Raw genomic sequence first — 144,179 nt, 5'->3', positions numbered from 1 at the left:
TTACAATTATAAGAAGAAACACATAATGGAAAGAGCAAACACTTTCATACAAATTTGCAGGAGGGTGGGGGAAGTAGACAACGCTGTCATTTGCTGAGTGGCATAGGGAAAACAGTAGCCTTAAAAGCCGCAAATGTGCCCTGCTGGATTCTTAAATAAGATTTGCAGCCTCTATAATTACCTTACATGGGTGGATTATACCAACACTGTGCCATGAGAATGCAAAGAAGTTCCAAATGCTAGAGAATATTCTTATCCCAGGAGGTTATGATCACAAGGATAGTGAAAAAGGGAGCCACAGTAAGGTTACGTTACAAAACACAAGATGGCAAATGCAGACACTAAACTCAAATTTTTCAGGAACGAAACTTCTATGGCATTTTAACCAGTCTCTGCTTTTTATAAATAAGGAAAAGCAGAAGAGTTTAGTATGCCAGTACTTACCCCAAAGTTATGAAAAAAATCAAAACATTGTGAGAATGGAGGACCTATTTGTCAAACTAAAAGTAACCAGTACCCCATCTGCTTTTCACCAGAAATCCCACCCCTCTTTATTATTGCTTTAGAATTCTTCTCAAAAGTGCTATTCTGAGGTGCAGCCTTTAAAGACTGTGGGGTTGGGGGGGTATATTTAGCCTGGAGAAGAGAAGACGAACAGGTGATATTAGATCCATCTTCAAATATCTAAAGAGTTGTCACATGGAAGATGGAGCAAGCTCCTCTGCAGCTCCAGAGGGCTGGACCCACACCAACGGATTCAAATGACAAGAAAGGCGGTTCCAACTAAAAGTTAGGAAGAACTTTCTGGTGGTAAGAACTGTTTGACAGTGGAGCAGACTCCCTCAGAAGGTGGTGGTGGACTCTCCTTCCTTGGAGGCTTTTAAGCAGAGGTTGGATGGTCATCTGTCTGGGAATCTTGAGCTTTGATTCCCACATTGCAGGGAGTTGGTCTATATAACCCTTGGATGCCATTCCAATTCTACAATTTTATGGTTATTGTCAGGGAACTGCCATCGGAAAGACAGGAGGTGAAAGGGCTCACAGAGGCTGAGAGAGACTTATCAGCTGAGGAGGGAACCAGCAGGGGGAGAGGAGGAGCTCCAAGGGAAAGTGAGTCGGAGGGATGGCTCAGAGACACTTCTAGCGAAAACAGTGGGGAGGTTTCAGGACCTCCTATAGGGACACCCACTCCTCGCCGGAAACTGTCGCGCCGAGAGTCCAGAAGACGCGTTTCCGTTAAGGAACTTTTATGCTGGAAGAAGTTCCGTACACGCCCACTGTCGGATTCTACAAGCGACTGACGGAGCCATGCTTAAGGAGCTCCGTTACAGACAGAGGTTTGTGGACTTAGCCAAACTCTGAGGGACTAGGAATTTCACGCACAAGCAGCTCATCATCCCATCACAGTTATCTAATCAGCTAAATACACAATTTTGTAATTTAATATAGCACGACAGGTTGACTCCCACAGAAATACTTTTCAAGAATGCAAGGGTAATATTGAAAGGATTATTATATTTCCATTACAGATGATGAAAACAGAAATATCAAACTGGAAGAGTATAGTAAACATGAATGCTCATAACATGCAGCCTAAATTTTAAACCTCTGTGGTGTATGAATCTATTTCATTCACTTTTAATGGACAGAGCCAGCTCAATCCTCTTATTGAAGGGATGCAGACAATTCTTGTTGAGCTGGATATTTGGCCATGTCAACAATGCCAGATTTTTTTCCTTTTCATTGGATTGCGCTGTTTCCACCTTCTCTTGTTCATTCAGCCTTCAACAGGTAAGCAATTTAGCGCCCTCAGCTTGAGGCCCATGGCATATTCAGAGTTTCTGAAATGTGGCATGCCAAGGTCAGGTCAGGAGGGAACCAAGAGGTCTGATTTTTAGTAAACCTTTGCCTTTTAAATGCATCTGCTGAGATGTGGTGTTTCAAATTTGTATCAGCTGTATAATATGCTATTTTATTTGTATCGGTTGTATAATATTCTATTATATTCTAATATTGTCCCATGCAGATCTTGGGTGTGGGGGATGCTGCTGGCATTAGTATTATTGTTAGTATTAGTAAAGTGGTCCCTCGGGTTACAGATGCTTCAGGTTACATACACTTCAGGTTACAGACTCCGCTAACCCAGAAATAGTGCTTCAGGTTAAGAACTTTGCTTCAGGATGAGAACAGAAATCGTGCTCCGGTGGCGCAGCGGCAGCAGGAGGCCCCATTAGCTAAAGTGGTGCTTCAGGTTAAGAACAGTTTCAGGTTAAGAACGGACCTCTGGAATGAATTAAGTACTTAACCCAAGGTACCACTGTATTAGTGTTAGTGTTAGTATTAGTATTAGTATTAGTATGAAAAAGCTGGAGGTCTTCCTCTTTCCATTTTATCCTCACAACAACCCTGTGAGGTACATTAGAAGAATATGGACAAGCTGGAACATGTGCAGAAGAGGGTGACCAAGATGATAAAGGGCCTGGAAACCAAGCCTCATTAGGAATGGTTGAGAACACGGGTGTAGCCAGGATTTATTTTAGGGGAGGCAGGTTTTAAGTTGGGGGTGCAGAACTGAGTTATCTGTGATGCAATTGGTCAGTTAGTTAAGTATTTCCGGTGCTTTTTTCTAGGGGGACACAGGAGTACCCTAAACATTTTTAATAGAGAAAAAGCACTGAGTATTTTTATTTATTTATCTATTTGATGGGGGGCAGTTGCCCCTCCCCCGGCTATGCCCAATGTTGAGAGAACTGGGTAAGTTTAGTCTGGAGAAGAGCAGACTGAGATAGATATGACATTATATCCATCTCCCAGTAGTTGAAGAGCTGTCACGTGGAACGTGGAACAAGCCTGTTTTCTGCTGCTCGAGAGGGGAGGACCAGAACAGGTGGATTCAAATGGCAAGAACAGAGATTCCAGCTAAAACTTAGGAAGAACTTTCTGACAGTAAGAGCTGTTTGACAGTGGAATGGACTCCCTCAGAAGGTGGTGGACTCATCTGGTCTTTATTTCTCTTTCCTTGTTATATTTATTGTTAAGAACAATAAAAATTGTATGTATTAAAAAAATAAACAACAGCGGTTGGATGGCCATCTGCCAGGGGTTCTTTAGCAGTGCTTCCTGCATTGAAAGGGGTCGGACTATATGATCCTTGGGGATCCTGTTCAAATCTACAATTCTGTGATTCATCAGTCAATTCTGTGAGAGAAGGGAAGCGGAAGACAAGATTCATTCTGCTGCTGGTGGTATTGCCAGTTACTGGCACCAACTAGACCGACCTCTGTATTAGGGCACCAAGTCAATTATTGCCATCCCACCCACTGCCTTGTGCCCTTCACAAAGGAAGTAGGAGACCTTGTATGTGTCAAAGTCTCTCCGAGAGACGTGAAGTATAAATTGTGATTGAGGCCTCAACCCATCCCCTCCTTGTGCCATTAGCCTTCAGGGAAAGATGGACGGCCACACCACACCCATGGAGTTAATTCTCCCCTCCCTTCTTCAGGTTAATGGAAGTCTCCCTCCCCATCAACCTTGCAGAGTAACCCGTGACCAGGCAAACGTGCGGCTCCATCACTGGCACGCCAGCCTTGTGCAAAGAGGCAGCGAGGTAGGCAGGCATCTCATTACCAGGTGAGATGAGATGGCCCATTAGAATTTCTAATCAGCTTTGCTCCGAGATGTGGAGCGAGCGCTGGGGATACCCTGCAGGTTGGAAAATTCTGAAATGCTATCGCATTAATCATTTTGCAGTCTGTGGGTTATATATTTTATTGAAAAGCCTGCCCGCCGTTTAAAGGCAGAGGAACAGCCTGCATTTCAAACGGAGGCTCGGAGGCAAGCCCTTTTGTGCGGAACCCAGGCTCTCTTTCAGAGCCCAGCAGAGGCTATTTTCTAACATGCCCAGAAACTGTTTTTGAGGGGGTAGGGGAGAGGGGAGAGATTTGATTCTCACCATAAAAAGAAAAATGATGGAGAGAACCTTTTCCTGGCCCTGGCAAAGCAGTTTCAAATATGCAGCCATCTGGAAAATACGAGACTGTTTCTAAGACTGCATTTTAATTTTCCTATTCCTGGGCCACCTTCCATGTGGCACCACAGCAGTTTTGTCTTGGTTGCCCCTGGTCCATTTTTGTGAGTCTGTCCATAGGCATCATACACTCTCAACTTGTCTGGGAGATGAAGTAAAGTTTGTGAGTGGTACTAGTAGTGCTGGTCTTGACCTATAAAGCCCTATAGAGCTTAGGCCTAGGTTATCTGAAAGACCATATTCTCTTATGTGAACCTGGTCTTCTTATTTTTTTTATTCATTATTAAATTTTTATACTGCCCTTCATCCAACGATCATGGGGTGGTTTACAATATACAGTAGTACCTCGGGTTAAGTACTTAATTCATTCCGGAGGTCCGTTCTTAACCTGAAACTGTTCTTAACCTGAAGCACCACATTAGGTAATGGGGCCTCCCGCTGCTGCTGCGCCACTGGAGCACGATTTCTGTTCTCATCCTGAAGCAAAGTTCTTAACCCGAGGTACTATTTCTTTGTTAGCGGAGTCTGTAACCTGAAGCGTCTGTAACCTGAAGCATATGTAACCCGAGGTACCACTGTAATTAATTCTCTGTTCTGTTGCATAAAAGTTGGCTATATTTCTTAGCTGATATTTTGTTTCCGGAAACTCCAGGTTCACTGCATAGCAGGAAAAACAAATAGCCGAATCAGCAGCATGCAGAAATCTCAGCAAAATTTAATTTTTCCGGTGATAGCATCTGTCATGCACTGACTGGATGCAGAGGAGTGATGGAAGGCACCAGCTGAGGAACCCCCAAGGGATGAAGGCTCAGAGCCAGGGCCTGGTGGTGGAATGATGATGAGTGGTCATAGGGAGAAGAGGAAGCAGACAGGGAGGAGGTGTCAGAAGCTGAAGGGCTGACAAGGATTAGTGATCTGGAAGAGTCTGTGGCAGAAAGTAGTCCAGAACCAGAGGCAGAAGAGGAGGCTGGAGAAGAGGAGGGCAAAAGGCAGCAATGAGTCAGGCTGGTGAGGAAGTCAGGCTGTCTCCCCCTCCTACGATGCCCAGCTCCCCTCCCCCTGGTCTCTCCAAACCCAAAGAGGTATGAAGAGGGTGGAGCAAAGAATGACAAGGTGTCTCAGATTGCTTGTGAAGGACCATGGGGAGGAGGAGACAGGGAGCTGTGGGAAGTCCTCACAACTGCCTCATTGGGGCAAGATGTATGGGGGAAAGTTGCTGTGCTCACTAGGCCTGGCTTCCGGAGCTGTTTTGATTCTTTGAATAAAGAGTTAACTTCACTGACACCCTGAGAGTTATCGCTGCCCTGCTTCTGACACCTGCCCTGATAGCATCTCAGTTTGCATTTGTAACCACAGCTGCAGTTAATGTCAGAGGGCAATACATTTCACAGCAAGTGTTTTCTCTATCCTGACAAAATAACATTTGGTAACTCTTTGTTTACCCTATCCTTTATGTTTCCCCCTTACTTCTTTGTTGCTACCCATCAAGGCACACATTACATCAAAGTCTGCAGTCTGGTTTTTCCTCTGAGACATTCTGTTCCATCTTTTAGCAGCCCCGCCACCCTCATAGGCATTACTGAAATTCAGCTATACAGCTGCAAGTGTGTTTTAAATGCATTATACAAATGTGACACTAGGTGGTGATGGTGAACTAATGGCAAATTCAATATATTTTAAAACGTGTTTGTTTTTGTTTTTTAAAAAACATTTTCACAGGGGGGTTTTTATATACGTCTAGATTCAGCCTGGGTGGCTGCTCCCAGACTTTTGAACTCCCTTTATGTTGTGAATTTCTTTGTGAATTAAATACAGCCCAGCTATAGGAAGGCCTGCTCAATCTGTGGAGTGCAGGCAGGTATTTATCCTAATGTCTATACTAAACTAGATGGGCCATTGGCCAAATCATGCAGGCTCTTGTTATGTTCTTAATAAATAAAATTGACACCAGGCCATTGGAAGCTATCCTGCCCAGTTGCTTCCTGAGTTGCCTCTAAAGATACTGCAAATAACCAAGAACATTGGGGCAAAGGGCATACCTGCTGCCCTAGAATCTTTCTGGGGGATCTGTGCTAGTCTCCTAATCCTGCAGTGTTTTGCTGCCGTGCAAACCTCTGCGGCAGCAATAATGAAAGAATTCTCCATCTTACTTTCAAGTGTGAATGAGGTTAACCTTTAAAATACCACAGTCTGTGTGCAAAGGGTACATTCAAACGTCACTCGTAATGGGGCTAAGGTCCTCCGGAGTTCATACCAGCGCCCTCTTTTTCTGAATATGATTGGCATGAAAATTTAATTGTGGGCAAGCATATCTCTATTTCATTTTAAGTTCAGCACAGCTATTAAAAAGTGGCTCCAATGTGCAGACAGTTTGACATGAATTTCTAGAAGGAAACTGGAGTGGCGATGGTGTGGAGAGGGTACCTCGGGAGCTTGAATTGCAGCTGTCAGACGTGCAAAGGAGACCAATATCTCTTTAATTTGCCTCAAGAGATGAGAAATTCCTCGGCGACATTTAGTTATATCTCTGAAGGTGGAAAGAGTTTGGCTTTCTGAATCCACGTTTCTCAAGTGCCACAGTGGAAGTATTCAATTTGTTCTTCTCCCAGGGGACTCTGGGGCTCCTCTCAAATTATCAGGGAGGGGGGAGGGGAAGAAGAAGGAAAAGGTCAGTCAAAGTGGCTTTTAACAAATGGAAAGCAAGGCAAGACATTGTGGATCTCAGGCCCTCATATTGAGCTTTTTACCAAGATGGCAAAGCATTTACAGACTGCCTTAAAAAAATGTTCCATAAAAACCAAGGAAAGTGGCATCTGCTGGCCTAATTTTGAAGGAGCCAGCCTTAGTCCAACACTGTGTCAGCAGAAGAGGGAAAGCAAGACAGATTGCATTTCCTATGGCAGCAAATTTGGAGAACTTTTTTTTTAAGGAAGACAAATTGCAAGCATCCCTCTGTATCTCCATTTGGCTTATTTAAGGTACCTGGTGCAGGCACAGAGAGCAGACTGGACTTCTGGTGTCCACAGGCTTACAACGAAAGTGCTTGGTGGGACTAATTTCAGGATGTAAAATCATAGAATTGCAGGAATGCAAGAATCACAGCTAAAGAATCCCTGACAGGTGGCCATACAAGCTGTGCTTAAACCTTCAAAGAAGGAGAGAGACCACCTTCTGAGGGAGTTCTTTCCACTGTTGAAGAGCTCTGTCAGAAAGTTCTTCCTAATGTTTAGCCTGTTCTGATTATTTATTGAACTTGTTAGTCGCTTTATCTTGCCCAGGGCATTCCAAAGTGACTTCCAATCTCCTTTCTTGTCATTTGAATCCTTTGGCTAGAGTCCTCCCCTCTAGAGCAGCAGAAAACAAGGTGTTAAAGACCACAGAGTTCTAATGACTAGACTCAGTGAGGTGACACATCCTCTTCTCATGAGAGGAAGTAAAGCCTGTTTCCTGTCTCCCCCTCTCTTCATGCTGCAAACAACAAAGGCAGGCATGCCTCAACTTCGTTCCCAGCCTCAGACACATGTTCAAGGCTGCTTTGCCATATTTCTAAGAATATTTTTATCTGCATTATTTTATTGCTCTTGTGTAAGGAAAGATGCATGTCTGAGAACTAGAAACTGTAAGTAAAGTGTTTTAAACTTACTTCACAGTCTGTTGTATGTTTCATTGAAAAGGGGGCAAAATGGGAGTCAGTTGAGCAGCATAAAAGAATGTTTAATAACCTATTCCTATGCCTCATTCATCTGCCTAATAATGGGATTTAATACTTCGCTACTGGGGTTCCTTATGTGCTCACCCCACAGTTTTAAAAACAGGCAGCAGCTGTTTTCTCCTTTCTCCATTAACCCACACATGTGGGTCTGTAGAGGATTAAATATAATTAACATATCCTCTTACTAATACCATCATATCATAAGGCTTGGTTTCCAGAGCCTTGATCATCTTGGTTGCCTTCTTCTGCACACTTTATGGCCTACATGTATGGCCTATGCCAACTCTCCCCCCCCCACACACACACACTGCCCAGTCCTTCTCCTGACTTCTTGCTCCACCCCTGCGTCTCCCCACCCCTTTTCCTCAGTCTCTTTTCTCCCTAATCTCCATGAGAAGATTTGTTTGTTTATTTATTTATTTATTGGATTCAGCTAAGTTGACATTCTGCTCTCTGCCCCCAGAAGTAATGTTCATGAATGTTCTATGACATCACAGCCATTCAGCTGAAGTCTGGGGAAAGAGTGTGCATTTCTAGACTGATCTGAGATAATAGCAAGTCGTCAACTTAGATCTGTCCAATGCAAAACTGCCTACATAATGTGTTTATAACCTCAGACAAAAATGGCAGCCACTGGCTGTAGATTCCTAGCGGCACAAATCATGGCTGTTTAGGACATTTCAGTGTGGCTCTCCTGGAAGCAAGGGTGTAAAACAACAGAGTCACCTGATGGATCACTCCTGGGAACTGTTGCTTACACTTTCTGCCTTGTGGTGCTACAAATTAAGATGGACTAGCAGCAATGCATCAATCTGTCCAGTCTAAAGAGATGAAGAGAGCACCACATCCTTCCTCTCTCCCAACTTACATTACAGATGCAGAAGGTCCTAATAGGGGTTTGGGGAGTGGGGGCGTATTTGATTAAGTTTGCACTTAAAAGCAAAACTAAAGGACGCGGGTGGCACTGTGGGTTAAACCACAGAGCCTAGGACTTGCCGATCAGAAGGTCGGCGGTTCGAATCCCCGCAATGGGGTGAGCTCCCATTGCTTGGTCCCTGCTCCTGCCAACCTAGCAGTTCGAAAGCACGTCAAAGTGCAAGTAGATAAATAGGTACCGCTCCGGCGGGAAGGTAAACGGTGTTTCTGTGTCCTGCTCTGGTTCACCAGAAGCGGCTTAGTCATGCTGGCCACATGATCTGGAAGCTGTACGCCAGCTCCCTCAGCCAAGAAAGCGAGATGAGTGCCGCACCCCAGAGTCGGCCACGACTGGACCTAATGGTCAGGGGTCCCTTTACCCTTTACCTTAAAAGCAAAACTACCTAATTTGCACTTCCTGAAATAATACATGGACCAAAACACACCCGTCCTTCAAACTGTGTACGTCTTTGAATTTTGCAATGCAGCTCTCCAGCAAAGCACCATGTAAAAAAAGAAAAACAACCCATATATCAGGGGAAAGTGTGCATGAAAATGAATATGTTGGTGAAAGTAACAAACAAAAATATTAGAGAGAAATTGCTGGGTAAAAATGTGTCTGTTAGGCAAAATTGCATATGAAATATGTTTACATGCATGCAAAAGTGTGCATATGGAGAAAATTGTGCTGAAATGCTTGTGAATTTTCATGAGGACTTAAGAAAAGAGGAGAAGAGAAAAGAAAGGAAATGTATTCCAAACTGATATGGAAATATAGAGAACTGAGCTGAAGATTGGCAACTGAGAAACTGAGAGGAAACCTTAACTCCTGCTACTTCTTTTGGAAGCAGATCTGCTATTCTGCTCGGAATCTGCCCCTACCTGCTGTCCACACATCAATGCATGTGAGAAAGGGCTCTGTTCATGTGCCAACTACGTGGGCATAGACCTCTGTAAGCAAGCCCATGCTGCTCCTTAGTGACAGAGTATGTTCTGCCTCATTCCTCAGGAGGCCTTTTATCAGCCAAAACCAAAACAATCTCTGCTGAATTCTGTGGTAGCTATAGAGGAGCTAGTACAATAGTTTTTCATCACAGGCTCGGATTTTGTTTTTAGATTTGAAGGCATTTCAAAGCTCAGGAGCACAAGCTGTGACTGTGATCCTCGTGCGATTGAATCAGGTTCTTGCATATACTCTTCGTATATAAAGCCCTTAACAAATTGGAACCAGTTTACCTGCTTTGCCCCATGTATGCCCACTCGACCACTTTGATCTGCTGAACTGGCACTGTTACATGTGCCAAAAAATTCCCATTCCACATTTGCAAGCAACTGATCATTCATTGTTGCAGCACCTACACGCTGGAACTCCCTGCCTATTGACATCAGGCAGGTGCCTTCACTGTACTCTTTTTAGCACCTGAAAAAAAAACATTCTCGTTTAGACAAGCCTGTCCCAACATGTAGAATGTTGATGCATGTTTTAATCTGTTTTTAGTTGATTACTGGTTTTATCTTTTGAACGTTGTTTTTTACTGGTAATTTCATTGTTTAATTATCTTCGTAAACCACTTTGAGGTTGTTGTTGTTTTGCAATCAAGCTGTGTGCAAGTTTTATTAAATAAACAAATAATAACTAGGTGATCGTAAGAAAATGGCCTTAGCTGGCCACTTAGGTACCTCCATCAGCATCCTAAAAGAATGGGCTAGGCTATAAGAGCTACAACCAAGTGATGGTGTCCTCTGGGCAAATTGGTGGGTATCCCCATCCCTCACCTAGCTACTAGGTGGAGAGAACACTAGGAATGTAGTTGTGGGTGAGCTGGGCAGAAAGCAGGCTAGAAGCTGGAGACAGAAATACTGTATTTTTCCCTCTATAGGATGCACCGGACCATAGGAGGGGGAGAACAGGGAAAAAAAATCTCCCCCTCTCTGCTCAGCGCCCCTTCAGCGAAGCGGCAGGAGAAACAGAGTCCCTTCCATTTCTCCTCGCGCTTCACTGAAGGGGTGCTGTGCAGTTCTCCTTCTCTGTGCAGCACCCCTTCAGCAAAGCGGTAGGAGAAACGGAGCCCCTTCCATTTCTCCTCCCACTTCACTGAAAGGGCGTTGTGCAGAGAGGGAAAACTGTGCAGCACCTCTCCAGTGAAGCGAAGCCTGGAGAGCAAGAGGGATTGGTGTGCACCGACCCCTCTCGCTCTCCAGGCTTCAGGCGGCTATCCGCAAGCCTTCAGAGAGCAGCGGGAACTCCTGCTGCGCTCCGACGGCTTGTGGATAGCTGCCTGAAGCCCCCGGAGCAGCGGGAGTTCCCGCTGCGCTCCGGGGGCTTCAGGTGGCTTCAGCGAAAGCAACGCAAAGCCTCCGGAGTGCGGGGGGAGCTCTCCCTCTGCACTTCAGAGGCTTCACGTTGCTATCGCTGAAGCCAAGGAGCCTGCATTTGCTCCATAAGACGCACACACATTTCCCCTTAATTTTTGAAGGGGAAAAAGTGCATCTTATAGATGCACTTATAGAGCAAAAAATACGGTACATCCTTGATCTGTGCTGGAGTCCAATGCTGTGACTAATGGAGAAGCGAGATCTGTTGGGGTGTGAGTGCTGTGAGCGCCTCCACCTTAATGCTCATATACATTAGAAAGTAGAACCATCTGTCAGGGATGCTTTCGCTGGGATTCCTGCATTGCAGGGGGTTGGACTAGATGACTCTTGGGGTCCCATCCAATTCTATACTTCTATGATTCTATATACCCTATAGACACCACAGTCTCTGCTGACCTTCATTCCAAGGAAACCAAACCCTGGCTAAGTGCCTGGAATCCCTGAAATCTCTCACTGCTCAGAGCATGTAACATTATTTTCCACCTTTTCCTAGCAATGAGTAAAGAAAGCAGAAGGTAATTTGTGCGCCAGCAATGCATGGCAGAGGTTTTGTTTTTTTAAAAAAAGTTAACAAAATAATAAGCTTGCTATGGGAAGTGCTCTTTAAAAGGCTTGGACGTCTATTAGGGATAATAGGCAGAAAGTCTAAGGGAAGTGAGAATCCATCAATGCTCTTGCAATCGGTCTCTAAAAGTTCCTGCGCAGGCAGAGAATAGTGCTTCTTAGAATAACCTGCTGGAAATCTGAAGGGTTTGAAAATGTGAACCCAGGCAGAAGGCCTCTGAGATTCTGATCAATGGCTCCCCAAGAGAGAAGGAATAGTTAAAGTAGGTCACTGGTAGCTAACAAGGTAAAGTTGTCCATGGAAACAAGGTGAAAGTTTAATTTTAAAAGAGCAATACCAAAGTTTCTCAAACTTTTTTTTTTCAATTTAGGGAGAACGTTCCATATTCAATTTTGAGCATGGGATATGAACTTTTGAGAAGCACTGTTTTTAATATTTTGCACAAGTGATGACTCCTGGGTCCTGGAGGGGGATCCCGACATCAGTTTTTTTCAGGATGTTGCTGCAGTGATTGGGCAAATGAAGTCTTCGAGGCAGGATGGCGACAGTTCAATTCTTCTCTCCACAGTGGGATCTCTTGCAGCCAAGCCATAGCCCTCCAGCTCCACTCCTAGCCCATAACACAACTGACCTGCTTCAGAGGGCTGTGGAAAGGGAAGGATTGCTCACATTGTCTCCAGAGAGGAGTTTAATATTGCGGAGAACTCACTAAGATATCACAAAGGAGGAAATTGGCAACAAGTTTCTTACTTAGTGGGTTTCCCCCAGAAAGGGTAAATCTGAATTAAATAGGATGGTGAAGATACAGCCTAGCCTTTTGAGCTGATGACATCATATGGAAGGTGTTGTATGTTTTTTAAAGCATGCATGGAGAATTGTCAACCCCACAATAAACACCCATCTGAAAGTACCATTATTGGAGAATATTTGAGAACATGAGAAGCACAGCCTAAAAGCTAAGGTTTAGCTATAAGGCATGTGCATTTCAGATAAGGCGTGAATCTTCACCTCAATCAGTTGTTGATGGTATACAAATTTAATAATAATAATAATTAAAAAACAACAACAACTAGGGTTTGATGAATTTTCTTATTTTGGTTTCATTCAGTCCCTCATTTTTCTTAGTTTTAAGTTCAGTTCCCCTCACCTTTTCCACAACATTTCTTACAAAAATTGAATGCACTGTTATACACATTTCTCCTGATTTATATTTTTGCACATAATTCTGCTTTATTCTACAAGCTATTTCCCAGAATATATTGCATTTGTTTTTAATAATAGATTAATTGTTTTGTGCACAATTATTGCATTACCTCATGGAAGTGCAACACAAATATTTCGGAAAACTGCAAATTCTGAGGTGTCAGTGCATTACTTTTGGGAAAGGGGAAATGAAGTAGGTGAACTGAGGAAAATTCACTCCCATCCCTATTCTTTTAAGTGTTATTTGAATTTGCTAGTTTGTTCTTTCAGGTCTTCCTGGGGGAGATTTTTCCACCAAAACAAGCCTGGCAATCTTAAACCAACTGCCTTCTGATGTCTTACACACAGATCTTAGAAGGCACAGAATGTTCCAGATTCTTATCAAACCCCAACATCTGACATTTCCCCCCTTGCAAGAGCCCCCCCCTTGCAGAACAGTCTCCATCTGTAGGAACTGTGCAGACGTGAAAAGCCATTATTCTTAGACCTCGAAGGTACAACCAAAACAACACTGAGTAGTCAGGTGGCATATTAAAGAAAATAATATTTGTACGCTCAGAGGAGTAGATGTGTTTTCTCCTTCAGAGTGGGAGAATAACATCCAGTCGTTTAAAAATTAAATGAATAAAAGCAGGGAAAGCCGAAGCTTTGAATTCTGCCGTAGAAAGAACACAAATTGATCATGACATTTCACTGACATTCCAGCTTGTCAAAAATCATGGAAATATCACAACATTTCAAAGTTTTGTCAAGATTGTTGAGAGAAGGTTTGAAGTTCTCTCTTTAGAAATAAAAAATGCCAGGAAATTAGAAAAACAAAATCCAGATAAAAGGAATTTATATTTTCTGGGGAGGAGGGTTGCGGTGGAATATCTTTTTTAAAATAAAAAACAACACAAAACTGTTCTGGTATGAGGGAGGCTTGAGGGGTTCAGGAGGAAAGAGAGAATATATTTACAAAAGTCACCAAAATTCATCAGCATTTCCTGAGGTGTTGTTTTAGGCTAAGAGCAAACGCAGAACTAATATAGTCTTTGTGTTAATTAAACTCTAAGGACATGTAAACTCCTATTTCACCAGAAATGAGCTCTTATTAATATTTATTGAATAATTACATATTAATAAGTTTATTCTACATAAGAAATATATGGCAATGTCCTATTTAATAGATTTCTCTAGAACATCATTTTAACTTTCACTGTTCTGCTGCTCTCTTTTTTCCTTAGTATGTTGATAACAATACAGTGGTACCTCTGGTTACGTACTTAATTCGTTCCGAAGGTCTGTTCTTAACCTGAAACTGTTCTTAACCCGAAGCACCACTTTAGCTAATGGGCCCTCCTGCTGCTACCCCGCTGCCGCCGCACAATTTCTGTTCTCATCCTGAAGCAAAGTTCTTAACCCGAGGCAATATTTCTGGGTTAGCGAAGTCTGTAACCTGAAGGGCATGTAACCTGAAGCATATGTAACCTGAGGTACCACTGTAATGTGGAAAAAAGCAGGTCCAGCATATGTGAAGATTGTAATGGGCCTGGATCTGGGAGACAGAGTCCTCCAGCAACTGCAGCTCTGAGGAAGAGATGGTTCTGAAGCCCCATCCATCTCATGAGAGTCACATCTGGCCATTGCAAATCATGGGTTGGCTTCAGGGGCTGTAGAAGTCATATTGCAAGAACATACAAGGTATCATAGAAACCAAAAATTATAGAACTGCAAGGGACCCCAAGGGTAAATCTAGTCTAACTCCCTCAATGCAGAAATCACAGCCAAAGAAATCACTGACAGACCAGCACCTGTTTAAAAAGCTCCAATGAAGGAGAGTCCACCAATCTGTTCCAATGCTGAACTGTGTCAAAATGTGGAGAATTGGATTTAAGATTGCAAAAATGAGAAATAAATCCAAACTGGCACATTCATCCGTCTCCAGCTGTAACTGTGCCTTTCAGTTCCATTTCCACCTTCATCATAGAATTGTAGAGCGGGATGGGACACAAAGAATCCTTTAATCCAACCCCTTGCAGTGTAGAAATCACAACTAAATAATCCCTGACACATGGCCATCCACCTCTGTTTAAATACCTCCAACCTTCTGAGGTCATCCATTCCACTGTCAAGCAGTTCTTACCACTGTAAAGTTCTTCCTAAACGTTAGTCAGAATCCCCCTTCTTGCAGTTTGAATCCGTTGGTTTGGGTCCTTCTCTCTGGGATAGCAGGAAATAGGCCTGCTCCGTCTTCCATGTGACAATCCTTCGGAAAGTTGAAGATCTATGTTAACAATGGCTGCAAAGAATTTCCATTAGTGGTCAAAGAACAGTGAGTCAAACCAAATGGTCTCTTTTTTATGCATTTGCTGAAGGCTTTGTAGTTCTGAATGCTTCGTCATCTGTCACAGCCACGCAGTGGTGGGGATGCTTCACTTAACAAACTGCCAATGATCTCTATGGCACAATCTCCCAAACTTGTACTTGATACAATGCATGTGGAGAGATGATTTCCAGAGCCCATGGGTAAAAAATTTACAACTGAAAATTACGGCAATGGGAATCTCCCCATCCAAATTACTAGAGCAGAATATAGTTCCAGCTAAAAGAACAGTAACCTGTAAACTAGAGGAGATGGACTTGCAGCAGAAAATGGTCTTGGGCAATGGTACCTGCTCACCTCTAAACCTTGGTTTATTACCCCTCTTAAGGCTCCCAAACTATTTGAATTCCTTAACTTCTTCGGCTCATAGATATGCCTTTGTAAAGGCAAGATTCAACACCTTCCCATCGAACGTGCTGAGAAATAGATTCTCCAATGGACAGATATCGCTCTTATGTGATTGTAATTGTGGGGCACCGGAATCGTTGCATCACATAATTTTTGATTGTGCATTACACTCATCGGCCAGGAGCAAGTTTCTTGCTCAATATCTAAAGGGAATTGCCGATGATACGAATGAAGCCAAACTGAGATATCTATTAAATGATGATGACCCCCTAAGATCACTCATGGTTGCCAGATTCTTGATCAGCGTTCTATCCCTAAAGAAGAGAAACGGACTCCTGTGTGGCTCGGATAATCCCTCTAAACTATGATCTATGTTTTAGGATATAATTAGGTGATATCACCATTGATGTCTCCTACTAATTTATGAGTAGAGGGCGATGTTTATGTTACAAATTTATTGTAATGTATGATGTTGGTCTCTTGTTTTTGTTTTGCTTTGGTTCTTGTCTGTTTTTTGTAAGTTTTGGCGGTTTTAAATTTGGTGGTTTAAGTACATTATGTTGGTATGGGAAACTGTCGTGTGATGGGCCAATGGCCGTAATAAAGTTCAATACAATGCCAATGGAGACAGTGGCCTGTTCTGTGTGCCTCCTCAGAGACAAGGAAAACAGCAGAGGCTCCAGGAATGCAGTCTGTTTTAATACCATATCCAGAACTCCAGATCCTGATGCTATCTAGCTTGGTATCACCTAAAATGACTGGTACCAGTGCTCTCAGGTTTCAGACTAGAGTCAGTCCCAGCTTTACTGGGATATAATAAGATATGATGGCAACACAAGAATGGGCCTTTCCTGTGGTGGCTCCCCATTTGTGGAATGCTCTCTCCCCAGAGAGGCTTGCCTGGTGCCTTTGTTAATATATTTAGGCACCAGGCAAAAACATTTCTCTTCTCTCAGACCTTTGGCCCTTTAAACTGGGGGTGGGATTTTCATTTTGCTTATTATTATGTTTCATATTTTTGTATTTTTATGTTGTAAACCACCCTGGGATCCTCAGATGAAGAGCAGCAAAGGAATTTAGCAAATAAACAAATAAATAAGTAAACTGAACCCAGGAACTATTGCCTACAAATCAGTCTCCTGCTGCTCCCCTCAGCAAGAGGAATTAGCAAGCAAGCCCACCGACTGCATGGCACCATCCCAGTCATTGCTGCTCCAAAAGTAGCAGGTGGCAGTCTCACCTCTGCCAAGCCACCAAGTGAACAAATGCACATTGGAATACTCCTCAAAAGAAACATTGGAGTCCTAAATTGGAAGAGACCCATTTTCTCCCAGTAGTTAATGTGTTAGCATTGTGTTACGACAAAGTGGAGATACCTTTGGGGGCTGCAGTAAATGGCAGGTGATCAGCAACCTGCTTGCCACCTTTCTCCTCAGCTGAATCTGCCACAGCTGTACAGCTCCTCACTCTCTTGTTGTTGCTTGGTAGAGAGGCCTACCTGTGCCCCCTCACTCATCCCTGCACACACAGGCAGTGAAAAGAGGCTACTGGTTTTTTAAAAAATGATTATTTTCCATTCACAACAACAAGAAACAACAGCAACAATGACTTCTTCCTTGGCTGTTTTTAAGCAGAGATTTGATGACCATCTGTCAGGGTTTCTTTACTTGTGAATTACATTGCAGGGGGTTGGACTACATGAACCTTGGGTTCACTTCCAGTGTTACAGTTCTGTGATTCTCACAGCAGTTGACAAAGGGTTGTAACCAAGGGTAGCTTTCTTTCTGAGCAGAGCAGATAGGGATGGACAGAACTGTCAATTTCTGTTGCACATTTTCCCATTCTTATACATCTTTCTTCACCAGTTTGCAATTCTTTAAAGAAGTCATCGTGAAAATTACGTCAGCAGACGGCATGTAATTCTGACGAATATACCTAGTTTATAAGACCTTTCTCCTAATTTAATACATTGTGTGTGTTATTTTCACATATATATGCCTTTTAATACACACTTTCCCCCCAAAATGCCAATTTTTTGCATGTATCTTTTGCTCAGAGGAATGCATCACAACATTTGAGGATGTGCAAATATTGAAGGATTAAAATGTCAACATAACACATTTCTCTCCCCCGCTCCCTCTCACTTCTAGAGTACAAGAGAGGTGCTCAAATAGCCCCAGCCAGAAGTCAGATTTATACATAAAATTAAATTTGCAGCACCGTCGCCAGCCATCCCCTCTGTCCCAAATAAGTTTTAGAAGACGCAACTGGCTCAGTCAGTACATCAATCTACAACTCCCATTGTGATGAGTCTAAGGCAATTCTCAAGAGGACTTTTGGCACCACTGAATGGTTTTGTGCACACTGTGGAGAGCCAATTGATACTTCACCGGCTGTAGTTTTCATTAGTTCCTAACGGGAGTTAATTTGCCTTAAGACTTTGCTCTTTTAAAACCACATCCCTTAAGAAGCCAGCGTTCCAATATTGAGGCTTTGGAACAAGACAGGATCAGTCAGGTGTAATTGCTAAAAGCCTCCCTCTTCCCTTCCCATGGCGAAGATCTGAATCTCTCGGCAAGGAGCAGGTAAGCATATATTTGACTTGAAAGAATCAGCTCTAATAGACCAATTTTGATATCCGGCTCTGAACAACTGAGCAATCTTTCTCCCCCCACCTTGGGAAAGCATATATTTGGATGGGGCAAATTTCAGCCAGGATTATACTTTCTCTTTCTCCAGAAAGGGTCTGTGGCAGGAGGTTTGCAGCTAGGCAAATGGCGGGTGTTCACCTTCAAGAGTCATGCTGGGTATGTCCTGATGGAGATGTGAGAGGTGGAAGCCTTAGGCCATGCCAGAAGTCCTTCCTTCCACCCTGGACAGAGCTCTCACCTCCAGGGATGCCACATGGATCAACCTCTTGTACCATACTGCTCCTTACATATAGACATAATTTGTATTCCACATCTGCATTTCAGAGGTTTAGACCAAATTATCTTTTGAGTCCCTTCCAACTCTATGATTCTATTTTTAATATAAAGTAAGACATACAAACTAATTGATTAGACATTTTGGAAAGTTGTTTGTTTGCTCTCTGTGCATCTAGACACTTCTTAAGATAATGTCATAACCAACTTTTGCATGACGGTTCGTGATATAAAAGAGCAGGTTTTCATCTATGTCTGCATGCCATTTGTGGGGGGGGGGAGTTGGTAAATTTATTCATTTGGGTTTTTCAAATAGTCCTTTCCTCTGGCATCTTTTATAATAATCCAAGTCTTTTGCATCTCCATTATGTCCAAAATTCACCATTAAACTACACGTGTTATTCCAATCCCACTAATGATTTTAGCTGTTTACAATGGTTTATAAGGTAGATTATAAATTTTCCCCATTCCTTATTAAAATTTTGGTCTTCTTGATTTCTGAGTCTTCCGGTCATTTTTGCCATTTTGGCATAGTCCATCAACTTGATCTGCCTTTCTTCTCTGGTAGGGACTTTATCTTCTTTCCATCTCTGGGCTAGTAGCAATCGCACAGACGTGGTCGCATACATAAATAGACTTTTCTGCACCCTTGCATGCCATTTTGAACCAGGATGGGTGGACTGAACCTTTCAAAACTGCACTGATTTGGGTGGGGTTTTTTTGGTGGGGTCTTCTAAGAACACCAGGTACAAGGCTGCCAGTGCAAAACTACTCGTGCACAAGCACCCACAAGTGTATCTGGTTGGTCGGTGTGAGAACAGTTGCTGGACAAGATCCAGCAGGCTCTTCCGGCTTTCTTATATCATGTTCTTATGTGATTTTCTCCAGGGTGGCACTAAGAAGTGGGTGGAGAAGGAGCAAGGGGAAATAATGGGGTTAAGGCTTTCTGTTGGCACACGTGTGATTCAATAAACTAGCATGAATAATACACCAGCTTCCTCTGGGAGTGCACGGGGTAAGCAGAAATTCTCTGCCTCCGAGACAGAGCAGAAAATGTGTTACACTGTCTGTCAGCGCTGCCCAAGGTCCCAGCTCACACAAGACCAACGCTGCTTCTTGCTCAAGTTCAAAAGTCTTTATTGAAGTTCAGTCTCATTTCCAGACGTGCAGCGCGCAACGCTACATCTATCCGTCAGATCATAGAAGTCCCATCTGAATCTCCGCCCCCCTGACACCAGCTTAAGATTCTAGCTTTACTCCACCTCTTCCTCTGTTCCTTCTTTCTCTGGGTCCTTCTGCTAGTCGGAGTCTCTGCCCTCCGAGATTCTTCTGACGCTGATTCTCCCGACTCCTCCTCCCCCCTCTTTCGGGCTTTAGGACCTGGCTCCCAATCCGGGTTTTCTGCTGTCCCGCGCTCCTCCACATTTGAACTTGGCGCGCGCGCGCAGCCTCCCACTTTCCTTCTGACCGTTACACTTGTGTCACTGCTCCCCCTTTCGGGGAGGCTAGCTGGACCTGCCCTTCCCTCCGTCTCCCCACTCCCCGATGGAGGAGACGCTGGTCCTGACTCCCATGCCTCTTCTCCCCCACTGTGCTCTGGTGGGGGAACTGGCCCTACTTCTCCGCTACTCCTTTGGGACTCCCCTCTGGTTCCCTGTTTATGGATCGTCCCCTCTGGGATTCGCCTCGCCCTTACCATAGGCGCCCCCTCCTGGGAATCTTCTGATTCGCTGGAGAAGCTCATGGAATCTCTCGGTCCACTGTCATATTCCCCTACGCTCCCCTCTGATTCCTCTCCTCCGCTCTCTATTTGCTCTCTCCCCTGCTCTTCTGCTCCTGAGCCTCTGACATCCATCCCCCCCTCAAAGCCCCCCCTTCCCCCCTCCCCCTCTTCGGGTGTGGGTTCCAGGTGCTCCAGCGCTGGGGGTGTGAGTGCTGGCTTCCGTTCTCTCTCCCTGGTGTGCAACCGTCCAGCGGGATCAGGCCCCCCCACGATGGGTTCGTCGACGTCGACTTCCTCTGCTTCCATTTCTCTGCTGTCGTGCTCAAAACCAAGATCCTCCCCCCACACGTCCATGTCCTCCTCTCCCCCCGGTCCCTCGGGTGAGGCTGTGTGCAAGGGCCCCCTCAGCAGTTCCCTGCTCCACCCCACTTCTGGTTGAGTGTCCCACCAATAGGAGCGGTCCGTGGCAAACCCCGAGAGCGACCCCTCCGGGGAGCTCATCCCCGGCGTCGGCTCCTCATCTGAGGAGAAACCTTGGAACGTGCTGGCTGACAGTGTGGGTGTGAAAAGCCAGTCGTCAAAATACTCCACCGGCATGGGTCTGTGTGGGAAGATCGAATGGAACTCGTCTTTGAGATAGTGCTCCTCCACGGCGTAGCACGGCACCCACTCGTTGGCGCTGGCCGGAGTACCCTCCCTGGCGAGGAGATATTCAACTCCCTCTTCCCCCCATCTGGAGTCCAAAATCTCTGTGACCTCGTTGAGTGGCGTCGCCCTCTGTGGTCCCTCCCCTGCTGGCGATGGGCTACGTGGAGCTGGTGCGGTCCCTGGCGCCTGAAACCTGTGGGGCGCCTTGTAAGGCGTGAGCACTGACCTGTGAAAGACCGGGTGCATTCTGGAGCCCTCCGGGAGTGTCAACCGGTAGGCCACTGGATTGATTTGTGCCGCGACCTGGTAAGGTCCCAGCTGCTTGTGTCCTAGCTTCCTCTTAGCTAGCGTTCTGGCCGGCACTGCCTGAGCTGCTAACCAGACCCAGTCCCCTACCTGTATGTCTTCCCCAACCCTCCTGTGCCTGTCTGCCTGCATCTTGTAGGCGTGTTTCGCGAGTTCCAAGTGCCTTCGGAGTTGCTCATGGACCTCCTGTAACTCTGCGGCTAAGTGCTCTGCCCCCCGTGGCTCCCCCTCTGCCTCGGTCTCCAACCCCGGGAAGGTTCTGGGGTGGCGCCCATTGTTGGCGAAGAACGGTGTCACCCCTGTAGACCCGTGCTTCGTGTTGTTGTAGGCAAACTCGGCTAGCGGTAGGTAGTCCACCCAGGTCGAGGGCTGTTGATTGGCGTAGCATCGCAGGTACTGCTGCATGATGGCGTTGACCCTCTCCGCTTGTCCGTTGGTCTGCGGGTGTCGTGCCGACGCTAAGTTGATCTTGACGTTCAGGATGCCCAGCAGCTTCTGCCAAAAGTTCGAGATGAATTGGCGGCCCCGGTCGGACAGGATGGACCGCGGCAGGCCGTGAGCTTTGAACACGTGGTCTATGAACAGCTTGGCGGTCTGTTCCGCTGTGGCCACCTTCGCGCACGGAATGAAATGCGCCATTTTGGTGAAGAGGTCTACGACCACGAGTACTGCTGTTTTGCCGCGCGAACTGGGCAGATCTGTAACAAAGTCCAGGGCCACTTTCTCCCATGGTTCGAGCGGCGTCTGCAGCGGTTCCAGCAGACCCGCCGGCTTCCTGTGTACTGGCTTGGCCCTTTGGCAGGTGTCACACCTGGAAACGTAATCCGCAACTTCTCCCCGCACCTTGGGCCACCAAAAGTCCCTGGTGACTAATTCCGCCGTCTTGTCCTTGCCGAAGTGCCCAGCGCTGGGCGCGTCGTGCAGCTGCTGCAAGACTCTCGCGCGAAGGTCTTCTCCCGGTACGTAGAGAGCCCCTTTGCGGAGGAGTAGTCCGTCGCGTATCTGGAACTCGTCGTCCCTCGCTGTGCCGTTTCGCACCTCCTCCATCTTGGTTTGCGCAAACGAATCCGCCTGTAGCGCACGACGGACTGCGTCCAGGTCCACTGCGGCTGAAGCGCACGCCCACACCTCTGGTGCGAAAATGTGTTTGGCCGCTGCCGGTGCCGCTTCCTCGAGATACTGCGGCTTCCTGGATAGCGCATCCGCCATGACGTTGTTGTCTCCCGGGATGTATTCTATCCGGAAATCGAAATCTGCAAAGAACTCCGCCCAGCGGATGTGTCTCTGGTTCAGGAATTTCGCCGTGCGCCAGTACTCCAGGTTCTTGTGGTCCGTGCGAACCTGCACCGTGTGTCTGGCCCCGACGAGGAAGTGCCGCCACGCCTTGAAAGCTGCATGAATGGCCAGCAACTCCCTGTCCCAGATGGTGTAGTTCTGCTCCGACGTGCTGAGCTTCCTGGAGTAGAATGCGCACGGTCTCCAGTCCCCTTGCGGATCTTGCTGCAACAGGACCGCCCCCACCGCTCTGTCCGAGGCGTCCGTTTCAACCCTCATCGGTTTGCTGGGGTTTACGTGTAGCAGCTGTTCTTCGGACGCGAAGAGACGCTTGAGCCTCCGAAAGGACTGCTCCGCCTGGTCCGTCCAGGTGAACTTCTTCTTCTTGGAGCTGAGGGTGTCCGTGATGGCCGCTGTCTCCTTGATGAACTTGCGATAAAAGTTGGCGAAACCGACGAACTTCTGGACCTCCTTCCGGTTGCGCGGGCTCTTCCAGTCCAACACTGAGCGGACCTTGGCGCTGTCCATGGCAAGTCCCTTGTCGGACAGCTTGTAGCCCAGGAAATCCACCTCTGTCGTGTCGAACTGGCACTTCTCCAGTTTGGCGTAAAGTCTGTGCTCCCGTAGTCTCTGCAGGACCTCCTTGACGTCCTCCTCGTGCGCCTCCTGCGAGTCCGAAAAGATCAGGATATCATCTAAAAAGCAGACGCACTTCTTGTAGAGGAGTCCCGCTAGCACGTGGTGCATGAAAGCTTGGAAACAATGGGAGCCATTTTGGAGACCAAACGGCATGACTCTGTATTCATAGGTTCCTAAAGGCGTAAACATGGCTGTCTTCCACTCGTCGCCCTCCCGCATGCGTATAAGGTTGTAGGCCCCTCGTAAATCCAACTTGGTGAAGATCCGTCCCTTCCTCACCGTCGCGAGCAGGTCGTCAATTTTGGGCATGGGGAATGCTGTGGGCTTTGTCCTGGAATTGATGATTCTATAATCCACTATGAGCCTCCGTTCAGGCGTGTCTCTCTTCTTCACGAAAAACACGGGACTGCCCCCCACTGCTTTGGATTCCCGGATGAATCCCCGCTTCAAATTGCGATCTATGAACTCCCTGAGTTCTTGCATTTCGTCTTCAGACATGGAGTACAGTTTCCCAGTTGGCAGCGTCGCCCCTGGCAGGAGGTCAATCTTGCAGTCGTAGGGTCTGTGGGGAGGCAGCTTGTCTGCTTCCTTCTCGCAGAAGACTTCCAAAAAGTCCTTGTACTTGTTGGGCACCGCTTGCACCACGCCTAGGTGTAGCTGCGGTGCATCCTCTTGCCCCTCTCCTTCCTGGCAGGTCTGGATGCAGTGCGCTGCGCAGTAGGAAGAGCAGAAGGTCAATTGCCGCTGGTACCACGCTAATGCCGGGCTGTGCCTATCCAGCCAACTCATGCCCAACACTATGGGCGTGTCCGACAGGTGGGTGACGTTGAAACTGATGACTTCGCGGTGGTTTCCAATTTGCATCACCAGAGGCGGTGTTTGCTGTACCACCTCTCCTCCCAGTATCTTCCTGCCATCTACCGTGACAACATTTAGGGGCATCGTGGCTGGCAGGAGTGCTATGCGATGCTGCTTGACGAAGTCCAACCCTACAAAGTCTGCGTTGCTACCAGAGTCAATGGTAATAGGGACCTCCAGGGTGAGCCCATCGGGCAGCTGGAGCGATGCAGTGAGTTGCACCACTGGTTTGGGTGGGAGGGGGTCTGTGGGCTGCAAAATCTCTGGGGACTGTTTCACTGACTCGCCTGGTTGAGCCCCAGAGCCTCCATCTCCAACCAGGCGTCGCCTTTTCCCTGCTGCTCAACTCCCTGCTGAATTCCTCCTTTAACAGTTGCTGAGGCTGCAGTGTGCTTCTGGAGCCTCTGGGGACACTCTTTCGCCATGTGCTGTGCACTGTCGCAGATGTAACACTTCCTGCTCCCTCTAGGAGCCTTCGCCTTGACTGCTCCTGGTGTCTGGGCTCTGCTTGCTGTCTGAGCCCTTGCACCTCCGATTTCCATTGGCTCCTCTCCACTTATGAGAGGAGGCGTGGACTGAGCGCGCTCTGTCTCTCTGGGTAGGAAGGGAGTCGTTCTAACTGACGTGTTTGCTCTTCGCCCCTCCTCCCTGCTCCACGGGCGTTCTTCCAGGCGCACCCCAATTGCAAGCGCCCTTTGGACTACTTCTGTTGTATTTTGGGGTCTCTCCCCCCTCGCCAGTTCATCTTTAACGGCTCCATTCAGCCCCTCCCAGAACAGATCCCTGACGGCAGCTGAGTCCTTCTGCCAGCCCAGCACATTTACTAACCCAAAAAAGCGGGAATGATACTGGCGCACCGTCGCTCTCCCTTGTCGCAATCCATGCATTTCCCTTCTAGCGACATCCACATCCACCGTTGATTTAAAGCAAGCGTCCATGGCTCCAATAAAAGCGCTTGAATCTTTGAGGGCGGGGTCATTTTCGCGTAACAAGGTTCGCAGCCACGACTTAGCTTCCCCATGCAGATGAGTGATTATGAAACCCACTTTCTCCTCCTCATCTCTAAAATCTTTCCGAAGCAAATTGAGCGCGAAGACTACTTCTGCTCTGAAGTTAGGGTACTGCTGCAGGTTCCCGTCAAAATGGGTCACAAGGCTTGCCCCCCTTTTCCCGAGGCTAACTCCCTCCGGCTTGGCTCCCAGCTGCCCCTCCTTTCCCCATTTGTCCCACCTGGCTTGCAGATCCTGGCAGAGCGCAGCTGTGTCTTCTTCTTTTTTCCTAGACGCAGCTAATTCTGCGTAGAGCGTTGACACCGCTTCCTGCAATTGCTTGACTTTTTCCTCAGTCGTCATCTTTGCCTATCTCCGTGAGCTCGCAGAGTTTATTTGAGATGGGACTTACTGTCAGCGCTGCCCAAGGTCCCAGCTCACACAAGACCAACGCTGCTTCTTGCTCAAGTTCAAAAGTCTTTATTGAAGTTCAGTCTCATTTCCAGACGTGCAGCGCGCAACGCTACATCTATCCGTCAGATCATAGAAGTCCCATCTGAATCTCCGCCCCCCTGACACCAACTTAAGATTCTAGCTTTACTCCACCTCTTCCTCTGTTCCTTCTTTCTCTGGGTCCTTCTGCTAGTCGGAGTCTCTGCCCTCCGAGATTCTTCTGACGCTGATTCTCCCGACTCCTCCTCCCCCCTCTTTCGGGCTTTAGGACCTGGCTCCCAATCCGGGTTTTCTGCTGTCCCGCGCTCCTCCACATTTGAACTTGGCGCGCGCGCGCAGCCTCCCACTTTCCTTCTGACCGTTACACTTGTGTCACTGCTCCCCCTTTCGGGGAGGCTAGCTGGACCTGCCCTTCCCTCCGTCTCCCCACTCCCCGATGGAGGAGACGCTGGTCCTGACTCCCATGCCTCTTCTCCCCCACTGTGCTCTGGTGGAGGAACTGGCCCTACTTCTCCGCTACTCCTTTGGGACTCCCCTCTGGTTCCCTGTTTATGGATCGTCCCCTCTGGGATTCGCCTCGCCCTTACCATAGGCGCCCCCTCCTGGGAATCTTCTGATTCGCTGGAGAAGCTCACGGAATCTCTCGGTCCACTGTCATATTCCCCTACGCTCCCCTCTGATTCCTCTCCTCCGCTCTCTATTTGCTCTCTCCCCTGCTCTTCTGCTCCTGAGCCTCTGACACTGTCCATAATGGAGGCTAAAGACCTTGCACACTGATGATGTTGCTGCCGCTGTTGCCGCTGTTTAGAGCTATGCGTTTTATCAGCCGGCTCAATACTTTACACATGAGGCTTGCTATTCCCCTAACGCTAATAAAGCTTTTAGGCGGAGGGAGGGAGGGGAGAGATGAATGAAGTAATTTGCATGCAGGAAGGAGCAAGTGCCATAGGGCTGTGGGGCGGCTCGGAGCCAACAACTTGAGTTTTTGCTGTGTTTTAGAGGCCTCTGGAGGCTCTTTGTTGGAGAAAGAGGAAAGATGATCCTGTCGTCAATTACCGGCTTGGGAGCTCGAAGGCAGGGGTTCAATGCCTCTTTCTTTTACTGGGCAATTCTTTAGCTGGCTTGAAATAAGTCTGCTTTGCTCCCCCTTCCAAGACCATCTGGGACTTCCTGTACCACAAGCCTGTTCACCCCCCACCACACACACACACATTGGTGGAGTAGAAAATTTAGTGCAGCATATTTTGTGAAGAACACAATTCCATCTCTTGGCAGGGTGCCCAAGCTCTCAACACAATTTCATAGAATCATAGAAATGAATAGTTCAACGGGAACTCCAAGGGTCATCTAGTCCAACCCGCTGCAATGCAGAAATAACAGCTAAGTCAGATGGCCATCTGGCCTCTGTTTAAAGAAATCTCCAATAAACAAGATTCCACCATCTTCCGAGGGAGTCTGTTCCACTGTTGAACGGCTCTTACCATCAGAAGGTTCTTCCTAATGTTTAGTAGGAACCTCCTTTCTGGTAGTTTGAATCCATCAGTTCAGGCTTTAACCCTTGGAGCAGTAGAAAGCAAGCTTGCTCCAACTTCCATGGGGACAATGCCATGCTCGAAGCCCACAAAATGCTTCCACCATCACATTTAGCTTTTCCTAATAGCCATGCCAGCTTCAGCCGGTGGCCCAGCTACGCTCTTATCTGGACAGGGATAGCCTAACTACTGTTGTCTGTGCTCTGGCACCCTCAAGTTTACTGTAGATTACTGCAATGTGTTATAAGTAGGGCTGCCTCTGAAGATGGTTTGCAAACTTTAGCTGGTGCAGAATTCAGCGACCAGGTTGCTCCCTGGAACAAGATGGTTTGAGCATATCTTCGGCTACCAATTAGTTTCCAGGCCCAATTCAAAGTGCTGGTTTTGACCTTTAACGGCTCAGTACTGCAATACCTCAAGGACCTCCTCTTTCCATATGAACCTCCCCAGACCCTGAGATCATCTTCTGAGGCCCTCCTTCGTGTGCCCCCTCCTTGAAAGGTTCAGAGGGTGGCAACACGAGAACAGGCCTCCTCTGCAGTGGCTCCCATCTGTAGAATGCTCTCCCCAAGGAAATTCATCTGGCACCTTCATTATACACCTTTAGGCGCCAGGCAAAAACGTACCTTTTTAACCAGGCCTTTGGTTGAACTGATTGACATTCTATGCTCATTTAAAATGTGTTTTTTGTGGGGGAGGGGTTATTGGGTTGCTGTTTTTATTTTTATTAGGTGTTTTGTGGTTTTATATCTTGATTTTATTCTATGAACCACCCTGAGGCCCCTGGATATACGGCGGTATATAAATTCAATAAATAATAATAATAATGCATCAGACTGCCTGCTTTCAGGATGCTTTGTTTAGTTGAGCAGCTTGGAGGCAAAGTCAATGGTGCAAGAAGAATGATTGCTGTTCCTCTCAAATATAAGGTGAGAAAGTTTTCATTCCTTTCAGAATTAGGTATGTATGTGTTACCTGTATTACATGTTTTATATTTATATCCCACCTTTCCTTCAAGGAGCCCAAGGTGGTGTTCATAATTCCCCTCCTCCCTGTTTAGGCTGAGAGATAGTGACTGGCTCAGGGTCACATCCAGTGAGCTTCATTTCTTGGTGGAGATTTGAACCCAGGCCTCCCAAGTCCTTAGTCTGGAACTCTAACCACTACACAAGACTGGCTATGTGAAAATATTACAACAACCAGGATATGAGCATAGACAAACATGATGTGGGGGTTCAACAATCAGGTATACAGACCACACAAGTAGAGAAAACATGAATTAATACACATCAATCTCAGTTTGAATTACAAAAATATTAAATTTCATTGCAACAAAGCTGGAGTTTGCTAATACATTCGGGAATTGCAAACCTACTCGATTCAATTTATGAACCAAGTAATTTTGCGCGTTGGCAGCAGCATTGCTTCACACAGGGAAACATTTCTGACAAAAAAAATGTGCTTTTGGAGACCTTTACTCTCACAAACCCCCATTTACTTATTTCACCCTGCTTGAAAGCTGTTCTTTTCCTACTTGGTAGTACTTTCACTACATTATTTGAGGGGGGAAATCCGGGTCTCTTAATCCATAACAGTTATAGATAATGTAATATGGATAACATGATGTTTCCACAATGCCACAACGGAATTATCTTATGACCCTGGGGTTGGATTCCCCATCTTCAAGATATGAGGCTGGGAACTGAGAACAGGAGTTAACCTTGGAGCCAGCCCCAGATGTTTCTAACAACCCAGGTACACTACCGTGAGCCAACCATGTTTGTCCAGCACCTCTCCAGTTGCATTGGACCTTGCACTTCCCTCCCCCAAGGACCCTAGCTCAGAAGCTCCCAATGGAGCAGAGCCTCCCCTATTCAGTTAGAGGTGATTGATGTTTAAAGTAGGCTGTTCCTGAAGCAAGGAGGGTCCTCCTGTCACTGAAGGCAGAGCTAGTTACTTACCTCTTATGTGTTGGTATCCTTGAGTCTGGATTACTGCAATGCGCTCTATGTGGGGCTGACCTTGGGTCTGGTTTAGAAGCTCCAGCTGGTGCAGAATAGGGCAGCCAGATTGCTGGTGAGGGTATCTGGTCAATAACATAGGACACCATCAGAGGCATAGTGGGAGGGGGAGCTACCAGGGTGATTGCTCCAGGCACAAATATTTTTAGGGGCGCATCTCTGCAGCTGCTGCCCTGATTAGAGCTGTACCCCATTCCACCCACCGGCCTCACCTTAACAGCACACCAAGCAGGACCTGGGAGAGGATAGGTCCTTGCAGCCCTTGTGGCGTCCCCTGCCAGTGAGGGAGGCGGGCGGAAAGCGAGATTTCAGTGGTGGCAGCACCCCAGTCCAAGGAGGCGCACATGCATGTCCTGTCGCTGCTCCCAAGCTCCACCTAGCAGCAGCACATAGTGCCGATTAGGAGGCACAATACTTTCCTTCCCCCGGGTGCTGGCAACTGTCGCTATGCCACTGGAGACCACTGTTAAAACAGCTGCATTAGAAAGAATTATAAGAGCTGCTTGACAGCATAACAGACTACCTTAGAAGCTGGTTGACTCTCCTTCACAGAGGTCTAATGACCATCTGTCAGGGATCCTTTAGCTATCATTCCTGGCTGGACTCGGTGACCCTTGTGGTGGAGGGGAGAATACCTTCAAACTCTACAATTCTAGGATTCTATGAGGTAAGAACTTATTGTCCTCATTCTGAATGTTTTTACCCTTCTTCACTGTGCTCCCGCAGAAAGACAAATCACCCCGAAGCAGATGCATTTTTGCAACTTGTGAAAAGCTTTTGAAGAAATCACACCTGAGCCTTACACGTTACGTAACAGCTGTACATGCTGCAGAAACGATTGGTATTTGCTGTGATAATGACATCAGACACACAGAGGCTTCTGGTGTTTGAACGGTTCAGAGACAAGGAGGAGAAGGACCCACACTGGGCATCCACAATTGGCCACAGGTTCCTGGCACACCTGTCTTGCACGATGATAATGTAGGTAGAAGTTTATGAAATTATGTGAGGCATGGAGAAAGTGGATAGAGAAAAGTTTTTTTCTCCTTCTCCCAAAACACTAGGACTTGTGAACATCCAATGTGGGAAGACACAGGACGGAGGAAATAAAGCCCTCCTGCATGCAGCACATCGCTAAACTAGGAAACTCGCTCCCACAGGAGGCAGTGAAGACTTTAAATGAAGATATTCATGGAGGAGAGGGCTAGCAATGGCTGCTAGCCATGATGGCTATACTCTGCCTCCACAGTTGGAGGCAGCAATGCTCTTTAATACCAGTTGCTGGAAACCACAGGAGGGGAGAGGACTCTTGGGCTAGAATCCTGCTTGTGGGTTTCCCATAAGCAGCATCTGCAATTCCTTTTCCCAAGAAAAATAGGTGCAGGAACTCACCATAAAGTTGTTAACAGTAAGTTGTTGGTCAACTCGGGACAGCCCTGAACAGATAGATGCTGGTTTGACAGCCCAGAGTGCTCACTAGAAGGACAGATCCTGAAGCTGAGACTCCAATACTTTGGCCACCTCATGAGAAGAGAAGACTCCCTGGAAAAGACCCTGATGTTGGGAAAGATGGAGGGCACAAGGAGAAGGGGACGACAGAGGACGAGATGGTTGGATAGTGTTCTCGAAGCTACCAGCATGAGTTTGACCAAACTGCGGGAGGCAGTGGAAGACAGGAGTGCCTGGCGTGCTCTGGTCCATGGGGTCACGAAGAGTTGGGCACGACTAAACGACTAAACAACAACAACAAATGTTCAAGCTGTCTCCCTACCTGGAGATCTACCTATGGCAAGCTGTCTCCCTACCAGGTTTGGGGGTCACCCCTGGTTCTGGAGCAGGTCAAGTAAATGTGCCCCACCTCCCTCATTCTCATAGATTGAGGCAGATGGCTAGGGCTGCTCAGAAGGACCCTCGCACATACATGTGTGCGCGCGCGCAACAGTAGAGACCTGGCTGGAAAGCTTAAAGCCCACGGCTGTTACACGGGACAGATTGAAGAAAAGGAAATACGGATTGTTCCCACCCCGTAGCTTGACCAAATGTGGCTAGGAGCAGCTAGGAGATAGGTGGAGTCATAGATCTAAAAAAAAAAAGGTGTAGACTCGCACTCGCTGGCCAGCTTCTGTTTTGACTTGAAATGTTCATTTTGGGCATGAGGGATTTCTGTGGCAATGAGCCAGAAACCCCTTTCCTCAGGAGTTCAGGAGGTGCCTTACGCTACCTGCAAGGTCTTGCCAAAGATAATCCTGGCTGATGGGTGTGGGGATGAGGCAGCATTGAGAAAGGAAAGTCCCCATGTCATTAGCGCCACGCTTTCAACTCAACAAGCTGGTGGCTTTTCCTCAGCCACTCCGTCTGCATCTAAATAATTCTTTCAAGTCACAACACTTTTTTTCCCAAGACATCCCATTAATATTTAACAAGACAGCCCACAGCAAGTTAGATAGTGTAGCAATTAATTTTTAAATGGTGACATTTATTACAGCATGTAACTGCTACCTAGCTTGCTGTGGGCTATCGGGATAAAATGTCAGTTAAATATCTCATAATTCCCCTCAATTTAATGCAAACATAAAAACTGTAATCATCCCATTATTTGCAAAATATAATTGAGGTTTTTCATTTGGGGCGGGGGGCGCCGCTCATTTCTCCCTTGCCAATGTGGCCTCTGAGGCAAAGTGTAAGACGGGGAGGAGGATGTTTGAGGGTAATTAATGTATACATTAATTTAATTTAATTTCATCGAAACTTAAGATCTGGGCTTGCAATGCTCAAGATAACAGCAGAGAAAGCATTGATTAACAGCGAGGCAGCTTGCAGTTGCTGCCTCCAGCCACTGCAACAAACCTCTCCTAGGCGGCGAGAATTATATGTATGCAGAAATGCAACCAGGACTCAAGGCCACACAGATCCTGTGACCCTCAACTGGTTGAGACGCTTTGCGTTGCCCCCATGCCCTCTCTCATTAAATACCACACCCTTGCCCTTTCAAGTACAGGCAAACTGACCATTAGGTGGCCCCTGAGAGGTGGCAGGTGTGACTGCTGAGGCAGAGAGAGGGATAGCCAGGTCTCACCCATGGGGCACAATCCTACCAACCTAGATGGCTTTAAAATAAGATTAGACACATTCATGGAGGAAAGGGCAGTTGGTGGCTAGTAGCCACGATGGCTACGCTGTGCATCCACAGTTGGAGAATGCAATGCTTCTGAATACCAGTTGTTGGAAACCACGGGAGAGGAGAGGGCTTTTGCCCTCAGATCCTGCTTGCTGGTTTCCCAGAGCCACTGTGAGAACAGGATACTGGACTTGATGCCCCATTGGCAAGCTCTTCTTAGGTTCTTATCCATCCCCACTGAAAGCCCTACTGACATGATTTGGAGCTGCCCAGGGGTGTGTAGCCCCTTGAGAAATATACCCAACCTTGGGGAAACTCTTTTGGCTTCCCTCAACCCTCTCCCATGTTTGGGATAAATTGGAGGAAGGGGCTTGTTGGGGAGAAGGAAGCAACTCTCCTTTTGGGGGAGGGAACTCTAGATACTGTTGCTCCCTCCCCCCTTCTGCTGTGACTCAGAAGAATGTCCAAGTGAATTGATCCCAGCCTCTCCCTCCAATGCCATTTGCTTTCCTCCCTTCCTCAGAGATGGTTCAGGGCAGAGGGCAGGATGTTTGTTTGTTTTCCCCTTAAAATTTATACGCTATTTAATCGTAAAAATGAAATGAAAGACAAGCCAACACTCGATGCAGTTTACCAAAAAGGTTACATAATACTATTATCCATATGAAAAATTATCAATACTTTCAAAAAGCTAAAATAGCAATAGACTTAAAAACAGATTAAAACTCACACCGGCTTTCTAAACATTTGAGGAGGCTTCTTTAAACAAAAATGTTTTTAGCAGGCACTGAAAAAGAGTACAGTGAGGGTGCCTTGCCTGGTATCGATAGGCAGGGAGTTCCAAAGTGTAGGCTGGCACACTAAAAGATCTAGTCCTTACAAATGCAAAACAGGTGTTATGTGGCATCTGTAGCAGTGTGTGTTCTGCAGATAGGAACATTTATTAGGTAAGACAATGTGGTGCAGGATCTTGCTCACTGGGGTCCCTCCACTCGCCATTCTCATTGCTTACATATTCCTCCAATGAGGAAATGCAGTGACTAATGGCTGTGATATGACTTGTGACCAAAAGGGCTTTCAATTACAGGAAGAATAAACATTGCGAACCCTTCCTCAAAATAAAAGAAAGAAAAAAGAAATTAACATAAGCCAGTGGCAGGTTGGGAAGTTTACGGATAATGCATCCATCTGATTTAGTTGTTTTTCAAACCCCACATTAAGCAAGTCTCTGTGGTTTTTTTACATTTTCCAACACCCTGCATTTTGCATCCTGAATGAGACCGCATTATGGCCAGAATACATTACCAGGTTGCTTCGTCCTCTGAGATAATGTACTTTTCCCTTTGCAATATTCAGGTTCAGAAATATATTAATGGAACAGAATGGCTTAACGTTGTTGAAAGAGGTAATTTTCTGTGTCTTTCTTTTTCCGCTGCAATTTTCAAAATTATATCTATCTTTATGCCGACACACAAAACAAGAGTGAGTGTTGAGGCTCCCGGACGATGCTCCGAGTAAACCTTGATTCACGTGAGCTGGGTTGAAATCCCATCAGCAGAGAAAATTTAGAGCAAAATAAAAAAGAGGTTTTGTCAAAATGTTGCTCGATATGATTTCTGTTGTGGCAATTTCCACCTGACAGTTTTGCAACTGTTTTGGAACATTCTGAAAAGGGAGAAAGCTGCCAGCCTCAAATTTCCTGAAGAAGGGGACATGACATTTGTCAAGTTTTAGTTGCAAGGAGAAGTCTCGTAGAATTCAGGGGTGGTGATGAACTGGACTCCTCATAAACAGGCTCAATAAAATACGTCTTATTCTTCTCACTTTGAGAACTGCAGTTATGTGAAGGAAGAAGGCAGGCACTGGGATCTTTAGTGAAAAATATTTGGCAGCCTCCTCAAAATTAAAACTCCCAGGAGCCATCATAGTTAAGCAGACATAGAATCAATATAAAAGTTTTTTATTTACAGATATTTACAGATTTTATTTACTGATATTTACAGAATGTCCTAAAAGGCTTACAAAGGTTAAGAAGAAAATAACAATGGAATCATCATCAACAACTCAGGAACCCAAGTTATTGATTCCATCGAGTCTAGTATTGTCGGCACTGACTGGCAGCAGCTCTCCAGGGTTTTAAGCATAAATCCTTCCCAACCCTACCAGAAAATGCTGGAAATTGAACCCAGGACCTTCTGCTTTCAAAGTTAATGCTCTACCACTGAGCAACACTTCACAATAAAATGCAATAGTATGGAGCTAGATAGAGAGATCCTAGGTTCAAATTTGCACTACATTGAAGTTATGCTGCCACCACATCACCAGAAGGTATGGTGTATGCTATGCCTGCTCAGCCCAGAAAAGGAGATATACACATACGCACAGAGAGAGGGGGGATTAACAGACACCCACCTACCTGGTGCAACTGACTAGATGCAACTAACCTCCCCTTACCTGGTGCACCAGAGCGAGCAGTCGGGAACAGAGCTGGCAATGATACCGATATGTCACCTGGAAATGGAGGCAGCCAGTGATGTTAGACTCATAGAACTGCAGAGTTGGAAGGGAATCCAAAGGTCATCAAGTATGGCCCCCTGCCACACAGGAATCACAGCTAAAGACTCCCTGACAGGTGGACCTCCAACCTCAGCTGAGAAACCTTCAAGGAAGAAGAGTCCACCACATTCTGAAGTAGTCCATTCCATGACTCTTACCTCCTGAAGGTTCTTCCTACTGTTTGGTTGGAATCTCCTTTCTTGTCATTTGAATCCTTTGGTTCAGGTCCTCCCCTCTGTTGTGATGATCCAGGACCAGTCTCAAATTTCAGTGGCGCCCCGTGCAACACCAAAATCTGCCCCCACCCGGCCTCTCACCTTCTGTCGGATGTCAGTTGAGGTGCCTACTGTGGCGCCCCAGAAGTTTTGCATCTGGTGCAACTGAACCGGTGGTGCTCCCCTACATTTGCCTTTGCCAGGACATCACACCACCGCAACCTCCTCACCCCAACAGTCACAGTGGTGCCCACAGTGGTGCTAGGAAGCTGAATGTCACGGTGCGGTCTACGGGCGATCGAAGTCCCAGCTGAGGATGTCGGGACCGGGGGCAAGATGGTAGGGTGGGAGCAGGAACAAGAGTCCAGAAGCCAGGAGTCCGAGGGCCAAGAAGCAGGGAGTCACGAAATCAAGGGTCCGAAGGTCAAGAAGCAAGGAGTCAAGAAGCCGAGGTCTGAGGATCAGGAAGCAAGAAGCTAAATGCAGCAAGGCAAGAAACGTGTTGCTGTGGCAAAGAACCAAAGGGAAATGCTGGCCTTATATCCCTTCCCGACTCTTGCCACCAGGTGCAGTGAGTTACCAAGCGGCCTCAGCTGTGCGGCTGCGCCTTGCCTCTCCAGAACAAACTTAGGAAGGCCCCAGTCCTGGTCACAGGACCTGCACAGACTCCTGCAACTGAAGACAGCAGTTGGAGCCACCCCTGCAGGAGGGGAAAAAAACCTCCAGTCCCCTTTTGCATGCCCAGACCAAAAAAGGAATGTCATGGGGGGAAAGAGGAGGAGTTTCTGAGATGCAAATTCGCACTGCAAATATTTCAGAATAGCCCCTGAACTCTCAGTGAGAACTGCATGCATCAGTCATATACGCCATGGGACATCCCATCTCAGGATTACAGAGGCTCTGGTGTGGTGCAACAGCTCATGTTTTTACCAGCTGAGGGTCCATGGTATGAAAGGAGGGCAAAACGCCACACTATGATAGGAAGGAGTCCCTGCCAAACACACCTGAGCCGATCAGGAGAAGCACCGCATAGACCAATAGCATTTTCCCCTTTGTAATTAAATAATGCTATTTCATAATTACAACAAAGAGAGGAAAGCAGTAGTCCCCTGCCTCAGTGCCCCAGGAATGGTTTAATTAAGGGCCAATTAAGAGTCTATGCATCCATAAAGGCTATGCTGAACGGGAAGCAATGGCAGGGGCAAAAACTGCAAGAAGGAAGCATCTAGTTAAAGCTTCAGGACACTTCTGCTGACATAGACTTGCCTCCAAGTAAGCTTTATAGACCTAGCAGTTCGAAAGCACGCCAAAGTGCAAGTAGATAAATAGGTACCGCTCCGGCAGGAAGGTAAACAGCATTTCCGTGCGCTGCTCTGGTTTGCCAGAAGCAGCTTAGTCATGCTGGCCACATGACCCGGAAGCTGTACGCCGGCTCCCTCGGCCAATAAAGTGAGATGAGCGCCATAACCCCAGAGTCGCCCATGACTGGACCTAACGGTCAGGGGTCCCTTTACCTTTAAGCTTTATAGAAGAAGCTTATCCATGGAGAAGGGAATTGCCATTAAACATAACTCTATAGGAAATGCTATTTTTATTCTTCTCCCAGCTGACTGAGGGAAAACAATGCTTCAAAAGCACTCAGGGATCTGAGGGCAGAAGGGGCGCTAGCTTAGAAGAAGGGGGTTATGGGATAGGTGGAAAGTATTCAAGTGGGTGGGCTGCACCACCACCCTGGAAGAGTGCCAGCGCTGGCCTTTACAAGAAGTCATCACATGGCTTGAGACTTTGGCGGGATGGATTTCATCACCTGCTTCTGCTTAGCTGAGTGCTGGGGCTTCAAAGGATTCTGTGGTTACTATAATGGTTGCACGATCCAGCTTAAGGATGATGCACCAATATATTTGCATCTCTGAAAAGCAACAGGTAAATTTGACATTTTCTTATCCAGGTTTGAAGTGCCTCCCCTTCTCCGGCATCAGTTATAAAGCAGGCTAATGGTATTTCTAAAATGCACGGCTTCAACTGCTGTTTCAGAGCGTGGAGGTTTTTAAAAAATGGTTGCTGTTGCTTTTTTAAATGCACTGCATAATACGCCCAGTTGTAGAAGACGAAACTCTATTTTAGCAGATAAAAATCCCAGCTTTAAGATCTCCCCTTGCTGCTGGTCTCGAGAGAGAAAATGTTCTTGGCGTTTTCAGATGATCCAGAGAAAGCTGTTCACTTCTCCATAGGCAACTGATAAATTACCGTACTGTGACACCTCCCCCGCTGTCCGAGCTAATGATCTCTCTCCAAACAGCCGATGTATTCTGGAGGGTTGGAGTCGAGCACTTCACGGCTGGTGCAGAGAAATAATCACAGTGAACTTCATCTCCAGAAAAGGGCCATGGGTCTATTTCATTTTTATTAGCGGCAAGATTAATAGGGCCTGGGGTGCTTTTGTTTTGCTTGGTTTTAGTGCTGAGAAATCTCCCAGCCCATCGTTTGTTTTCAAACCGTTCCTATAATCTGACATTAATAAACCTAATTTGGAAAGCTCCAAAAAGCAGTGCACTGGATTCCCCCCCCCCCCCCACACACACACAAACAGGTTAAGAGCTTGTTAATAGCTTGCAAGATATTGCACTGGGAAGTCTGCTGCAGAATATCTGATGGGAAGACTGTGGTGGGCCCAGATGTTTGGGAATTGGAGAGGACTCATGAGAAGCACAGACAGATGAACTAGTCTCCTCTGCAGCTGAATTCTGGCTGCCCCCTTCCCCGATGCTTTTGTGGAACTGTGTAGTATAAAACGGGGGCAGGAGACTGCCTGGTGTGGCATGTTCTTAAAGAATGCTTCCTCTGGTTCTACAAATCTCCCTGGCTTCTCTTATTCCCAAAGACCTGGCCTCTCTTTGCCTTTCACAATAAAAACCAGACAGTGTGTCATCATCGTGCTCCACACACCCCTGCCTTCTTTGCCCTCCTTGTTGCTCTGTTGTTAAAATGCTCCTTCATTCATTACTGTTAATACAATCAGTGCTATTTTTTTAAGGAGAGGCACACTTGTGTTTTGAAAACCAGGCAGTATGTATCTCATGCATTTCCTTGCCATTTTATATTCCCTGGGTATTTTATTACGGAGGGATATTTGCATGAAAATAGCATTTTTCTTTCACAAGGATTCATCTGCTCCTGTTTTCTGCAGTCCCTCAGGATTTTACAGTGGATGAGCATTGTGTATTCCTGATGCTGTCACATACACACACAAAAACACCCAATTATTTAAATTATTGTAACTTGTGTGGGTTTATTTTTTCCTTCATGAATTTGCTGTTCCGTCAGAGCTGCACTGAGCTGAAATAGACAGTCCCAGGCAAGGCAGTCGGATTAAATTGACAGCAAAAAAAAAAGATCCAAAAGATCTGGACGGGACATTTCTCTCTTGCAGGGCACCATATGGAAGAAAATGGGGTCAGGGAGTCAAGTCATGCACATTTCCACTCAAGAGAGCTGGTTCGTTTTGGTGGATCCATTCTAGGCTTAAGGCTGACAGCACAGAGTGACCTCAGACCTGCCATACTGGGCCACACCAAGGATCCTCTCTCTAGCCGATCTCTCCAGGTTGGCCACCAACCTAGATGACTTTAAAAGAGGATTAGACAAATTCATAGAGGAGAGGGCTATTGATGGCTCTTAGTCATGATGGCTTGACTCTGCCTCCACAGTTGGATGCAGCAATGCTGGAAATCACAGGAGGGGAGAGGGCTCTTGTTCTCAAATCCTGCTTGTTTCCTACAGGCATCAGGCTGGCCACTGTGTGAACACAATGTTGAACTAAATGGGTCACTGGCCTGATCCAACAGGCTCTTCTTATGTTGAGTCGAGGCAGAATCAAGACTGGAGTGTGCATGATTTTTTAAGAGAAGGTGCACAGAATTTTCTGTATGATTCTGCCTGAGGCTTTCATACATCCATACTTATATTTCCCAATCACCTCATGAGCATAGCCAGAATCCATTGCTTACTTGGCCCCCTCCTTGCTATTCCCCTTAGCGGTGTTGGTTTTGTTAAGCTCCTCTTCTCTGTTCCTGTTTGTGCTACACTATATCAGTTTCTTGTCACAAGTGGTCTGTATCAATAGCCACATAGAAAATGTGCTTAAAGTACATTATTGACCATGGATTTCCACCCTCCCTTGCTAACTTAATTGCAACAAGTGTACCCACTTAACACTACATATTGTACACTTAAAAAAAGAGACTCCCACGATTTATGCAAGTTTTTAAATCATTTGCAAAACAAGTTCCTTTCCTCATTCTGCTTTGCTCACTCCAAAGGCAATTTAGTTCTTGAACCATCCAGCTTTTGCCATGCCTGTTCATTAGCTATATTCACTTAGCTGCTTGAGCAGCTGTGCTGTTTAATGGAGTTGGGTATAAAAATAAAATACAATAAAATGAGATTAATGGAACTGGAAATGAAATATAATGAAATGAGATCTGCATGCAAACAGTTTTGGCACAGTATATTGTCCCCCTAGCAGAGACTGGTGCATGTCCATTGCTGCAGAAAAACATGGTGGACCCTGAGGCCTTGTCTTCTGAAGTTAGCAATCCCACACATGTGCTCTGCTACCCTCTAGTGGTGTGAGTTTCTCCATCTCTAGCCCATTGAAACACATGAAGTTGTCGATCTAGGCTTGCATTATCCGCTTGGATAGGTGTTGGCTCTCTAAGGTGGAGCACTTGCCATTTGAGAGCTTTGAACTGGAGAAGTCAAGCAATGAACCTGGACTCCTTCTGCAGGCTGAGCTTAGGCTCTGCCACTGAGCAGCAACAGCTCTCACACCTCTTTTGTTTCCTTGCTAGATGCAAATACCGTATTTTTCGTCCCATAGGACGCTCCGTGCCATAGGACACACCTATTTTTTGGGGGGGGAATAAAGGAATTTCCCCCCTTTATTTCCCCCCCCAAAAAGCAGGTCGGGGAAACCGAACCAGGTCGAGGAACAGCGGGATGGCGGCGCTGCGCCTCCCTGCTGTCCCCCGAGCTTGTGGGGCTGGCCGATGTCTGCCCAGCGCGAGGGGCGCTCTGCTTCAGGGTGGCCCGCCCGCCGGGCGGCAGGCTGCTACCCACAGTGTGGGGAGCCCTGCGGGGAACTCCTGCAGGGCTCCCCACGCTGCGGATGTTTGTCCAGCGCGCGGGGTGCTCTGCTTCAGGGCGTCCCACCCACCGGGCGGCAGGCTGCGATCCGCAGCGTGGGGAGCCCTGCGGGGAATTCCTGCAGGGCTCCCCACACTGCGGATGTATGCCCGGCGCCAGGGGTGCTCTGCTTCAGGGCGCCCCGCCCACCGGGCGGCAGGCTGCTATCCGCAGCGTGGGGAGCCCTGTGGGGAACTCCTGCAGGGCTCCCCACGCTGCGGATGTATGCCCGGCGCCAGGGGTGCTCTGCTTCAGGGCGCCCCGCCCACCGGGTGGCAGGCTGCTATCCACAGCATGGGGAGCCCTGTGGGGAACTCTTGCAGGGCTCCCCACACTGTGGATGTCTGTCCGGCGTGCGGGGCGCTCTGCTTCAGGGTGCCCCGTGCACTGGGCGGCAGGCTGCTATCCGCAGCTTGGGGAGCCCTGCGGGGAACTCCTGCAGGGCTCCACACGCTGCGGATGTATGCCTGGCGCGAGGGGCACTCTGCTTCAGGGCACCCCGCCCGCCTGGCGGCAGGCTGCTATCTGCAGCGTGGGGAGCCCTGCGGGGAACTCCCGCAGGGCTGCCTAGGCTGTGGGTGTGTTCCTGAAGCGCCGGGCGCCCTGAAAGCAGAGCACCCGACGCTCCGGGAAGCAGGCTGCTATCCGCAGCCTAGGCATCCCTGCGGGACCTCCCGCAGGGCTGCCTAGGCTGCGGATGTGTTCCCGAAGCGCCGGGCGCTCTGCTTTCAGTGCGCCCGGCACTCCGGGCGGCAGGCTACTATCCGCAGCCTAGACAGCCCTGCGGGAACTCCTGCAGGGCTGACTAGGCTGCGGATGTCTTCCTGAAGCCTGGAGAGCAAGAGGGGTCGGTGCGCACCGACCCCTCTCGCTCTCCAAGCTTCAGCGAAAGCCTGCATTCGCCCCATAGGACGCACCCAGATTTCCCCTTCATTTTTGGAGGGGAAAAAGTGCGTCCTATAGGGCGAAAAATACGGTAGTTTCCTAAGTGTCCTGTGCAAATCAAACTGATAAGAATGAGCTCAGGGAAAGCCACATTTTGAAAATTGCATTTATACCCCACCCTCTACCTCCAAGGAGCTCAGGGGGTATGCACAATAACCTGTGAGCGGGGCCAGATTTAGGTCTGATGAGGCCTTAAGCTACTGAAGGTAATGGGGCCCTTTATATGTCCAGCTGTCCTTTGTCAACAACAAATTGTCACTGTATTTGGGTTGAATATATGCTATATGGTAATTTATGGACCTAATAGGTATCTAAAGCCATTTGCACATAACAAAAGCCTAGCAGGTGGAGCCCATTATTTACATGATAGGAGCCTACACAACACAAAACACTGTTGCTGTATGTAGGTTTTATTTGATTTGTTTTTTATCTTATATTTTGGAAATGTACATCTAGTTTTTTCCCCTTTAAAATTTTTCCCTTAAAATTTCCCTTTAAAACAAGCTATAGCTTGTTTAGCTTATACGTAAATCCGGCACTGTGAGGTAAGTTAGTAGTAGAGACTGTGACTGGTGCAGGATCACCCGAGTGAGTTTCATGGCTGAAGTGGGGATTTAATAATAATAATAATAATAATAATAATAATAATAATAATAATAATTTATTATTTGTACCCCGCCCATCTGGCTGGGTTTCCCCAGTCACTCTGGGCGGCTTCCAACAAAGATGAAAAATAAACTAAAATGTCACATATTAAAAACTTCCCTGAACAGGGCTGCCTTCAGATGTCTTCTGAATGTCAGGTAGTTGTTTATCGCTTTGACATCTGATGGGAGGGCGTTCCACAGGGTGGGTGCCACTACCGAGAAGGCCCTCTGCCTGGTTCCCTGTAACTTGGCCTCTCGCAGTGAGGGAACCACCAGAAGGCCCTCGGAACTGGACCTCAGTGTCCGGGCAGAACGATGGGGGAGGAGACGCTCCTTCAGATATACTGGACCGAGGCCGTTTAGGGCTTTAAAGGTCAGCACCAACACTTTGAATTGTGCTCGGAAACGTACTGGGAGCCAATGTAGGTCTTTCAAGACCGGTGTTATATGGTCTCGGCGGCTGCTCCCAGTCACCAGTCTAGCTGCCGCATTCTGGATTAGTTGTAGTTTCCGGGTCACCTTCAAAGGTAGCCCCACGTAGAGCGCATTGCAGGATTTAAACCCTGGTCTCTCAGATCCCAGTGTGACACTCTTAACACCGGTGCTTTTTTCCCCAGGGGTACTCAGGGGTACGCAGTACTGGCATTTTTTGTGGTTAAAAAGTGTGGCAATTATTGTAACAACTTCATGGTGAGTACCGGCACCTATTTCTCTAGGGGGGAAAGCACTGCTTACCATTATTCCACACCTGTTTCTAAGCAAAGCTGTTCACAGCCCTTTCTCAGAAGGAGAGGGGGGGGAAAGGGGAAGAAATCACCTCCTGAAGCATGCAGATTCCTCTCTTGCCTATGTCTTTCTCTGGTGCCATTTGGGTAAGAGCAGAGCATGAGCTCTCTGATTTCCACACTAGCCTGCCTTCTCTCCATTTTCTCTGGGGGCTCTGTAGTAAAATCAGGAGGAGGCATGACCTTTGCGAAAGGGCAGTTCCTGCGTCAGCAGCATCTTCCACTGTTTCATGTCATGAATCCCAGAAGGCAAGGGGTGTGGATTCCCAGGCCCTCGACCTTTTCTCAAACCTGCTGGCGCTGCTCAGCCTGCAAATTGCTGTGCTCACCTTGCAAACAGGAGGGGATTTCTAGGCAGATCTCCTTCAAAGAGGATTGCATGAGCTGGTGGCCCATAATTAGACCCGCTTGGATTGGAGGACTGCCATTGGGATCTTTCTGTCCAAGAAGGCAGCTGTCACCCAGCCTTTGCTTTGGCAGGAACTCAGTCCTGCTGGTTTTGCATACTTGTTTCCCCCTTGGCATCTCAAAAAATACCTAAAGACCCTGTTCCCTCCACCACAAGACACAAACCTGGTACTTTGACAGGTCTTAGTGCTGCAGTGAGGGGTGGAGGAGGAATTCAGTTTTGTTTGCCTTTTAATGAGAAATGATCCAAGTCACACTTTCCCACCCAATACAGAAACCAAAATATGATTCTTCTAAGAAATGTGCAATTCTCTGAATTTTGCAATCCAGTTCTTCAGCCAACCAATGTGTTTTTAAAATTGCATATATTTGGGGAATGTATCCATTGGTTAAAATAACATACAAAAATGCATTTTGTTTGGGGAAAGTGCATACAAAAATGTGTACATTAGTCAAAACTGCATACAGCAGCATGTATATCAGGGGAAATTTGCATCAAAATGCTGATGAATTTTCATGAGGTTTTTTTTAAAAAAATAGATAATTGATGTGGAAATGTGAAGAACTGGATTTAAGATGGTAAAAATGAGAAACTCAGACTGGCACATTCATCCATTTCCCGCTGTAACTTTACCTTTCAATTCCATTTCCCTCTTCATTACAGAATCATAGGATTGTAGAGTTGGAAGGGACCCAAAGGGTCATTTATTCCAGTTCCCTGTAATGCAGCAGAGAACAAGCTTCATCTTCGATGGGACAGCCCTTCAGATACTTGAAGATGACTAACCATACCCAACTCCCTCAACTGCTCCTCATAAGGCTTGTTTTCCAGACCCTTGATCATCTTAGTCAATCTTTACTGCACACATTCCAGCCTGTCAATATTCTTATTAAACTGTGGTGCCCAGAACTGGACATGGGATTCCAGGGGGAGTCTGACCAAGGCAGAATAGAGTGGCACTATTACTTTCCTTGATCTGGACACAATACTTCTGAGGATGTAACCTAGAATTGCATTAGCTCATGTGGTTGGGGTGTGGGGAGCAGTAGTGGCTGGTGGGGCAGTGCAGGGAGTGTGGTGTTGCTCACCTGGCCTCCCAGCACTGCACAGCAGTGAAGTGGTGGGGAGATCCGTATGGCATGGGCACAGTGACAGGAGCATCAGAGATTTGCACTGCCTACTGCCTCCCCCTTTCAGTAATGGGCAGAAAATCATGGTATTGGGAAGTCAGCTAAGCAACAACACCATTCCCATGCCATCCCACCAGCCACTTACTTGAAAGGAAGTCCCAGTGAGATTGACAGCTCTGGGTTGCTCCAGGTGGGCTGAACTGACCCAGGGCAATCCAGGGCTAATCTAATTCAGCCCAGGTCCTGAATTGGCCCAATTTGGTCTGGGAATGGGCCAAATCTGGGACACAGCCCTAGCATCATCATCATCAACAACAACAACAACAACAACAATTTATTTATTATTTATACCCCGCCCATCTGGCTGGGTTTCCCCAGCCACTCTGGGCGGCTTCCAACAAAATATTAAAATACAATAGTCTGTTAAACGTTAAAACCTTCCCTAAACAGGGCTGCCTTCAGATGCCTTCTAAAAGTCTGGTGGTTGTTTTTCTCTTTGAGATCTGGTGGGAGGGTATTCCACAGGGCAGGTGCCACTACCAAGAAGGCCCTCTGCCTGGTTCCCTGTAACTTGACTTCTCACAGCGAGGGAACCACCAGAAGGCCCTCGGCACTGGACCTCAGTGTCCGGGCAGAACGATGGGGGTGGAGACGCTCCTTCATACCCTGGAAAAAACAAAACTCACATAAACACATAGATTGTGTGGCTGCGTTTTTTTATTTCCATGGTGTAAAGTAAGTGGAGTCTCTCTAAAGAGAGAGAAAGTTGAATCTGGCATTACAAAGTCCACATCAACGCATTGCTGGAACCAATTCTCTTTCCTTGGAGGCCGTGAATGGCCATCAATCACTCGGTCCCCCTTTCTGAAGGAGAAGGAAATGGGTTCTGGGAACCTTCTTGAGGAGTGACAGAAAGACAGAGCGAGGCAGAGCCTTTGGGTGGATGCTCTGTTGCCTGCCCCATTGCTTGACAGAAACGGCTTCAGAGCCAAACAGCTGCAGTCCCAGGGAACCTGTCAGCATCAAGCCAGGTGCCAGCGGTAGGTTTATTAAAAAGCCATGAGAGAATAATTAGATTAAAATGCAACAAGTCAAAGATGACGAATGGAGCATGTGCAAAAGCTTCCCAGGGTGTTAACTGTTTTTGTGTGTGTGTGTTCTTGATGATGCTTGAAGCAAACACCACCTGCTTTGGACTCTGAGTAGACTTGCCTGGGAATTACTTGATTGACAAATACACTTAAAACATGGTCAGAATGTTGACTGCGAAGTGCCCCTTGGCATCTGAATAAAAAGACAAAGTGTAAGACGCAGAAGAAATGTTGCACAACATCAGCCCAGGGTTTAATCCTGCTGCTTGTGACTGTATTTTGAAACCTTTCTGCTTCCTGGGTGTTGCCTTCAAGCAACATTAGAAGGGTCTCCCTGAATGAAGAGTTACATCCAGCAGGATACATAGGCAAGCAAATCCTCAGAGACCTTGATAACATTAAAGCACCTTTAGGAGAGAGACCTGGGTGAGCTCACTGGTTATATCTGTTGAAGTCAGATTTGGGATAAGCATCCTTTCTGATCATCCTTGGTGAAAGATGAAATGCACTCAAAATAAGACTTAGATGGTATTTATAGCCCTCTCTGCTTAGTAAAGTTATTAAAAGTGTCTTGTCACAATGGTGGACAAATTGTGGCAACTTGGGGTCTTTTGTTCATATGTGGTGGTCCTGCCCATGAGTACCCCCCTTTAGGGTTAATGTTTGAACTGACCATGGCTCAGACAATTGATATAAACCATGAGATTGGTCTTTTTCCATCTACTCTATAAATGTCCAAGATATTTTGGCTCCTGAGGCAAACCACAGAATGGTGTCCCCCTCCTCACCAGGGAAGAAGGGTTAAGTGAAGATCTACATCAGAAACAAGGGGGCAGGATAAAGATCTACATTGGGATCTGCTGCCCCTGTGGATTCTGCCACCTGAGGCAGTCACCTAACCTTGCCTCATGGGTGGGCCAGCCCTGCCAGGACCTCACCAATCTTCAAATATCTAAAGGACTGTCACATGAAAGAAGGAGCAAGCTTATTTCTCTGCTGCTCCAGAGGATACGACCTGAACCAATGGATTCAACTGACATGAAAAGAAATTCTGACTAAACATTTGGAAAAATTTACTGGTGGTTAGAGCTGCTCAGCTATAGAATTGACTACCTCAGAAGGTGATGGACCTGGAGATCTCTTCACTGGAGAATTTTAAGCAGAGGTTGGATAGCCACCTGTCAGGGGTTCTTTAGCTGTGATTCCTGCATTTCAGGGGGTTAAACTCAATTACCTTTTGGGGATCCTACCCAATGCTACAATTCTATGATTCTTTGAAGGACTTCATAACTTACCTGATGATGGCAGCAAGTCTTACAGTTGTTCGACACTGGAGAGGGTGCCCACTACATCCAGATTGCAATTCATAATTTTAATCCCTGTGCCTCATTACTGATCAAAGTAGCAGAGTTCATTCCATTGCTGTTTTTAACCATTGTGGTCTCTGTAATAACAATTTGTTTCTTGTTCATTTTCATCAGTTGGTTGGTTTCTCTGGCCTCTTTTGCACAACGCCTCCTGCTCCAATAATTCTGAACCTGCCTACCAAGCTAACCATGATTCTAGTTTAGAAATTGTTTCATAAGATCTCTAAGTCTCCCACCAAGTAACAGAGCAAATGCTTTGCACAGGGAAGGTTCTGGGTCTGTCCAGTGTATCTCCAGGAAGCAGAACGAGAACAGAGAGCTTGAACTAGGTCACTTTTGGGGTCCTTTTCAACTCTACAATTCTATTATTCGATTTTAAAAAAAGCTCTTCCTGCTTCCTGAAAGGCTGGAGAACCATGGCAAGCCACAGCTGGTCACTTCCTCTCCACTTCTTTCTCTCCAACCACAGAAGCGTTTTCTGTGTGGCCTCATCCGAAAGATCGTCACAGCCTCCTGAAAGAGATCTCCATGCTCTCCCCCACTCTTAGGTGGGAAGAAGCACATGGCAAAAGAAAAATAATGATTACATGGTTATAAGAAGAATATGCTTGATGTTTGGGTGTCAAATGAAATGTAATTTTGAATGATATTTTTGCCCTTTGAATGATACATCATCCTTCAGAAATGCCACGATCTGCACCGTTATTAATGCAGTTTAGAATGAGTGGAATTGAAATGATAATGAGTTTCTAAATTAATATTGCAACTTCCCATTTCAGTATTTGATGAGCTGTATCAAAACTTCATTAAATCACTCTCTGTTTTGCCAGCTCTGGTTTATAATCAGGGCTGAGAGCATTGAGTCTTGCTCCGGGAAACCAGTTTGGTCTGCAAGCTGAGTTCTGGTGGGCTTGTATGCATGATGGGCTGTAGTAATGGCACAAATAAGGGAGTTAATGATGTGTTTTTCAAAATGTGACAATAACACTTTTGATTGTTAAGTAAATATTGCATGCAAAATTACAAGGCTAACAAGATGCGACTTTTGCTTTCTGGCTTAGCATCGCATCACAGAAATTCTCCTTCTGAACACCTCAGCAGTTGGGAAAGGTACTGGATTTTACACTAACCTTTGCTGCTGCTTTCATAGAGACTGAATGGCATCTCAGATACAGATACAAAGCCTACTCTTCATTATTTTGCTTAGGGTTCCCACCACTCCTGGGCTAACTGGTAGCAAGGGGCTTTCTTTGAACCACTTTCCTGACCCTCTTTCCAGGCCATTAGAGCTGCTTAGCCACACTTCTTGGACAACTTCTGCTGCTACCTTCTTATTGTGCCTCTTCCACTTCAGGCTGATAAGCCATCCTGGGACACAGGGCTGCAGAAAGGACAACATGGGCAAGTGAAAATGATGGAGACTGACGTAGATAAGCTTCCTCATCTTCTGGCCCTGCTGCCAGATTTCTCCAGGGATACCAAAGCTCTGGAGGTGCTCCAGATGGAACTTACAGCTGTGAGAATTGTGGGAGGGTGGATAGCAGACAACTGGAGAAATGCAAATGCAACAACCCTCTGTAAATGGTAGGCTGACATTAGGACTTTACCAGACTAACCTATTTATTCCAAACCCTTCCAATATAGATTCCCCTGACCCAATTCCAGAAGTGGCAGAAAAAAACTACACTCGTTTATTTTCTCACACAAAAAGCCAAGATTAAGCCCCAAATACCTGCACCTCCCCTCCTCAGAAGGAGGATGGGGAATCCCCAACATAGAATCATACCACATCACCAACCAGGTATGCCACATAGTCCTGTATATGCTAGAAGACAAGATGAAACAATGGGTCTACTTGGAGAGAGACACCATTGAAAACATCCCCACAACAGCATACCCATTTCGCCAAAACAAACAAAAGAAAATTCCCACAACACTGAACAGGTTCACACAGTCCATGCTTAAAGCATGAAAGGGAAAAGTAGGCAAACTATCCCCATCCCCACTAAGCCCCCCGGCCTGTCACTCACTATTCCAAAACACAGCACAAAATCTCCAGATAGAAACCTGGCAAGCCAAAGGCCTACACTCTCTAAAAGACTTCTACAACAACAACAACAACAAACCCATACCAACACAAGAAATACATGGCAAACTAGGGGACACCCAAATACCTTCGCTAACACACCATCAACTACATGCCTTCTTAAACAATCCAGCAGTAAAATCAGCAGCTGCTAGGCCCTTTGAAAACCTTCTCCTGACAGCAGAGGGACATGGCAAACAGATGGTATCCACAATATACAAAATACTGCTCCAAAATCCCAAAAAAAACCCTTGACACAATCAAAGAACAATGGGAACATGACATAGACTATGAAATTAACCCCACCCAATGGAATAGAAGGTGGTCTAAACCTCACATTAAGTCCATATCAGCCCAAAGAAGGGAACTCACTCCGAAACTCACCTACAGGTGGTACTTAACACCACAGAAATTGGCACTGATACGCCCAGGAACCTCACCAAGATGTTGGAGATGCTGCACCTCCACAGGCACATACCTCCACGTGTGGTGGGAATGCCCTAAAATCCAACCCTTCTGGATAGCAGTCCTACAAGAGATATACAAAATAACTAATCAGATATTAGAACTCACCCCAAAACTGGCCCTACTGAACATCTTTCAAGATCATAATGACCATTCACATTATACAGAGCTTATAACCCACCTACTCTCAGCAGCCAGAAGCCTCATAGCCAGACACTGAAGAGACCTGTCAGGAATAAACATGGACTAATGGTATCAATGGTGCCAACCTAGCAGTTCGAAAGCACCCCCGGGTGCAAGTAGATAAATAGGGACCGCTTACCAGCGGGAAGGTAAACGGCGTTCCGTGTGGTGCGCTGGCTCACCAGATGCAGCTTGTCACGCTGGCCACGTGACCCGGAAGTGTCTTCGGACAGCGCTGGCTCCCGGCCTCTAGAGTGAGATGAGCGCACAACCCTAGAGTCTGTCAAGACTGGCCCGTATGGGCAGGGGTACCTTTACCTTTACCTTTTAATGGTATCAAATTGTATGGGAAACGGCCTTACTAGAAAAGCTAACCAATAAACTGAAACTTACCCAGGGACAAATAGAAGAGAACACCTTCACCCCAGTATGGCTCCCCTTTATCACATACTCAGTCCAAGAAGACAATAAGAATCTACCAACAGCATACAAATCAATCTGGCTTACCTAACCCAACAAGCCGTCCCTCCCTCACAAATGCAAACAAACCCCAATGAAGCCAGCCACAGACAACCAACACCCTGCCCCCCAATACCTCTCACTACCAAGAAAATGTAATAAATGAATAGAAAGAGAACCTACCCAGCTGACAGGTACATAAAACCCCACACGTACACTATCCAAGAGAATATAAACCTCACTACCCCACCCCTCTTCTTCCCCAACCTTATACTGTACTCAACACTAATGTCTCACAACAAATGTAACTGATTTGTAAGAAAGCCTGTACAACCTGAAAATAAGAGACAACACATGTACTTTTGTAAACCAAGAAAAGATTTAATAAAAATAATTTGGGGAAACAAACAGTTGGGATAATCCACACATTAAAATTGGAGGCATACATGCTCCCCCACATCCCTCCCAAGCTTGGCATCAATTTAGTAACATAGATGAAAAGTTCTAAAAGAGATCTTAAATGCCATTTACATCTCCTGACACAGAAGCCAGGATTAATTATACTAAAAAATAGATTTACATCCAGGCTGGGGACGCCTGCACATCCCTTGTGGGAATCAGTTCTCCAACCCAATTAAGCATATGGCTTCCTACTGACATTTAAATTTACCTTTTTGAAGTACAGGCCAGTTCCCTCTTGTCCTTTTCCTCATGCAGAAAAGCCAATCTGCATACCCTTTCTAATAATATTTTACACATTTGAACACTTTTGCCAGGGCGTTTTTATGGGAGCTTTGTTTTGCTAGACCAAAATGTATCTTGTTCATTTCCGCTTCTTCAGATAGCTTGATGTTGAGATGAGGGAACCATGGTGTACATAGTCATTTTAAGTTTGGGAAATACTAAACTTGCAGCTAATGAATTGTTGTCCTCCCATTTTACAAGTGGCAAAATGAGGCCGAGAGAAAGGCTTGTCCAAGGACATCCAGTTGAGCCCATGGCCAATCCTGATAAATATCATAATTATGCACGTTGCATATCCTTTGTTCAAAGGAGCCATTTGCTCAGAGATTTGGGCAGCCCTTTCCCATCAGCTGATATTCACACTCCTTCAAGGCCTCCTCTCTCCTTTTACATTCATGGCTTGCTTGGAAGAAAAACATCCAGGACCCCAAATTTGGATGTCAGGACACACCAGGCGCAGCATTGTTGTTGTTGTTGCTGCTGCTGCTGCTGCTGCTGCTGTTATACCCTGCTTTCATAGACACACAGAACTGCTGAGTTGGAAGAGATCCCCAAGGGTCATCTAGTGCAACTTCTTGCAATGCAGAAATCACAACTAAAGAAGCCCTGACAGATGGCCATGCAACCTCTGTTTAAAGACCTCCAGTGGAGGAGAGTCCACCATGTTCTGAGGCAATTTGTTCTACAGTTGAACAGCTCTTACCATCAGGAAGTTCTTCCCAGTGTTTAGCTGGAATCTCATTTCTTGTCATTGAATCCATTAGATCAGGTCCTCCCCTCTGGAGCAGCAGAAAACAAGCTTACTCCATTTTCCACGTGACAGCCCTTCAGATACTGAAAACGGTTATCACTAAGGTTACCAGATTTTTTCAATGAATCCGGGGACACTTTTCAACTTCCTACTAAATAGATGGATTTTGTCAAGTGACTGATTTGTAAATCCGGGGACTGTCCCCAGGAAACGGGGACGTCTGGTAACCTTAGTTATCACATCACATCTTCTCTTCTCTGTGCTAAACATACCCATCTCTCTCAACCATTCCTCATATGGCTTGGTTTCCAGGCCCTTGATCATCTTGGTCGCCTTACTCTGCACACCTTCTAGCTTGTCTATATCCCTAAACTGTAGTGCCCAGAACTGGATACTGGACTCCAGTTGGGGTCTGATCAAGGCAGAATAGAGTGATACTTTTACCTCCCTTTCTGAACACTATACTTCCATTAATGCAGCATAGAATTGCATTAGCTTTATTTGCAACTACATTGCTCTTGTTTCTGAGCAGGGCAGCAGGTGTCAGTGAGTTGCATTAAAGAAACCTTTAAGCATGCTGCTTGTTCAAATGAAACCATAGTCTTGTTTTTAGCTATGGTTTGGTATGGTGTTCAAACTTGGCCAAAGAGAGCTTTAAAAAAATGTTTGCGTGCTTCTGTTTCTAATTGTATTTATTGCCTTTGAAGAAAAGGGCTAAATATTCAAATAAAAAATAAAAAAAGTTTACTCTCCTTTCTAAAGTCATTGGCACCATTTCTTCTGTGCAAATGCTTTTGCTCCCCCTTATGGCTGAGAAGGCCAAAAGTTTTCCATCTGGCTCAGAGCTTGTTCATATCCAGCCGAGGCGGCAGGAACTTGTCAACAGCGATAAATCCTAACGTAACCTTAATGGCTAAGCAGTTTAAACTTGAAATTGCATAATTCGATGAAAAGGATCAAGCCAACTAACCTCATTTCCTCAGACCTACAATCGGGTCGAACACAGAAAATTAATTAGGAAGCAATTCCAATACTTGTAAAATAATTAACGGAGCCCCCAAGTCGAGCAGGCCAGAACCCACATGCATGGCTCGGCGTTTTTGTTTGTTGTCAAGCCTGCCTATAATTAAGTTGTACAATGCCAAACTGGGATTATACCTAGCTCCTCTCCCCCTCCCTCAAATTAAGCAGCTCTTTCAAAGCCCAGCGATAGATACAGCTAATTCATTTAAATTCTCATTTCAAGAGAGACATTTCATTTCAAGTTTGGTGCCTAATTACTTGGCCCAAACCCAACTCCTCTGCCATTTTCAAATAAAGAGATGCTTTCAAACCTCTACAACCCTTTAATTTTCTTTTCCTTTAAATGCTAATAAAGACACAAACCATCAAGAAAGTCCCAGGTTGAATTTAAAACAAAAAACCAGTACCACTTTTGACAGCCTATCTCTATAGTTCAGTGGAGATTTGTTTGCATACCCATATAACTAAGGATCTGGATTTGTTCTGCAACCCTTCGTAATTCCCAACATCATCATCTTTTGTTGGAACTTCATTGAGAAAAGTAATGATTTGGGTATAAGTTGAATACTTTCCCTGTTTTTTGGCAGTCCTGGGCTTTATCCTCCATGAATGGAACCCAGAGAGCATACACATAACCAAGGAAGCTACCTGAAGCTAAAAACCAATTTCAACTTCTATTTCAGCACAGTTTAGCCATGGAGAGGTATCAATTGTGCTCAGTCCAGCTGCCCAGGTAGCCCACCACCAGGATGCCTTTGTGATGAGCAGGGACACTAATGCCAATGATGTTCTCCTTGGCACCTTCTTGGTGACTAACGCTCAGTACCCAGCGCCACTAGTGTGCCTAAGCCACCCCAGTAGATCTGCAGTGTTTCCTTGATCAATCACAGTTTTACTTTTAAAAACATCCGGATTAACTAAATCAGATTGCACATGGCGAATATTGTATTTAGTTGTAATACAACCAATTGCACGTTCAAGAGCAGGATACGCAACATTTATGTGTCATCCAGAAATGAAAAATTACCCCAGAGGTTTCATTGCTTGATTAATTGATTGATGTACTAAAACTGATGTGATTGACTAAGACGTCTTTCATCATGTGACAGCCATAAGAACAGCAGAAGAGCCTGCTGGTGGGTCAAGCCAGGGGGCCAACGAGTTCAGCATCCTGTTCTCTCAGTGCCCAACCAGGTTCCTGTGGGAAACCAGCAAGCAGGATTTGAGCACAAGAGCTTTGAAAAACTGGTATTATCAATGAAATAATAGTTGGTGGATTGTTTTGGAGTGCCATTTTAAAGGAACAAGAAGAATATATGTTTAGAGAAGACTGGGAAATGTTTATTGAATATATGGGGGGAATTGTGTACACTTGAAAATGTTGTCAGCATTAAGATAAATTTAACAGTGTAAATAAGTTTTGATGGATGTAATAATGGAACACTGAATGGTTTAGCTTATGTAAAATATGCAAGGATTTATGATATGGAAAATGAACCATGGAAAGTGAAGAAGGGAAGTCATTGATATTTTAAGGATGTTTAAATGAGTATTCTGAATTGTAAAACAGAAAATTTAATAAAAATTATATATAAAAAAATAAAATAAAGGAATTTGTTTACGATTAGTAGAAACGATTGCTTTGTTGAAATCCATAGGGCACTTCATAATTTCAGTAGCTGTGGGGTTGAGCTTATCTCGTAAGGGGGCTGGAGGCCTTTAAAGTGTGCTGCTTTCTTCCTATTAAACTTTTCTTCAGTCTCTTGCACTCTCCCCAGCTGCCTGGTCTTCCTGAGCTGAACAAGCCCTAGCAGAGGACTCAATCATTTAATGTGTCAGCACAAACAATTTGGAACTCCCTGCATAATGATACGAGGCAGGCACCTCCACTGGTGGTTTTTTTTTTGCTGTTGTTGTTTTTGTGCCTCCTGAAGGGATTCTTGTGGGAATGTTCAGGGTGGCAGGAAAGGATATATTGTTTATTAATATCCTTCCTAACTTTCGTTAGCAAGTTCCTTTACTTAGCAGAGTGCATTCCCCTTTACACAGCAGTAAACTAGTTGCAAAATCGTGTGAGTTTCTTAAGACAATACGTAATTCAGTCTGGCTTGTCCAGATGGAAATGTGTTCTAACATTTTCCTGGTAAGACCCCTTGAATCCCTCCTAAAAGAATAAAGACACCACAGTCTTATTCATAAGCAATAAAAAGAAAGTTTACTCACGACCAGGCAGAGCACAGGCTTAAAGTTACAAACATGTACAGACAGGTTTATCCCATAAGGGAGATGACCTGGGGGACTGCTCAGCTGGCAGCCAGCAGTTCAGTCCAGGAAGTTCACAGGACAAAAGGAAGATAGAAAAGAGAGAGTGTGGCAGCATGCCTTTGCCTTTTACCAGGTCAGGAAAGGTCACACCCACCCACTAGTCACATGCAAGGAAGGATGCTCCAGGCCAGGAGGAACAGGAAGTTTCAACTGGCTGGACCAAACATCCCCTTGCTTGTCCACTCTAGGAAAACAAGGAATGTTGTATTTGACTGCTCCCAGTGGATTACATGCCACAATTCTTGTTTAGATAAGTCTACTCCAATGTTTAGAAAGTTTGTAGGAGTTTTCATCTGTTTTAGTCTGTTTTATTGCAGTTTAAATCTCCTGCATGTTTAAATTACAGCTGTATTTTTTTTTTTTTGCGATAATGTTATTGTTTTATCTTGTAAACTGCTCTGAGGTGTGTGGTTTTTTTCCTGCAACAAAGCAGTATATTACTTTTATTAACCAAATAAATAAATCTCATTACATCTGCCACTGATTGATGCTTTTTATGCTTTGAACTGCCCAGAGGTCTATAGATGACGGGTAATATAATTTTTTAAAAAAATAAAAAGTCAGGAAGGCTTAATAGTGAGCACCCAAAACCAGCCTGTTGGCTGAATTTGTTCCTTTTACCCCTATGTAAAACAATCATCACCACCATCACCATAACTTTAAAAACCACTAACAATAGACAGTTGCCATGTGTATGGTAGGCAGCCTCTCCAGTTTCCCATGAATATTGTGAGGTTTTTAGGAAACATTGGTGCACAATGGAAAGCTGCAGATCATAGACTGCTTAAGAGATGATTTGCAGAATTTCAGGAACACCCCTTGGCCACTTCAAAAGTAAAGTGAGCCCAGCAACAACAGCTGCACCACAGAGAGACTCCAATAATTTGACTGAATTTTTCCAGTGACTTTTCTTTTCTCACTAATGGATAGAGGATGGTAAAATAAATAAAAATAATAATGTGAAGGAGATATTTTTGGCATGGAACTAGCAGCCATTGATTTCTTTAAGGACCTCTTTGAATCTCAAATGTGACCCAGAATCACATGCAGGGGAGGAGTTGTTTAAAGCCTTTGGTCCTACACGAGAAAACAAGAAATCAATTTATGGCAAAGATTACATTTAAAAATATATAATTAAGCCATGTTGTAGCGTTGGTTGTTGCAAAGTGCTGAGCTGCAGAGAGGAGAATAGATTGTTATTAATTTCCATTCATGAAGCTTAGCAGAATTTGCCAAAAGGCAATTAACAGTATTATATATGCACTCATCAGTAAGACCACAGGATGTATATCAGATTGATGCCAATATAAACTTTACCTTCCAACAAAGTGGCTTAAAGACAGTAAACGTAATCTGATATTTAAAAATTACACTTTTTAAAAAACATGGGAATGGTGAAGAAAAAAACCACAATATAAAAAGGGGGGGGGGAGACAACTTATAGCCCTAATAGTTCAAGGATAGTTACAGATAGGTAGCCGTGTTGGTCTGCCATAGTTGAAACAAAATAAAGAAATTCCTTCCAGTAGCACCTTAGAGACCAACTAAGTTTGTTATTGGTATGAGCTTTTGTGTGTATGCACACTTCTTCAGATACATGAAAAAGAAGTCACAACCAGACCCTTATATATAGTGAGAGGGTGGGGAGGGGTATTACTCAGAAGGGTGGTGGGAATGGGTGATTGGCTGATAGGTGTGGTAAACCTGTTGACAACTGTTAACGACTGCAATTGGTTTTACAGGAAAAAGCAAGGGGTGAGATGGCTAAAAATAGCTTTATTATGTATAATGAGATAAGAATCCAATGTCTCTATTCAGACCAGGTTCAAGGATAGTATTTATTTAGGTGAATTGCAGATGGCCCAATAAGTATGGAGCCAAGAAGGAGGTGAACTTTTACAGACATCTTCACTTAATGTATGATGGTATAGTTATTTTGTTTTATGATGTAATTTGTTGGCATCCATCACTGGTCTTACTCAGAGTAGACCCATTAAGGCTAACAAACATGGCTAACTTAGGTTCATTAATTTCAGCAAGTCTACTCTCAGTTAAGAATAGCATTGACTACAACCCATCGTCATCTATCTCGTTTATTGTCTAATTGAAATTATAATTGTTATTTTACTGTTTTATTTATTAATTTCAGTTATTAATTGCTTCCTCTAAGAGCATCCTGAAATGATAATAGAACTATTATACCCTGCTCTGAGACCCACACGTGCAGAACAGGTAAGAAAGAGATGCACCTAATGAATAAACAAACAGAAAATCCAATGCTGCAATTTCTTAGCTATTGGAACGCTGTTTTGCATGGACATATTTAACCCTGAAGGGTTGGTTTGCAAGAAACAGAACATGGGGTAGCTGTGTGTTTCAGGCAGGCATCTTTGCCCCAGACTCCAGTAAATCCCCACCAGGGATATCAGCCCCACCAGACGTCTTGATCTGTGTCAAATGCCTCCTGCTTCTCCGAGGTCCTGATTCTGCTCCTTTCCCTCACCTAGTCGGTCATGCTTCTTATGTCAGGCTTCCAAACTGATCTGGCTGCCTTCTGGAGTACGCCTAGGTGGCTGCGAAACCATCTGGTGCTGTTTAAGAAACAGTCTGAAAGGCTGGGCTTGAAATTCATCACAGTTAGGTTGGAGCAGGTAAAGGGCAGCCAGAGACAGCAGAAGCCGCAAGGAAGAACATGGCAAGGGCAGGCAGCTCTCCAGAAGGGTCAACTGTCAGGTGGGGAGGAGATGAGAAGCTGGTCCATGCAAGGCAGCACATGATGCATTGGAGACTGGGGAGGGGGCAGTGTTCAGGGGCGCTCGGCAAAGCAGCACAGGAAGCTGCTTTATACATTGGTCCATCTAGCTCAGTATTGTCTACACTGACAGTGGCTCTCCATCATTTCAGGCAAGGGTGTCTTCTAGTCCTCTCTGGAGATGCCAAGGATTTAATGTGGGACCTTCTGCATCCAAGGCAGATGCTCCACCACTGGGCTACATTCCTTCCCCTCTGGTCAGAGGAAATACTCCTCGGGGGGGGGGATGAAGAGTTAGGAGTGTGGGTGTATAATTCATAGAATGGTAGAGTTGGAAGGGATAACCAAGGGTAATCTAGTCCGAACCCCTGCAATGCAGGAAACACAGCTAAGGAAGTTTGTAATGAAATTTTGGAGGGGAAAAGGGCACCGGACTCGTGGAGAGAGGCTTACATTACACTAATACCAAAGACGGAGACAGAAAAGACTCAGCTTAAGAACTATCGTCCCATTTCGCTATTGAATGTGGATTATAAAATATTTGCTGATATTTTAGCTAACAGACTGAAGAAGGTTTTGACAGAGGTGATTCATGGGGACCAAGCGGGCTTTCTCCCGAGAAGACATTTGTCAGCTAATGTAAGGAACATAATTGACATTTTGGAAATGCTAGAAGTTAATATAAACACTAAAGCTGTCCTTATATTTGTTGATGCGGAGAAAGCTTTTGACAATATTTCTTGGAGTTTTATGAAGAAAAATCTTCAGGGGATGGGGGTAGGGCAAGGATTTGAAAATGGTATTGGTGCTATATACTCAGAACAAAAAGCTAAACTGATTGTGAACAATGTGGTTACAGAGGAATTTAAGATAGAAAAAGGAACACGTCAGGGGTGCCCAATCTCTCCATTACTTTTTATATTGGTCCTGGAGGTTTTGCTTAATAGGATTAGAAGAGACCAGTTGGTTAGGGGGATCCAGGTCGGAGCTAAACAATATAAATTGAGAGCATTTGCAGATGACTTAGTACTTACTTTACAAGAGCCAGAATCTAGTACAAAAAGGGTTTTAGAACTGATTCAAGAGTTTGGTCAAGTAGCAGGATTTAAATTGAATAAAACTAAGACTAAGGTTTTGGAGAAAAACTTAACACCTATTGAAAGGGAAAGGTTCCAGAATGAGACAGGTTTAACGGTGGCTAAGAAAGTGAAATATTTGGGGATAAATATGACAACAAAAAATTTGAATTTGTTTAAAGATAATTATGAAAAATGTTGGATAGAAGTGAAAAAAGATTTGGAAATTTGGACGAAACTGAAGCTTTCCTTGTTGGGTCGAATTGCAGTTATAAAGATGAATGTATTGCCTAGAATGTTATTTTTGTTTCAAACTTTGCAGATTCTGGATAAGATGGATTGTTTCAAGAAGTGGCAAAGAGATATTTCTAAATTTGTCTGGCAGGGCAAAAAGCCCAGAATAAAATTTAAGATATTAACTGATACAAAAGAAAGGGGGGGATTTGCCCTGCCAGATTTAAAACTTTATTATGAATCAGCAGCTTTTTGCTGGTTGAAGGAATGGCTACTACTTGAGAACACAGATATTTTGGATTTAGAAGGGTTTAATAACATTTTTGGGTGGCATGCATATTTGTGGTACGACAAGGTTAAAGCTCACAAAGCTTTTAAAAATCATATTGTCAGGAAAGCATTATATAACGTCTGGACAAAATATAAGGATTTGTTGGAAAATAAAACTCCTAGGTGGCTATCGCCAATGGAGGCGAAGGCTGTGAAAAAGCTTAATATGGGGTTGAAATGGCCGAAATATTGGGAAATTGTGGAACGACAGGGGGACAAATGGAAATTGCAGAGTTATGAGAAACTAAAAGATAAAGTGCGTGACTGGCTTCATTATTATCAAATATTGGAGGTCTTTAAGTCAGACAGGAAAAACGGCTTTCAGGTGGAAAAATCAAAACTTGAGACAGAATTGTTAGAGTCCAAAACTAAGAACTTGTCAAAAATGTATAACTTGCTGCTGAAATGGAATACACAGGATGAAACAGTTAAATCAGCCATGATTAGGTGGGCACAAGACATTGGTCATAACATTATGTTTGAAGACTGGGAACGGTTGTGGACCACCGGTATAAAGTTCACGGCGTGCAACGCCCTGAAAGAAAATATTATGAAAATGATTTATAGGTGGTACATGACCCCAGTCAAACTTGCTAAGATCTACCACTTGTCTGACAATAAGTGTTGGAAATGTAAAGAGAATGAAGGTACATTCTTTCACCTCTGGTGGACGTGCCCAAAGATTAAGGCTTTCTGGGAGAAGATTTATAATGAAATAAAAAAGGTATTTAAATATACCTTTCCGAAGAAACCAGAGGCCTTTCTCTTGGGGATGGTCGACCAGTTGGTATTAAAGAAGGACAGGACATTCTTTATGTATGCTACAACAGCAGCAAGAATATTGATTGCGAAGTATTGGAAGACAGAAGAACTACCCACCGTGGAAGAATGGCAGATGAAAGTTATAGACTATACGAGACTGGCAGAGATGACTGGCAGAATCCGAGACCAGGGAAAAGAGACAGCGGAAGAAGAATGGAGGAAATTTAAAGACTATCTTAAGAAACATTGTAAAATTGTGGAATGTTGAGACGTTGGGGATTTGGAAAACACGAGGTTGAATGCTGTAACCATTATGCAATATGAAAAGAAAGGTTAAAATTCATATATTAGAAATTAGGGAAGGATTTGTTGATCAAAATTAATTAGAGATTGGAATGCAGTAAGGGGAGGTATGAGGAGGTCGGGAAAATCTTTTATGAAAGTAGGGTTTGAAATTATACATGTGGTGTTTTTTGGTGTTTTGTGTGTGTGTGTGTGTGTTTTTGTTGTGATTTGTGTTTTATAATTTGTGAAAAACTAATAAATATTTAATAAAAAAAAAGGAAACACAGCTAAGGAAACCCCGAACTCAGCTACACAGCTGCAAATAAAACGTTTTAAATGTGTTGTTAAGTGCAATATACAAATGTGACACTAGATGGCGAGAGTGAGCTATGCCAAATTCAATGTATTTTTTTCAAACCATTTTTTAAAAAAGCATTTTCACAGCTTTTTTTTATATGTGTGTGGATTCCACTCCTGACAGGTGTTTTTAACCTCTGTTTAAAAACCTCCAATGAAGGAAAGCCCACCACCTTCTGATGTAATCCATTCCACTACTGAACAACCCTCATCACCAGAAAATTCTTCCTAATGTATAGTCAAAATCCCTTTGTTGTAATTTGAATCCATTGGCTTGGGTCCCCGTGGCATGTGCGAGTGACATCAGCATGTCACGGTGCGTGCCAACATGACACGCACGCACACACACTGCTGTGATGTCTGCATGCCCTGGGCACCTACTGTCATGAGGGCAAGGTGGTACACCTGGCTTCTCGTCTCTCTCTTTCTTTTTGCTTCTGACATTTTGGTTGCCTTCACCCAGAATAAAGATATGAGCCACGACTGTTGGCTTAAACTGGGGTTGCTTCCGTACAGCCCCTCTTCTCAAGGTATGGAGCACTGGCTTTGCATGTCAAAACTCCCAAGTTCATCTCCTGGAGGCCTGTTGCCAGCCAGTGTGTAGACATTATTTAAGACTGACTCGGCAGAAGACAACTTCCTTTGTCCTTGCACCTTTTAACAGGAAGTCATTCCACATGGCAGCATTGTTAAGGTGCAGCACTCCAGTGTTTTCAATGCCATCCTTCCACAGTTTTCTGGTGTTATCATGATTACCATACCTGCAATGAAACTCAGTTGTAGCAACAGCTTGTTCACGGTGTACCATTAGGGCTTTCAAGAGGAAATGCTTCCTTTTAAGCAGAAAGCTTACTGCATAAAGCTTCAGGCACTTTCACTCTTGGTAATTTGGGCTGTGGGATTAGTGCAGAATTGCCCCTCACTTAGTCTGTTTTTGTCCCCTGCAGGGAAGAGGTACAAAATTACTCACTTATTTTGGTTTTTTTCCTCCTTCCTATCCATTCTAGCAATATTTTTGGCCCTGGGGAGGACAAAGGCTGACTAAATAAAGGGCAGTTAATGGGGAAATTAGTTCTGACTCCCACAGCCTCACCAAAAACTAGGTTTCAATATATATTTATTGTTCTAGCCAAAGCCATGACAAAACCACAACTACAGTACAGTGGTACCTTGGTTCTCAAATGCCTTGGTTCCCAAACACTGAAAACCCAGAAGTAAGTGTTCCGGTTTTCAAACATTTTCGGAAGCCGAACGTCTGATGCAGCTGTTGGCTATTGTTTCCAGGTTGCCTGCACCAGTCAGGAGCCACTCCTTGGTTTTCAAGCATTTCGGAAGTCAAATGGACTTCCAGAACAGATTAAGTTCAAGAACCAAGGTACCACTGTATTTGGCGCTTTTGGTTTTTCTATTTATTTTGTGTTTTTGTTTTTGAGGCTTTTTTGGTTAATTTGTTTTTATGACTGTGTGGAACCCAGTTCAGCTGACTGATTGATTGTGTGACTGCAGAAATGAATAAAAGTCCCCCCTCCAAAAATGACTATCATCAGAGCAAGTAAGAATTATTATTTTTTTAATTTTCATCATCTACAATACTGTCTTATTTATTTTATAGTACAATACATTGATTATTGCTTTCATTTTATTGGATCAATGGTCTTGTTAGAGAGTAAAATTCATGTTAAATTGCTGTTTTAGGTTGTTTTTAAAAGTCTGGAACGGATTAATCCATTTTGCATTACTTTCTATGGGAAAGTGTGCCTTGGTTTTGGAATGCTTTGGTTTTGGAATGGACTTCTGAAATGGATTAAGTTTGAGAACCAAGGTACCACTGTACCAATAAAATAATACAGATCATGCATCCAGAATATAAACCAAATTCCATGATGTTGGAGAGAGGCTGCCAGAGACACCAACTCAAATCCATCTTGATTTCAAATTAAACATCTGAATCACCACAACAATTGATTAGCGATCAGAATCCCCCTTCGGATCTTGAAATATGGGTCCCCCCAACAAAATTTAAAATTCGGCTTTGTAATTCGGAATTTATGTGATGTGATTTAATTTGATGTGATTGGCCGGTTAATAAAAATTATTTTTTAAAAAAACACAATTGATTAGCGATTTACTCTAACTCGTTTTTTCTTGATTTTTTTATTTGTTTATTTATTTGCAGTCAGTGCATAGTGGACCACTCTGTGTGTTACAAAGCTATTAACTGCCACTCAAAAGAAACTGGACCATGTCTGCCAGGGTGGACCTGCTTGCTTGTGTGAACATGGGTTCACTCTCTATATAAGGGGCAGGCTAACAGAAAATGAGTGACGTCTTCCACATGAGGCTGACCACAAATACAAAGTTTGTCTGCATACAGGACCTTATTGTAGTGGCCATCTAAGACTGCTTGAAAATGTGGCTTAATAAATGCATTTCTTAAGGAAGCTGGTGAGAGTTTGGTCAGATAACTAGCTCTAAAATGCTTTGTTCGCAAGATCTGCTGTATAAAAACTATCATAAATGGGTAGTTACCAGTGCCCACAGACTTCAGGGGTAAAAAGTAGGAGAGCAAGCTTGCCAAAACCAGTCTCTTCATCTAGGCAATTGCAAGACAATTGTCTTACCTGGCCACTTTGGCACCAGGATTAACATCACCAGAGAAGTTGCCCTATGCCAAAGGGGAAGTGGGTGGGTCTTACCCCTCACCTGGCTGATAGTTAGAACAGTGATAGCCAGGGTTGTTGTGCATGAGCTAAGCAGCAAGAAAACAAACTGAGAAACTGGATACAGATGCAGGCTTGATTTTTGCTGGAATCTAAGGCTGTGATGAAGGGAGAAACAAATTCTGCTGTGGTGCTAATGCTGAGACCCCCTCCATCTTAGGTTCAGGCTCTATATATGTGTAAATAAACCACATATCCTAAAGTCACCACAGTCTCTGCTGACCTTCATTCCAAGGAAACTGATTATGGAACCGCTAGAATCTCACAGTTTGGAGATTGGGTGGTGTGTAATAATATGAATTCAAAATCTAACCACCCATTCTCCCTCCTAGTATATCCCTTTATTGCACCTTCCTTTCTGTTGTTCCTTTTAGTTTGTATTCTCCAGCTGCAATGTTATGCTTGTAAGTCCTATTGACCCAAATGGGTCTTGCTTCTGTATACACGGCAATAGGATTCCACCTCCCTTTTCTCTCCTCTTGTTCCTTCTCATTTCAAAGCAGGCAATTCTCTCCCCTTTATGTAAAATGCAACTTCCCCAGATGCAAGGCTCTGAGTAATTACCACCCCATCACTTTCCTTTTCGAAGCTCCTTGATTGCATATTGCTTATTCCAGTCTATTAATTTTCTTGTCTTGCTCCTTTTCATCCTGGCTTCTGTTCTTTCCATTCTCCTGACTGTGCCTGTCCCCACTAATGATCTCCTGGCTAAATCACATACAGCCTCTTGCCCATTCTTCTTCTTTTCAATCCATCTTCTACCTTTGATATGATTGATTTATCTTCCTGATTTGCCTTTCAGTGCCTGAAGAGTCCAGCAAGTTTAGTCAGCCAGCCAGAAACCAGTTAAAGCACCTTCTCCAACCAGATCTACTCAAATGATTTCCCCTTCTCTAGCCAAATTCAAGATTGCACAACAACAACAACAACAACAACAACAACAACAACAAACCCACACACCTGCCCTGACACACCTGCAAGGGCACATTAGGTCTAAAGGACCTTGTGTTGGGACAATAGTGGAGGGAAAGGCAGACAAATGGAGGGAGGTGGTGACATTTTCCTGAAGGTTTTTTTCCTGGTGGTGGCCTATCTAAGTGTCTGAGGACAGGATTAGATGAGGTGGCTGAGGGGCAGGTAGATAATTTTTACATTTTTAGTTTTAATGAAGCATTGTGGCAAGATCAATCCATGGCCATAAATGAGAACCATTTATTGCTGCCCATTAAGATCCAAACTAAACCAAAAGTTCAAGAGGAGAAGGCCGCTTGGAACACCGAGGAAGAATATTTGCAGCATTATGTACCCAAATTGAATTATTCATTTATATTCTATATAGCGAGCCAGTGTGGCACAGCGGTGAGGGTGTCAGACTAGGACCCGGGAGACCAGGGTTGAAATCTCCACTCCACCATATGATGCTTACTGGGTGTGACCTTGGGCCAGTCACTGCCTCTCAGCCTAACCTGGCTTGCAGGATTGTTGTGGGGGAGGGGGAGAAGAACCATATGAGCCAGTGTCATGAATGAGACAGCTCCCAGTGAAGGTTTGCAGCTAACCGAAGAAAGCAGCCAGGAACAGAGAGAGTTAACTGTCATGCAGGATGAACATTGGCTATTGCCAACTCCCCCGCCCCTTGGGATGCTGATTGATAAAGGAATGGCTGAGAGTGGGAGGGAACCCAGCCCAAGCCCTCCGGAAGTTCCAACAGGCGGGGACAGAGAAGGAAGTAGTCTGTCCAAACAGGAAGAGATTGGAGCTGATCCAATCCCTCCTAAGAGTCGGCTAAGGGGACAGCTGTTAGACAGGAAGCAAAACAAGAAATGTAAGCTACACAAGTTCAATATATTCCGCAAAACCTGGAAGGGATCTTCAGAAGGGTCATCTTGAGTAATGATGGCGGTGGCTTTGTCAGAGCCGTCCAGAGCTATCTGTTTGTTTTTGCAATAAAATCTCCTTTTTTAATTAGCAACGCTTACTGTGATATCAAGCTGGGAACCTGGACTCCTGACAGCCAGCTTGAGCTTCTTGGAGAAAAGGGTGGGTTATAAATGCAATCAGTCAATCAATCAATCAATCAATCAATAGCCAGCCCTTTACCCTAAGGTCCCAGGGCAGGTTACAACATTAAAGCACAATATTAAAAGCAGTTTAAAACAAATGACAATCACAACATGTATGTAATATGTCCTAAAAATATGCCATGTTAGCAGCAACAAATTGGAAAGCAATTTTTTCATCATCATTTTTAATTTGTATACCGTCTTTCTATCTTACAATACACAAGGCGGTTTACAAGCTGAAGAAACAAAAAATGTACATCTTATAACAATCTAATGCAATACAAAAATGTGATAATAAAACATAACTTTAAAATAGGCAACCTACATCAAAAAAGTAACATTCAACAATTGTTAGAATAGTATTAAATAATAATAATAACATATAAAAGTTAAGCAGAAATCCACTCAACAGTTACAATAAATAATTTCTAAACTATAATCAATAAAACAACAGCAAGCCAAAGTGCATAAAATAATACAATACAAATTGAGAAGCAGAGACTAGAGGGTAGAGCAAGGCAGGTGGAAGGAGGCCTTGCCTGATGGAGTCTCTCCCCTCACAGTTCTTCCTCCAGGCACAGCTTCCTTATGAGGAGTCCCAGGGCCAGAGGGTGGGGCAAAACCAATTGCAATTTTAAACTTTTTGAACCAAAGAGAAAAGAAATTTGAACCCAGTCATGGCTGACGTGTGTGTGTGTGTGTGTGTGTGTTAAATGCAGCCTCAGCAGTCTTTATTCTGATTGCTACTTCTGTCACTGACGTACAGTAGCAGAAGCTGAAATTCAATTTGGGGGTTGTCAGCTTGGTAAATGGTATTCTTTAGGGGTGATCTCCTAGTAAATACACTTAAACTCTAAATTAGAGAGCAAGATTGCTCAGCCAGGGAGCTGTTTGTGGGAGCTCAAGGGGGGCTTCTCGACAGAAGAGGTGTCACATTAAGAACGCTAATGCCAAGGATGAAAAATGGCCGTTTTCCATCAAACGGCTTAGCGACGTCGCTTCTTATTGCGTGGCTTTGCAGACAGATGTTCTGAACCGCAAAGATGCCTTAGAGTCAGCAGTTGCAAGCATAATCGAGCATGGGGTGATTTCAACGAGCAAAATAACCTCGGTGGTGTCGAGGCTGGGTTTTAAAATGCCTTTGCTGCCTAGAGGCTACTTATAGGTTATTGTAGGGATCTGTCTGGAACAAAGGAGTGGTCTCAAAAGTATGCAAATCCCAGAGCTGCTCAGGGGGAGTATAGGTTGCAGTGGAAATGTACAACAAAAATGAAACAGAGCACTTGCCCATCCATCCTGAAATTGCGTATGTCAGCCTTTCCGAATCTGGTGCCCTCCCAATGAAACCACAAGAGGGAGTGGTACTCTTGTGCTCAGGTCCTGCTTGTGGGTTTCCCACTGGGGCATCTGGCTGGCCAGTGCAAGAACAGGATGCTGAACTAGATGGACCATTGTTCTGAACCAGCAGCCTTTTCTTATTTTCTTACCTTGGATTCTGTCTGAGTTAAGCTTCCGGGGGGGGGGGGTATTACATCAAATGGGTCTGTGTGTTGCTTTATGTGGGGAGAACTACATTTCCTTGCTTGTTTCTGTATTTGGCTGCCAGGAAATTAAGAGCCAAATTTGTGGCTCAACTCTTTTTTCCTTTCCTACGGCTTAGAGCTTTTGTTGTTTGTTGGATTCCAACTCCCATCAGCCCCAGCCAGCATGGCCATCGAGGATGGTGAGAGATGTCATCCACCAAAGTTTGGAGGGCAGTAGGTTGGGGAAGTCTGGCCTACTCTGATTAGAGGTGGCTCTCCAAAAGTCTTCTCCCATCTCTCACTCTAGCCCAGACAATGGTGGAGCAGGAAGCAAAGGAGGAACCGTAGACATGCTTGCTCACCGGTTCTCTGCTTAGCAAACAAGCAAGTGGTGGTGGTGATAGAGGAGGAGGAGGAGGAGGAAGAGCAGCTGGTGATAATGATGAAGAAGTGGTAGACTCACCGGGGGACTGTATCTTGCCCAAGAACATAACAGTTCAGTGGGTGCTTGAGGCTCACGAGATCAAGAGCAATCAGGACCTTGGACAGCTCCAACAAGTCCATCTAAGCTAGCCATAGAAGCGGTAATCTCTGGAGGTAGCTACTGTATAGCCAACTAAAGTCTTATGTAGTAGGCAGGCCATTCATGGAGTAGGGTGAGATCCACTTCTCTGGAAGATATGGCTAACTAGATAAAGGGCCTTTGCCTTATTACATAGAATCATAGAACTGTAGAGTTGGAAGTGACCCAAAGGGTCATTTAGTCCAACCCCTGCGAGGCTAAAGTGAACCAAGGTAAGGCAGGTGTCTCAGTGGGAAAATAAGCAGGATGGCAGATTTGAATCAGGGTTCTGACTCACTGTGTGTGAAAACTCCTCTTGCCAACATAAAGCCTTTCATCTTCAAGATGCTACAGAATGGTAGAAAAGTTATCACAGAGTGACAACGTAATTCCTGCATTTAATGTTGGTTTCACCTACACGGAGGACACATGGGGGAGGTGGAACAGAGGGAGGGAGGGGGGAGGCTAAGAGGGCCTTTGAAGACCCTGGAAGGAGGATTATGGAAATAGAGTGGTTTTAAGATGGGATTTGACATGACAAGGAGTGTCGGAAAAACTTTGGGGAGAGAAGAGCGTGCCGGGACCAGAGGAGATGGGCCAGAATACTTAGAAGCATCAGCTGACGAACAAATTGCAGGGAAGAGTGGCTGCCCCCTCTCTTTCACACATGCGGGCACTCAGGAGGGGATTCTAAATGCAAGCCTCAGAACTTTGACATGCCGTCAGAAACCCCAGAAAGGCTTTGCTCTGTCTCTCTCAAGCTTTAAATAATTTGTTTCAAGTCACTTACTGCGCTCTGCCCTGGACCAAGGCAACCCTCACAAATCTCGCCTCTAATGGCGGGGCTTGCAACATTCATCAGCTGCTCTTCAGAGGGTTGACTCTGGCAGTTTTTCCAATTCCTGTCATCCTACATATGGCTGGACTTTTGGCTCCATTCCTCCCTCTAAGCTAGACATGTCAATTGTCCCTTCTTTCTGGTCCTGATAAAAGGTGGCCCCAATTTTGCTTTTTCTGTGTGTGCATGCTTCTAAAGGGTCCTAGGATCCCCTCCACCTCACCCCCTCTAACCACTCCCTCTTCAAAAATTAAATTTGCAGAATGTGTCTGAGTAGCAGTTCTTCTGTAACTAATGCAACCATATCCATTGTGATGCTAAATCATTTTACATTTCAAAACATGAAATCCCCAAGAGGGCTAGAAAGCGAGCTATAGACTTAAAAGAAATGAAGGTGGTGAAGAAGAAGGATTACCAGCCAGTATAGCATCCTGGCCTGTGGCAAGTGAAATTAACACTTTCTCCCCTGCATTACACTGATCACGCTCCTCTCACCCAGCCCTCATTAAACCTGGCCAGCTGTAGGTGGAATCAAACTCCGTGACATGTGAGGATCCAAGTCTGCAGCCTTCAGTTGGGCTGATCCTGTGGGAATACTACAGTCCAAGGGACTGGTGTTGGGTCTGAGGTCATTTCCTTAGAAGTGAACTTCACATGGTAGGAAGTGGATAGAGAAAAGTTTATTCTCCCTCTCTCGTAACACTAGAACTCATGGACATCCAGTGAAGCCAAATGTTGAAAGATTCAGGGCAGATAAAAGGAAGTGCTTCTTCAGACAGCACATATTCTGGAAGTCAGTCCCACAAGAGGTAGTGATGGCCACCACCCTAGATGGCTTAAAAAAGAGGATTAGACAAATTCAAGGAGGAGAAGGCTATCAGTGACTATCATCCGTGATGGAGGCTATGCTCAGCTGCTGCTTCTGGAGACAGCAGTGCTTCTTCATACCGGTTGTTAGAAAATGCAAGAGGGGAGTGGGCTCTTATGCTCAGGTCCTGCTTGCAGGCTTCCCAGAGACATCTGCTTGGCCAATGTGAGAAGAGGATCCTGGACTAGATGAGCCATGAGGAGTTGGCTCCTCATATTATATGATTGATGGCTGGAAGAGGTTGAGGTTGCCTTGATCTGTCCTGCTCACACCCAGCCAAAGAAGACAAACAGCCGATAATTAATTCTTTATTGCCCAAAGCACACGCTTACAGCAGCTCCGAAGGTGCACCAGATACACATGCACACATGCTTCTGGCATCTGCTTTCCTGGCATTAACTTTTCCACATTTGTGCCCAGCAGAGCAGTTGAACCAACAGTGGGGTCACACATACCCCCTAGGACTATGCACCTTCATTTGATGGAGTGTGCACATGTAACCTGAGACTTCTCCTGCTCTGAAGATGTCACTGTGCTTCCCTCTTCAAGTCTCTCCTGGTTCTAGGAGATGGTGGGGCAGGGAGTGATGGGGATCCAACTGGACTGCCCCTCACCTGAACAATCTCTTCCTCTGCTTCTAATATGTCCTGCTCTCCCTCTTCCATCTTTGACTTCTCAGACCATTCCCTTTCCTCCCACTCTGGCTCCTGCCTCATGAGTGGCACCAAACTCCAAAAATCACTGGCCCCATCTCCTGGGTGAGTCTCCAGCCCCCCTGTATCCATCACACACTCATCAATGCCCTGCCAATCCCTGACATCTCATCAGGGTGCTTAGCTAGTTAGTCACAACCATTGCCTGGACAATGGAGCTGGTTTGGCAAGTTTGTTTTCATACTTTCTACAGAAATTCATATCTTCCCAGAAATTGGAAGGGACTCAGGGCTTCATGCGGACTGAGCCCCCCACCCCAACCCCACAACAATATCACAAACAGCACAAAATCACTGTAGCTTATTCTCTTAAGTAACTCAACTTCTTGTTGTCTATTACAACCTATTCATATAGCTTTAAGTCACTGCAAAACTCCTAAATCTATCAGTATCCAAATTATATCTTTCATGCATTTGATGAAAAAACAACAACCTGTTTTTGTTCTAAATGAACCTGTGTGCTCCTTTTTCTCTCTCAGTTGAACATATTCTGTTACTTCTGGCAAATTGTTTTCAAATGTTAAGATGTAAGAACATAAAGGAAATGGATCAGCAATTCCAAGGGAATTTGTAAAATGCTGCCAGAATCTAGCAATTGTTCCGGGCCTCTGTTGATGGTTGCTTATGTTGTGTTAATACCCATGTTTTCTCTGTTATTCTGGGATGTAACATAAATAATAACAGAAAGAAAGAAAACATGTTATCCTTTCAGTACTCCTGCAGAAGTTTTCCACCAAATGCTTCAGGCAGGAGACATTATTGTTAAACTTCCTCCTATATCTTAGTGTCATTGTGAATCTATCCTCTTTTTCTCCAGCACTGCTTTTTAAAATGTTTTTCTTCCCTTAGGAGAGACAAAACAGTGGCTTTCCCCTTGACCTACAAACCTTGACCATGTTTCTGGCCTTTCCCTCAAGCTCCATGCTGGTGACACGCCAGGGACTGTAATCCCAGAGAATTATTTTGCAGGGTTGTGGAAATGATGGTCTGATCAGCATCATTTCATTTGGCTGACAAGCTCTGACATGTCTGAAATTCCTAGATTTCTGAAAAGGACAGATTTATTATTAGGGGGAAGGAGAAGAGTTGTCCATGACATTGGTCATGTGCCTCCAGGTGCTGAACCCAGATTATTTTGAGGTCTTTTGGTGTAATAGGATGACTAAGTAAAGCCACAAAGGATGTCTAACAGGAGGAGCAAAATTTATAAAGTCTACATGATATTTTCAACTCCTTCTGCTTTGAGAAGAAGATTTTGCTAAAGAAGGATCCCCTACAAGGACTTTCTCCAGCTACAGGAGTGGTCACTTTAGTGTAGAGGCAAAGGTTCTCCAGAGAAAATGTTTGCCAAAAATATGGGGTAGTTTCAGAGGCAAAAGGGTAGGCAAAGTGACTGCACCTTTCCCCCACACCATTGCAAAATTTGTGAGGGCTACCATTTTCCTGTGCTCCTCCGAAGGCTGTCACAAGGTGTACCAAGGGGGTTCCAAGATGCAAACGTGGTGACTGCCGGTCAGGTTCTGCGAGGAGCAATGCCAGTGAGTCTCTCTCTCTCTCACACACACACACACCTTTCTGTTCCACACTCTCTAAAACACCCATTGACCAACACCCCAAAATTGCCACCTGCAAATAGAGCATGTGTGAAAGTAGTGGGGGGGGGGGTCTATTCATTCCTAGATAATTATTCTGTTTCTCCAAACAGACAGTGGTTGGTTTGATGGCTGGCAAAGGCCACCAAAGTTTCCTTCTAAAGACACCTCAAGAACACATGAGTGCTCAGGGGCCCTGAGTGCTCTTCAGGCTGAACTGAACTTTTGTTTACCACAGAATCTCTTGGGAGGGGTCACTCCAATGCATATTTGTCACAGCCCCTCTATTGCTGGATCTAGTTGAGTGATCTTTTAAAGAGATTTGAGGGCCTGGAAAGGATGGTCTTCAGTTTAGGAAGGGGGGAGTTTTGGGGTTGGGACAGCAGGATGTGGGGGGAGAACTTCAGATAATCAAGTGTCTGCATTTTGAATTTAGCCTCTAGTGAAGTGAGACTAGAACCTCCATGCATTGCCTTTGATCATGACGAAGAGGAGCTTCTGATTCATTTTGGGTGAGCTTCTTTCAGTCTTTTCCGTCCTGTTCCTCTTTATGTTTTTTGCTGCTTCAGAGGGTGGGACCTGAACCAATGGATCCAAATAACAAGAAAGGAGATTCATCTAAACAATAGGAAGAACTTTCTGGCACTAAGAATGGAATGGACTCCCTTGGAAGGTGGTAGAGTCTTCTTCACTTAAGGCAGGGGTAGGCAAGGTTTATCTCGTCTGGGCTGGTTCACTCCAGAGGAGATCCCTCTGTGGGCTGGATCGCGCATGCGCCTGTGATTTCCGGCGTCTGTGCATACGCAGATGAGATTTCCAGCGCCATGGAAGCAAGTCCCTGCGCCGCACTGTGCCAGTTTAGCACAGCACACAGGGACTCGCTGAGCTGGTGGCTTGGTTCGGGGGCAGCTCGTGGGCCGGTTAAATGACCCCCGTGGGCCGCTTGTGGCCAATGGGCCTTAGGTTGCCTACCCCTTTCTGAAGATTTTTAATCAGAGGTTGGATGGCTATCTGTCAGGGATTCTTGAGCTGTGATTCCTTCATTGCAGGAGGTTGGATTAGATTGCCCTTGTGGTCTCTTCTCACCTTACAATTCTATGATTCTATGCTCTTGTACCTGAGTCAGAGCCAGCTGCTGGTTTCTGTGTGCTCTTGGGCACCATGTGTCAGTGAGCCCATGCATTCTGCTTTTCTTCTTCAAGCCATCCCCTTCCTCTTAACCCCACCAATTAAAATACATTTTGATCCATATGGTAATGCCTTACTGTCAAAGAAAAACACACACTTTACTATTTCACTAGTTGCCCTTTTATTTTCGGTCATCTGTAAAGGTAACATATATACACTTATATGGGAGAAACTCATTGGACCTTACTTCTGAGTAGATGTGCATATATAATTGCACTATCAGATGTAGAACTTGAATCCCATAGAGGTGAACAGATAATGCACACTTCAAAAGTTAACCATCATAATATATTTTACCCCTTCACCTGAGATTAGAAATTTCTATGTTGCAACAAAAAAACACAAATTATGTACAGAACCAGATTGGATTAACACATAACGCCCTTACCCCATTCATCCTTTCTATATGTCCAGATTATATGTATGTCTCTTAAATTCTGAGTCTCACAACCCACAAGCACACACTCAACAACCTCAGGTTTACTCCTGGAAGCCATCTATGTTCTGCTGATCCAGATTGTGGATATCACAATATTGATTTTCCCCCCCTCACGCAATGATGCTTTTGTTATCTAATAACAAGAAGGAACACATGCATACCTGCCTGCAAGCAACATAACTAGGGTGGCATGAGCAGACTCCCAATACTATGGGCAAGATGAAGTGGAGCTTAAAATCATTATAACAGCATGAATTGCTTGTCTTGGGGGGCCAAGGAGACCTGTCAGCCATTTTCCATCAGAGGCGGCTGGGCTGAGCTGCCCACATTTACCTCTTCCATCGGACAGAATTGTGCCAACAAGCACACCAGCATTATCATTCCTCTCCCACTTTCAGAAGGCTTTGTTTCGCTTTTAACAGATAGTTACTTAGCAACAAGTTACAAGCGCTGAATAGCCGAACAGTTAAACCTACAAGATAAGTTTAAAAGCAGCCGTGTTATCAGCACCTTGTTATATTGGGTAGATAAAGGCCCTATAAAGGCTTATAGCAGGCTCATGCAAAAGAGATTGTGCCGTATTTATTCCCTTTGTTGAATTCTTTGCAATAATTGATGGCCCCAAAATAGGAGAGACTGGATCCCACAGTAGGACCAGTGTTGCCCCAGCCCTGCACTAGAAGACAAAAGGCAGTGCTGGAGACCGTGTGCATTATATATCTCAGAATTTTTCCACCACAACTGGACCAATTTCTTTATGCCTAACATACTACTGGAATTTGGTGCACAACAGTAAATGGGTGCAATTTTCATGGCGTTCCAAGATACAGGGCTCCTGCTTCTCCTGTGGTTTCCAGCAACTGGTATTCAGAAGCATGGCTGCCTCCAACCGTGGCTAGTAGCCATCAATAGCCCTCTCCTCCCTGAATTTGTCTAATCCACTTTTAAAGCCATTTAGGTTGGTGGCCCCCTAGCAGCCTCTTATACCATTATGGGCTGGTTCCAACCTGTAGGCCAGGCACACCCACACCTACCACACACACAAATGATGGGAACGACGTAAAATTTACCACCGTACATAACTGTGCTCTTGGCACATTTCTGGTTGATCATTTCTGTTTTTAGTGACGGTAAATAATGTTCATAGATATGATGGTTTCTAATTTCCTGAAATTGTAAGATGTTGCTTTTGCGTTCCAGTAAAGCAGACACATTTATTAGTAACTATGAACACTGATTCTCTAGGCAGGCAGGCATTTTTTCTTTCGCCTGTTTAGTGAACCATTATTCGTGGCCCCTAACACAGCTTGTTGTCATTAAATACTACATATTAAACTTTGTAATGCATTTGCTGTCTCTGTATTCTGTATTCTCAGCTATGTGACCTGCCGAGAGCATTTGGAGGCTATGAAGATTAGGGTTTGCCCCTGGAACCATGTTCCCTCCCAGTGTTGTATAGTGGATAGAGTGCTGGACTAGGACCTGGGAGGGTAGGGTTTAATTCTCCACTTGGCCACAAATCTCACTGGCTGACCTTGAGGGCCAATCACTGCCTCGCAGCCTAAGCAACCTCACAGGATTTTTGTGGTGATTGAATCACGAGTGGAAGAACCACCTCAAGCTCCATGGAGAGGAAAGAGTGAGGTATAAATGCAATGAATGAATAAATTGATGAACTTGATCCAGGGATGTTAGCTTTTCAAAGTCTGATAGTCATTTACACCTCCATTGCCCTCCTGCTGCCCCGTTGCCTCTTAACACACACACACCATAATTCCACTGCCCCCCCCAGGGGGGGTTGTACCACCCAATTTGGGAACTACTGCTCTGCAAGTAAAGGATCAGGCATCAAGGGATGGAAAAGAGCTCCAGAACCCAAAGAGCCACCACCACCCATAGCAGTCAGCATTCTGACTTGGTATATTCCTACATCCTGCCTTTCAAACAATTCTTGGAAAATCAGTGACAGGCACGGGGAGGGGACTGCAGAAGAAAAGCAAGGCCCACACCAGATGTTCAAGAAGTTGCTTGATAGCAACAATGAAGAAATGGTTTCAACAACATGTTGAAAAATCCTTTCTCCCCAGCAAGCAATTATCCCCACACACTTCAGTTAAAAGGCTACTTCAGGCTTGCATTCGTTGAGGCTTTTGTTATTCAGAAGGGGAGATGTTGCTGAGTGTATCACTGTCCTTTACACTTAGGAGTTTGCATAGAAAAGTGGAGTGCCATTGTGCCTGCCCACACAGGCGGTTGCTGCCGCCTTCTTTTATGCTGATCCTTTTGGACATTTTCTAAAATAGGCCTCATCCTGAAATGCTGAGCTCACTCCCAAGCTGTGGTCCATGGACCACCAGCGGTTTGCAAATGTCATCCATTTCTGCATGAAATATTCCTATTGATTTTTAATTGCATCTTATTGCTTATTTTGTTTCTTATGTCATCTTTTATTGTATTGAAATTTGAATTTTATGGATTACACATTGAAATAAAATACAATATAAGAAATGAAAGAAAGCAATAAAAATAACATTGAAAATTGTACAGCATCTAGTACTTACAGTTGTTATAATAGGCTGAAAAATCATTAAATGGTCCACCAAGACCATCAGCATAGGATCATAGAATTGTAGTTTATTAGAAGGGATCCCGGAAGCCATCTGGTCCAGTCCTCTTCCTTGTAGGACTCCTAGCTAAAGAATCCCTGGGAAATGGCCATCCAACTTCTGCTTAAAAACCAACAGTGAAGGAGAGTCCACCACCTTCCAAGGAAGTCCATTCCGCTTTCAAACAGCTCTTAGGAACAGGAAGTTCTTCCTGATGTTTAGTTGGAATCTCCTTCCTTATTATTTGAATCCATTGGTTTGGATCTTGTCCTCTGGAGCAGCAGAAAATAAGCTTGCTCCATCCTTCAGATATTGCAAGGTAGCTATCATATCAGGCTAAATTTTCAATTCAGAAATTTTCAAGCAGTCTATGGTATTTGGGGCGGGGCAGGTTTGGGAGCCACTGACCACATTTGCATCTTACCATTTTAAGAAGATGATTAGATAACAGCAGTGGCATCAACCCCATGACTAAACTGGCTAAATGTGTGATGCTTGCATTCTGCATTTAAACTGGATTTAGTTGGATTGATGAGTCCTGCTACCAGATCTGGGATCCTCTGACAGATCGGGCCATTCCAGAGGATTGCAGAGCAATTGGTACATCCCACCTGCACACATTCGTCACATCTTACATCCAATGTGACCATTCCACCTTCTTTCAAATTGCATCTCACTGCCTCTGTCAATGAGAGCCTGTTCATCGTTCTCATTCCCGGTGGTGAATGAGGCCGGCCATTCCATGCAGTTGCACTGAAAAGGTAACACTGCTCCCCTTCATCTCCTCAATGGGGGAGGGGGAGAAGAGCTATTAAGTGCAAATTATCCTGACATACAGCCACTCAAAACCTGGGAAATTGCTCATTGTGTGGCATAATGGGGGAGAAATAGTCAAATAGCATAATCCACCATGAAATTTCGCCTCCTCTCTCACTTCCAGCAGCTCAGACACACAGGTCAATGTCCCTCCACTACCTAATTATTATAATCAATAGCTTTCTGAATTCCTGCAGCCTTTCAGTGTCTAAGGTAGATCTGTCTTGTATCCTGAGAAGCCCTGTGAAGAGCAGCTCATGGAACAAGCTGCCAATGTGGGTTACAAGGACTCTAAAGGGCTGTCACATGGAAGGTGGAGCTAGCTTGTTTTCTGATGCTCCAAATGGTGGGACCTAAACCAATGGATTCAAATTACAAGGAAGGAGACTCTGACTAATGAATAGGAAGAACTTCATGACTGTAAGAGCTGTTCGACAGTGGAGCGGACTGCTTCAGAAGACGGTGGACTCTCCTTCATTGGAGATTTTTCAACAGAGGTCAAATGACCATCTGTCAGGGCTTATTTCATTGGGATTGCTGCATTGTGAGGGGTTGGACTAGATGCCCCTTTTGGGATCCCTCCCAACTCTACAATTCTGTGATTCATTGGAGGTTTTAAACAGAACTTGGATGGCCATCTGTCAGGGATTCCTTAGCTGTGGTTCTCGCATTGCAGTGGCTTGGACTAGATGACCCTTGGATACCTTCCATCTCTGAAATTCTGTGATTCTATCTCTTAGAGTAGGAGAGAGAATTTCTTTCTGCACATGGCTTCCAAAGGGAGAGAGATTTCTCCATCTGGCATCAGATCTGCCATGAAGGTGCAGACGTGCTTGGAGGAAAATTTGACCTGTGACAAGTGGTTAGCTCTGCTATTACTGCTGTTGTTTATTTATTTTAGTACTAGAACAGGGAGAAAAACTATTTGGATTTTATCACACAGATGTTGGATCAGGTTTGCTTGTCATGATAAACTTTAGGTTCTTCACAGAAAACCTATGGATAAAATAAAAGAGCCTCTCTTTCTGTTCTGTCCACTTCCAGTGTGAGTTGCTTCTGAGATTCACTTCATCTGTATTTCTCACCAGATTCCTTAATCCCAAATTGCCTTTGTTTGTGAAGTGGAAATAATGCTTTAGGAATCTGTCATTGTTCCATTTTCAGATTTTTTTAGGTTAAGGCTGGTCAGAGCTGTATCCATGGGGGGCTAGCTGGGTTCTTTTGCCCTGGGTAAAACCTTCATATAGTCAAATCACCCCCTTAGAACTGCCCCTACATGAGCAATTTCACATGTTGCAACTGACACACTGAGCAGGGTTTTAACCCCCCCAAAAAAAAATTCCCAAGCTTACCAGCCTTTGGAAGGCTCTTACAAGATGTCACAAGATCTCACAGTGCCATCCAAGGTCCTGTGAGATCTTGCCAGAGCTTCCCAGAGCCCATGAGAGCTGAAAAGTTATTTCCATACTAGGAAAACCTTGCACAAGAAGAGCTTTTAAGCTCCCCATCTTCCATGCATTTAGTTTGTGTGATTTCAGCCTGTCAGCCATCAACCACATAAAGTTGAAATCATGCAAGTTAAGCACACATCAGTTGCAAATCCACTTTATTTCACTTTCTTGTGTTTGTTGCACAACTTGCGTGAACATTTATCCCTGCTGTAGAAGAGGCTAAATTTGCACACCCGGATTTAATCACAGTCATTCTCATGCACTCTCATATTTATGCTGGCACTGAAATTAGTATCCCTATGACTGAAGCACAAAAGCATGTGCCTTTACCATAATGCTGGCCAACCAGGCCAGGGCTGCCAGCTTGACAAGTGAAGATGGGCTGCTCCTACTGTTTTCCTTTGAGTGAACAATTGAGTAGAGAAGCAGCTCTGAAGCCCAGCGCCCAAGGCACGTGCTTGGCTTTCCTGCCTGGTCTTCAATCATTCCTGCTAGCTGAGGCACCAACTTGTGCAGAAGATTGGGGGCCTGATGACATACACATGGCGTTTGGACATTGCGCGCATGATGTCAGGATGCAACATCAGGATGTTGGGAGGAGCCTGGGCGGAGCCAAACATGGCAGCAGCATGGCTTCAATGGTTGGTGACGTCTCTTCTATCTCGCTCGGCCTCCTCCTCCTGCCGCTATGACCAGCCGAGGACTGCTTCCCCCGCCTTTCCCTTAAGTATCAGGAGAAGGAGGAGCCACTGGCCACTTAAGCTGCCCTGCACTGTGCTTGGCTCCATGATCAGTCTCCTCTTCCTTCTCCTGCCCCCACTACCACAATACAATACGAAAAAATACGATAATCTTTATTGTCATTGTCCCATACAGAACAACGAAATTGAAAAATCTACATAAGACATTCAAAAACCAACAAGTCTGCTATCCCAGCAATCCTAACCTGGTTAGCCCCCTAAAAATTCTGATACCCCATTTTTAAATACAATATACTCCCATAGAGACTCCTTACACTGCGTTTAAAACCAAAATCGCATTTGAATAGAAACTGTTTCTCAGGCAGCTAGTCCTAGTCTTTATAACCCTGTACCTTCTTCCAGAAGGCAGAAGCTGAAAGAGATCTGTCCTGCATACTATCCTGCGCTATCTCTGCAGCTTTCTTATGGCACCTGGAAGCATAGATTTGATCCAAGGTGGGAAGAGTGCACCCAGTTATTCTCTCCACAGTCTTTACAACCCTGGACAGCATTGTTTTCCCCCTGGCCATGCAGCTCCCAAACCACACACACAGACCATAAGTTAATACACTCTCAACAGTACAATGGTAAAATGCCATCAACAGGTCCTTTGAGAGATTGTATTTCCAGAGGATTCTCAGCCAAGGACTGCTCCTCCCCCCCATCCTGCCCCATGGCAGGAGGAGGAGGAGCCAGCCGCTGAAGTTGTGCTGCTCTCAGCTCCATGCTCAGCCTTCTCTGCCCCCTGATTGTTTTGAACATTGGGTGACTGCTCCCTCAAAAATATTGGGGGGAGGCAAAAGAGCTGGGCCTGCAGGAGTTGGCACCTATCCCTGCCAGCCCCTGGGTCATTATTGGGCCAAATGACCTTCTTCAGATTGCATTTTCCATTCCTCTTCCAGCTGCCTTCCTTTAGTGCCTGGTAACAGGCACAAAAATAAAACCTCACTCAAGCCACCGCCTGCAGCGTTTGGTCTAAAATGACAGTACTTCACCCACCCCCCTCCACCCGACCCATTTTGCCAATAATGCAATGTACTTTTTTTTTTTTTTACAAGATCATTTTCAAAGGTAACTGCTTATAATAATACAATTTATTCTTTATGGCTTCGGGGCAAGGCGAGCTCTAAATGAGGCATGTCTTCCATTAGAACCCTACAGAAACAAACTAATAGGCTGCAGAGAAAGTCATTTGTAAATGTTCCTATAATTCACATGATTCATTAAACAGAGATGGAAAATGATAGCATTTTCCTCTGGAAAAAAAAATCCTTATGGAATTACACGCTGCGAACACTTAGCTCAACTCTTTTATTGAGTAAGCATCTTGTCCTGCTGATGTGGAGATTATAAAGGCCTGGAGATATTTATAGTTTCATTTGCTAAATTTAGAAGTTTTGTTCTATCCACTTCATGGCCCCTCCTCAGAAGGCAGGCAGACCTTTGCTTATTCACAAGGCCTCAGGAAACGGCAGGAAATCTCATATTCAGGCTGAACAGCCACTGCCTGCCTTGCTGGACCAATCAGTTTCTTTAGGACACTGGTAGCATCATGCATGAGGGCCAGGAGGAGGAGTGATGGCCATGCCTACTGAGTCTGGAGGGTGTTGTAACATCTGGAGAGCACCAGGTTGGGGAAGGCTGTTGTAGGTGAACAGCAAAGACCTGCAGAAGGAATGTTGGATGAGACGTCCATTAAACAAATCATGTCTATGTATTGATGGAACATTCCACTTAAGCACACCTCATTTCGCAAGTCAACAGAGAAGACAAAAAAGAAAGAAAGAACCCAGCTCTATTTATTCATCAAACATACAGTACTGAAGTTTTGTCATCTCCACTGAGAGAGATGCTTGCAATCCATCTGTTAAGTGATCTATCATATTTGTCTAAATTGCTTGGAACAAAACAAGCTATCATTTGCAACCCATGCCTTCTCCCAAGTTTCCTACTCCGTACGTTGCTTAAGAATAATCGACAGTCCTGCAAGATACGCACAGAAACAGATTATGTGAATATACTTTTCCATTGCTAGAAGAAAAGCAGGAAGTCACAATAGTTGTTTTAAAGCGGGCCACCCACAACATGGAGGCAAGTCATTCACCTCTCACAAACCCTGGTGCATTTTGGGCCACAAGGTGCTCAAAGACCCCCCAAAAAACATACCCTCTATTTGCTTGAAGCTCTATAAAGAGAATAATGGGTATAATATCTATCTCTCTATATTGCACCATTATCCAGATACTTCCAGGAAAAAAAAATTATTATTATTATTATTATTATTATTATTATTATTATTATTATTATATTATTATTATTATTATTATTATTATTATTATTATTATTATTTATACCCCACCCATCTGGTTGGGTTTCCCCAGCCACTCTGGGCAGCTTCCAACAGAATATTAAAAATGCAATAAAAGACCAAACATTAAAAACTTTCCTAAACAGAGCTGCCTTCAGATGTCTTCTAAAAGTCAGATACAGTGGTACCTTGGGTTACATATGCTTCAGGTTACGTACGCTTCAGGTTACAGACTCTGCTAACCCAGAAATATTACCTCGGGTTAAGAACTTTGCTTCAGGATGAGAACAGAAATCGTGCAGTGGCAGCGCAGCGGCAGCAGGAGGCCCCATTAGCTAAAGTGGTGCTTCAGGTTAAGAACAGATCTCCAGAACGAATTAAGTTCTTAACCCGAGTTACCACTGTAGTTGTTTATTTCCTTGACATCTGATGGGAGGGCATTCCACTGTGAGGACACCACCAAGAAGACCCTCTGCCTGGTTCCCTGTAACCTTACAGCAAGGGAACTGCCAGAAGGCCCTTGGTGCTGGACCTCAGTGTCCGGGCTGAACGATGGGGGTGGAGACGCTCCTTCGGGTATACAGGACCGAGGCTGTTTAGGGCTTTAAAGGTCAGCACCAGTGAATTAATAAGTTAATTATGTTCTCAGTCTTTGTAATATCATCAGAAATTACAGAGCCTTTCTAACAGTAGGGTGGTCCTCTGCTCCATCGCCAACCTAGTAGCCCTGTGGGATCTGTCCAATCTTGTTCCCTCCTGCCATCCCTTGTCTGCGTGTCAGCTAGAGCAAGGGGTATGGGATTACCTGTCAGGAGTCCAGGTTCCCAGCAACACAGTAAGCGTAGCTAATTTAAAAGGATGGTTTATTGTCAAAACAAACAGATAGCTCCGGATGGCTCTAACACAGCCTCTGACATCATCAATCAAGATGACCCTTCTGAAGATGCCTTCCGGTTTCTACAGAAGATAGAGAACTTTTGCGTCTTACATCTCTTGCTTTGTTTCTGGTCTAACAGCCCTCTCCTTAGCCGTCTCTGAGGAGGGATTGGATCAGGTTGCCCCTCCTCCCTTTCTGACAAACTACTTATTTCTCCATTCACTCCTGTTTGAACTTCCCAAGAGCTTTGGCTGGGTTCCAGACTGCTCTCAGCCGTTCCCTTATCCCCAGGCATTCCAAGGGGTGGAGGAGTTGGCACTACCTGTGTGGGAATGTTCAGGGAGGCAGGAGAGGATATATTGTTTAATTATATCCTTTCCAACTTGCATTAACAAGTTCTATAATTTAGCAGAGTAACATTCCCCTTTTAAATTTACACAGCAGATAGATTTGCCAGGCTTGCTTATGCCTCTAAAATAAGTTTCCTGGTAATTCCCCTTTATTCCCTCCTAAAAGGAATAGACACGACACAATCTTGTATAGAATAGTTTACTCACACATTCTGTTCACAGATGGATCCCAGAAGGCAGACTTCAGTTACAAAATAAATACACTTGGAATCTATCCCATAAGAAGATAGTTCCTTTGTGCTCTCTTGGTTGGAAGCCAAGAGAGCATCTCAGGCTGATGCTTCTATGACGAAAGCAAAATGAAGAAGAGAGATATGTGGTGGCCAGCCCTGTGCTTTTGTTACCTGCACAGGTGAGGTCATGCCCACCTCTGGTCACATGCAGAGGAAGTTTGTCCCAGCCCAGGAGGAAACAGGAAGTTTATCTACTGGCTGGACAAACATCAATCTTCATGTCTAAACATGTCCAATCTAGGAATGTTGTATCTGACTGCTCTGTGTTTCATACCCCACAAGCTGCTGTTCATCCTGCATGAAAGTTAACTCTCTCTGTTCCTGGCTGCTTTCTTCCATTGGCTGGAAACCTTCACTGGGAGCTGGCTCATTCCTGACATTACCATTACCTTGTAGTGGTCTCTTCAAGAGCATGGGAAGAGCCAGTTGAATCCCAAGCTGCCGCCTCTCCCAGGCGCTTTAAGATAATGCATGCACTATCAATACCATGACTCTTAGACCTCCATCCAAGTGCCTTGCAAAGAAACCCAGCATAGCAGTCGAGATCTTGGAGCAGGGAGGCCTGAGATGAAAGTCCTCAAAGCTATGAAGCTTGCTGGGTGAGGGATGCTCACTCAACCTCATGGAGATGTTATGTGAATGAAATAACCACAACTTAGGTAACCTCTAGGTTGGACTACTGCAATGAGTTATATGTCATGCTGCCTTTGAAGATGGTTTAGAAACTACAGATGATGCAGAATCTGGTGGCCAGATTTTATCATGGCAAGAGGGTCTGAACATATAACACCAATTCTGGCATGACTGCACTCCATATCAATTTGTTTCTGGGCTCAATCCAGAGGGCTTGTTTTGACCTATAAAGCCTTATGCAGCTCAGGACCCCAATACCGCCTCTCCTCACATGAACCAACCCAGATCCTGCAATCATCACCTGAGACCCTTCCTCATGTGTCCCCACCCTGTGAGGTTCAGAGGGTGGCAACATGACATCAGGTCTTTTCAGTGATGGCTCCCAATGTGTGGAATGCTCTCTCCAGGGAGGCATTCCTTTATCCATTTTTCAATAAAGCAAAGACTTTTCTCTTTACCCAGACTTTTGGCCCTTAATTTGAAGGGTGGCATGTGGCTTCTTTTGGTGATTGGGGGTCAGTAAATCCTGATCTGTTTTAGCTCTTTTAACTGTGCTTTTAGATTTTTTTATTGGATGTTCTAGTTGGCTTTCATGTAAATGGCTTTGGGTCACTCTGTGAGAACTAAATAAAATAAATGAATAAGGGGGCAATTATTTAAAATACTCCAAACCATGAGGTGCTTTTCCAAAATTAAAACTAGAACAGACAAGTTCCCAATCTAATTAAAGAAGTGAAGATGTGAATCAGAATACATGCAGGCAACACATAACATGTAACGTTTACATTTACATGTGCCCTGTGTTATTTTTCTAGAAAAAGAGGTGCCAGAGCTCACCATGAACTTCTCCCTTCTTCTCTTAGAATGGCAATGGTGCCCACCTAAGAGGTGCCAGAGCTGAACTCCAGTGAGCTCCAACTGAATAAAAGCCTGCATGTACCTTTTATTTATGTATTTCAATTTGAGCCCCGTCCCGCATCTCCAAGGGGCTCACAACAGTCCCTCAAAGTAAGCTGGCAGATAATGACTGGCCTAAGGTCACCCAGTGAGCTTTGTGGCTCCATCGGGATTTGAACCTGGTTCTCTCTTATTCTCATGCAACCCCACACATATAGCTAGTAGGTCAAACATCATTTCAAGACAGGAGAGGGCCACTTGATCCTACTCTGTGGTGGTCAGTCAGAAGTATTTTGCAGTGGCAGGGTAGGTAAATACGTTTCACAATTCTTGGGAGGTTGCCATGGGCAGTGAGTGGACACAGTGGAAAACACATGGAAGCACTAAAAATTAATTCACTTGCCAACTTTACAGCTGGCTGAGTGCTGGCATGATGCCAACGGCAACCTGTCTCTCTCTTTTGTGAAGAGAAAAATAAAGCTGCACAAGACTTTAAAAAACATGTATCGATAGAAGTAGATATATTTTCCTAGAAGAGGCCCTTTGATATGCTTCAATGAAGCCTCATAAAATCATAGTCAGGCTGTATAAAATGCTGTTTTTTAAAATAAATAAAAACCTTTTCTCCCTTTGTGTGTACGGTTTGACTCTCAACAGCAACTGGAAATTACCATGCCAAATGTGTAGTTCGTATGAAAAGATTTTGAATTAGCCTGGTACGGCAACTGGAAAGACAAGAATTCGCAGTGTGTGATTTAGCAGAGTGACTGGCAGGCCGGACCCCACCCCCCTCACTGCCTTCACCAAGCTTTGCAAAACAAACACCCAAAAAGATAGCCAATCAGAGCTGGACGCAAGCAGAGTCAGGGCTGTGGTCCACCATTGCTGCTCCAATAAGCAAAGGAACTCATCTGACCAGGAGAACTGGGAATGAGCTGGAATGAGAACAAACATTCAAACTGCAGAAAGAAAGAGAGCTTATTTGCTATTTCTGGTCAGCCAGAGGCTGCTATGGATGTCCCACCATTCTACGAAGTATTCAAGGCAGGGACCAATGATAAAGTTAAGAAAACGACAGCATAGTGCAAAATCAATATAAAATAGTGAAAAACAAATACAAAATAACATTCATGTAAAAATATATCCTCCTATATACATGAAAATGTAAGGCTATCATCACGCAGCCCAACTGGAGCATTTGTAGTGCCACATAAAAATCCTTGACTTGCCTGAAGTCAGGGTGGGGGGCAAAGGCCACTTAAGAAAGGAGGGGCACAGAGGGAAATGGGGGTTTAAGGAACAGCAGAGGTTAGAGGGAAGGAGGGATAGAAGAAAACTGTGGCTAGAGAAAAAATGTTCTCCCTCTTTCGTAACAGTAGCACTTGTGGGCACCCAACGAAGCTGAATTTTGGAAGATTCAACAGAGGTAAAAGAAAAGACTTCTTCACACACTCATAGCTAAACTATGGAAGTCGCTCCCACAGAAGGCAGTGATGGTCACCAGCTTAGATGGATTTCAAAGAGGATAGGTCAAATTCATGGAGGAGAGGGCTACTAATTGCTACTAGCCGTGATGGCTGTGCTCTCTGCATGTGCTCGATTCCTATTTGTGGGTTTGTAATACCAGGTGTTTGATTGGCCACTGCGAGAAGAGGATGCTGTACTAGATGGGTCACCGGCCTGATCCAGCATGCTTTTCTTATGTTCAATCAAGTTCTGCTGGAAAGCAAACTTCAAAACAATATCTCAGGGGGGGTTTTGTTAGCAGATGTGGAACTTTCTGTGCTGAGATGTCTTTGTGAGCAGGCAAAATTGTGGGTGAAGGGGGGAGAGACACTCAGGATTTCAACAATCCACCCACTTCAACAAGATAAAAAGAGCTCAGTCGAGCGTTACAAAAATGAAAAAGCGTTTAGCAAAATCTCGGCCCCACCAGTGCCGCTTTTCTATTACGCTCCCGTGTGTGAAAACAAGAACTCCTGCTCCTAGCAGGTTGGCAGAAAGTAACAAGATTACAGGTCACTGCACACAAAATCTTCCCAGGGCTCTTACACTGAAGAAGAAGGGGGGGACCACTTGCATTAAATACCTGAGCAGCACTGATGCTTCCCTTCTAGCTCACCGAGTGTTTGAGTCCACAAACGCGGAATTGATTCCTCAGGGAAGGGCAGCCTCCTGGCAGCAGCTGGGATGGAGGCGGGGGCCCAGGGTGTGGCTTCTACACTTTGCTCACAGCCGTAACTAATGCTGGGTGTTTTTTCCCAGTGACAGGACTTGACCTGAAGAAGTTGGATGCTAAATCCAGCATTCGGAGAGGGGCAGGAGGAAAGAGACAGCGTGGGTGGTTTTGCAGGGAGGGAGGATGCACAACTATGTTAGTCCACTTTGAGAGAAGTGGGCCATTGCTGAGGATATTTGTAGGTAGCTTGCATTTTAGGAGTGCCCAGCTGCTGTTCGGGTGACTACTTCTCAGACCGCTCCAGTTAGTGTCTGAACAGTGTTTGTTTTTCACACTTTCTAGCCAAAGACCTACACCTTCCAGAAGATTCTGCAAAGTTTCCTCAGGTATACACACCAGGTTGGGCCTTAAAAGGTAAAGGGACCCCTGACCATTAGGTCCAGTCGTGGCCAACTCTTGGGTTGCGGCGCTCATCTCGCTTTATTGGCCGAGGGAGCCGGCGTACAGCTTCCGGGTCATGTGGCCAGCATGACTAAGCCGCTTCTGGCGAACCAGAGCAGTGCACGGAAATGCTGTTTACCTTCCTGCTGGAGTGGTACCTATTTATCTACTTGCACTTTGACGTGCTTTCAAACTGCTAGGTTGGCAGGAGCTGGGACCGAACAACAGGAGCTCACCCCATTGCGGGGATTCGAACCTCCGACCTGCTGATCAGCAAATCCTAGGCTCTGTGGTTTAACCCACAGCACCACCCGCGTGTGTTGGGCCTTACAGTTGGTTTATTAATGAAACCAGCCTGAGGTGTGTGTAGAGCAGAAATTCCAATGAAAAAGTTTCATCTTCCCAAATCCTCTACCTTCATTTTTTCCCCTGCCATGTTACAAAATCTACAGGGTGGTCACTTATCCACACAACAAACGTAAACCAAAATCACAGCCAAGAGATATTAGCTTCATCAGAGGGAAGGGTGTTCCTGGGCATTGGAAAAGGTGTTCACTGCTTCCTGTGGGACCACCAGGCAGGGTCTGTGATCGAGGCCAGAAATTCCCATTCAGCCCCAGGCTGTGAGAAAAACTGTCCTGGAGTTCTTCTGGCAAACAGAGCCAGTCAGGCAAGGGTTACTGGAACACATCCCCTGCTCCTGTCCCCATGGCTAAATGAAGCAGAGGAAGCAGGCCTATCATTAAACAGCTCAGCTAGTCAGGAGGAAAAGAAGAGGCTGTTTCTAATCAACAATGCTAACCCGATAATGGAAGGAAGCCTGAGTTTAATGGCTTGAAACTCTCCGGCAAAGCTGGCTCTCGGCTGATGTCTCCAGATAAGAGCATCGTTAGATGCATCAGCACCAGCATCTTGCCACTTAATTCACAGCTTCAGGACATTTAATGCCGGGTTTGCCAAGCATGTGAAGAGGAGCTGGGACAGATCCCAGGAGGGGAGGGAGGGGAGAGGAAATGGGTTCTGGTTACCTGCTCTGGGAAGGCACTGTGACCCATTTCAATCACAGTGTTCCCCAGGAGAAAGGGTGTGTTGTGTGTGCGTGCGTGCGCAGGGACACTCTGATAGAACAGCTTCTCTCTGTCCTCTAAAAAGAAACTTTCCCTAGCAACAAAACAGAACTGGTGGAGAAATAAATGCTTACTGGGGCTGAGCCAAATCAACTCCAAATCGACTTCATGAACATTTTCAGTACTGTTGGTGATTTTTTTGCAGCGCCACTTGCCGAAATACTCATCAGTTCATTTATATTGGCCTTTCTGGAATTCATTCTCAACTGATTTTGTTTTCCTCAGTGACATTCATGTACAATATGTATTCATTTACATAGCAGAGCCAAATCTATGTAGCAATGTGGCATCACCCTGTTTGCTTTTTGATCCCTGATTGGCTAGCATCTGTAATGGGAGTACTTCCAAAAGGCAAAAAGAGCACAAGCCAGACAGAAATATGACATCAACCAAGGGAATATTTGCACAGTTACTTTTAAGAATAGCCCACCACAATCCTGGAGTATATGCAGCGTGGCCCTAGTGACTCTTTTTATGACATAAGTCAGACAAAAAGAGATCGTGATGAGCTCCAAAGGACGTCTCCAAACTTAATGAATGGGTGGTAAAATAGCAATTGCAATTCATTGTAAAGAACTGTAAAGTGATGCTTGTCAAGGCAAAAACAAACCTTAATTGCACATATGTACATCTGGGATCTAAACTAAGCTCATGGGACCCACAGCTTTTCCTTGGCAGTGTGCAAGCATGCCCCGTCCCTGCAATGATCCCTTGCCTGTTTTGAAAAGGTGAAGACTGGATTGGTGTTTTATTCCCCTTTGCTTTCTCCTTTGGTGTTTCCAGCTGTCTGATTTGGAATTATAACCAGATAGGGCAGAAATCCCATTTTGGTGCTGTTCCTTGTCCCTGGGATCTCATCATGTCAGTTCTCTTATGCATGCTGGGAACCAGAGGTCTGACTCGTTTCCTCCCAGATGTTCTGGGACCCATCAATGCTATAAGCAGCAGTTGCTCCACTCTGCTTGGCATCTCAATGGCCCTGATGATTATGACTCATCCTGTCTGTCCCTCCTGCTGCCAGTCAATTGCCAAACCCTGTTGCTTCTTCCTGTCTGCCTGTGCATAGGAAGTGCCAGCAGGGACCAAGGAGTTATTCTCTCCCACTCTCTCTATTCTAGAAGGTGGCCTGGGCCAGCAATATCCCATTTGAAATGTTGCTCATTCCAGCCTAATGCTGCTTCTAACTGGCTCCAGAAAATCTCCTTTCTGTGACCTGGTTTGCACATCATGCTAGATGCACAAGTGGACAGGCTCTGTGAAAAGAAATGGTGGCTACTCTGCCTCTTCCCAGCCATTCTGCTATCAGGCTGAGTTAAGCCATTGCTGAACCTTGGCTCATGCTTTAGCCCTCCTTAATGAACCATGAGCCTAAAACCTTGGTTCAAGCTCATGGGTAGTCAGGAGAGAGCCAAACCACAAGTCCAGGTTTCAGATGATGTGCTCAGCCAGTGCAGCAACAGAGTGACCTGGTAGACAAAGGACAAAGTAGTCAGAGTGACAAAGCAGAGACAATTTTATGAGAGCCCCACACTCTTGTTAAACTAGGCAACTTGCTCCTGAAGGTTATGAAGGAGGTTATGATAGGATTCATGGAGGAAAGGGGTATTGATAGCTAGAAGCCATGGTGACACTGGAAGGAGCAATGCTTCTGAACACCAGCTGCTGGAAACCACAGGAGGGGAGAGATGTTTTTGTGCTTGATTCCTGCTTGTGGGTTCCCCACAGGCATCTGGTTGGCCACTGTGAGAAATATGATGCTGGACTAGATGGGTCAACTGCATGATCCAACAAGCTCTCCTTAGGTTCTTATGTTCATGCTAAACCATGGCTTGGCTTAGCATGACATGCAGACCAGGCCATGGACACAGAAAATAATGTTGCATAGTCAGCCTCAAGCATGGTCTCCAACAGAGAATTGGTACCTGTGGCAGTTCTTCAGACATAGTGATACTCCAGCTCCTGTCAGCCCATGCAGCCAGCATGGCCAACGGTCAGGAATGATGAAAGCTGTAGTTCAGAAACACAGGTCTCCCCATCTCTGATCTACAAGTTACCATAATCTCCCCCTGTCTTGACAGTAGGCTTGCCGTTTGCCCCAAGGGACAGTTCCTGAGCCCTGTTCCTGGGTGCCATGACCAGTTCATTCAATCTTTGGGCACTGGCTTGAATTAATTCTCCCATCTGTATCTTTGTCTGCATGTGACTAACAGAATGAGCCCAAAGGCTGAATAAAGGGGGAAAATAAGGGTGTCCTGGCTCTTTATCTCCGGGGCAGATGGTCCTAATCAATGCACCCTGGCCAACTTATTTTAAAAATTAAAGGACTTGGCAAAGCAGAAGCAAAGGGTTCTGCCTAAACTTTGAAAGAACTATTTATCAAAGGGCTGAAATAAACTGATGGATGCTCCAGGCTGGGCTTGTGTGAGTTCCACCAGATAAGGTTCTGTTATATAGCCAAGGGAGATGTATAATGCTGGACTGCAGTGTCCTCCTAGCTTGGATACTAAGCTCGCAGTTCTGCCCATTGTTGATTCCATTATAGAGATGACAAGTCATGCAGCTTTTTAAAATAATGGGTTTATAGAGTTGATTTTTTTTTCTTTGTTTCTAGAGATGTCTGTGAAAGCAATACATACTGGGTTAAAATTATGCACTAATCCCAAACAGGGATCTCTCTGGAGGAAATTGTTTTCCATATCTTCACTTGGTGCAAAGTCTATCTGAATTTTCCAGAAAAGTAACAGGCCCAGAAACCAGCTGTGCTTTGCAACTGGAGAATAGGGTTTGCAGGAGAAGAGTAGTAAAATGCACAGGCCAAGATAGAGCTATCTGGAAGCAGAAGCAGAAATCCCTAACCCTTTCTCATACTGGTATTGGGAGTAAAGCAGCAATGCTTGTAATACCTTACCTGAACTGTGGGGGCGATAGACAGAAAGGCAACCGATACTCCCTTGCTTATTCCTTCTTAAGCAACTGTTGGCATATGGGTTGTTTCTAAGGCTTTACCTCCTTCCTCTTTTTTTCTCCAGTGAGCTTGTGTTAGTGTTAACATCATACCTCCATAATGGCCACAGGAAAGCCTGTACTCAGAATGACTTTGCTCCCCAGCAGTAGTACACCTTAAGTTTTCAACCAGCAGATTTCCCTGGTATTTCTCCACTCTGCTGCTAACTATATGTGGGATGTAATCCACTGGTCTCCTGCCAATCTAGCAGTTCGAAAGCACGTCAAAGTGTAAGTAGATAAATAGGTACTGCTCCGGTGGGAAGGTAAATGGCACTTCCGTGCGCTGCTCTGGTTCACCAGAAGTGGCTTAGTCATACTGGCCACATGACTCGGAAGCTGTACGCCGGCTCCCTCGACCAATAAAGCGAGATGAGCGCCGCAACCCAGAGTCGTCCGTGACTGGACCTAATGGTCAGGGGTCCCTTTACCTTTAATCCACTGGTACAGTCAGTGCTGGATTTATGTATAGGCTAAGTAGGCTGAAGCCTAGGGCCTCTAAATCTAGGGGGCCTTGCCAGCCTGCCCTCTCCCCAGTGCCACAGTCTCCCCTCTCCCAAAATTGCAAACCCAGTACTTCATGTGAGGACAGGACAACTTGGGCCTCTAAATCTAGGGGGCCTTGCCAGCCTGCCCGCTCCCCAGTGCCGCAGTCTCCCCTCTCCCAAAAATGCAAACCCAAGACTTCATGCAAGGGCAGGGCAACTCAGGCCCAGCAACTATTGGACTCTGGGCTAGCCAGTGGGGCCCAATTTGAAGCAGTGGGGGCTAACTTGATTTTTTTTTTTTTTTGGTAGGGCCCCAGTTCACAGCCAAAGTCTGCAAAATCTTATAGATATAAGTACAATCCATCTAGATTGCTGTGGTGCAGGGGCCCCCTTAGGAAATAAGGGGGGCATTTATTAGAAATCAGTTTTGTCACCTCTTACCCCCCCAAACCCCAAGACAATAAGCCCAGCCACCTTTTATTCAGTCGCATAAGCACTACACTACAGCATGGCCATAAACTTGTACATTCAACCACTGAAATATACACCCAATATGTAGCAATGGAGATTTATGTTACTGCTTTATGAATGAACACTGCGTTTTATGAATGGACTCTGTATTTTGTGAATTACCTAAGAGCCACCAATAGGGAGTTCTAGAATCTGACAGCTAACCAATTGGGTACTACCAAACAGCGACCCCTATTGCTGAAAGCAGGTAACCAGCAGGGAATGCTTAAGCCCAGCCTTTGCACTGTTGACTGAACACCCCATGCTGTGCAGATGATGGAGAAAGCTCGTAAATTGTATCCCTTCTGGCATCCTGGCCAACTCTTTTACGCTGGTGTAAACCCTGGTGCACCAGAAGCACAGAATAGCAGCAAATAAAATCCACTCATACGTCAGCAACTGATAAGACTTGTCAACCAGTTCTTTCAAAGTCTTCCTAAATTATAAAGCTCCAAAATACAGGCCAAAAGAGAGCAGGTCTGGGAAGAGCGAGGCATACAATGGGCACCACCAGTGAAAAGGCCCTGCTCCATGTAACTCCTGCAGTGTCATTTGATAGAGTGCCCACTTGCCCTCTTTCTTAAAATAGAATGCTCTCTATTGGAGTCTCCAGGTCCACTACAAAGACCATAAGAAGGGAGAGCAGGGACCTTGAAGTTCCCAAATGCTGTTAATCTAGCAAACACGCACGCAGGTCACCTTTGTCACCGTCAGGACGCCTATGTCCTGGCCTGACCTGCACCCAATTTTGTTTTTGTACAATCTTGTTTGTCCTCAGTAACCAAAATTATATTATCAACATATTCAAGCAGAAAAGTTGTTTTCCTTCATTTGCAAGGAATCGTACAAAACAAAGTAGTACTAATGATGCTAATTCTCCCCTCCCCCCAGAGTTAAATGATAACTAATCAGAGGCAGCTACAGGAGAGTTGATGAGATTCAGGTGAGGGTCAGATGCCTTGTCAATTCCAGCAGGTATATAAGAAGACGACCCGGCCCGTCACCATGGTATTGTCACCATGGTATTTAACAATAATACCTTATGTCCTTTAGAGGAGAAATTGTGAATTGTAGAGTTTTAAATACCCTTCATCATTCTTGGCTTCACTCATTTTTGTTTATAACACTCTTCCATTTTCTTCTAGTTGTGAGGGTGAGGGATGAGGAGGGGCCTCACAAGTGGAGTAGCCTAGGGCCTCTCTTCATCTAAATCCGGCGCTGGGTACAGTCAAATGCAACATTCCTTATTTCCCTAGAGAGCACAGGCGGGGGACATCCAGTCAGTGCAACCTACAGCCCGGGCAGGCTGCATCGTCCTCTTATATACCTGCTGGGATTGACAAGGCATCTGACCCTCACCTGAATCCCATTAATCAGCTCTAGCAAACCCACACGGACTGGGGGTGATGGGAGTTGTAGTCCAAAAGCATTTGGAGGGCAGAAAGTTGGTGAAGGATGCTACACACACACACACACACACACACACACACACACCAATAACACAACTGCATGTAAGAAACAGAAACATTCTTAGGGAGGAGGCTGAGAATTTTTAAACCCTTGGGATTCTGAGGAGGAAGGTGAAATGCAAGGGGATGTGTGTAAAATACAGATAAGAAAGCTGAACTCCAGCTGTTCCTCTTATCAACCCTCCCTATTTTCCACTGCAAGAACATGTAATTTTTGTGCCTTAATCATATAAGTTGGAGTGACAGCTGCCATGTGTCAGTGATTTGGTTCCTGGAATTCTCCTCCCGCCTCCCGCTGCCGCCATGCATGCATCTAAAATGGAATCTTGCTTCCTAGCTCCTTTTTCTAATCTTCTTCTTAATGCATCCCATATCTTGATGATGCATAACGGAGTTATTAGCAGTGATGCATTAAAATATTAGATGGCTTTGAGAGGTGCCTCTTGTTTTCCTCAGGCATTTTTTTAAAAAATGTTTTTTAAAAATTCTTATTACATCCTGGGTCAGTTACTGGACTTAAGTAAATAACAGGCTTCTTTGTTTTTTTCTTCAAAAGCACAAGACCTGGACATGTTTAGTGTGTATAACAGTACACTTGCCTACTCAGGAGTAAGTTCTAGTAAGTTCATTGGGACCTACTCCTAGGTAAGTGGATGTACCGTCGCAGCCCACAGATCTGTAAATGCACCTTAGTTGTTTGCAAGAGCACAGCACCCATAAAGGACACATTTGGCAACCCTCTGTCAGTTGCAGCGGTGGGAGAAAACTCCCTTTGTGGGTTCAGTATGGATGTACAAACCAGATTCCTAACTGGTCAGACTTTTATTCAGTAATGCATTACTGGACAGAGTCCAAAAGAGTCTGTGAGAGCATATCCATTATGATATATGTAATATAGGTTGGTTTTTTTTAAAAATGTTTTTATTGAAGATTTTCTTGGGTAACAAAAGTACATACAGTGTCTCTGCTTCCAGTTCATAGAGACCTTTCTACTGATCTCCCCAACCACATTCTGCCACTCCTTTGCCCTACCATTGCTCATCCAATCACAGTCCTTGAAAATATTTACTCAACCATTTTTATTTTGCTGGATGTGCAACCAAGTTGATTTTCCCTGGTTTCTTTCCTGCCGGGACCAATTTCCTGTGTATGTGCCACAGCATGTTTACCATTGACTTAAGCAGGGCTTACTTCTGAGTAAAGGGTACACTGGGCCATAACCTCCAGGTTAGTGCCTTTCTACTGGAGCCTTGTTGGAAGTAACGAAAAGGCAAGTGTGGTATTGCCAGAAGTTCCTGCCTCTGGCTTGCCAGATTTAGGCTGCAGTGCTGTGTACCCACTTTCTTAGGAGTAATCTCAGGCTTGTGGGTTCAAACTCCCATGTTGGGCAAAAAGATTCCTGCATTGCAGGGAGTTGGACTAGATGACCCTTCCAACTCTACAATTCTATTATTCTATTATTGTGTTGTTAAACGCCCAGTTTAAGAGTTGTTTGTGATGACTCAATTATGTCTTATCAAATCCAAACTCTTTTTCTTCTTCTTCTTCAAACCTGCTTGGAAGTGAGACTCACCACTCAAGGATAAAAGCTGCCAGCGAAAAGGGGGAAGCAGTCTGCATGTACTGCATGTACTCAGAAGCACTCTTGTTCCTATACACTCTGGAAGCCTTCACACTGCAAACAGAGTTCTGGAGGCTGAAACACGCGATGAAAGTGAACCTTGGCAAGAATATATTAGGTTTGTTGAGAACTGGAAGAAGCAAATCGTGAAGAATGTATCTTGTCTACTCAGGTGAAGGGTGACATATCACAGACTGCTCAGCCTGCCACTATGTCTGAAGGTTGGGCATCTCAGGGAGAGAGAGAAAATGTTTTTAGAAAAACACATGCCAGTGCCTTCAGTTTCTGTGATTAGAGGAAGAAGAAACTCTCCACTCTATATGTACATAAATAGATTGGCTTTTTCCACTGAAAAGGAAGTGGGGAGTCAAACAGGAGCCACACTGTGGTGTCATTGTGTTTCTAAGGAAGCCTTTTAGAGAGGAGTCCTTCCTGCTAAGCCACTAGGAATAGTTCTGCCTCCCATCCCAGCCAACAGAGGCTATCAAAGCACTGCCTTCCAAGATGCAACACTTTTGACAGATAACAGGAAATTGAACTGCCCTGAGCACACCATAGAACATCTGATAAATATTATTTGGAAACTTGATTGAGGTTGAACTTGGGCATTTCTACCACTTTCTGAACCCAAACAGGAAGGATTTCTTCCGTGATTCATCTGAGGCAGTTTTTTTCTGTGGCAAGCAAGGAGGACAGTTCAAATAAAGATTGGCCTAAATGTTGCAGCCCCGGCAATTTAAGTGTATGCAATTTTGCCCAATGTACATGTTTTTGCAATCAAATTTTCCCTTTTTTTGTAGGTTATCTTCCATAATATATTCATCTTTAGGCAAATTTTCCTAGTATATGCATTTTTGACACATTGCTGCATTGCAAGGTGTCCAAATCCTCACTCTGCCATGAAGCTCACTGGGTGTGACCTTGGGGGCCAGTCCCTGAGCCATTGCAGCAGCCCTGGAGGGGTGGCTGCCCAGTCAGCCAGCAGTGCTATTAGAGGAGTGGGAGTGCCCAGTAGGGCTTGGAGGGAAGAAAGATGGAGAGAGCAGGTGAGAGTTGCAAGAGGAAGAAAAAAGAAAGGAGGGAGGGAGGAGGTGGAAGGGGAAAGCAGTGAGCAGAGGGAAGGAGGAAGGCAGGCAGACAGACAACAGATGAAGGAGGAGAAGGAGAAGGAGAAGGAGAAGGAGAAGGAGGAGAAGGACATGCCCAACCCAACCCTGATGGCTGATGGAAGTCACTGATGGAGTACAAAAGGTGACAAAAAACAAACATTTTGAGTTTCTGGTCCATGATCTTTCCCAGCTTTGGAAGTACCAATACATCCCCTTGTCAACAGCGTAAGGGGGCATAGATATGCCTCTGAAGGCAGAACATCACTGGAAGCAGATGAAATGGAAGCAACACCCAGATCTCCCATTCATATCTTGCTGTCCTGGTCATAAAGATGGAACTGTAGACAGAAAGTATTCCATGACGAAATGGAGGAATCCTGACTAACTATCGAGAAAAGCCAGCTTTGCATTTTAATTTGAACCTTTATACGACATCAGAGGTTCTGAGCATTTGAGAAGCACTGCAGTACCCTTAGGGAAATGGTGGAAGTCTTTCCCTTTCTGTCAAAGCCAACTGGCCAGGAGTTTCAGTATCTCTTCTCAGTGAGATCCACATTTTTCTGTGTTCTGCCTACCTTTGCCACTTGATACGTCGGGAGGCTTGTTTCTCGCTATTACACAGTATCGCTAACAAGACAGCCCTGTTGCAACACCCCAGTGTGATGCTAAGGGGAAAATGTGTGTGTTTTAAAAAGACCCATGCAGCATGAGGCCAGATAATACCGCCAGCCTGAATGCTAACATCTCAGCCCCTCTTGCTTGGAAGTATCCATTAACAATGCTCCTCTTCAACAAAGAGCCTGTGGAAACTAGATAGCGGGAGCCGAGTTTTCAAGCCAATTCCACCCCACACAGCAATTGCTGAATTCATATGCAGGCTTTCCGTGCCTCATAAATTTTCATCCTGGCATCGCTTCTTGTTCTCTTTTACCGCATTTTCAAAATGTAGGTTACCCCTTTTGCATTTTAAACAGGCGCAATTGTATCTAATGCCTGGGTTTTTATGGCCACTAAAGCACTCCTCAGTTTGATGAACTGATCTCAAGCGAGGTAAATTATGTCACTCATCGGCTTTGTCAGTAAATCAAGGGGTGACACTTCCCTGATTTGTAAAGGCTGAAGGGAAGGATTCACATGGAAAACCTATAAGGCAAGGTTAGATTAATAAGCAGTTTAAAGAAAATGTTCCTGCTTTAATGGATATGGTACATCCAAAATCAATTCTGGTTCACTGACATTTCGGAGACTTCTTTCTGAGGATCACTAGAAAGACTGTATTAAACACTTTATGGAAAATTCAATCCTGGATTTCTTTGCTTTACAGTAATTGACAACATTTCCATATATTGCCATGTGGTTTTAGTGCTGTAAAGTTTCCTTGGCGCCCTTCCGTTCCTGCCCCCTCCCTTCTAATTATTTTGCTTCACTCTGCCTGCCACCAGGGAAAGAAAAGTTGCATTTCAAACTTGCCCTTTATGTCTTGCATTTTCGTTTGCAAAATGTTGTCCTCCAGCACCTAACACCAACACAAATGGCTGGCACCACAGATCCTAGGATCAATCAGTTGCTGAAGCAGCCCAACTCTAAGTGCCTAAGGCCAGCCATTCCTGCCTATGCAGATGCCTTGGCAAGAGCAAGGGTGTGCAAGGGATGCTGGGGGATTCCCTCTTGCCTCGGCACTTACTTGGAGAGGTGAGCAGATTCCCCTCAGCTTGCATTGCATGGGCTTCGTCATTACTATTGCTTAGTAAATTTAAATACCTATGTGGCTTGAAAGATCAGCAGAGCTACATATTCTAAATCATTTTATCCTCACAACAAAATAGATTAGGCTGGGAGACTGTGACTGGCCCAAGGTCACCCAGTGAACTTCATGACAGAGCAGGGAAGAAGGAGGCCAGCAGACATTTTGTATTTTTCTGTTGTGAACCATCCAGGGAACTTTGGATGAAAGGCAGTATACAAATTTAATAAATAACCTGAATCTGAGTTGGAACAGGTCTGTAACCTAACTTAATCATTTTGGAAAGATTCGGAGGACAGTGGTGTTTAAAATAAGGAAGTCAGCCCCGACTGTGGAATGACTTAAAGAGCACTGAGTTCCGGCAAAACGCAAACATATTTAACCTCCCTACAGTGAGAGGTACAATTTTAAACTACAAGGAAGCAGGAAGCCAGCAGACATTTTTTAAATTTTCTGTTGTGAACCATCCAGGGAACTTTGGATGAAGGCCAGTATACAAATTTAATAAATAACAACAGCAACAACAGCCTTAAAGCTCCTTCTCCTCCCAACCCCTGGTGATTATGCTGAGGTGAAAATTTGGCTTTAATGCCCCCACTTCTAGTCCTTCATAGGAACGTGCTCCCCACCCAAACCTCTTTGAGGCAGGATTAATGAACAGAACTATGTTTCTTAGGGGTTCTTACATTCAGAGAGACTCTGAATCGCTGCTCCCCAGCATCCTCCTCAAAATGCAAAACCGAAAATCATACAAGTAGTATGCATTGCATTTTATTGAATATAATTCAATTTGTGAGGGGGTTGGAACTAGAAAGAGGAAAATCCCCTAAAACAGGATTACAACTCACATTTCCAAATTCCCCATAGAGTGTTCTGAACCTCTACGCTGCCGCATTAATATCAATTGAGAGCTTGTTCTCCATTCTCCTACAGGTGAGCTCAGCAATGACCAGAAGATAGATGGCCACAGCACACTTCCCCGCCAGCCCCTTGATGTGGGCCCAGGAGATCATGACCATCTAGATCAGGAATCAATATCAGCAGTTTCATGTTAAGGAGCAAAGCTTTGGAGCAGTTAATCCTATGAGAGATACATCTGGAGATGGGCCAATATTTACAAGCAATTACAAAGTGAATAAAACAATGAAACTGTAAGAGGGGGAAAGTTAAAACAGACTATTTAAAGCATCCAGAAATCATTAAAATAAACGATAATATAAAAACCAAATTAAAACACATTTTTACTGCCCCCTTTTTTCTTTTCTTTTTTTAGACAGAGGCCATCTTCTTCTCTTCAATGAAGTCCACAACCATGTCTCAAGGGGGTGGGGAGGCATCAAGAGGGTCCAGTCCTAGAAACCCTGCAGCCATTTGTGCCTAGATCAGTTCCTACCTGCAATCTTGAGAGCAAATTGCAGTGGAAGTTCCCCCTTTCCTTTCCTATGCCTTCCCCAAAAGCAAATTATTGGCTTCCCCTTGGCTTCTTTAACTCCCTGACATTGTGCCTTTATCTTTTTGTCCCTCCCCTCTGTGTGCCTCAGTCTCCTTCTTCCTTGCCAATAAATTCCATGATGTCTACCCCATTTGAGGGAATGAACAGAATGAAATCTTCATGTTCATGTGAGGCTTTTGGTGACTTGCCTCTTCCCCCCCTATGCTGCCTTCCATAGGAAGTAAGCATCTCCTAAGCAAAGAGGTGTCCAGGCTGCCCAGGCTTTGTCAGGACCATGGACAGCAGTGTGGGTTCAACCCAGAGCTCTGGTGGGACCAGCCAGGAGTCAGAACCAAAGAGTAACCAAGGATGGAGGAACAAGTCAGAGCTTATTGCTCAAGCAAGACTCAACTGCCACAATAAGCCTTTAATACTCCTTCCTGCCCAGAAAAGAGCTGAGTCAGCCAAATGTTGGAAGGTGCCTTTGGGGCTCATGGGAGTTGTAATCCAAAAAATCTGGAGGGCGAAGGGTGATATATGGCTGAAGTGCTGCTACTGCTGCTGCTGCTGCTGCTGCCCTCAGGGAATAGAGCCAGCATGGAGCAGCAGTTAGGCTAGGAGCAAGGTGACCAGAGTTCGAATCCTCACCACTCAGGCAGGATGTTCACTGGGCAATCTTGGTCCAGTTGCTGCCTCTCGGCCTAACCTTCCTCACAGGGCTGTTGTGTGGATTAAATGAGATGGGGGAGAACTATGTATGCCACCTTGAACTCTTTGGAGAAAAAGGTGGGATATTAATTAAGGAAGGAAGGAAAGAAAGAAGACTCCTGGAGCTGCCTCTTCACCATCTTTCTGAAAAAGGAGAAAATAACCCCCAGGCAATATGTCCCTAAAAGCCATGGTTGGGCCAACCAGAGGGTAATCATGATACCACCAAGTGGCCCATGTCGTCCACTGACCCATGGCACCTAATTGTGATTTAGGGGAAATGTGTGGAACAGATTACAGCAACTTTTTAAAGAGGACAGTAAGGAAGCATTAGACCCCATAAAGGGCTAAATCCCTTTTAAGCAAATGGAAGCCATTCATTGTTGAATGTGCCTTTCCTATATTTTCCACATTGTTAACTTTGCTGTAAAGCCGCTTTTGCGATGGCACTGGGAGGGGAGCAAAGAGCATTCCAGAATTGCCTGCGTTAGTTTCAATTTTCCTCCCGAGGCTCAAAAAGTTAGAAAGCAGGCAAAAGGGAAACGAAGGCCATCCAGCCCATCCCTTGACGTGGGGGAATGGGCAGGATTGCCAGGTCTCCCCACATATGTTCATCTAACCAATCCAGGCTTTTCCTGAGATTAATATTAAATCATTATATTGGATGTAGTAATTTTTAATGCATTGGCTTATTAAGGCATGCTTACCCTGCCTTTCTGCTCTCAATAATGCCCAAGGCAGTGAAAAACAACATCAAAATGTCAAGACTAAAAACAGTAAAAACCCACCTGAGAATTACACTTACCCTTTTGAGCAACAATGGCAAAGTTTCTAGACGGCAAGAGAAGGAGAGTGAAAATGGGGTGTTAAAAAGAATAACTCAGGATTTTTTCAAGGGCCGCCTCAAGGTCACTTCTAAGGGCAACAGTTTCTAAATAGCTGTTGCTCCACCATTTGGACCTCAAATAAGTCATTATACTGCCACTTACAGTTTACTGAGGCTCTTCCTGTAAATCGTTCTCTCATTGTAACATTTTGTACCCATAACTGAAGTTATCGGGCCATGAGCTTGCAGGGAAGGTTAGGAGGGCCTTGTGGAAGCAAGTTCTTTGCAACGCTGGGATTTGAACCAAGGATTCTCAGGATCTTAGGGTATTATACAAGAGCATTTTCTTAACATTCTGTGCACTCCACATACAACATCAACCATGCAATTCATCAGTCCTATAGTTTCTTCAGAAATGCCACTGTTGTGTTTCATTTCTCAAAGCGGCTTCAGTCCAACTAGAAAATTTAAGCTGCATTCATTCGATATTTAAGTCAGGTGTGTTTATTTGAGACAGCTAGCACACATGCACAGATTCAGGAATAGAAGTTATAGAGAGGAGAAAGTTACAGGAAGAAGAAGAGGAGGAGGAGGAGGAGGAGGAGGAGGAGGAAGAGGGGAAGGAGGAGGAGGAGTTGGAGTTGGAGTTTGGACTTGATATCCTGCCTTTCACTCCCCTTAAGGAGTCTCAAAGTGGCTAACATTCTCCTTTCCCTTCCTCCCCCACAACAAACACTCTGTGAGGTGAGTGAGGCTGAGAGACTTCAGAGAAGTGTGACTAGCCCAAGATCACCCAGCAGCTGCATGTGGTGGAGCAGGGAAGCAAACCTGGTTCACCGGATTACCAGTCCACCACTCTTAACCACTACACCATGCTGGCTCAATCAGGTCAGAATCTCTACGTTACACCACCTTTCCTAGTTCTCTTCTTATCCCTTATCTTATACACAGAAAAGTACGGTAATTTGTCACATTTCTGCTGCATCTTCCCTTTCAGAATCACTCTGAACAAAGTTACATTCTAGAGGAGATCAGAAGTTGCTGAGCTCTGGGAATCGACCACCAGCTTGCACCAGCCCATGAAATGTTCTTTTCCATTCATTGGATTTTTAAATGCACCTATTTGCAAAATGTTCAAATAATGCCGAGCTGTACGCTAGACTGATGTGACTTAAAGCTTCGTGGGGCACAGATAATGTCATGGATTCAAGTGCCACATTTGGCAAAGGACAATGCCATCTGGATCCTGGCTCTTCCAGTGATGGGAGGCTCATGGAGCTGCAGTTTGCAGGTGATTGTAGAGCACCTTCATGAGTCCAACTCAGTCTTAGCCAACTAGGTGCCCTTCAGCTGTTTTGGACTACAACTCCCATCAGGTGGCTGAGGCTGATGTGAATTGTCCTCCAAAACAGCTGGACGGCACCAGGTTGGTAAAGGCTAGTCTAACTTACAATTTCTCAGGAAGTGGAAGAAAGTTCACTTTAGAACTCTCTGTCTTTCGAGTGGGGGGGGGGGTTCAGAACAGAGACCATGCAATTCAGTTTATTTTGCACTAGCAGAAATGCACGTGGAACTTAATTTACTTTTTTATTCAGTTTGTAGCCCACCATCACCTGATTATCAGAACAATAGAAGATAAGAAGAACCTGCTGAATCAGGCTAATGGCACATCGAGTCCAGCATCTTCTTTTCAGAAAGGGCAACCAGATGCCCCAAAGGGACACCCACAAAAATGGACCTGAGCACAAGATTCCTCTCCCCCTCCTGTGGCTTCTGTGACTTCTGGTATTCAGAAGCATTACTGCCTCCAACCATGGAGGCAGAGTCATTGTGGTTAGCAGCCATTGATAGCCCTCCCCTCCATGAATTTGCCCAATCCTTCCTTCAAGCCACCTAGGTTGGTTGTCATCACTCTCTCCTATAGAAGTGAGATCCAGAGTTTAACTATGCACTGCATGAAGGAGGACCTCATTTTATCTGCCCTGACTTTTCCAACATGTAGCTTCATTGGATGTTCACGCATTGCAGGGTTTTGAGAAGGGGGGGGACTTTGCAGGTGGGTGTGGTTTGAGAATAATGGACTTGTAGGCCAAATTGGACCCCCTGGTATGCCAAGATTGACCTGTGGACCAGAGGTTCCCCATCCCCTAGTCTAGACCCACTCCAAGATGCAGAGATTTCATGAGATGGAGTGTCTGTGGACCACAGCTAACCCCCTCCAGTCTGTTCTGGTCACTGTTTTTAGATCTACTATCTCTCTCTCTCTCTCTCTCTTTGGTGATCACTCGTAGCCAAGTAAGATTGTCTTCCATAAACATGGTTTCAACAATGAGTCTGTAAGTGACTGTGGAGGCCAATTCTGGATCCACATGTCCTTCCACAGTGGGGACATTGGTTTCCAGGTGGAAGTTGATCATGGTGTGGATTTGCCAAGCGTGCCTTCTTCTTAGCACGTTTCTCCCTTGCGTCCTGAGTTCAAGTGTCCTCAAAGCTGATGATATCTTTGGTAAAGGCTGTTCTCCAACTAGAGCGCTCATGGGCAAGTGTTTCCCAATTGTTGGTGTTTTATAATATAATTTGCCTTGAGATAGTCTTTAAACCTCTGTTGTTGACAAACCAGCATTATGCTTTCCATTTTTAAGTTCAGAATAGAGTAGTTGCTTTGGAAGACAATCATCAGGCATCTGCACAACATGACCAATCCAACAAAGTTGATGTTGAAGAATCATTGCTTCGACACTGGTGATCTTTGCTTCTTCCAGTACACTGGTATTAGTTCACCTGTCTTCCCAAGTGATGTGTAAAATTTTTCAGAGACTATTGATGGAATCTTTCAAGGAGTTGGAGATGGTGTTTATAAGTAGTCCATGTTTCACAAGCATACAGTAAGGTTGGTAGTACAATAGCTTTGTAAACAAGCATTTTGGTTTCCCTGCGAATGTCCCAGTCCTCAAACACTCTGCACTTCAATTGGAAGAAAGCCACACTTGCAGAGCTCAGGCGATGCTGGATTTCAGCATCAATGTCGGCCCTTGTGGAAAGATCTACATTGGGAACAAGTGTGGGAGGAGGCCAGCAGCACCTCCTGTTCTCCAAGGAACCGCAGTAAAGGTGGCATTGTGGGGAGTTTCTGAGGAGCCAACAGATCCAGCCTCCAAGAGTATGCTACAGTTGTTGCTGCCACTGTGGCAGCGGCGGCAGCAGCAGGTGATGCATTTATTGCAGACTGGATTTGCTGCACTGATGGATCCTTCTGCCCAAGGTGGTTGCCTCAGTTTGCCTCACAGGTGGGCCAGCCCTGCAGGGAAGCCACTGGGCAGCAGAGGGGTAAGTACACTAGCAGTATCTGCAGTCTGTCTCTTTGGCTCTCTGTGCCTGCCCCAAAGTTGATAGGCATCTCCATGGAGGAGAGGGGACTCCTATGGGCAGGGGTGTCTTACCCATAGACGCTAGTGGCATGAGGCGCCAGGGCACCAAGTTCTGGAGGGCGCCAGGCAAGAGTCCGGGGAACACTGAACGAGCGTGCTGAGTGAGTGAGGGTGAGTGCATCACTCCCGCAGAGCGTCGGCTCCGTTTTTTCCCTTTTAGCCTGTAGGCACCGAATTCTGTGCCAGAAGGCTAAAAGGGAAAAAACTGAGCCGACACTCAACGGGAGTGGTGTACACACCCTAGTTCTGTGCTTGCCTGCTCACTTGGTGTGCTCACTCACCCAACGGGTTGAGGCACATCAGCTCGCTGCCCTTGCCCACCTCTGCCATGCCACACTGAAGCAGCACCTGCCCGGAGCCTCCGCCTGCCGTGGCCACTGCAGCATGAAGCAGCCAGCTGAGCTGGGAGGCACCGAGTCCAGTCTCTGCCTCTTCCCTTCTGGAGGAGCCACCCTCCAGCCGCTGCCCACCTCCTCCAGCGGTGCTGTCCTGTCCCAACAGGCTTCCTCCGCCACTGCTGGTGTTCCCTCCCTAAACTAAAAAAAGTCGACAACTCTGGGAAATGGGGGGGGGGCGCCGGAGGGATCTTTGCACCACAGCGCTGGATATGCTTAAGATAGCCCTGCCTATGGGCAATGGTGACACCTCCTCCCTGACCCTCTGGGCTGGTGCTGCATCAAGGTCTTAGTGATGCTCGCCAGATCTGTCCCTTCATCCCCAGTTTCACGATTGTGTTCATCCTGGATCATTTCCCCCTGTTTTGACTTTGTCAAAGTGCAGAGACCGTTTTCCTTGCTCCTCACTGAAAGGAAGGAGCAGCAGCCAGCAGGAAGAGTCCATGACTGGCCCTTTGGACTGGCTCAGAGACCCACTGGCTGAGTGCTTAATTAGCTCCCCATAAATAAACATCATTTACAAGACCCAAACATTTAAAACACCCTGTTAAGCATCTGAAACATAAATGATTTAATTATAGACCAGCTCCGGTTTATACCGACACTGAGATGAAACGCGATAGAGCAGCTGTCTATGAATATTTTACAATGAAATTGCTCTCCATCTTCTGTGTCCACAGAGGGTTGCGTTGCAGGTTGGGAAGGCAGCAATCTGCCTGTGGTAAGAGCAGCCTTCATTTGTGCAGCATGCAGATAACCCTCTTCGGGGGCGGCTTGCAGTGAGAATGGCACTGAATTGCAACACACACACCCCAAACTTTATCTTGAGCTGTGGCGCTTCTTTTTTGCATGGACCGTTGCCCCTTTGCTCAACTGGGTTTCCTACAAAACTAGAGCTCTTTAACACGGCTGAGGCATTGCTTCCCCACAATTACTTGGAATTGTGACATTATAATGGAAGTTCCAAACATTGCTTAATATTGCAAAGCATTATGTGGCCATCCCTACTCTCAGAGCCTAGAAACTTCAATAATGTATATCCACAACAAGCTCCATCTAGCAAAGGTATTTTCAGTTTCATATCTAAATATGTCCATTAAATATTAAAAGAAAAGAAAATTCAGAAGAGGAAACTAGTAATTAATGCCTCTCACCTCTGCTTCTCAGGAATAGAAACTAGCATTGGGGCTGTTGATTGCTTACACCCCAGGCTGCTAAAAACCTACTCTTTCTTAAATTAAAACAAATGAAGGCTTTGAATCTGGGGGCTGTGGTTCATCCTGGGGACACCAAAGAAGGTGCTACAGGTTCTGGGCTGATGACAATTCCCGATTTATTCAGTTGTACTCTACAATGATGCTATTATTCCATACCTTTCCTGTGGAATAATATACCCCCATAATGCTGGTGGTTGGTTGTTGCTATATTTATTTATATCCCACCTTTTCCCTAGGCTGGGACTCAAGGTGGCTTACACAAATTAAAAACAAAAGAGACAAAATACATAAAGCTAAAAACTTTTTGGGCAGGATGTTTTTAATCTATTTTTCTTTCCCCTTGGTTTTAATGTGAGGTTTATTATCTGTTTATTTGGTTGTAAGTTGCTTTGGGTTGCCCTGGGCAAGAGAAAGTGACTGACAAATTCAAAAAATAATTATTATATTATATTATATTATATTATATTATATTAATTGTTAAAAAGTAATTAAACACTAATAGAATTAAAACAATATAAAAACAAATATTATTATTAATCTATTATATTTTTTGTTCACACATCAGTCCCATTCACCAAAGATTCCAGTAGCATAACTCAAAGCTTTCCTCTCCGTAGTCTTATTTTCTGATGAGCATTGGTGAATGGTTACTGATTTTAAAAAGCCTCTCTTAATTGCCCTGATGTCAGCATCTGCTTCAGCTGAGTGAAGCTTTAATTACAGGTTACATGCCTATTTTTCCTCTTCATTTTTTATGGTGAAAAATAAAAAAAAATAAGAACTGGAAATCGATTATTAAAGCCTTCCCCTCCCACAGCAGCAGAAACTGACATAGGTCACCCATTGCTTATTCCTCAAATCATCAGGAAGCAATAAACTGGACTGCACCTGCAAACCTCACATCTAGAGTAATTTAGCAAGCCTCCTCTCTATATATATTCAAATATGCTTTGAAAATGCTTTTGTTAGTAAACACTTTTATCATTTGGATCGACTGGTATGATATCCATGCTGTTTTATGGTATTTTACATTATTGTGAGCTTATGGTGTGTTGTTGATTTTGTGATGTGTCCTTGTTTTTAAAAATTTGCAAGCCACTTTATAAGGGGTTATCCAAGGTGGAGCACAGATGTATCAAAACAAGCAAACAGGAAGTGTTTAATTAAAGGCACAGGAGTTCATAGAAATCTCAAAAATCTTTAACACGTATCAGGGTATTTAAAAACACAGAAAACACTGGGGTGCATCAATTCTTTTGACAGCAGCAGCTGGAGTTTGAAGAATGAACGAACAAAAATGAGAAATTCCAGGGCTGAGAGGGTTAGCATGGAAACAGCCTTTGCTATACTAGCCATTAAAGTTTCATGCTTAAATCAAACTCTCAAACATAAGCAAGAAATGATAGAAATGGAGGGGGGGCAGGCCTTCCCTTGGGTGGCAGAAGAAAAAGAGGATAGGGCTCCTGTACCTTTAATAGTCAGCAAATTCCAGCAGATTGCATGTCAAACTACACCTTCATCTGACAATGCCTCCCTTATATAGGCTACACACACACACACCCCATATATTTAAAGCATATTTCTTTCCGCCCCGCCCCCCCAAAAACGGGAAGCTTATGCCTCAGAGAGTTACAATTCATATCACCCTTAGCAAATTACAGCTCCCAGGTTTCTCTGATGGATGGGAATGTGCTTTAGGAGTATGGTGTATCTGCAGCCTAAACTAGCAACACAGCCTGAGCTGTGCAACCATCCAAGCCCTGAAGTTCTCTTCTTTCTTGGACCTTGCCCAGATGCAGGTCACCAGAATTCTCCAGCTTCCTTTCTGGTGATCTGATTCTGCCTTCTTTGATGCATCGGTTGTGTCGCTTGAATCTTAATCTGGCAACCTGGGTTCTTTCCATCCTTTTTTCAGGTTCGTGGTTTTAATTGGGGGCAAGGCTGGCACAACCATTGGGCAGAGGGAGGCAACTGCCTCAGGTGGCAGTTGCTGATGGGTGGCAGCAAAACTACCTCCTTGACTGTTCCCCTCTGTCGAGGGCAGAAGCAGGTGTGTTGGTGGCCTTCCCTGCACACCCCTCAAACTACCCAGCAGCCCCCAGGTGTGCTGGGAATTGCTGCTATCCTGTTGCCAGCATTGAAGTTTGAGTCAGCTCTCAGTCTAGTCACCTTCTGGACATGGAAGCAGGGAACCATATTGTTCTTTGCCTCAGGCAGCAAAATGTATTGAGGTGGCTCTGATTGCAGGGGAGGGATTGGACCAGATCCTGGTAGCTCTGCTTTGTGCAGACATTGTGCTTGCAATCTCAGTATGACAATTCATTAGCCCCTCTCAGGCTCTGTTTTCCAAAGCCAGACAGTCATCCTTTAATTCACTGATGGGATTTGGCTCACCTAGAATTCCCTTTTTTTCTGCTCCTTTGTGCTTAAATGCCTGGGTTATCCAACCAGCTTAGAGCTCCCATATTCCAAAGGGCATGCAATTACAATGCCTTTTAAATGGTAATGGGCCAGGATTGCCTCTGCTGTCCCCCCCACCTACCCCCAATGCTCAGTGTGTACATTTTCCTCAACACTTGCAGATTTATTAATTAAAAGCATCTTAGCGCAAGCCCGCCTCGCTTTCCTTCCGGGAGACTTCAAGGCTTAGTTGTTTTATTAACAACCTCAGATCAAAGTGGTTAATTTATATGCATGTAAATAACAAAATGCATGAAGTCTCTCAATGAGAGACCAAAGAGTCCGTTGATGCTTTTGTATAATGCATCATCTGTGGCTGGTGGGGAGCGCTTTCGAAGCGCACAGCCATGTTCAGGATCAATTAGTTAAATACATTGCCTTATCCAGGAAAAACACTTAGAGGAACATGAAGGCAATTTCGGAAGAATCAAATTTACATTTTTATTCTCTTCCTGCGCTGACATCGGCTGGTCCCCGTAGCTCGGATTTCTAGGGAAAGGCAGGTTCGTCAGCTGCTGGCGGGCAAACTCTGGTAGTTCAAAGGTTCATTTCAAACGGAGGCAGGTTCAGATGTTTGTCTGAAATTTACCCAAAGCTTCCAGGTACTGCTTTCCCCTGGAGACACCTGGCTTTGGGCAGAGAGAACAGAATGCATGAGGAACCTTTTAATTAGAGCTGTGGTGTCACCACTTTCCCTTTTTTGCAGGGATCCAATGCAAATGTGAGATTGGCTTTGATCTCCAGCCCCAACCTTCTGCAGTTTCCGGTTCAGGTGGGGGCTGCCTGTGTCTGTGTGCAGACTCTGTCACAAAGCAGCACTTCAGACAGGCTGCCTCCACTCCTCTCTTTCCCTGGTACCCTTTTGTTCTCAACTGGCTTCAGCCTGTGTTTCTGCTTCACCTTCGCAAGAAGAAGCTTCCCCTGTATTTTAGGGATGGGCTGAGCAACTGATTCATTCCGGTTTCAGTCTTGTTGGCATTCAATCTGACGTCCAGTTCGGCTGAACTGAATGCTTTTTGTGCTCACCTATTGCATCAAATGCTTTTTTTATGTAAAATATGAAATTTTCAATGAACTCACCATTAAAATAATATCCCTTTTATCTTGAGGTAGTCACACTTGTCTTTCTCCTCTGGCCTCACGAGAAGTGGCTTCAGCCCATCTTTCTGAGAAGTCGTCAACAGAAATAGCTTTTGTCTTTTTTCTCTCCTTTCCACTCACTTGAAGTAGCATCACCTCTATTTCTACTTCACCCTTAACTGAAGAAAAAGGGGACTAAACTTCCTGAGTGGGGAAGGAGACAAATGAGCTGAACTTAGTAATGGGGAAATGGTTGGCCTTAGCAAAGGAGGTTCAAGCAGAACAAGAGCAGAACTTGCTTTGGGAGGAAGCAAAGGGAGAAACAAAGGAACTGAGGCAAGAGTGGTGGCAAAAGACAAAGTTCTAGGCCTTAAAGGTAAAGGTAAAGGCACCCCCGACCATTAGGTCCAGTCGCGGATGACTCTGGGGTTGCAGCACTCATCTTGCTTTACTGGCCGAGGGAGCCAGCGTTTGTCTGCAAACAGCTTCCAGGTCATGTGGGTTATGACAAAGCCGCTTCTGGTGAACCAGAGCAGTGCACGGAAACGCCGTTTACCTACCCACCGGAGTGGTACCTATTTATCTACTTGCACTTGATGTGCTTTCAAACTGCTAGGTTGGCAGGAGCAGGGACCGAGCAATGGGAGATCACCCCGTCGTGGAGATTCGAACCGCCAACCTTCTGATTGGCAAGCCCTAGACTCTGTGGTTTAGACAAATTAAAAACTGGCAAATCAACAAGTCCATTTTTTATAGCATTCAAATGTGAAACTGCTGTATCAGCCATTATACTGCACCCAAGGACTGGAAAGTGGCCAATGTATCACCATTTTTTTAAAAAAAGAGGGATCCAGGAGGGATCCTGGAAATTACAGGCTGGTTATCTTAAGGTCTGTCCCAGGAAATCTGGTGGAAAGTAATGTTAAAAAGATAAAATAACTAAGCATATAGAAAAACAAGCCTTGCTAAAGAAGAACCAGCATGGCTTCTGCAAATGTATCTCACAAACCTATTGGAGTTATTGGAGAGTGGCAACAAATATATAAATTGAGGTGATCTGGTTGACATAGTGTACTTGGGCTTTCAAAACGCTTTCCACAGGGTACCTCTCCAAAGACTCCTGAGTAAGCTTAACAGTCACAGAATAAGTTGGTTAGGATCAGGAATTGGTTAAGTAGCAGGAAGCAGAGAGTGGGAATAAATGGACAGTTTTCCAAATGGAGAAATGGAGAAAGTTGAGTCCTCCAAGGAGGGAACTCCGCTGCCATGCACCACTCTCCAAAACCAAATCTGCTACTACCTTTTTCTCCAAGTGTGGGGCTCTCTTCGCATGTGCAAATAGGAAGAAGCCACAGATCTTGTGCAGAGCGCATGCTGACGAAAGGAAAGCATAATCAGAGCACTTTTCCTTTCTGAAGGATTACTCTGTGCTCACCATAAACTGTGATGTCAGTGGTTGGTCCTAGATGCCCCCAAACCCTGAAGAGCAGAGTAGGGACCAACTCTTGCATGGGGGGCTCCCCAGACTTTTTCCTGTCTGTGATGCAGGATTGCTTCTCTCCACAGGTTAGGGGGCACAATACTTGCCTTACCCTGGGCACTGGCAACTCACACTTTGCCACTGTCCTATATAAACAATATACAATAGAGGTTAGCCACTGTGAGAATGGGATGCTAGACTAGACTAGATTGGCCTGGTCCAACAGGACTCTTCTTATCTTCTTAACAAGACTGGACATTTATTAGTGAAGAAGAAGAAGGAAAGGGCTTGATGTCATGTTGGGAAAGGGGTGGTCTCGCTGTACAAGTGTCCACCCACTGCACGCAAGTTGCTTTTTCCAGCTTTCTCTTTTCTCTTTTTTTCTTGGCTGTATGTGATCTCTTCTCCTGCAGAGTGTTTATCTTTCTGATAAGGTATCTCATGAAGTGCCAAGTGCTCCTTCAACAAACACTGTCCAAATACACCTGACTCAACATGCTCTGCTCAACGATCAGGAAAGAAAATCTCCTTTTGATCCCATCCATATAGGAGGCACAACCTCTTCGCATCTCGCCAAGCCTCCTCTTTTAAAATAATGTTGCTGTCTGAACATCCTGCAGGGTTTGCGCAACTGTTGTTTAATCTGACATTTAAATGGATTTATGCATTCAGTGGGGTGGCATTAAAAATAAAATAGATTAAAATGGATTCTCCATAAAAGAAAAGAATTATGCCTATAAAACCGACAGAATGCTGGTGCCTGGTTGGGGGGGGGACGGGGCTTGAGGGGGGACACACAGCAGGCCATTGAGTGAGATCTTCCAGCTAAAGGTATATTTTAAGCATAAATCCTACTATGAAATAATATCCAATTAATATTCCCATTGACCTTTTTTGCTCCTGCCTGCGGTTAGATTTCTCTTCCACGAAGGGGACTCGTATGTTTCAAGTGAGATTTGTGCCAGCAAGATGGGCTGCAGGCTCCAAGTCTGCTACACTCTTCTTGCCCACCACAGCTTTAGCTCATTGGGTGCTGCTCTCATGTGACAGCCAGTCTAAAAGCAGTCTCCTCCAGGAGCATTGGGAGAGTTCCTTTCACTCCCCTGAAGACTACATTATAGGGTGCCACAGGGCTTATCTCCAGTGCTATCTAATATCTACATGAAGCCATTGGGAGTGGTCATTAGGAGTATCGGGACAAGGTGCCATCAGTATGCTGATGACACTCAGCTCTGCTTTTCCTTAGCATCTAAATCAGAAGAGGACACACAGTCCTGGGCCATTGCCTGGATGCAGTGGTGAAAAGGATGAGGGGGGTAGCTGAGCTTGAATACTGGCAAGATGGAGGCACTGGGGGGTGAATAATAATAATAATAATAATAATAATAATAATAATAATAATAATAATAATAAATTTTATTTATATCCTGCCCTCCCCAGCCGAAGTCGGGCTCAGGGCGGCTAACAACAATAAAACAATACAAAAGTACAACACAAACAACACTCTAAAATCATTCATTATAAAATTAATTAAATTCAAGCCACTGGCCACCATTGGGCCAGAGCTCCGCGAAGATTGCCGAGGGAGGGAGTCAGGCTGTGCCCTGGCCAAAGGCCTGGCGGAACAGCTCTGTCTTGCAGGCCCTGCGGAAAGATGTCAAGTCCCGCAGGGCCCTAGTCTCTTGTGACAGAGTGTTCCACCAGGTCGGAGCCACAGCCGAAAAAGCCCTGGCTCTAGTTGAGGCCAGCCTAACTTCTCTGTGGCCTGGGACCTTCAAGATGTTTTTATTTGAAGACCGTAAATTTCTCTGTGGGGCATACCAGGAGAGGCGGTCCCGTAGGTACGAGGGTCCTAGGCCGTATAGGGCTTTAAAGGTTAAAACCAGCACCTTAAACCTGATCCTGTACTCCACCGGGAGCCAGTGCAGTTGATATAGCACCGGATGAATGTGATCTCGCAGCGAAGACCCCGTAAGGAGTCTCGCTGCAGCATTCTGCACCCGCTGGAGTTTCTGGGTCAGTCTTAAGGGCATAGTTCCCATGTCTGAGAAATTGGTCGGTTGTTTACCATGGATAGGGTTGCACCAAAGGAGCAGGTTCACAGTTTGCAGATGCTTCTGGATTCAGCTCCATCACTGGAGACTCAGGTACCCTCCGTGGCTAGAACTGCCTTTTACCAACTGGGGCTGATTCGACAGCTATGCCCTTTCCTGGAACAGGAAAGCCTTGCAACAGTAATTCATGTGTTACTTACTTCAAGACTGGATTACAGTGGTACCTCGGGTTAAGAACTTAATTCATTCTGGAGGTCCGTTCTTAACCTGAAACTGTTCTTAACCTGGGGTACCACTTTAGCTAATGGGGCCTCCCATTGCCGCCATGCCGCCAGAGCACGATTTCTGTTCTCATCCTGAAGCAAAGTTCTTAACCCCAGGTACTATTTCTGGGTTAGCGGAGTTTGTAACCTGAAGCGTATGTAACCTGAAGTGTCTGTAACCCGAGGTACCACTGTACTGCAATGCGCTCTAACTGGGCTTCTCTGGTACTTGATCCAAAAGCTGTAGTTAAAGCACAATGCCGCAGCATGAATACTGCTGAGAAGGAGGCCTTGTCAGGATATAACACCTGGGCTCAGGGATCTGCACTGGTTGCTGTTCTACCGAGACAGGATCAGGTTAGCCTGGAAGGTGTTTAAAGGATACTTGCAAAACCATATTGAAAAATCAGAACTCCTATTAGAATAAACAAGTTCCGTTTTAAATACTGGAATACTAAATAAGATGGATAACAATGTGTAATAGAAAAAGAAGCATGAAATTAGGTTAAAGGTGTGTGAAAGAAAGTAATAAAAGTGGAAAGAAATTGCAATTGAGTAGATTGGAAGTCTAACACAAAGGTGGGGTGAGGGGGGATGGATGGTGATGGGAAAAGGAATTATCTGTGAGTGTAGGTATGTTTGAACATTTTTAAGGATTGTATGAAATGTATGTTTGTATGTTTGTATATTCACAATATGTGTGTATTAATGCTGAATTGTTTTAACAATAAAAACTTTTTTTAAAAAAAGGATCGGGTTAGCCAGTTTGATTCGAATGCTGTTGGCGGGTTCTTGTTGTTGTCTTGTTGGGCTGTGTATGTGATAAAAGGTAACCATATTGGGGTGAAGGCGTCTTCTTCTATTTCTCCCCGTGTCGGTTTCAGTTTGTTGATTACTTTTTCTAATAAGGCTGTTTCCCATACTATTTGATACCCTTGGTCTGTGCTTACTCCCAACAGGTGTCTCCAGTGTCTGGCTATGATGCTTCTGCACTCTTTTATCTTTTGTAAACCACTTGATCTCAGTATCAGTTATCACCAGGACTTCTTGATGCAGATGCAGCTGTGCTTGTGGCTCTTGGAGCTCAGCAGAAGAACATATGTGGCTCACTCAGGTGAAATGGAGGGCAAGAGATCAGGGCTTTTCTCCACAAAGTACATGTTACTTTGTACACACTCTGGGATATACAGTCATACCTTGGTTTTCGAACAGCTTAGTTCCAGAACGTTTTGGCTCCCGAAAGCCGCAAACCCAGAAGTGACTGTTACAGTTTGAGAACTATTTTTGAAACGTTTCCGAATGTTTTGGAAGTCGAACGGACTTCCGGAACGGATTCTGTTTGACATCCAAGGTACGATTATACTGTCTTCCTTGATATTTTTAGCTAATCGTTAGTGCTGGAAATAGGTACCAGGGAAAGCCCTGAGTCAAATTAAGCCATGGCTTCCTTGCTTGTTTCAGCTGCCACATGACCAGATACCCAATTTCTATGCAGAAATGTGTTTGCTAATATCCCCCATCCCAAGACCCCGAAGCTACAATAAGAAAATTAGTTCTCATTTTAGTTCATCATCTTTTTTTCTCTCTTTTCTTGTTTGCAGACCCAGGGGACTTCCAACCTTAATGCAAATTCCCCTTTGTCAATTGTAGCGCTGGTCTATTTTCTCTGCCCTTTCATTTTAAATCAGCTCTTGCAAAGTGTGCTGAAAGAATTTAAATTAGACAGGACCATGAGCGGAATAATGTGGGCCTCTGTTGTCGTACATTGTAAATCATTTTATTATTTAAATTTTTAAGTTTAACAGGAAAATTAAATACAGAAGACAAAAGAGAAATTCAATTGTTCGAAAGACATTTTTGTTTGAGGAAAAACCCATAAATCATACATAAACGGACACATACAGTCACACGTATACCAGGGCTTCATTATCTTCAGGCAAATAGATTTAATTCTGGTGCCATTTTAATTTCAAAACTGGTACAAAATTGTGAAGGGTTGAGAGATCACGAGGGACAAAACAGAGAGCAGGAGGTAACTTTCAGCAATTAATACATTAGATTTCTGGAAATAAGTCTAATGTCAAGTCAAGGTGAGGGGTTTATTTTGAGCTGGGGATCTTCAAGACCTTTTTTAAATGGCAGGCCTTGTCTGTTGCATATTTGAAATAACTTTGAAATATTTATGTTATTATATCATTGGTGCAAAAATCACATGAGGGCTCATTCCATGTTCCAGCCAGCTTGGGACAGGGGTCCTGTAAGATTGTTTGGAGCTTGCAGAGGACACTCATCCTGAAGCCTCAAACCTCTGTATTATTTAGTGCTAAAGGGCATAGCTATCAGCCCTAAATCAGAGTTCTTTACTGTAGCAACAGGAACATAAGAAGCTGCCTTATACTGAGTCAGACCATTGTTCAGCACTGTCTACTCTGACTAGCAATAGCTACTTAGGATTTCAGAGATGGGGTCTCCCCGAGCCCTGCCTGGAGATTGATCCTGGGTCCTTCTGCATGCAGTGCAGATGTTGTACTACTGAGAGATCCTGCCTTTCCTCAATAGGAGGGGAATATAGCAGGAAATACTATAAATACCCAGGGGTTTCAGCTAGCCGCATTCATCCATTATTTGTATGCCACTTTTCCACACACACAAAAATCATTCTCAAAGTAGCTTACAACAAAGGAAACAGGAAAGTATTTCAAAGTCAACACTACAAAACAATTTCATAATAACATGGTAAAGCAATAACTCCGTTCCCTCTGCATTTCCATTTCCCGTTTAATCTCAGTGGATATTCTGTGTTTCAGCTGTAGGCTTACCTCACAAAATCTGTCCAGCTTGCATTTTTTTCTCTCCCCCGGAATAGAAGTGATGCCTGCCCATAGAAAACAAGGGGGAAAGCCAGGGTTTACACAAGGCTGTCACTAGGGAGCAGCATGTTCCACTACCCCCACCCAAAGCTGGGGTTTTTGTTTTAAATTAAGTTTTACAAATCAATAAGAAAACAAACCACATACAGCAAAAAAAAAAAAACCATGCAGTATGGATGGCAATGCACAGAGAGAGCAATCTTATGAATCTAAAAAGAAGAGTAGACAAATTCATGGAAGATACAGAAGCTCAGTGGTTACTAACCCTGATGGATACTTTGCACCCAAGACCTTTCCCTGGCCTTTCCCTGAGATAAACGCCTTTCTGCTCCACCATCAGAGCTCTGCCACTGGGAAAATCAGGGCTGCTGTGGGGACAGGGAGGGGAAATCTGATATCAACTATCCTTCTCTGAGATTAGGGCCCTGGGATTCTCTTCCAGAGCCCATAGGTGGCATGGAACATGTGAAGATGTTGGCAACCAAGAGGATCAAGGATCCGGAAGCAAAGCCTTATGATGAATGCTTGATGGAGCTGGATACGTTCAGCCTGGAAAAGAGAAGAGTGAGAGATTATATGAGAGTCATCTTCAACTGTCTAAAGGGTTGTCACATGGAAGAGGGAGCAGGCTTGTTTTCTTCTGCTCCAGAGGCTGAAACCTGAACCAATGGATTCAAGTTACAAGAAAGGAGATTCCAACTGAACATCAGGAAGAACTTTCAGATGGTAAAAGCTTTTTGAAGTGGAACACACAGCATTGGAAAGTTTTCTAACAGAGGTTGTGTGGCCACCTGTCCAGGACTCTTTAGTTGTGATTAATGCATTGCAGGAGGTTGCACTAGATGACCCTTTCAGTCCCTTCTAACTCAACAATTCTGTGATTCTGTTTCCTATTCAAGTCCTTCAGATGATGGATCACCATTTTTACATGTTGTCCTTCTGCAGCTGCTGGGCTTAGGACAAGGTTGGCAGCTCTTTGGGAGAAATAGTTCAGTAAAGCACTCTTGTACCATCTGGGTTGGGGTGGAGTCCTCTTTTCCAGGGCTGGAGCCAGGAGTGGTTCCCAGAAGGAGTTTTGTGGATTTGAGTGGGTGAAGTCTAGCCCAAAAGCTGTCTATTCACCAGAGGTGCACAGATTTGTTTATTTTGCAATTGAACAGCCTCACCACTCACGCTGCTGGCAAGGACTTGCAAAGCAGGCTGGGATATAGATGGATAGATGTGGATATTTCTGGTTGGTTGGTCGGCAACCATAGCATCATATGGGTTAAAATCCACATTTAAAAATACAACTCTGGAATACATTCATCAAGTCTCTGTGGCTACCTGCCCAGTTTCTCTGGATAGGTAAGTCAATGCAACCCATCAACCATCTGTTCTAATTGGACATTCTGCCTACAGAGGCATTATAAATATGCAAAGAATGTGGAGGGGGGAAGCAACCCCCTGATGGATTATCTGGATAACAATAGTTTTAATTTTTCATTTGTTTGTGTGATTTGTAGCAGTGAATAAAGTATTGGGGTGACATCTGGAAGAACTGAATTGAGACAGATGAAACTCTTCAAACAAAACCAGCCCGTCTGAGGCATCACATCGGCTTTGTATGCATCTTCTCTGTGGCTCTGACTGAAGCATTTCCATTATTTCCTGCTGCCTTTGGCAGGATTCAGGGTGGGCAGAAAGAGATGCTAGGATCTTCGCCTTCCTCAGGTTGCACAACACTGGCGGCAATCTACATTTTCAGCTACTGCATTCGATAGATGACCACTGAAGGACACAGTATCCTGAGAGATTCCCTTACACAAGCCCCACTGAAATAAGCAAGAGGTGGGCAGGGTTACTGCAAATTGCCACTCGTTTTACTGGGGGGAGGAGAATCCAAATAAGGATGTGCTTTTAAGTTTTAACAGAGGAAACAGAGAAGGAGAAGTAATTCCTAATATGCCTATAATCACACTTCAAAAAAAGAATCCCAGGTGGGCAGCCCTGTTCTAGTCTGCTGCAGTGAAATCAATGAAGCATTTTGCAGGGTGCCTGAAAAACTAACAGATTTTATTATGGCATAAACTTCATCAAACAGAAGCAAAAGTAAAGTTATATGATGCCACCCCAATCTTTGAGCGATGAGAGACTCCAGAGGTTCCAGGAACTTCTTATTATTATTATTATTATTATTAAAAAAATTATTTTTTTATACCCCACCAACATCATCATCATCATCAAGCAATAAAACATCAAACATTAAAAACTTATCCAGGATCCGTTTCCCTGGAACGAAGGTCAATGGAGACAGTGGTATCTTTAGGATATATGGTTTTAATTACACATCTCTACAACCTGAGCATTGTGGGGATGTTTAGGATAATAGGCAAGGACATATTTGTTAAGTATTAGCCTTCCTTCACTCACGCTAGTGATGTGAGTGATGTAGCAGAGCAAATCCCCTCCATATTCACAGAAGCTAGTTGACAGATTCGTTTGACTCTCTACAAAATGACTAATCCAATCTTGCCCAGATGGATTATCTCTGGTGTCCCCTTTTCTCCCTCTTAAAATACAATAAAGACTCATTGTAGCACCCTGCTTGTGGTTAACGCTTAGCTGGAATGAAATATTCAACGCAGCAATAGAGAAATTAAAATAATAATTTATTTGTCAGACAAATAAATGATAAACACAGTGGTATATGGTTACCAAAGCTCTGCCCACTCCAGCCCTGATGGTCAGCACTTATATTTCCTCAGCCCAGCCCCCTTGCTCCTCCTTTGGCTGCCTCTGTCCAATCAGCCTGGTTGAAATTCCAATTGGCTGTTTGCTAGAACCAATCATAAAAGATACACCCATTTCCTATTACCTTTTATGGGAGACAAAGAGCTATATTTCCTTCTATCCATAAATGGCAGACAAGTAGCCATATATCTTACATTTGCCTCGACAAGGCACCTTAATTACCAGATCACCTTTTGCCCCTGTTGCCCCTGCATTCCAAAACAAATGGCTAAAACAGATGGCTCATGGTATTAAATTCTATCTAAACAGAGATCTTGGGTTCACATTCTCACACACCATCAATGAAATAAGAATCTAACATAAGAATCTAACATTTCTTACTTTCTAAATCCTTTGCATAATTACATTAAGCCAACAAATCTCATACATAACATAGATAGCTTTTTAGAAAAAAAAGACCTTTGCAAAGTAAAAAAAAGAACTCAGTAAAAAACAGCTTCAAAAAGAAGCCTCTTCAGTTTATACCCCCCTTTCCCAGCCAGCTGCTTTTCCCATTAGCTTTTCCCAAAATTTATTGCCCTTAGGAAAATATGGCTAGAGTCTGATGAGAGGCACATGGTATTATTTTCTGTTAAACAATAAATCTTACTATTTACCAACTCTTAATTAGTGTTTTTGCAGCTTGATTGTATTCTGTAATTTGTAGGGTCAGTGTAACATTTGCTCCCAGCCTGTATTTCCCTTTTACAACTTTGAGAAACTTGTCTCCTGCTACTGCTATAAATCAGGGGGGCCCTTGTTCAGGAGAGCAGGAAGATAAACAACTGCCAGAGTACTTAGCCAGCTGGTTTCTGCCTAGCATGAAACATACAAACATTTGCAAATATATCTTTAAGCTCATTTTAAAATACAGGCCTTGATCAGATGCCTCATCATGAGTCTGTCTTTAAAAGCATAACAATAAGTTTACTCACAAGTTGTTCACAGTACACATCCTAGAAGGCAGGCTTTAAGCTTCTGGTTACAAAGATATAACGTGGCTTACATCCTTTGTGAGAATGGGCCCAAGCGCTGCTGGCTGAGGGCCAGCAGACAACAAAATGGATGAGACTTAACTGAGAGTTGAATCGAACAGAACCAAAATGGCTGCCGGACTCTGCTTTTATAGGGTCACACTCATCTGCAGAGTCACTTACAGCAGGAACAGGAAGTTACATCCACTCCAGGAAGTAAAGCATGTTGTAATTGACTGTACTGATGTAACACATCCCACAAGCATATGATGGAAGAGCTCACAGCCCTAGCACCCTAACCGATCTTGCTTCTCCATTAGTCACAGCTTTGGATTCAGCACAGAGCAAGCATGTCTCAGAGTGTCCAGCTCCCAGCCTGCTTCTAGCTGAGCACTCACACACCACTCTGGCTATTGTTCTCTTACCTAGCAGCTAGGGGAGGGGAGGAGGCCCACCGATTTATTCTATGGCACAGAGTAACTTCTTTGGTTATGCAAAGCAGGCTGCTTAAACTAGTCAGTCACAACCATTGCCTAGCCCTAGACAAAGGGACTGGTTTGGCATGCTTGCTCTCACACGCTCTACCCCAACAGACACAGGATCCCAAGAATTGGAAGGAACTCAAGGCAACATTACACACACACACACATACAACCCAAAAACTCACAACCGTAATATTAAGCTCCATTTCTTGGGTTGAACTGTTTATAGCTCACTGTAACCATAGCAACACTATCAACACCAGCCTGCTTCTTGCAGGCCAGCCCTGCAGTGTTTGCCCGCTGTGACTTGGCACCCTTCTAGGAAGGGGTGTCTCAGTTGCTCTGCAACTCATCTTGCCAATGAAGTGAAGCCTTTGGACATTTTGCCCTCCAGTTGTTAATTGGAGCCACAGCAACTGGCAGTCAGTGTCAGCTAGAAGCAACAGCAGTGTTTAAGCCAATGCAGTAAAATGTATTTGTTATGACTAATTAGATATAGAATGTATTTCTACACACACTCCAACCTCCAAACGGCAAGAGACTTTAGGGGTTCCAGTGCACCTCCATGGTTCAGTTTCCTTGGAATGAAGGTCAGTGGAAGATGTCTTTAGTTTAGGGTATGTGGTTTTATTTACACATCCATGCAACCCAAGCATAGGATTTAAAGGCTCACCCCATTAACACTCCAGCTGCCCTTGCTTCTCAATTAGGTTTCCCAATAAGATTCCCAAGTTACAGTTTTGGGCTCGATGAAGAGCAGACATCAGGGCCGCCTTTAGCATATGCAGCACCAGGGTGCAAAGATCCACCCAGCGCCCCCCAATTTTTTAGGGAGGCCAGGTCAAGGTTGTTGAGCTTTTTTTACAGGGGCAGCTCAAAGTTGTTGAACTTTTAAGGAGAGGAGCAGCTAACATGAAAAAAATTAAAAGTGGCAGTGATAACTCGGTCTTTCCGTTTTTGCGATCATGTGAAAATGAAAGACACCAGTAGTGGGCGCCACCAGATACGTTGATTCTGCAGCTCTTCTGCAAACGAGAACAGAAATGACCCATTGACTGCAATCACCCAGGGGTCGCGGTTAAGAGCTTAGGCAGCTTTAGCGGCAGGAACCTCCCAGAATTCGGCGCCCGGGTGCACCACACCTCTTGCACCCCCGGGTAAAGACGGCCCTGGTAGACATGACTCTAGCTTCCAGCAACAGCTAAAATCTTTCTCTCACCCACACAATTCTTTCATATACAGACTCCCTTTGCCTGTTGCTCTCTGTGGATGTGGCATCCAGCCAGGGAAATTAGGAAAAGACTCTATGGCAACCTCTTGGGACTTGTATATGGCAGTGCTTGGTTGGCCAGCTAGGGGCAGAAAGGAGCTGGTTTGACTGGCTAACCAGGTTCCCTCTTATGCATTCTACCTTCACACCTATAACAATATAATACTTTGGATTCAAACTATGGAGTTATATTTGAAGAACTGTGAGCAGAAAGGAAACAGCCAATGATGCCGACCAGAGTACTAATGATAGGGGACTTATATAACAATTCTCCTGTATCTGCTTATCCAAAGGGTATAATCCCTTGTCATATGCTGAACACACAGATGGAGGGCAGGGTTAGTGCTTGTGACCCCATGGTCGTCGTCCCCAATATTTTTTGAATGCACTGGGGAGGCCCATTTGTTGAAAGAAATAGATCCACACTGTGTCAAACACAGTAATCCATTTATATTTTGGCAACAGGCTTATAGTGCTTTCATGGTGATGGTAGGGATATCCCCCCTCCAGCTCCCCAGCTCTTTTCTTACCCCACTTTCTGGCTGCACATTCCCCAGCTGGACTTTGCTGTGGTGCCACTGGATCTTCTTCTGCCAGAAGAATAACCCCAGCCAATTAGAGATCAGATGGTGCATTGTCATCATGACACTACACAGATTTGGCTTGGCAATATCGGACAGACAACACAGAGTGAGAGCATTGCATTAGGAGCCATTTCCCTCACTCGGAACTGGTAGACACTTTTACCTTCTTTCACAGTGCTCCCGCACCAAAAATCACCACTTGCCACTAATAAAATATTCTGCTGAAATTTCCCCATTATTTCTCAGTTTTAAAAGGAACATATTTGTATCTCATATTTTGACAACAGTATCTGCACATAAATGGGAGAGCTATTTTGCTTTTAGGAAAAAGATAGAGGGACTTCATCATTTGAGTAAGAATGCTGGCAAACTGAAGGAACATGATCAATTCTTAAAACAATTTCAGGTTGACAAAAATGCTATTTTTAAATCAATAGGCCAGACATTTTCTACTCTTTACCTGCCTCATTCTTCTTGTGTTTCATTCTCTCTCCCTGGCTGTTCTCTTTTTTCTGCCTTCTCTTCTTTGCAATCATTTCAAACTGTCCACAAAATGACAGTGTTTCATGTCTGTTACTCGTTGCAAGAAATAGCTCATTTAACATTCACAGCTGGTAATGGGCCTGACTCCATTGTTCCACCTGTTCAATGTGTCATGTTGTTTAGCCGGGCACCACTGTTCCCAAACAAACCCTGGCAGCTGGACAGAACAATTTGGAACTGGAGATATTTCATGGATTAACTTTGGAATGGATCCTTCATCATTTTGCTCTCAGGAATGGAAACATCATTTCAAATACAGTCGTACCTTGGTTCTCAAACAGAATCCATTCTGAACGTCCGTTAGACTTACAAAAACATTCGAAAACCAAGGCATGGCTTCCGATTGGCTGCAGGAGCTTCCTGCACTCAATCAGAAGCCTCAGAAGCCGCATTGGATGTTTGGCTTCCAAAAAAAGTTTGCCAACCGGAACACTCACTTCTGGATTTGCGGCGTTTGGGAGCGAAAATGTTTGAGTCACAAGGCATTCGAGAACCAAGGTATGACTGTGGTAAACATGCATGGAGAAGGAATTTATAAAAATGGACATTCCCTGCAAGATACTGCAACCAGCTTTTTTCCATGATGAAAGTGAGAGGAAAGATCTTGGTTGAATGTATGAAGTGGTTTGCGCTCCATCTACTGTAGGAGTGTCTGCTGTGGCTGGTGGAGGATCTAAACCCTTTCTGAGTTATGATGCCAGGGCTTGATCTTCAGCATGCAGAGTAAGTGTTCTGCCACTGAGATCTGCTTCATCCCTGGGATTCTGCAGCATATATTAGACTGGTCCATAGTCAGAAATTGTGGTAGAGGGGAGAAATGGGACTTTGAGGGGGGCATGGGTGACCATTCAATTGGTAGAGTACTTAAGACCACCCCTTCCAACTCTACGATGCTATGATTCTGTGATTAGAAAAGCCAAATTTCACATTGTACTGCAGAGAGGCAGTCCTGAGTGCCTGTATTTGTTGTTTACAAGATAAAATCCCACCCAACAGCATAGTGTTTTCCATTCAGAGGCAACTGAGGTTCTGGCAGCCACCGACATCTATCTCAGGAGCTCCTGAGAGCTGAAAACTTTCAGCTGATCATCCCATATATTTAGTAAACAAAGCTGTGTTGAAGCTGGGATGGAATGTTTTGGGATTTCTGTCATTTATTGACAAACCATTGTCCAGATCATGAATATCTTTGGGCAGTCCCACCATAGATGGGAAAAGTGCCTCTTTTTTTTATAGCCCCACCAACAGTTCTGAGACCCTGTTTATTACAATGTGGGTTTTTTCATTCTTCATTGCATTTGCATTGTAGAGCTGGCTCACCAAGAAAAACTACCTGCACACTCGCACTCGAGGATGAGTGTGGGGCACCTCCCTGGATAAAGCCAAGCCTGTTTTTGCTTAGAGCTCTTAACTGCCTCCATTCTGCATTCTTTTATTCTGAATGAAACATTATTTTATTCTGAATGAATGAGACCGCTTTGCAATAAATCACTGTGACCTCTCTCAAAGACTGTTCTTTTCAATGCTGTTTTCCTCTCTTAACAAAAAGCACAGTTAATCAGCACCTGGGTACCTGTTGTTTGTTTCCATGCTTTTTAAATTGGATTTTTAACATTAGGCTTTTGATATCTGCATCACTGAAGCAAGGGCAAAAATAAATAAATGGCGCAGATGAGGAGGAACGACAATTAACCATTTTAAGGGTTCCCACTTTCTCTCTCTTTTAAAAAGTGAAAGGCACAGTGATATTGCACCATTTGAAATGTAGTCCCGACATAGAGCTGACTCTAGCATTTTGATTGTGATGAGTTCAGCAACTCAAGGAGCAATTGAAGGAAATTAAAGAAAAGTTGAAAAATACGATCTACAGTAAAAAGGAGTAGATTTATTTGGCTGGGTTGGGAAGAAGACTGTGGGTGCCCTCAGATATAAGGTGGGTGGTAAGCCATAATAAAAACAATCATTTGGAGGGGGGAAAGAAACACAGCAGAGAGAACAGGAAGTAGGGTGTGAGGGGCCCCTCCTCTCTTGGTTCTCAAAACAGCAGTGAAGGAAAGTATGTCCCAGAGTAGTGCTCAGGAATCTTATCCCCAGGCAGCCCACAGGGAAGTGTGGGAGTGGTTTCTTGTCTAGCCAGGAAGCCTGGATGGCCCAATCATCACCCTCTTTCCAGTCCTTATCACTTTCACATCTCACTTTCACCCATAGGTCATCTCTGTCATATTTCCACATTAAATTGTGAATTGTAAAGTGTTAATTGGTTATCAAGTAAAACCGCATTTAAATACACAATAGTGAGTCCAAAAATTCAACCCTCATAGGTTGACTCTATAAGGTTCATAATTCCCAAATATAAAACAAGCCCTGACTACATTCCACCGAAAGCTAATATTTTTTGTTATTCAAAACAAAAATGATTAGGAGTTAATTTATATTTTCTGCACTTGTGTGGTCTTCAGGACCGATGATCCAAACTCTGCAGTTTTAACAGTGTTCATTGCTGCAAGCCTTCACTTCCCAAAGAAAATGAAAACTTCCCACTTGAGTGCAGAACGATTTCACTTTAATCCTTTAGTTAAACATAACGAAACAAAAAAAAACCCAGTAGGCTTTAAAGTTGCTGCTTCTGCCTCCATGTCACTTGACCAAAATAAGCAAAGCTCACATGGAATCAATCAGTCAGGAGAAAGTGTGTTGTAATGTATGATGCTGTGATGTGTAGATTTGGGGGAAAGCACCATATTACGCACACTTCAAGAATGCACTTTGGTGACCTGCATGTCCCAAAATCCATAGATATGTCAAAACTGGTTTGGACTTTCCTGCAACACAGAAAGAGCCTTCCAGGATATGCCTGGGGTATCTCAGTCCCTAACTTAGCTCAGCAAGAGCCTGACTTGGCAGGAAGTCACCAACTTCAAAGTAAAAAACAAAAGAGCATCAAAAGCAAAATTGTGGCTTTTTGTCTGTTTGTTTGTTTGTTTAGGAAAAATTAGGAACCACCTTATTTAAAAAAATTAAGTAAATATCAAAACAATAGAAAATCATTTACCACTAATATGCAGATAAAATCAACAGAATCATGAAATTATATAGACGTTTTTAGGAGGTATCTAAAAGGGTTTAGTGATGTTAATAGGCAAAGAAATGGAACTTAATATTTTTGGACTGGGGATACATCCAAAGAATAATATACAGCCCTGATAAATAGGACATCAGTAGAATGTCTGAAATTACTCTTTGGTATTGTATTTATACTTGTTCTGCCCTGATTACATCTTGCATCCTCTTGGAAACAGACAAAGCCAGGTCGTTAAACTAATTTTATCTTTGCAACGAGTCATGATTAGCCATTTCATAGGTACCATATTCATGTACATATATCCAGCTATTCGAGGTATGGTTTCATTGGGCTATTGGAAAACTCTGGTGCCTTAATTCTGCCCCATCTTGCACCTCCATAGTTCCCTCCCCATTACAATGATGCTGATGTATGTCCAAGGTAATCTACAGTCTCAGACTGCTGATTTATTTCCAGATTCACTATAATTTTAATTCTGCCAGCAGTCACTAAGTTTGCCAAAGCAATAGGAGTTTCATCTTTCTCTCTCTGCCCTCAAATAAAAGAAAAAAGATGGTTGCTGTGAGCTGTGTGCCCGGGACACAGAAAATTAGTAGTCAAAATTTGTTCTCTTGGGTGTTCTGTTAAGCAAGTTTTCTCAACCAGAGAAAACACATTAAGCCATCTTCTCTGAAGGACTTTGAGGTTTTCTGCATCTTTCTTGTTAATGAGCTTGCCCAGGTGATTGATGGGACAGTCCACATCCCAAAAGCATATTCATCATCACCCTTTTCTGTAGCTCAGCAGCTCTACAGATGAATGGAATGGAAGGACTTCATGCTTCCAAAAGAGAGGCAAAGACCTGCAGGGAGGAAGAACAGAATCCATGGGATTACTCCTTCCAGTGGGGTATTAGCTTAATTTAAGAACAGGCAATCAAGGTCTGTTCTTAGGTTACACCGAATGTGCATTCATGCTGTATGTACACACAGAGGATAAAAGAGAGCCAGTGTGGTGTAAGGGTTAGAATGTTGACCTAATAACTGGGAGGACAGGGTTCGAATCCCCACTCAGCCATAAAGTGTTGGGCTAGTCAGTGTCTCTCTGCCTAACCTCCCTCACAAGGTTGCTATGAGGATGAAATGGGATGGAGAACCACCCTGAGCTCATTGGAAGAAAAAGTATGTGATTGCAACAACAACCACAACACAACAGGTAAGGTTGGAGTAAAAAAGTGGCTGGGGCAGCAAAAGTGAGTATTGCTAACACATCACTTTCAAGTCACTTTTCCTGCATTGCAGGGTTGGACTAGACTAAGGTTCCCAGATCTTTTTCAATGAATCCGGGGACATTTTTCAACTTCAATGGATTTTGAATGGGGACTGATTTGTAAATCCGGGGACGGTCCCCGGGAAACGGGGATGTCTGGTAACCTTAGACTAGACACCCCTTTGGGTTCCTTCCAACTTTACAGTTCTATGATTCTAAGTCAGGATGTCCAGGGTGTTTTAAGTGTGGTTTCTGTATCGTCTGCTTTAGTTTTGAAATATTGTTTAATTGAGTTTTTAACATCTAAGCATTTCCTGCCCTGGGATCATCTGGTGACGGGCAGGTTTTCAAATACTTGAAATAAACAAACAAGCAAACAAACAATTTGCCCTTCTGCCTCTGTCATGGAAGCACCGAAAGAGAAACGTAAAAATGGAGAAAGAAACAAATGAGGGCTGTTTCCTTCATGGAGATGATTAAAAAAATAATTGCAGTTAGTTAAACCTGTGTGCAAACACCAAACTTGGCTTTGGACACAATGCAAGCTTGAAACCTCTCAAAAAAAGGGCAGGGGAAGGGGAGGAGAGGGAGGGAAGGGGAGGAGAGAGAGAAAGGAACAGCAGCCACTAATCCCATTTGCCGTGAAAAGGTCACGTATTCTGATACGAGTAATTAATTTCCTTTGCACAACGCTGAAAAGGTTAACACGATTTGAGGAAAGCAGTTGCATTGAAAATGCCTTGTGTACCTTGTTAAAAGGGTCCAATTATAGCCTCCACTTCCTTGGACCAAGAGAAGCGTGACGGTATGCTAATGGGCCAGCATGAATGGGAAGAGAGGTGGTTGTTTTATCAAAAATGATTGGGGAGGGCAGGAGGGGAGGGTCAGAAAGCAGATGAGCCTGTCTGGTTTGGATTATATCAGGTGATCCACCCTCCCTCACGGATGCTCAGATCTTTATGCTACCTTAGGGTAGTCAAACGCAAAAGAGGATGGGCTCTGTAAGAGTTGAGCAGAAGCAGGATTTCAGCAGGTGGAGCTTGCATGACGGAGCTGGCCAGTCCTGCACAAGATGCTGCTGCTGGCAGGAGTCCACAATCTTCTGTATCTTTCTCCAAGCACCTTTAGGCACTTTCTAAGCTATAAAGAATGACTTAGTCTTTGCATGACCAATCTTGTGTCCAATTTCCTCCTATTGTTAGTTTTTGAAGCTGCATATACATGACATATCAACCCTGTCAACTCTTGACAAGCATTGTGTTTTTTCTCAAGACTAGAAAACTGAAGCCAATTCACTTCTTTCTTTCTTTCTTTCTTTCTTTCTTTCTTTCTTTCTTTCTTTCTTTCTGTGTTTATATCACACTTTTTTCTCCAAAGAGCTCAAGGAGTTTCTGTAGGGAGTTCTTCCTTTTCTTGTTTAATCCACAACAACCTTGTGAGGTCCGTTAGGCTGAGAGGCAGCAACTGGCTCTCGAGGTCACCCAGTGAGCTTCGTGGCTTCATGGGGATTTGAACCCTGGTCTCTCCCAGGTCCTTGTCTGACACTTTAACTGCTACAGCCCACTAGCTCGCAACAAGAATGGGGTGTCTAATAAAACCATATATCTTAAAGATACCCCAATCTCTGAGCAGTGAAAAATTCCAGGGGTCCTAGCACTTACCCAGGTATGGTTTCCTTGGAATTAAGGTCAGCAAAGATGTTGGTTTCTTTAGGATATATGGTTTTATTGTTACATCTAGACAACCTGGGTGTAACACCCCAACAGATCTTGCTTCTCCATTAGTCCCAGCTTTGTATCCACACAGAACAAGCATGTTTCTGTGTCCAGCTTCCAGCCTGTTTCCAGTTTACTCACACACACAACTCTCTAGCTATTGTTCCTCCACCCATTTGTTCTACGGCACAGAGCAGCTTCTTTGGTTATGCTGATTGTGGTGCTTAACTAGTCAGCCAAAACCATTGCCTAGACCAGAGGCAACCTTTTAGAGTCCATGGCTCCCTTGACCAACTACATTCTTTCTGCAGCACCCTGTGGGGCTCAGGAGCCCAGTTATGTCACCTCTTGCCTGCCAAGCTGAAAGCCTCTCACCCTTTTTCAAACACCCTCCCTTGTGGAGTGTTTCCTCAGCCTGCTCTCTTCTCTCCTTGGGAGTCCTCTGGGCAGTCGCTGCCACTGCCCCTGGTCTCTGAGCTGCCTCCCTGCCCCAAAGAGAAGTGCCTCCTCCCACTGCCCCACAGGGGCCTGGGAAGCACGCCCAGGCTAGACCCAGCGGCCCGATTTGCCTGGTGAGCTTGTAGCCAGGCCTGCTGCAACAAACAGCTGTGCAAACCTTTGGGAGGGTATCAGAGAAGGGAGGGAGGGAAAGAGGGCCAGAGGCCAGTGTTGCCTGCGGCACCCCTGACTATCATTCAAGGTACCTCAGGGTGTCACAGCACACTGGTTGAAAACCACTGGCCTAGACACTGAGACGGGTTTGTCAGGCTTGCTCTCATACTTTCTACCCTAACAGATACAGGAATCCAAGAATTGCAAGGAACTCAGGGTGTCATGCAGACCCCCACCCCCACCTCACAACTGTGCTTTAAAGATATACAGTGGTACCTCAGGTTAAGTACTTAATTCGTTCCGGAGGACCGTACTGAACCTGAAACTGTTCTTAACCTGAAGCACCACTTTAGCTAATGGGGCCTCCTGCTTCTGCTGCGCTGCCGGAGCCCAATTTCTGTTCTCATCCTGAAGCAAAGTTCTTAACCTGAAGCACTATTTCTGGGTTAGCGGAGTCTGTAACCTGAAGTGTATGTAACCTGAAGCGTATGTAACCTGAAACGTATGTAACCCGAGGTACCTGTAGTGTGAATGCAGCCATAGACAACCCTGGGACTCGAGCCTGCCTTCCTCCACCTCACTCTTTGGCCCCCCAGTTTGTCATTTTGGTCTCCGTTTCCTGCTTGCGGTGGAAGTGCCAGGCTCAAATACAAGGGAACCAGCCTCATCAAGCACCAAAAATGCAGATGCATATTAGCAGAATATTAAAAGGGCAATTGTCAGTTGTGAGCCGTGATGAGCACCTAAGCAAATTATCTATATTAAAAAGGAATGAAGTTCGAGGAGCTGCCACGCTGGAGGTTTGCGTGTCAAGAAAACACTCCAACATCGGGATGCAAGGCGCCGATTTGTCATTGCAGTTTTAATATTTACTTCTGTTGATGAGAATTCGTCACGCTCTATTACAATTCATAGAGTTGTATTTCCAAATTTTATGCATCAAAATGCATTGATTTATCGCGTCTAAGAGGGTTCTGTTCTTTGCTCCTAGTCTCCCCCCATCTTTCTTTTTTTATATTGTCATAAATGTGACCAGTGAGGCTTATCTCATGCTATTAATGTGCCTCATTTAATTATATTGTCTTGCAGAAGAAGTTTGGAGGAAACTATGAATTGTTAACTTTTTACAGGAAAATAGGAGATTTGAGAGGGAGAAATCCTACTCTGCCATCAGTCAAGAGATCTCTATTAGCAAAGATCTGGATGGGAGTGAAGACTTGCTCAAGCAGAGCAAAATAATTTTTTTAAAAAAAGATAAGGGAGATTCATAAAGTAGAGAGTAGAGATAGGGGAGAAATTTGGTTTCTTTTGCAATTCAAATTTCCCCAAACCATTTGGAAAGCGAAATGCACTTGTCCTTCAGGATTTGCACTTCTCTGACTTGTGTGATGCATTTCTTCAACCAAATAATACATATAAAAATGCATTATGCTCAGGAAAATGTTTTCAAAAGTCTATATTATGAAAAACTGCATTTAAAAAGTGCATATTAAGACAAATTTGCACCCAAATTCTGTAAAAATAATAATGGGGTGGTTGGGTGGTTTTTTTTTTTAAAAAAATTGCAAACTGATGTGGAAATGTGGAGAACTGAATTTAAGATGTGGAAACTGAGAGAGACCAAAATTGACAGATAAATTGATCCACGGGAGGAAGACATGATGGGGGAAACAACTGAGTTAGGGAAGGCAGCAAAATTTGAGTGACTCTGTCTTGCTCAAAGGGATGCCATCACAATTTAAGAATATTTCCTCAAGGTAGTAATTGTTGTACTGCTAATGAGTGCAAATGAGGAGAAGCAGGTTCATCACTTTAAGAAGAACGTATTCCTTATTGCATGCTTTGCTTATGAGCTATTTCACTCCCAAAAGGGTTTTCACCCCACTTATGGATCCGCCCACAACCTTTTCCTTTGGGGCACCCAGTGTGTGTGTGTAGTGGAAACCCCGGAGCTGGCTTCTGCTAGCCCTCTGGGTTATTTGAATCTGGCCCCAAATAATTGAGCCTGAAAGGTAAATCTGGTACCTTCCAAATGTTGTTGGACTCCAGATCCAATAAGCCCCAGGTCAAACAGCCCGAAGACCAGGAATGGTGGAAGTTGTAGTCGAAAACATCTTGAGGGCACCAGGTTGGGGAAGGCTGTCATAATTCAGTGCTTAGGTACAAGCTGCACCAGCTACTTGCAAATACCATGAAAATTGTTGGCACAAAACTTTCCTAGGACCTTGCCTCAGATCAAAGGAGCTGAATTGGCTGCATGCCTTTGCCTTTATCTCCCCTGTGTCATCCTAAATTCCTCTTGAATGACTGACATCTTCAACCCATCTCAGCTCCCATTCTGCCTTCCACCTGGTTGCAAGGATGCAAAGGCTCTTCCCCATTTTTTCCTTTCTTTCGCTCCCTTTTTCACTTTGCATTTATAGGGCCTGTGCATTATAACTCTTTATCGATTACCTGATCTATGTAATTACAATCAGAACAGCCGGGATTTCAAGCCTGATTGGCTTCAAATTAGAAATCCATTCCCTTTGTTGGACTCTCACTTCAAGCGATTATGGGGGAACATTGTTGTGTCTGGTTTTCTTGTTTACTTTCCTTTGGGTGCAATTATTTTTTTCAGAAACTACAAGGATCAGTCAGACCAAGGGCTTTGCCTCCCATGAGCCCATAGGATGTGGTACCTTGGATACATGTGCTTTGCGCATGACACATGTGAGATGTCATGTGAGCCACAGAGCACATGCCTAGATCCATGTCCTCCTTCTTGCTGCTGCTGTCAGTTCCAGGAGTGAATACCATAGATTAAAGCAGGAAACTGCAGACCAAGCAATCATTTTTCTATGCACCCAGATGTTGGGTGTGGTGGTTTGGTTTGATATATCATTGGTTTTCCCAAAGGTTATGGGAACTTTAGAGGGCAAATCCTGGAACTTTCTAGAACTCTGTGCTGGGCTAGGAAGTCATTGCATCAGCAACTGAAGGTTTATAAAGTCAGTCTGACTGCCCCATCTTTCCTGGCTAATGGGGGAGGTGGGGGAGCTGGTCCTTCAGGATTCCTCTTTCTTCGTAGGGCTCTGAAAAGGGGTGCCTCAACATGCCAGACAAGTATTGCACCATCTTGCATGGATGGCAGTGCCGGATTTATGTATAAGCTAAACAAGCTATAGCTTAGGGCCCCACTCTCTTGGGGGCCCCAAAAAAATTTAAAGGGAAAAAAACCTAGATGTGCATTTCCAAAATATAAGATAAAAAGCAAATAAAATAAAACCTACACACAGCGGCAGTGTTTTGTGTTGTGTAGGCTCCTGTTTGTTATGTGCAAATGGCTTTAGTTACCTATTAGGTCCATAAATTACCATATAGCATATATTCAAGACAAAAAACAGTGGCAATTTGTTGTTGACAAAGGACAGCTAGACATATAAAGGGCCCCACTAACTTCAGTAGCTTAGGGCCTCATCAAACCTAAATCCGGCCCTGATGGATGGCCATCTGACAGTGGTGGCTGGTGCCCACTCCCTTCCAATGACAGAGACAGAGAAGGTCATGACTGGGAAGATGAATTAGTTCCATAGAAGTGTGAGTGAATGTAGGTGTCAGGGGGTCAGGACCAGATCCTGAGCACTGCCACTTCCCTTGCTGAGTCATGTGGATGTCCATCCTACATGCTCACATGCCTCTTGCCCATCATCATCAGTCACATGGGCATTTCAACTGAGGTCATCCGGGATTTCCAAGGCCTTACAAGCTCTTTGAAGAGAACATGGCTTTGGGGGAGCCTGGGAAAGACAGGAAGGTGGATCCTTACAAAGTCCATCCATGTGGCCCTCATGCTAGGGATACAAGGGAACACAATGCCTTCAAGACGTCCAAGTAGCTTATAGACAACAATGGTGAGCAGAAACGACATCTCCATCCCTGCTGACTTTGTTAGGTATTAAGATTTGCAGAGCTGGGGAATCTCTGGCTAGTTCTGCCACCCACCCTCAGAAGTGCAAGGAAGGGCAGCCCAGGAGGGGACGGCCCCTCAGTTGTGGAATTCCCTCTTCACAGAGGTAAAGGTAAAGGGACCCCTGACCATTAGGTCCAGTCGTGGACAACTCTGGGGTTGGGGCGCTCATCTCGCTTTACTAGCCGAGGGAGCCGTCGTACAGCTTCTGGGTCATGTGGCCAGCATGACTAAGCTGCTTCTGGCGAACCAGAGGAGGGCACGGAAATGCCGTTTACCTTCCCGCCGGAGCAGTACCTATTTATTTACTTGCACTTTGACGTGCTTTCAAACTGCTAGGTTAGCAGGAGCAGACCGAGCAACAGGATCTCACCCCGTCGTGGGGATTCGAACCGCCGACCTGATCGGCAAGTCCTAGGCTCTGTGGTTTAACCCACAGCACCACCCGCATCCCTTCTTCACAGAGGTGCATCTGGCATTTTCATTGTATAGCTCCTTCCCTGAAGATGCACCTTTTTTTACCTTGGCCTTTGACAGCTAAGGTGTGTTTTGTTTTTTGTTTTGTGGAACCTACCTCTTTCTCAGACTATATCTTGTTCTGCTCCAGTCGGAACAGTTTTCCGTATGCTATTATTGTAATGCTTTTATCTGTTTTCATAATTGCATTTTCTCTTTCTGCAATCCGCTCTGGGTCCTTGTGGTGAAGGGCAGGCAAGTAATTCTGCACTTAAATAAATAAATAAATTTGTTTTTGTCCCCATCCCCTTCCCTGCTGAGTCCTACAAGGGCAACATGGAGACTAAGGAGAAGGAAGCTGACTGGCAGGTCCACCCCCCTTGGCTGGTTGTAAGCAGGCAAGCAGGACAAAGGGTGACTAAGGGCAGACTGAGGTTTGTCAGTCTTCACTGCTGCTCTCTGGAAGCCATTGGATCACCTTTGGGGCTAATCCATCTTGCCTCCTCAGAGTTGTAGGGCATAGGAAGGAAGCAACTCAGGAACTGGACCTCTGAGAGGAATTTTATCAGGGGATACAAAGTATCTTTGGGGCCCTTTCCCTTCTCTATTAATCATTCTGTTTTTATCCACAACAGTTTTATGCCATGAGCTGTAGCCTGTAAGGTCTAAAAGGGTATGGAAGACAGGAGAGGGGTGCAGTGCAGCCCTCTGTTCATTCTCTGCATTTAAGACCTTATGTGCTCTTATACTCCCTCCACAATAAATATAAAGAAATAAAAGAGGATTGGTAATAAGAAAGCACATTTGATTTGAACATTTTTGTTTTTGCTGCAATACAGAAAATGAGGAAGAATTCACACCAAAACATCCTTTTCTATTGCAGTACAGATCAGATCATCATTAGTATTAGTAAAACAAGAAAGGTAAAGGTACCCCTGCCCGTACGGGCCAGTCGTATCCGACTCTAAGGTTGTGCGCCCATCTCACTTAAGAGGCCGGGGGCCAGCGCTGTCCGAAGACACTTCTGGGTCACATGGCCAGCGTGACAAGCTGCATCTGGCGAGCCAGCGCAGCACACGGAAACGCCGTTTACCTTCCCACTAGTAAGCGGTCCCTATTTATCTACTTGCACCTGGGGGTGCTTTCGAACTGCTAGATTGGCAGGCGCTGGGACCGAGCAACGGGAGCGCACCCCGCCGCGGGGATTCGAACCGCCAACCTGACGATCGGCAAGTCCTAGGCGCTGAGGTTTTACCCACAGCGCCACCCGCGTCCCTAGTAAAACAATAGTCATTAGTTAAAAATAAGGTAGGTAAACTTACTATTTGCTTTCCAAGAAGAGCTTTTCTAACGTTTTTCATGAAAAACTTCAATTCACAGCATGAAAATTAATTGTTCTGGCAATGTTTGATTCAGTACTTAGCCTGGCCAAATCCACAAGACACTCCTGAGACGTTGTAGACCTTAAATAATTCTTAATTAGCTGAAGTTTGCTAAATGACCTCTCCCCAGAAGCTACTGTTGCTGGAATTGTTAATAGTATTCTTAAGCTAACACAAACATTTGAAAACAGGTCACCAAGTCAGTACCATGTTAACAAATTCAACAGATCCCATGGCTTTAACCGTGCATTGACAAAATTTGCTTTATGTACTGAGCATAAATGTTGCATTTCTTTTCCAAAATCATTACCATTAAGGTCAGAAGGAATGTTGCTCTGATTAAGATAAAGCTTTTCTCTCCACATCACTTTCGTACATGGTGAGATATTTCCACAAGAAATCAATTTTTTTCTGCCTACTGCTTGGTAGCATTGAAGTGGACAGTTAATCCTGCTGCAACATTGTCTGCAGAAACATAAAACACACAATTTCTGAAGTAGGCCTCTTCTGGAGTATCACCTGTATCATTCACTTCTTCCAAGTTAGCCAAATCAGGTGTCTTGCACCTAATTCCATCACATCTATGGGATAATTTTATTTCTATATCTAGGTTTGACACAACCAATTTGGCTTTATTCCACATGCATTTCCAGTTGTTTCAACGTTTTGTCAGCTGTATGAGAAGTTTCTATGTTTGCTACTTCAACATCCAGTGTGGCATCTCTAGTCTGGATGATCGTGTTGCAAATATCTAAGCCAGCTAGTATTTTGTACCACAAGGCTGATATTAACACAGAGACAAAAGATGTCACATTTAATGAAATTCCATGGACTTCATTTGTCATTTTGACCATCACATTTAGTTCTAGAAGGTCTTCCAGTGCTAATTTAATGCCAGGCAAGGGAGCTGCAAAAGGCTGTACACATTCAACACAATCTGACCATCCTGTTTCAGACATACTTTGAAGAGAACAACCAATATGGTTTTGTAGTAATTCCCACTGCTTAGGACTGGAACTGAACAGGTGGTACACAGTTTGAATTGTTCTGGAAAAGGTTATTTCAGCAGGAATGGATTCAGCGTCACCATTTCCACATAAATTGAGTGTGTGACAACTGCAAGGTGAAAAAATTGCTGTTCGGTATTGTTCTTGCATTTTTGCTTATGGATCATTGCATTTTCTGGTCATTATCATAGGCTTGAGCTCTACAATCACTGAGAGGAATAGCATGTTCTTTCAATCTATCATTTATCAAATGAGCAATTTCTTCCCCGCTTTCATCGCCACGATCTGCAAACTTGAGAAATCTGTCTTGACTCTCATGCAGCGTTTCTTTCAAAAGTATGTATCTCCAAAGAAGTGTTGCTTGTTCAATATGGGAAGAATCTGGTGTGGAATCTACTATTACTGCAAAGTACTTTGCAGATTGCCTCTCAAGCAAAATGTGTTGTTTCACAAGATTCAAGCATTCAAGATTCAAAAAAGGTGTGATCTTGCACACGGGCATCACTGCACCCCGGAAGTCCGAAAAGGGGGATGGAGAGGGTGTGAAATGGGGTACAGTGGGTTTACATGTGTTCCACCAATGCCCGTGGGGGTCAGGAACACAACCCCGTGTGAAATGGTCATTGCCTGTACAAGTGCACCATTGAGGTTGTACTCTTCTTGGAAGAACATGGTCTAGCATTTACGGGTTCATCCTATCAAACTGGTGGAAACTTTTTAGGACTCTTTGAATTTCATCCTTCAGGAACATGTGCTAAGTGTTGAGGAGTCACAGAAAAGGATTCCAGCGCAAGAGTCCTCTCCCCTTCTGCGGTTTCTAACAACTGGTATTCAAAAGCATTGCTGCCTCCAACTGTGGAGGCAGAGCAGAGTGAACCTGGCTAGTAGTCATCAATAGCCCTCTCCTCCATATCTGACTTCCTTGATGTCAGGCTTCCCATTGGGGCATCTGGTTGGCCACTTTAAGAACAGGATGCTGGCCTAAGATGGTCCACCTTTGGCCTGATCCAGCAGCCAGGCTCTTCTTAAGTTCTTGTGGAACTTCTAGGTCCAGAAGCAGAGCCAGTGTGGTGTAGTGGTTAAGAGCGATAGACTCGTAATCTGGTGAACCGGGTTCGCATCTCCGCTCCTCCACATGCAGCTGCTGGGTGACCTTGGGCTAGTCACACTTCTTTGAAGTCTCTCAGCCCCACTCACCTCACAGAGTGTTTGTTGTGGGGGAGGAAGGGAAAGGAGAATGTTAGCCGCTTTGAGACTCCTTCGGGTAGTGATAAAGCGGGATATCAAATCCAAACTCTTCTTCTCTTCTTCCATTTGGATGCCTGGGTTATTAGGGTTATATTAGGGTTATTACGTAAGAACAGGACTCCATTGCCCTGATCCATCTGCAGGGCTCGTCTGATGTTCTCTGTTCTCATCTTCCTTCACCTGGACTCCAGGTTTCTGGGCAGGCTGTTCAGCAACTGAGACGCATCCTTTCTCCTCCACCCGCAAATCCAAACTTTTGCCACCCCGCCTTCCCCCACACCTTCCCTGCCTGAGCAAATCCAAAGATATCAGCTAATTGATCGCAGGAGGCCGAGAGAGGGCAAATCTAAGCAATTTTTTTGTCTCCGCTGCTCCAAGCCCTGAACAATACTTTGTGTTAACATTTGAAAAGAAACTCTCTTGCATGGGGCAGGGAGGGGAGTCCTATTCTTTCCTGCAAAGGAAAAGCAGGAGATTGGTTTTGGGAGGGAGGTGGGGAGAGGGGATAATGCTTCCCCCTTCTCTCTCTTTCAAATAGATTTCTCCTTTAAAAATGCCACAGACTGCAGATTAGTGTCTGCCTCTATAGGTTTCCTAAAGATAAGGCCCTGGAATTGATTTCAATTACCAAAGTGGATAAATGGAGCTGCTCCACGTCTCCCCACCCACCCCTCCTTCGTGGGGGAGATTATTAACCCTTTGTGGGCCAACACAGATGAACAAAGCAAGGATTCTCTTCAATAACAGCAACAACAACAACAAAAACCTTCTCCAGACCTTCCATCCTGGAGGCAGAAGTGGCAATCTCAGCCACAGGCTTCAGAGGGAAGTTAAATCCCCACCACTGAGGGAGGGGGTGGGGGCTACATCAGACGGATGTGGGAGGCTTACAAGGAGAGGGACAGGAATCCAGAGGCAGGATGAAAGGGAGCAGCAAAGGCTCTCTGATCCTACTGTGGAGCTCAGGGAGAAAGCAATGTGGCTAAAGAGATTAGAGCCAAAAGGATCTTTAAACATGAATCACACAACTTTATGGATTACATTCCTTCCAGCTAGAGCCAAAGGAGGGGGGCAGGTAGCTCACCTGCTTCTGGCTGCAGCACCAGCGCCATTGACAGCTTCACTGGAATTGCACTTCCTCACAGAATGGGAGCCCCAAGAGAATGATTGGCCCCTTTTGTCTATCCCCTGGTCACATTGATCATTCTGGAAGTTCAGTGTGACCAACAGACGAAAGTGACCAACAGCCCAACAGATGTGGATGGTTTACTTATATACTTGTTTATTTTATGTGCTTATATGCATACCCTCCAACATTTCTCTGAAGAAAATAGGGACGTCCCATTCCATAATGATAATTTTACTATCTATACCCCACACATCTTGCTGGGTTGCCCCAGCCACTCTGAGCAGCTTCCAACATATAAAAATAATAATGAATTTTAAAATTAAAATAAAAAATCTTTTCTAGACAGGATTCCCTTCAGACGGCTTGTGGGTTAGATAACTCCATACCCCTCCAACATTTCTCCAATGAAAATAGGGACAGGCTAAGGAAAAGTAGGGCTTTCTGGGATCAAATCAGGAACGTCCCTGGAAAATAGGGACACTTGGAGGGTCTATTATATGCTACACAATAAGTGAAGTATCTAGGCAGTGAAACTACAACCTCAAAATCTGTGCCCCAATGGAAACACTTTTTAAATAAAGTTCTGTGTCCACATTCCTGCTGACTGGGCACCCACAGTGGTTTTTCCCAGGACTGGGTTTTCAATCTGTGTTCACATTTTATCCAAAATGCAGGTGCAGCCTATACTTTATTATAAGGGGCTCTTGTCTGATGCTATTGTTTCTCAAACCAGCTGGAGTCCTTTAAGCCATTCCTAATTCATCTCTAGCCAAGGTGCAAACACCTTTACACAGGGTAAAGACATCCCTGCTCCATCAATGCAGCTGGGTATGCATACAAACAGAAATGAACCCGACACTAATGAAGCCATGCTGTTGTGAGTAGCCAGTGGGGAAGAGCTATGAAATGCAACTTCATTGTGCCCTAGTGCAATAATGTGCACACACCCTTGGATTTGGGTGAACTTCATGTGGAAGGGAGTTCCAAAGGAGCAATATATATTCCCCTCCCTCCCTGCCTTCCTTTCCCTCCAATAGGAAATAAACTTTGTGCACTGGTGACATGTTTATTGGTCACTCCCAGCTGTCTAAAGAAATAAGGCATCGTTTTTTACAAGTACAACTCAGTATGCTGAGATTAAGATGAGATTAAGCCCCAGAGAAGATTTCCCCCAAATGAGCTGCCTCAAAGGGGCAAGCTGGTTCCTCATGCCTGCAGAGTGCCTCCAGGCTCCCTCCTTCTTGCCTGCCAACTTTCCCTCTGGGAAAATTTGCAATTTCCTCTATTTCAGAAAGTTTGCTTCGGTGGGACATCTGGCTTGCCTCTATTTCTTCTGAAATCCAATTCTCTCTCTCTCTCTCTTCTCCTGGCGTATCATAATGGCCTCCCTTGATAACAGATTTTACCTCCCATTCACATCCCAGGTCTCTTTCCTCCTTGACAATCATCGCATGAGGGGGAAACTGCCCTTGAACATTTCTCAATGCTCCTCCCAGCTGGAATTTTCCACGCACTGTTATTGTTCACAACAGCTCATGCTGATCTCTGATACACTACAGCCCTGTATTTTCTTACGGCAGGAGGATTGTGAAAGCTTGGCAGTCTTCGCCGCTGGTTAATAAACCGCCTGGAATACATATTTTTCGGCAGGAGAATGAAGTGGGCAGCTAGTAAGAGGAGCGATTGTAAAGAGAAAAGCCTAGGCTGCTCAGGAGATTGGCTGGGAAATTAATTTCCCAGAGGCAGGAATCACGGTGTTTGGTGGTGGTGACAGGCATGTCAAATGCCAAGGACAATTTGCTGATCAAATCACACTTGAGATCCAAACAAAATGAACTCATTGAAAACATGAACAGCCTTTTGTTCGAGGGATCAGGCAGGCAGCCTCCGCTCCTACCTCGCTTTAGAAACACATGGATGCATTCAAGTAATATATTTAAACCTAGCAACTTGAAATGAGCTTCTGAAAATTAATAATAATCAGAGCATTTATGCAGAGCATTTCAAACCTTCAAAATGCTTCACGCACATTATGCCACTTTCTCCTTTAGCAAAGAAGAGGAAGGCTTATTACTGCTTATTTTAAACTTGCAATTATTTCGTCTCTGGTTTGCTTGTTAAATTTCAGGACAGCCCATCTCGCTCCAGGGACTTGAATGAGGTGGTGGTATTGCTCTTCAGAAACCGGAAAAAATGAGGTGAAAATAACAAAGTGTGTACAAATCCTGGGCATTTGAATTTTGGCCCCTAAAAGTCACACCTGAAAAGGATCTCAAAGTCCAGGTCTGGGTGAATTCAGGAAAAGGGGATTGCCACTGTTGGCTGGACATCTACTCACACAACAGCAGAGGTGTTTGCATTGGTTATTTATTTAGTTCATTTTTGTTATTAAGCAGCACATCATTTCATTAGCCATTTTCACAAATTAGATTTGTTTTATGACATCCATGCTCATGTTCTATTCTTTTTTAACCCAATTGTTTACAGGGGACTGTGTTTGGCAGTTATAGCAAAATGTGTCCCATGGGGAGAGACAGCATCCTTTTATTTATTCTGAAATATTTCCTTGCTCTGAGAAATGGTGGCTACCACACAGCAAAAGATGAATACCAACGGGGTTGCCTTTCAATGTATGCAACTGAGAAGCCGGGGATTTTTCGCCTTGTAGACCCTGGAACAACGCACCACATCCGGCACATTGTGGGTAAATAAAATGGCAAGTAGGAGGAGGAACAGCAAGAGAAATTAGCCCTGCTGCTGCTGCTGCTGCTGCCACCACCTCTAGAGACATGAATGGGAACAGATGGGAGCCTCATTCCTATCCATGCACATTAATTTAGGATCAAATGAAAATTGACCCTATTGGCTTTTCTTGTTCCAAAATGCATGCACGCCCCTGTGGAGTACAGTGACATCATGGAAGTGAGGTGGACTGTACAGTTTCAGACTGCTGGTGAAAGATCACAACTTTGTAATGGTGCCCTACATTTAAGACAAAAAACATCTGCCTGCAAGAGGAAAACATGAATAATTGGGGCCCCTTCTATATTATTATTATTATTATTATTATTATTATTATTATTATTATACCCCACCCATCTGGCTGGGTTTCCCTAGCCACTCTGGACGGCTCCCAACAGAGGACTAAAAACAGAATAAAACTTCAAACATAAAAAGCTTCCTTAAACAGGGCTGCCTTCAGATGTCTTCTAAAAGTCAGATACAGTAGTTGTTTATTTCCTTGACATCTGGTGGGAGGGCGTTCCACAGGATGGGCGCCACTACCAAGAAGACCCTCTGCCTGGTTCCCTGTAACCTCACTTCTCACAGGGAAGGAACTGCCAGAAGGCCCTCGGAGGTGGACCTCAGTGTCCGGGTTGAACGATGGGGGTGGAGACGCTCCTTCAAGTCTACAGGGCCAAGTTTGTTTAGGGCTTTAAAGGTCAGCACCAACACTTTGAATTGTGCTCACAAACGTACTGGTAGCCAATGAAGGTATTATGTTTTGCTATCTCAAAGTGCTGCTGTCCTTGGGTTCAGCTGCACATGCATCCCAGGCTATAGATATGAGGGATCAAGAGACAGCTCTCTCACACACCCTTCCACCCGCATTTTACACCTCATGCAATTATTTCTCAGGATCATTGATAGTGATGTTCTAGCCATCTCACAATTGCATACACTGTCGCTGTTTGTTGCAAACAGACAATTTATTGCTGCCCATTGCAAATTTGCCCACTGCAGTACACATCAGCGCAGGTTGAAATGCATCAAAGTCACCCGCTGTGGGTCCATGCCAATGGGCAAAGACCAGGAGGTGATGGAATTGCCTGGTTGCTTCCCCCACCCTGTCCCCGACCCCCAGAAACCCAGGCAGAAAGGAAGGCTTTGCAAATGTACGGTATACACCTGGGATTTGATGCGACTTAATTAAAGAAACTGTGCTCAAGTTACATTGAAGCTGGCTTGATCAGACCCTGCCTTGAGTCCCGTGTCTAGTTCTGGGCACTACTGTTTAAAAAGGATATTGACCGGCTGGAAGATGTGCAGAGGAGAAAGTAAAGAGAAATGTGTGCAGGCCAAGTCACAGGAGAGAAAGGAGCAAGGCTGAAGGACCAGCTGTCTCACTTGGAGGAATAAAGCAGTTTCCCATGTACTGCATGAAGGCAGGCATGGAACATTTGCATGTTCAGACCCAGAGACCTCCCCACTAAATAAAGACACATTTGACTCAAATTTTAGTTTTGGTTTTTGGCAGAATTTAGGCCACAACTTTATTGATTACAGAAAAGTGAGTAGTTACATAGGCTCTGGTTCGACTAGCTCCCTACACCCTTGCAGGTAGCGCTGACCCAGAGCTCTATCATAGGTCAGCCAAGGGTAAATACTTGAGGCAGGTGAAAAGCCTGGGAACAGACTCTGTTCACTCTCTAGATGCTCCCCTGGACTCAGGCATGGGCACAACCCCCTTTCGGGGGTTGACCAAACCAAGTTGAGTCCCTGGATTCCTTTAACAGAATACCCTTCACATAGGGATGGCGAGACCATTCTCCCATCCCTATCACATGAGCCAGTGCCTATCCACAACCTTACAAGTTGTGATGAATTGCTACAGGCAATCAGCCAAGTGGGGGAAATTCCTGCCGTGCCCCTGTCCCAACCACAGACAACACACGACGGCATGGCAAGGTCAATCACAAAATGCCCTAAAATTAGGGAGAGGTGGGCAAGTGTTCCGATGAACGAGCCGAAAGAGGAAGCTCTGGGACACATGCATGGGTTTATATAGGTCCCTCGATCCATTTAGACTTCACCCCACTGGCCAGATTAAACCCAGCAACAAAGGATCTACCAATCGGGTGTTGTGGCTATCCAGTAGACCCACCCACAACCAGGAGGTCAGTCTCCAGGTCTCACCGCAACACGTGCCCTCTTTTAGGGAAAATAACACTCATTTATTTTGGCCTGTTTTATTGCGATTTGCAGCGAGGCTTCCCTGCCTTTCCTCAGCCCAAAGAGAAGCACCTGTTTGTTGGTGCACTGATAAATGTGAGTTCATAAATTATGGCAAAAGCAAAGCTCTTTAGCTTGCCTGACAATTAAGCAATGTTCTGATAAACCCCGCTTTTGTTTCCCTTAAATGAAAACGCCTTTATTTTCCCTGCAAAGGCACATTTCTCAACAATAAGACTCTACTGTTCCCAAAGCTCAGTTAATTAAATGCGGTCCTTGCAATCTTCCCGAAACAAGCTGTTTTATGCAAGCTGATAAGATAGTTTCTATTTCATAATGCGGACAACTGAGCTGGACCCATGCCAGGTTTTTAAGCCTCTCTGATCCATTTCCACAGCTCCAGTATCTTTTTCTTCCCGCAAAACTCCAAGTATAAACATCCCAATTAATGCAGCTAAATGGCATTAACCACCAGCCAAAGGAGCCTCTTATCAGTTAAAAATGCCCACAATTTAATTAAAAATATGACTTTTTAGCAGCAGCAGCAGCAGCAGCCCCCACTCTGTTTGTACTCCCTCTTCTTACACAGTTTCCCAAAAGGCATTTGCCAGTTATTGTGATTTAGAAGTATATTGCAAAACATATCCCTCTCAGGGCTGTTTAGAGATATGAAATCTGTGGATATTTTGAAGGATCAGGGGTAGGGTGGAGAGAAATGTATAAAAAAACAGGGAGGGGGGATCTTCCCAGGATTTCATACGTGTCCCAAGGAAGGCTTGTGCAATGCTCTCCTCAGAGAGGCTCACCTGGTGCCTTTGTTATATATCTTTAGGCACCAGGCAAAAACATTCCTCTTCTCACAGGCCTTTGGCCAACAATCCTTGGGCTTTTAATTGGGTGTGTTTGTGTGTTACTATGTTCTGTATTTTTGTGTTTTTATATTGCAAACCACCCTGTGATCCTCAGATGAAGGGAGGTATAGAAATTTAACAAGCAAACAAATAAAATATCATTTGTCACCTCTCAGCTGAAACTTAACATCTGCACATGTATTAGTCCTGAAAGACAGCACTTTATGCTTGGTAATTGTTTTCCTTTTTTCAATAAATTTTGTAATTGAAGAGAGGAACACTATGGTGTTTCTTCTTTCTGCACTCCTCCCAGAAGTTATTCCTCCTCCTCTGGCCACTGCTGTGGATACACGACCTGAATGATCTTCTCCAGGCATTGCAAGG

The 144,179-nt window shown here is 44.8% G+C and overlaps 2 long non-coding RNA genes across 2 annotated transcripts; one reads left to right on the top strand and one right to left on the bottom strand.

Moving 5' to 3' along the window:
• Positions 1-32,940: 32,940 nt before the first annotated feature.
• Positions 32,941-35,008, bottom strand: LOC128420396 (uncharacterized). Its single transcript, XR_008332014.1, has 3 exons — positions 34,712-35,008; positions 34,452-34,591; positions 32,941-33,829 (listed from the first exon to the last, which is right to left on the bottom strand). It is a non-coding gene; the product is annotated as an uncharacterized LOC128420396 (long non-coding RNA).
• Positions 35,009-36,567: 1,559 nt separating this feature from the next.
• Positions 36,568-98,522, top strand: LOC128418942 (uncharacterized). Its single transcript, XR_008331788.1, has 3 exons — positions 36,568-36,691; positions 93,408-93,496; positions 98,259-98,522. It is a non-coding gene; the product is annotated as an uncharacterized LOC128418942 (long non-coding RNA).
• The last annotated feature ends 45,657 nt before the right edge of the window (positions 98,523-144,179 follow it).

Source organism: Podarcis raffonei, chromosome 8, assembly GCF_027172205.1.
Source record: "Podarcis raffonei isolate rPodRaf1 chromosome 8, rPodRaf1.pri, whole genome shotgun sequence".
NCBI classification, from domain to species: Eukaryota; Metazoa; Chordata; class Lepidosauria; order Squamata; family Lacertidae; genus Podarcis; species Podarcis raffonei.
This window is presented reverse-complemented; position numbering and strand designations above follow the sequence as displayed.